Source organism: Arvicola amphibius, chromosome 10 (genome assembly GCF_903992535.2).
Source record: "Arvicola amphibius chromosome 10, mArvAmp1.2, whole genome shotgun sequence".
Taxonomy (NCBI): domain Eukaryota; kingdom Metazoa; phylum Chordata; class Mammalia; order Rodentia; family Cricetidae; genus Arvicola; species Arvicola amphibius.
In genome coordinates, this window is record NC_052056.1 from 66,279,819 (window position 1) to 66,423,997 (window position 144,179).

A 144,179-nucleotide genomic window follows, 5' to 3' on the forward strand; every position below is an offset into this window, starting at 1 on the left:
CATCAGGTAACAGTCTAGATACTAAATGTGTGAGAGGATGTTGAAAAGCTGAAGAAAATCAGTACCAAGTCACATATGGAGCCAGGTATATCAGAATAGCCACTGACACTTTGGTAATTATGTTAAAGGCCATAGGGGTTTGATTGATGCACATATATCCTGAAAAACCACAGAAGGCCACCCTGACTACTTACTCTACACTGAGTAACTAGCTATCATAATTGAAAACGCCTCCAGAAACATAACTCAATCCAAAAGAGAGGCACTTCCTAATAGTGAAAGGGTGGGCAAAGCTGCTCTGATCAAATGGAACTAGGAAACAATTAGGAATTACCATTCTAGTATTTGATAAAAGAGAATTCAAGCCAAATTAATAAGAGGAGATAAAGGATGTCACTTCATACTAATCAATTCAAGATCAATATGGTCCTAAAGATATATTCTCCAAACTTGGGTTCACCCAACCTCATATAATAAATGCTAGTATAAGAAGCAGCAAATTAGCCCCAAGACATTGAAGAGAGTAACATCAGTTTCCCCGTTCTAACCAAAGGGCCAACCATCCAAATGAAATGCAAAGAAATAAATATTAGAGCTAAAATGTATCATAATCAAATAAACTTAACAGATACTTACACAAATTACCATCCAAATGCTAAAAATCACACATCTATTTCAGCAGCCCATGGAACTTTCGCTTAAATAGACCACATACTGTGACACAGAGCATGTTTCAAATGCAGGGAAATTGACATATTCTGTGTATTTTTTCTTATCACAACAGAATAAAGCTAGGTATCAACAGCAATAGAAAATAAATACAGGTATGAAAATTGCACAATACCCTATTGAATAAAGATTAGGTCACTGAGGAATTAATCAGAAAAATTTTAAAGTGCCCAGAATTGAATCAGAGTTAAAACATAAAATGCTAAAAATCTATGGGATACAGTGAAAGTGGTCTTTAAGAGACAAGTTTATAGCTCTAAGTGTGTACGTATAATAATCAGAAAGAACTCAAATAAACAATTTAATCATAAGCTTTAAGGTCATGGGAAACCAAAGCAAACAACATCCAAAGAAAAATAATCAAATTTGAGCAGAAGACAGTAAAATAAAAATGAGATGAACAATATGAAGAATGAAGCACTTTGTTCTTTGAGAAGATTAACAAGATTGCCAAATATTCAGCCAATTAATCAAACAAAAGAGAGGAAAAGCCAAGATTTCTAAAAGGGTATAAGGAGTAGAAGTAGACGTCACAACACCAACAAAATTCAGATTGTAAGAATATACCTCCAAAAACCAAATTTGAAAGCCCCAAATAAATAGATGAGTTTCTAAACTACGGGACCCACCAACATTAAGCCAAATATGATTTAAAAAATTAAATAGAGCCAAGTGAGTGGCGGTGCATGCCTTTAATCTCAGCACTTGGGAGGTACAAGCAGGCACATCTCTGAGTCTGAAGCCAGCCTGGCCTATATATAGTGAATACCAGGGCAGCCAGGACCTGTTACACAGAGAAATCCTGTCTCAGAAAGAAAAGAAAGAAAGAAAGAAAGAAAGAAAGAAAGAAAGAAAGAAAGAAAGAAAGAAAGAGGAGGAGGAGGAGGGAGGGAGGGAGGGAGGGAGGGAGGGAGGGAGGGAGGGAGGGAGGGAGGGAGGAAAAGATCAGACTAACAGCAAGTAATGAAACTGCATAAGACAATGAAAACATTCCAACCCAATAAAGAAGATATGGCTGCATGATTTTTTTTCTGACTTTTAAAGGAAAATTAAAATATGCTTCTCAAATGATTTGTGAAATGTACCAAGAAAGAATGTTTTCAAATTCATTTTATGAACCATCAATGCAATGATATCTAAACCATGTAAGCAATGAAATAATTAAATTACAGACCAACTCCTTGATGAGCAAAATTCAAAAATTCTTGATAAAATACTTGCAGGCTGACTTCAAGAAAACATACAAAACATCATCTACCACGATTAAGATAGATTCATCCTAGAGATGTAGAGATATTTCAACATATATAAATCAATAAATATAATTTAGCACATGAATAGAATTAAGGGCAGAACATTCCCATGATCACCTCAGTAGGTACAGAAAATGATTTTCAAAAAGAAAAAAAGCCCAACATACATTCATGCTAAAAGTCCTAAATAGAGTAGGGATGGAGAGGAGGGCCTACCTTAGCATAATAAGCACAATATGCTACAGTCAATGTCATGCTAACTTGAGAAAATCTCAAGGCATTTCCACTAAAATCAGGATGTCCACTTTTATTTAACACAGTATTTGAAGTTTTCCCTACAATAATAAACTAGAGAAGGAGATAAAATTTCATAATGGGATCATCTTATGCATTTTCCTGGGAGAAAAAAGTAATCTACACCCTCCCCTCACTATGAACCACATGGAATACAGCAACCACTGGCCTAGCAAGATATGCCCACTGATGCAATAGTGGCACCAATATTATCAGTATCCAACTTCCTGGTTGGGTTTAAGGTCAACTGAGCAAGACAAACTGATGTTTGGTGTTGTTAACTGAGCCAAGAACTGTACATAGGAGATCCTATACTCTCAGGGAGCAACTACTGCTATAGCTGTACTTAAGGGACATGGTGTAGTATCAAACTGCCAAGTAAGTACTTACATTTACACCCATAGATTAGTACAGCTATCAATCCTCATCAGAGATGTTTCTTTCTACAGTAGACGGTAATTAATAATACAGAGACTCACAACTTGTCAGAAAGCAGAGGATAAATCATTTCTTTTTACTCCAGTTTTTAGGTGTTTGAATCTGTGGATTTCTCCTACTTAGTAGCCACTTAGATTGTATCTTGATAAAAATGTACATTTCTTCTCCAAGTTGCCCTTCCCCACAACCTCTAGTGTTCCTCTGGTCATTCTTATAAATGTATCAGCTTGCGCAGGAATAGATTAAAAATTATTTATACCCATATTTTTATAAGTGTAATTCAGTGCCTGGGCTATAGCACTGAGCTGGGCATGATAGGAAGTTTCTTCTTGTGATCCTCCCACAGGAACAGCTGAGTTCCTTAGCTCTCCTGTAACAAGATCTCCCTACCACTCAAGTCAGGACAAGAAGAACTGCAGTGGAAGTTTCAGGGTTCTCAGAATATTGTACCAATGATGGAGCCTTGTTTTCCTGAGTCAGTGATGGGCACAAGATAAGAACCATCCTCATCTGGGCTAGTCCAATATATCACTCCCAGATCAGGAACAGGGGAGGAATGGTAGGGTTTGAAGTCTTACATTTCAAGGAGGAAAGCCTCTGACTGAGCTGGAGAATAGGGGCCAGTATGCAGATGCAGTCTGGTGTTAGTTCTCCTTAAGCTGAGTGGATAGAGGTGGGAAGTGATCCTGGTTTGAACACCACAGACTCTGGCCTTTCCCACTAAATTTATTAAGACTTTCTTTGTAGGAGGGGAGAAAGCTGCTTGTTCTTCCTGGCCAACTGGCTAGCTTAGCCCTGAAATAATCACACAGAAACTGTATTAATTAAATCACAGCTTGGCCCATTAGCTCTAGTTTCTTATTGGCTAACTCTTACATATGAATTTAACCCATTTCTATAAATCTGTATATCACCAAAAGGTAGTGGTCTACCAGCAAAATTTCAGCACATCTATCTCCGGCGGCAGCTCCATGGCATCTCTCTCTTAATCTGCCCTTCATCTTCCCAGCATTCAGTCCAGTTTTCCCCATCTACCTAAGTTCTGCCCTATCAACAGACCAAGGCAGTTTCTTTATTCATTAATGGTAATCACAGCACACAGAGGGGACTCCCACGTCATTTCTTTTAAATTTTTTCCCCATAAAATGCTGCCTGACTCTAGCATATTTTTTCAGAGCTTTAGGTTGTTTTTTGTTGTTGTGTTTTTGGGATTTTTCAACAGTCTTACTAGTAGTCAAATCAGCAAAATTTCTAAAACTGCTTACATGCCAAAAGCCAATATTCTTCATAAGAAAATAAGAATGAAAGAATGAGCCAAGATAGCAGTTTCAATGTATTAAATCATCAAGGCCTAATTGTGTTTAAATATACTGTTGATGAGCCTGGAGGAATCAGGTCATTCTGCATGCTTCAGGTTGAAGATAAATTTATATGACACTTAGAGAAGGTGTGACTGAAAATATAAATTATGAAAGCATTTACCCTTTTACCTGCACTCTTTTGTCTGCTTCTTGCCTTCAGCTATATCTGCATATATATCAATATATATATATATATATATATATACACACAGCAATAACAGACTTCACATAGTCACATTCTTCTTGTATCCACTTTTCGTCCTATGGGAACCTTTCCGCTCCTCTCTACCTTGACAGTAGTCTAAGTCACTACGCCCTCACGCATGCTGCTCTCAAGATGACAGGCACAATGTCCATGCTATCGATTGCTAGATATAAAGCCTACAGATCACATGACTTTTTCGTGGCAACTTTAATAATTTTGTACAGATACTTCTTAATATTTTCGTTGGGGCTGTTTCTCAGAGTACTTGAAATGGATGCATCTTTTTCTTTCTCAATTTGTGAAGCCTTTCAACTGTTGCTGTCTTCTGAAGCAAGTGTCAGCATCAGACTGTTCTGACTTAAGTTATTCCCTATTATCTGAAAACAGTGTTTTCCAACCTGCTTTTCCTGGAATGCCATCATACGAGAAGCTGTTTGATAATAGAAGATGACTCTGCACCTGCAACAGCACCAATTCTGGAAGGAGGACAGTTTCATCATCTAAATTCATCAGAGTAAATTGGGAATGCAGAGAGGCACATGGTTAAATTAAAGTTATATCAGGAAACCCAGATCCAAGCACTAACGAGACATAGGAGACTGGGGAAGGAGCATAACTGCCTCACCTGAACTCCATACAAAGGTGGACACCTTAAAGTTCAGTAGCAGCTGTCTTACCAACAACTCGCCATCTGACCATCTGGTTGTATATGTTAAGGGACCAACAGTCAAGCACTCCTGTTTGTTCTCACTGTTGATTCAACCTTCTTGAATCACCTTCTGCCCACCTTCCGGTTTCTCCTCTGAATCTGATGTCTCTCTGCCTATTCCTTTGTCTGGAACTGGTCTTGCCCTTGACTTCTGCAGCTGCACACAACTGCACAGTTCAGGTTTCACTTTGGACCTCTACCAGCTGCTGCAGTGCCTCTCCAGAGACCGCCACCTGGTTTGTTATCATTCCCCTGACTCGTTTGCACTTCTCTCCTTTCAAACTCAACCAACCTCCCACCCCTGGTCTCTAAGAAACCCATAGCATCTAAAACCATTGGTAGCCTAAGTGTGTGATATGTGGTTTGTAATCTGAGAGTTCATAGTAGTAATAAAAATTGGAATAGAAGACCCTTTCTCTTTCTCGGGGCTATAAAGAAAAACAGGCAAATGTGGCAAATTGTTGACAATGAAGCTTCCATACTTTACTAAATATATTGTCAGGCAATGAATTCAGACCTTTGAAAAGAAGTGATCATGTTTCTGGCATGCCCCACTTATGACCTATAATTGTCTAAGACTGTTCCGGATTGGGAGTGTCTATGATAAGCGCATCTGTCTCAGCTGCAAGAAAACTGGGAAATAAACTTGGATTCTACACTGCAAACTTGACATAAATCTATCAGATAAAGAGAACAATGCTATTAAAAGGTTCCTGGCATCTTCAAAGTCTGCACATGTCTACAACATACACTAGAGAGATGCAAAGATGTTTGAAGATTATTAGGAAAGATTATTTTTATGGGAGAGATGCCAGGGAAGCTTAAAGACAATGACTTCGTGAATGAGCGCATTGATCATAGATTAGACAGAAAAGCCATGCTTCCTGTTTCCCAGTACCCTGACTTCTTGCAAAAGGCTCAGACGTTCCTGAGCTCTTTACATCCTGCAAAGCAATAGCAAATAAAATGTGCATGTAGTGCATTAACTTTTCATGGGGAGACATAAGCAAATTTCTCTTCAACCTAGTAGGGCATAATGGAAGACCACTGTATAAATTTAACTAAAGTCTAGGTTGGTGAACCACTTAGTTGGGCGGGGGGGGGGCGTTATCACAGAGCACAGATGTGTAGTTATTTATAGGTGTATGGGTAGCATTAAAGCAGCCGCACGACCAAAAAGTCATACCCATCACAGATGGGAGCCTCGTAGAAGATAGATCATGGGATTTCACTTTCATTTAAACTTCCATTTCCTAAACACTTTAGCATTTCTTAAGATCTCTTGCAACTGGGACTGGGTGTAGATTTGTATAATATCTGGAATCTTATGTGATGGTTCTAGGACTCCTCCCTTTTCCTACTGAAGAATGTTAGCACCTTTATTACAATGATCATAAACTTATTACTATTGTTCTGCTCAACTAGATACCATGGCTACCGATCCAAAGTAATCTCTACTCCAAAACGATGATTAGATGATAATGTTATACCTGGAGAGGAAAAGCCACACTGTGTTATTTCACTTCCTTCTACTCCTTTGTCGATTGCAATGTTCCCTAGGACTTGGAAGGGGTGATGTGTACAGGATTATTTTCTGAGCAATAGCGATGTCATGCTGAGGCAAGCAAGTATAAGGGACTCTGCTTGGCTTATGCTATATTCACACCTCTCTTACTAACAATGTACTCGGCAGTCTGTGACAATTACCTGCATAAAATATGCACGTATACCCATCTTTGAACTATGTACCTAGAAGTCTGTTATCAACTTAAGACTCCCACCTGCAATAAGCTGTGCAAACACTTCTGTCTAAACAAAGAAATGTTTCTTCTACCTTTAATGACTTCATAATTAAATGGATTATATCCAACTAGACTCTGCTGACACTTACCTCAGGAAACAAAACAAACTGTAATTTATCTGGCCTGGATTGATTGGAGGTGCGTGATCAAGAAGCAAACTCTGTCCTCAAAGTAAACTCTTAAGAGAAAACACCTATTTACCATCGTATGATTATGCACAATTGGTTATAAACTACTAAAATCAGATGCATCATGAAAAGGGATATGTGTAGCAGAAAGGGTTTATAGAATCTGGCTTATCAAATCAAGATAAAGCCACACATGCAATGCCCTTAGCACCCGCATACCTCCTATTTTTGAGGCCCATAAACAGAAGCCCCAAGCAATAACTCACATTCACCTGGCCTACTCTCACTTTATTTTGCAAATCTGGGAGAGATTTTATTTCAAATAGATGAATACTTGAATACTTCATGAATTGAAAACAAATGAACAGCCCAAACCCCAACCTGTCAGTTCCAAAGAAACTTCATTTCCCCAAATTCCAAAAGGCCAAAGGGACAAATGGTTATCTATGGCACCTAATAGCACATCAAAGCTGGCCTCCAGGTTCCCTTGGTGTCACAATCACCTGTCACATTTCAAATTTGTGCTAACATTCTAGTTCTTTTCTCCTCCTATCCTACCCTAAATGGTAGTGACCAGCTACTACCATTCCCTAACATCCCCTACTCATTCTCCTTATAACCCTAATATTTTGGTTATGCTCACTCTCTTTGACTTTATTTCTGTCTTCCTTCTCCCCTTTTCTCTGTTCTCCTGTGATCTTCCTTTCCCTACCATACCCCCAACACACACACACACACACACACACACACACACACACCTGCTTTCTTCATGGCCAGGTCCAGTCTGCTGACCATGTTCAGTCTGCTATTTTCTGTCTCTGCTTTGGGCTCCTCCAAGTGCCTCTGACTATTCTATATTTTATATCTACAATAAAACACCCCCCTTAACTATATTATGGAGTAGTGTATACACAACTTCAATAATAACAATACTCATTACAATCTTCTTTCTTCTTGGCAATCTGACCAACTAAGAGTCTCTCCATCAGTATTCATGGCCTTCTGTAAGGATTTTCTTCCACACTCAATGCCAGCAGTCTGTGGAAAGAAACACGAATATTTATTAATAAATTTAATGGACACATCATATCCTTTAAATAAATGATAGCCTCTGCTTCCCTACTGAAAATGACCTCTCCAGTCACAATTTTTTGTGCTTGTTAATAGAACCAGAAATGAATCTCCCCTATAAACCAGTCCTTAAGTCCAGTCAGAAGATATAGGTTGTAACCATAACCATCACATGACTATGAGCCAGTAGGATCATAGTGCCTGGCACATTGTTAGTGTCAAATTTAGAGCTTATAACGGAGTAGAACTTGGTGACAATTCTTTGCCAGCATCCTGTAAGATATATCATCTGGTACCACGAAAGCTTGCCAGCAAGGATGGAGCTTCCACTTCAATTTCAATTTGATTTCTCAGTGTTTTTTCTTAACTAATGGGTGTGGAATCTCCAGTAATAGTGTTATCATCGAGGTTCTGACAATACAGTCAAAAGCAGTGGCAATGAGATTGGGAGTCTTCTTGACCAACAACATACAGGAAGACAGTCTCTCTTGGCACTGGGATGTTCACTCAAAAACCATGCTCTTCCTTACCCATTTAAGAAACTTTGATTCACTTGCTGCTGTTTTTCACATGTAATACACTTGGAAGTTAATATTTACCTGAGGTTGCTCTGTGCTGCTATGAGAAAACACTAACCAAAACCAAATTGAGGAGAAGGAGATTTATTTGACTAACAGATCATTGTCCGTCCTTAAGGGAAGGCAAGGTCAGAACGCAAGGCATGAATCTAGATTCAGTAACTGAAGCAGAAAGCATGGAAGAATGCCTCTTACTGGCTTTATTCCTGAATATGCTCAGCGAGTTACCTTAAACAACCTAGGACTACGGCCCAGGAGTGACTTTTGCCGGGAATGGGCAAGGCAATCCTCCATTGATTAGCAATCAAGAAAATGCACTGAAAATATGCCCAGAAACCAATCTAACGAAGACAATTTGTTTGCTAAGGTTTCCTCATCCCAGTTGTTTCAGATTGATATCAGTAGCCACCACAGTGCTATATTTCCCATGTGGTAAAAACATGTTTGGTAGAAGGTGGGAAGGAACTTTGAAGATATACTGCTGCCCATTCCAAACATGTGCAAAATGGACTCAGGAGTCAGTAGCTAAGCATATAACAAGGGAAAACTTTAGCACTGTCTAATACAGCACGAAAACACCCTGTCTCTTCTATCATTTCTTCACAACATTAATTTTGGGTATAGCAGCCAAGATGAAAGGCTCTTCTTCTTCTTCTTCTTCTTCTTCTTCTTCTTCTTCTTCTTCTTCTTCTTCTTCTTCTTCTTCTTCTTCTTCTTCTTCTTCTCCTCCTCCTCCTCCTCCTCCTCCTCCTCCTCCTTCTCCTCTTTCTCTTTCTTCTCCTCCTTCCTCTTCTCCTCCTTCTCCTCCTCCTTCTCCTCTTCCTTCTTCTTCTTGTTTTTCAGCTTTATATAATACATAATCACTTTCCATAATCCACTTTTTTCTTCTTATCACAGGATACTGCCATGGGGTCACCATGAACCTCCCCATTCCTTGTATGTAGAGTGAGGCTGTTTCAAGCTCATTGGCCTCATTTGGTCTGTTGTACCTGCCACACAGGCTAGCTAATCATGACAAGTAGTCTATGGGACAGCAAGGAAGTTATAGCCACTGCCATGGACTCTTAGACTTGGCAGGCATTTGAAGGCATCTTTGACCAAACAAGTAATCTTTATACCCAGTGTACTGTTTTAGGAGATAGTTTATCCCTCCAGTTTTCTCTGGAGTCGTAACTGACCACTCATAGTGTTCTAGAATTTATATTAATATGCCTTCATATTGAGAAAACACTCTGCACCACTGTTTTCTTTAATATGTCTTGCTTCTAGTTCCAGTTAATGATTAGAGAAGACCAAGCCATGATTAAAAGATTTTCCTACCTTAGTCTTAGGCAGTCCATAAACACGGTCATCTTTAACTCTCTTTCAGGTCCCAGTCCCAGACGACACTTTGAACAATTTAAACAGAGACAAGAGACTGGAAGTCTGATCATTTGGGAAGATGGGCGATTTAGACAGCAATGATATTAGCAGGTTATTTCTTAAACACACCAGTGTTGTTCTTCTCAAATAGTTATCATCCACATTGAGCTTGCCTACCCGACAAAATTATAGTTCTCTTAATAAGTGCACAAGGGACTTAATGGCATATCAGGATTTAATAGTCTTGAGCTGTCCTTAGAGACATGTTCTTTGATATAGGGAAAGGCCTAATGGCCAGGTTTAAGTCAGTTTCTTTGTTTGTTATGGGAATGGAGCCTAATTGAAGGTCAATCTTGGCGAGCAAACATTAGCATCCTAACATCCTTAGTTTCCTTATCTATAACAGAGCTCATTAGCATACAAGTTATCTTTTGGGTCATTTGGAGGCAGCACTCCCTTAGCTAAATCCTACTTTGTGTGACTTAATGTCTCCTAAACAAATATATTGGTGAGTCCTTTATAGCATCAGTTCTATCACAAATACATAATCAAATTTGTGTCTTTTCTATGATGCCTGAATTTTCTTAGTGCAAATAAATTTACAAAGCACAGCAGTTGTGTTGACAGCAATTTCCCAAGTACTCTTGATTATCTTAATAGCTAGGTAAAGCAAACAGGAAACATGGGTTCATCTAGTTCAATCTTAATTGCTGATATTAACTCTCAGATCACATGCTTTACACACACACACACACACACACACACACAGGAGACAGAGTGAAAGGGGATTAAGCAGAGTTCATGGAGTTTCAAAGATGCAGTGGCAGCAGTAGGATGCTGATAGGAATGTAAGGAGAGAATTGTGGGAATCAGATAATGAGCCCTAGCACATGTCTGCTGAGAGATATGCTGTGGACATATATCACAAAGTCAGAAGTTTTAGATGAAACTTGGAATTGAGTCAAGCTAAAGGAGAGATGTGTTTGATCATGGGAGCCATAGAGATGAATGGTCTGACTGGGTCTAGATGGATGGACACCTTCTACAGAAGCAGGCACATGGACAGCTGGTCCAGCCAGAGAATGCTGCATTAGGTGAAGACTGAGCTGAGCTGAAGTCCCCAGTACAGTTGAGATCCTCTGCCTGGTGTTCTTTAGACACACATAACAGCTGGTCAGATGACAGGTTGCTGGTGACTAATGCCATGACCTTGATAGATGTTTGTTATCTCAGTTGAAGGCATTTCACCCTTTTCTCCAGTGTCTTGTAGATGTTCTTGGGTGTTGTGTTCATGGTATTATTTTAATACTTCTGTGTTATTATGAAGTCCCAATTTACTTTGATAAGTTTATAGAATTTTCTTTTTTTAATAAATAACTCATTTTGTGCCTCAATTAGGGATTTCAGAAATATGTTTGCATTGCCACCAAGTTGCAAAACCATCCTCTAGGTTTGTACTCAAAATGGAGTTAAACTCTGCTTTCAAAAATGAAGCCTTTCAGGGCAAGACAGTCTTAAAACATCAGTATTTTATACTATGTGAAGTAACTGTTAGCAGAACTCAGCATGATCATTTGCAATTGTGGGCTGAGGAGACTGAAGCAAGAGGAAGTCATGGCTGGAATCTAATGTGAGGCTCCTATAATAGTTAGTGCTTTTGTCTATCTACCAGGGAGTGTCAATAGCTCCATTATCACTATACAGAAGTAGCTATTACCGCTTTGTTCTATTCAATTAGTTACCATGGTTACTAGGCCAAGGTAATTTCTACTCCAAAATAGTGATGATCATTTTATACCTGGAGGGAGAAATCTATGCTTCTATAGGACTAATGATGATCTTAGAAACTCTCAAAGTAGTTTTATAGAGGTAATAATAATAAAATTTTAAGTTGCCACACCACAGTCTCAAATTTCACACAAATAAGGGTATTGTCTTGAGAACACTAATCCAGAAACAATATGTTTTTCAAAGATGTTTTTGTCTTTTCACAATATTGTAATTTATTATTGAATTAGAATAAATTTACCAGTTACAGCATTTTAAAGGCAAAATTTTGCCTGATAATCCTGCTTTTGTGGTACTCTGACCAAGGTGAATAGTTTTCTCTCTTTCAATCTTGATTACTAATATTAACTCTCATTTTATGTGTCAAACATAACACAGTTGATAGATTTATCTTTAAGTAAATACATGTGTGTGTATGTGTGGATATTTGGGTGGATATAAAATGTTAACGTTTCAAAAGTTTCAGCAGTAGGCTGATAGAAATATAAACAAAGGCTGTATCAATAAGTGTCCTGAAAGCAGTGTGCCAGAAACATAGGTGTATATATTTGTATGTTCCACAATATCGGAATTTAATTTATAATAATAAATTCACAAGTTTCAAAAGATTTTCCTTGCAACAATTTGGCTGATATAATCACTTACCTCGGTAATATGCCTAATGTGAGTTTAGGGTCTGTTACTTCTATCTTACTTGCTAGGATGAATTCTCATAACATATTTCTCATAGCACACAACAAATCATTGTAATATAACAATGTAATGTGTGGTTCTCTAAACCATGGTGGAATGATTTGATGGAGACATCTTGTGTAGGGTCTAGTATTCCAAGTTCTCTTACTTTCTGCATAACATGGGTCTCTGTATTTGTTCTCATCTACTGTAGGATAAAGCATCTCTGACGATGGTTGAACAAAGCATTGAAATATGAATATTGCAGAATGTCATGAGGAGAAATTTTATTGTTATAATTTTTGTTTATTTTGATTTTTTGGACCAGTAATATTTGGTTTTACCATTTTACTCTAGGTCCTTGGGCTCCATATTTGTTACAAGGAAGACTGCTTGTTAGTTCCTGGCTGCTTAACCCTGAAATAAGCACACAGATACTATATTATAGTATAGTATTTGCAATACCGATTGGCCAATAGCCTATGCGTATTTCTGCTAACTCATATCCTAAACTAACCTAGCTCTATTAATCTGTGCATTGCCATGTGGCTGTGGCTTACCAGCTAAAGTTCCAGCGTCCATCTCTGGTGAGGCTACATGGCTTCTCTCTGACTGTGCCTCCTTTCACCCAGCATTCAGTTTAGTTTTCCCCAACTATCTAAGTTCTGCTATAGGTCCAAAACAGTCCTTTATTAACCAATGATATTCACAGCATACAGAGGGAATACCACATCACTTCCCTTTTTCTGTTTAAATGAAAAGGAAGGTTTTAACTTTAACATAATAAAATTGCATATAACAAAACAGATATCAAGCAAGAATTACAGTTACAATATTTACACCTACTTTATCTCTTATCATAACTAAGGAAAACTATATTACTATCTGCTTTTCAATGCTATCAGAGACTCCAGAAGGATAAAATATTATCTAAGTAAACAGGAAGTGCATTGCAAGCAACTCTCAAAACTCTAGAATTTACCATGACATCTCGCTGTCTGAACAGTCACCCAAAGTTCTTTTGTATTGTTGGGGTATCCATCTTTAGCCTACAGGCCCATCATATCCAGCAGACTTTTTCATGAGGCAGGAAATTTCAAATACAGTTCCACCTATATTGGCATTGGTCAGTCACTTTTTTCTGTGTTCTATAGAATGTTTTTCAGACCCTTGCATGAAGTAAGAACCTTGAAAGATTATCTCACCTTTAGGCAAATTCAACAGTCACTTTTCTGTGGGTTTTGTATGTACAGTTCATTAAGCGGTCCATGGAAGAGCAGATTTTTGCCCAAATGGCTAACCAACTTTATAAGGAATCTCTTTGATACCCACCTTCCTCTTGAAGTAATTGGTGCTGCCAGTAGCAGACATATCTCTGTTATAAAAAGTCCTAACTTCTTAAAACATTTTAAATGCCATATTCTGTAGTCTTTGAAAGGGTTGAGGAATACCTATCTATCTGAAATACATCTCTGTATATCTAGAAAATCTAACTATATTAAACTGTATTTTTGTGTCTAGAATTCCTTTTCAAGCTCTATCAGGTTTTAAGCAGATTTTAGTCAACCACATTAGTGCCAATTCATAGGAGGAAAGAGCTCTTTGTTGGTTCCTGGCTGCTCGGCCCCGAAATAATCACACAGAAATGATATTATTAAATCACTACATGGCCCTTTAGCTCTAACTTCTTATTGGCTAGCTTTTACATCTTAATTAAACCCATTTCCATTAGCCTGTGTATTGCCACATGGCTGTGGCTTACCAGCTAAAGTTCCATTGTTCATCTCTAGTGGAGCTACATGGCTTCTCTCTGACTTTGCCCTCGTTCTCTCAGCATTCAATTTAGTTTTCCCCACCTAGCTCTGTTCTCCTATAGCTCTGCTATAGGCCCAAAACTATTCCTTTATTAACCAATGACATTCACAGAATACAGAGGGGAATCCCACATCACTCTGGATCAGGTTCTTAGTCACCCAAGCAGTTTCAGGTATGGGTTCTAACTCTTGGAATGGCCTTAAGTCAAACCAGATATTGGTTGGCTACTCTTACAAACTTTGTGCCACCATTGCACTAGCATATCTTGCAGGAAGGACACGATAGTAGATCAAAGAATTTGTGGCCAGGTGGTTATACCTTTTCTTTGGTAGTGTGTAGAGCACCTTCCAGTACCAAAGACACTACAACATAGAGGTGAAGACTATATGTTGGCACCAGCTCGATTTCTCCATGCTCAATGAGTTGTATAGGTACTGTCGTCAGTAAAGGGACTTAGCAGTTATTTTGTAGAGAACAACCTACAGTTGATATACCCTGGGTTGTTTGGGGACCTCTTTGGCCAACAACTCAGCTATAACCCAGTTCTGGTACTGGAAGTTGAGTTTAGTTTAAAATCCACTACTGTGGGATAATGCTCTTGTACCCTATAAAGATTTGTCACTTGTATTGATTTAATAAAATGCTGATTGACCAGTAGCCAGGCAGGAAGTATAGGCAGGGAGACCATACAAGGAGAATTCTGGGAAGAGAAAAGGCAAAGAGTCTGTAGTCATCAATCATATGCATAGGAAGCAAGATGAGACTGCATCACTGAGTAAGGTACCAAGCCATGTGGCTAAATATAGATAACAATTATGGGTTAACTTAATGTGTAAGCACTAATTCATAGTAAGCCTGAGCTAATAGGCCAACCAGTTTATAATTAAAATAGGCCTTTGTGTGTTTTTTTGGGACTGAATGGCTGTTCTCCTTTCTACATGTTATACTGTATTTATATATTTATTTGTTTGCATATGTACAAATATTACCTAGATTCCACATATGAGTAAAAATATACAGAATAATTTGTGGCTTATAAAAATTCTATGAGTAGTAGATTTGTTTATTAGCCTGATTGAGTCATTTTATACAATAAACCCATACCAAAACATTACATTGATAAATGTATACTCACACATATATAGAATAGGTATGACTATTATTTAGGATAAAAAAATAAAAGTTTAATAATATTCTTTCTTCAGACGCTGTAAAGCATAAGATAATGAGGTATGATGTGATGCCTAACACAACTGATTATCACTATGCCCCTGTTATATTATCATAGAGATTAAGTTATATTATAAATAGTCTCACAAAGAACTGATATTTATTTCCACTCAATTGCCATATTATTAAATAAATGAACAAACTCTGAATAGATTCTCTTATATACCCAAAAGGGGGAAAATAATATTTTGAACCCAAGATAGAAACTTTCTAGATTATTCCTCCAAGAGACACAGGAACACTGAGTTCTGCAAGCCAGTTTAAAAAGATTGATTATAGGACTCAGTTTATGAATAAAGACTCGCCCAAGTATTTGTCACAGTAATATAAAATAATTAGAAAATATCTCATTCCACACAACTTTTTATTGGAAAAATATTTTGTTATGCATGCCATTTAAATTTAATGGACCATCAGGAATCCATGCGCTAAGAAAATAGTGTTAGAAATTTTCAGAAATATCACCTTTGCATCAGGCTTCTTTATTCACAGAGAGAGTGTCCTTGGTTCATCCCTTGGTTTCCTGACATTTCCCTACCATTGTCGGTCAGTAAACAGCAGCACCTCCTCTGGCTCTTATCATTGCTCTACAGGCTCCTGTGAAAGCTTATCTGCTATCAAGACTGAGTATAATCCTCCAAACTGTGCCCTAAATCTTACTCTTCCCAGCAACTTCACAGCAACCTTTCTGTCAGTGCCTGCAACAGCCCTCCACCACTTCAATTTTCTTTACCTACAAATAGGTAGAAATCTCCCTTTGTTCTTGTTTTTCAGAACTTGAACTTGCAGGATCTTCTGATCATTTCCTCTGTACTTAAATCCTTTATAAGAAGCCTACATATTTCCATCCCCACTCTGCCATCACCTGGATGCCATGAGATTTTTTTACTTCTCTCTCCAGGGCAATTTTTCTCACCAAGCAGTTATTCTGTTATTCTATCCTTTCTGATAAAATGGACACATGCCATTGTTACTGTTTCTTTCTGGAATATGTAGAAGTCTAGACAAACTACAGTCCTTAGTGCTTTTCAATTAGTGAAACCAAAACCATACCCTCCCTTCTCTGTCAGTGTAATTACCCCACCCTCTAATCCAGACCACAGAATTCCATGCGGTTCTTTCTTCCTACTTATTCTTCACAATTTTACCAAGTGCTGAGGAGTCAGGCCAAAAAAAGTCCATCAATTCTCTTGGATGATTCTCACCTGAACAGTTCCAATGCTTTGGACCCTTGAGGTTTCTTTTAACCATTTAGCTCTGCTCCTTGCCCCTGGCTTTGCCACCATTAATATAACCCCTATGACATTATCAGTGCAAACTTTCTGAAATGCAAAGTCAATCAAGCTACATTTCTATTTCTCTAGCTTCAAAATAACTAATTGATTCCTCCCAGTCTACCCCTGAGCACTGGCCACCATTCCTTCCCTGAGCATAGGCTACCAGTGCAGAACTGCCCGTCTTGGCAACGTCCTCTCTCACTACACTTGCCCTGCAACCAAAGCTTTACCAGACTGAAATGCACCCGAAAAATCCTGACATGCCAGCCGTATTGAAATGAATGCTCTGAGTCTCTGAAAACTCATGCTCCTTTAAACATTTGCAACTCAACACATTCAGCTGGAGCCTCACCCCACACAAAGATGACTGAGCACAATCTCCCAATGTTTATCCTCAAAAATCATCGAGCCAGTCTTAGACCCTGCATCTTGTTAACTATTATGATTGTTACTTTGTTTACCTGTGTGTTCTGCAGGCAGATATACTCAGTGTTCCCTAAGATCGTGGACAGTGTCTTCCTCACCTCTCTGTTGAGAGATGGTTGGCACATATCACATGCTTCAGCTGTGAAGAATGAAGTAAGTCCGGCCCTATTTATTAATATTTTTAAGATAATCATGTGACGAAACAGTGCATATGTTCTTACTTACATTTATAAGTTTTTAATTTTATGTAAGTGTACTAGTTAATTTTCTCACTACTATGACAAAAATACCAGACAAAAACAACTAAAAGGACTGAGAAGATAGTTTAGTGGGTGTAAGGCTTCCTGTGCAAGCACAAGGACCTGAGTTTAAATTCCTGGCACTTACAGTAAATGTAGGGCATGGAGCCATGCACTGTGGTGAGTGGCAATAGCTGTAGCTTGTTCCTGCAGGCCTAGTTCCAGGTTCAGTGAGTGATCCTGCCTCAGGAGAGTAAGATGGAGAGTGAGAAACAAGATACCAGATGCTCTTTCTGAACTTCATGATTGGAAGTGGATGCATGCACACACAAAAATTAACACACACACACGGGGGGGGGGGGGGGGGGCGCACCCAACTTAAGAAATTTAGTGTGAGGAGATACATACAGTCAAACACAATGAGGAAGGCATGGTCACAGGAAGCAGCTAGTCTCATTTCATTTGAAATGATTAATGCTGGTATTCACTTTGCTTTCTCCTTTACACTCAGTCCTGGCTCCAACCTGTGGAAGCATGTCATTCGCATTTAGGGTAGGTCTTCCAACCCCAAACAACACGATTTAGAAGCTCACCCGCAGATGTGCCCAGAGGGCCCTTAGGTGACTGCATATACTATCAAGTTGATAATTCAATTAACCACCTCAGTAAAATATAAGACAAGAGTAAATCAGAAACTTTTCCTTGTTATGAACATTAGCATTTTTCTTCATAATTTTTAGGCTTGTTTCATAATTTTGCATACCCAAGTTCATGTGCACAAAAGTTTCTTGTTGCATAAAACTTCAAAATTTTCTTATAGCAAACATCAATTTGCAATTTATTAAAACTGCTTTTGTGAATATGAAAGATTGCTATAACTAGGCACATATAATTGAGGAATTGTGTATGAAAAGGAATTCATTTACATTTGAGGAATTACAGTTTCCTGGTAAATACTTTTCTTTGGAGACCGGGGCTATGTTTTACAAGTAGAATGCATGCTTAGCATGTACAGAGCACTTTCAGTACCAAAATGATAAAAGACAGAGAGATAATTGCACAGATACATACATAGATGATAAATGAAATTACTTTAAACAGAAACATTATATAAACATCATTAAAACATTATTTTTACAATTAAATGCATCTTATGTGTTAAAGGATACTTTAAAATGTACAGCTCAATCTTTTCATATTAAAAGAAGAAATTGAATCTTGAAATAACAGTGTGAGTAAAATTATACATCTTGTAACTAGAAACATCAAAAGATTTGGAAGTTTAAAAATTAAGTTTGTTCCATTCCTTTATTGTAAATGCTGTGTTTAATTTTTAACTTTGTAGCTTCTGGGGGCTTTTATGGAATTTTAAAATCCCACGTAGACACTGAAAATGGAAATCAAGAGTAGTGATTCTCTCTAGTTCCACTCGGTTGGAACTAGGCTCTCACAGGAAAATGCCATGGGTAATGAAAGAGCAATCCTGTTCTCAAAATTAAGCTCCTAACAGGTGTGATGCTTAGGTTGTGTAGCAACCTGGAGTGAGTTAGTGCTAGTGGAGCCTGAAATATTCTAAGAAAACGTAAAACAGTGGTTCACAAGAAAAAGGTATTCAGAGGAACAAAGTTTCCAGACTTACCATTTGTGAGCCCTTTATCCCCAGGATCATAGTAACAGTTAAGATATAAAAATCTAGGACAAAAGATGTTAAGAAGCTAACCATGTTGTGTCTGTCATAAGAGTATTTCCACTTCTACTGCACTGCTGCTCTAAGGGCTGTAGTAATTCGGTGTATGAGGCAGATTATTATATATTTTGCTTTTTTTAATGAGATAATACACAAGTAGCAACAAATAAGACATTTTGTAAAAATTTTCTTGACCCAAATCTTCACAAATTTCTTCTCCTTCCTTTTCTAAAGTGTTAGACATTCTAGACATTTTGGGGGTTCATATTTAAATATGATCTTAAGTTATATGGATTCTTATTCATTAAGAAAATATTAATAACTTCTACAAGTTAATTAATCTAAACTTCACAAAATGGGTTCATATAGATGTTTCATGGTCTCATAATCTTACAAACACATTTATTTTTTGTTGTGGTAGGTTAAAGAATATTCTACCAATTTGCATAGCCATATACATATCAACTGCAACCCCAAAATTAACCTGGTGTCTTTGAGCACCAAGTTATTTCCACTGCTGAATCCTACACTGATGTTAAACATGTAAAAAGATGCAAAGAACAATTCACTTTTGCTTCAACTAAATTATTCAGAGTAAGTAAATTAATATCAATCTATGTTTTCAGTTGTTTTCCTTTATTAAGATGTACATTCATCTCAAGAAAATAATACCCTTATTTAGGAGTTTAAAAGAAAAAACACTTGAAAATAAAGGATAAGTTTAAAGATAAAAATGAAAAGGGGAAGGGAGAAAGGAAGAAAGAAAGGAAGTGAGGGAGGATGGGAAGGGAGAAGATGGAGAAAAAAATGAAAAAAAAAATGATGCACTAAACACCTGAAAAGTAGACTTCTGAAAATGCCCAGTTCATTATCAGGAAATTCTAATGCAAAGCTCTCCAAGTGCAGTATGCACAGTTTTCTGAGCTGCATGCAAGGCTGTCAACCAGGGCACCATACAGCATGACCTTCAAAGGAGCTCACCCCCTGAAGTAAAGGATTACCGATGTAGGGAACACAGACAAGGAAAAAGGGAAATTATCAAGGAGTAACAGAGACTGGGAAGAGGTTGTGAACCTTCAGAAATTTGAACCGAGTCTTGAAAGAGAGGTTGGATTTCATCAGGAAGAGAAGAAGGAAAGGAGTTTAAAGCTGAGAGAAAATAGGGGGCACAGACCCAGTGAGAGGACATCCAGTGGGTCTTTTACCACCCGCTAAGGACAGTGTGAGGAGGGATGAGAATGAAGGCTGCTGAGTAGACGCTGAGTCGTGGACAGGAGAGCTGCCTGGGATCTCTGTTCTTACACAGGAGAAATGAGCCCCACTGCTGGTTTGAACTCTCTTCTCCGAGCTCTTAGGTGGCAAGGTTGGGCTGCAGTCACTCTCTCTTATATAAGATTTTGCCAGATGAATCTATGTGCACTTCTGGCCTCAGTACCGTAAACTATTTGATGATTCCTCTGTTGAAGAATTCAAACAGTTCCCTCCAATTACTTCCAAAATTATTATATAGACAAAATAATACTTGTCTTTTATCTAGTGTGCAGTAGGAGGCCATTTGTTCATTTCCTGGCCACCCAGACTCCAAAATAACCACACAGAAACTAAATTAATTAAATCACTGTTTGGCCTATTATCTCTAACTTCTTATTGGCTAGCTTTTACATCTTAATTTAACCCATTTCCATTATTTCTATTTTACCACGAGGCTTGTGGCCTACTGGCAAGGTTCCAATCCTGTCTGTCTCCAGCTGTGCCTCCATGGATTCTCTTCTGACTCCACCTTCTTTCTCCCAGCATTCAGTTTAGTTTTCCCTGCCTACCTCTGTTCTACTAAGCCACTGGCTGAAACAGATTCTTTATTAACCAATGGTATTCACAGCATACAGAGAGGAATCTCATATCACTAGTGCTTATTATAATTATAACTTAAAATATTTTGAGATTTTATTTATTTTTATTTTATGTATACAGAATTTTGTATCACATGCACACAGTACACAGAGGCCAGAAGACAGCATTGGTCAGTCCCTGGAACCGGAGTTACAGACAGTGACCTACCATGCGAATGATAGGAATCAAACCCAGGTCTTCTGAAAGAATAGTAAATGCTCTTAATTGCTGAGCCATCCCTCCAGTCCCCAGTTATAATTTGGGTGGTGTCTCACTCCTGTTCACTGTTTTCCTGGTTGGGTACCTTTTACTCATTCTTACACTTCAAACATTCCACATTGACACAAGTCAGGAAAACTGGGCTGGAAGTCATGTGTGTAGGGAGTAAATCTTTTTCATCGTTTCCAATACTATCTCAGTAGAGCACTAAATTCTTTCAGGAAAGAATTGACTTCAGTGAGGAAATGATTAGAAACTTAAGGTCTATCCACTAGCTAAGCTGTCAGAGGTTCTACAAATCCTATTTGTTAGTGTACAACCCCAGAGTCTCTTAAATATTTGTCATTATTTTTACTCTTTTTAAATTGATTATTTATATTTTCTGTATTATTATACCAAGTGAAGTTATACCTTATATAGAGAATCAGTTATAAACTTGCACATAAAATAAAAAAATATCCTATACTTTAAATTATGAATGTTAACTTAAAATGTTCTCTAACCAAATCAGAGAGGTAGAAACTAATGAATTAGAGAATAAACCCCTTTCCTCTACATTGTTTTCACTCTGAGATGAGAGGGCTCATAGCAAACTCCATTTCTAGATTCCTTTTTCAGGTGACTAGGTGAATATTTTTTAATCAGGCAGAATTGCAAGGAACTATGGAATGTTACAGGGAACTGTGGGAAATCTACAGGGAACTGTGGAAAAGTAGGAAGAGAAAGAAACAACATCCATCTGCCTTACCTTCTTCTCTAACTTCTTAGTGAGTGATGTTTCCTTCTGTGGCCCTCCAGTCAGACACAGAAGGTCCCATGCTGTCCTCCTTTATTCCCAGGATTGTCTGGAAACTGTCATCTTAGTCCTCGGGAGATCCATTTCTCCTCTTTCATCTCAGCAGCCTCTGCATGACAACCTCCCAAAACAATCCACTGTATTTTAAATTAGCATGTTTCCCCTTTTCCCACCAGAGTTCTGCATGATTTTCAAACGAATGGCATTCTGCCAGTCTTCACCATCTTCTCTGATGTCTATAAATTGGGTTTGATGGGAAGACTCAGAAAAAGCTAATGACAGTGGCCAGCTCTCTGAAGCCAGAAAATGGTACAGACACAAATATGTGCTGAGCCCAGTGTGCTAAAGACATATTCCCTGAAGTCACCCAAGGCAAAGCCAACCTCTCTAAACATCAGCCCCTCAGAGGAAAGGAGAGAAGAGGAGACCGATATGATAAAATAGCTTTCAATCCAAAACTAGGACAAAAGCGAGGACGGGGGCGTTGGCGAGGTAAGGAAGAATTTCACTTTCTTCACTTTGAAAGCTTCTGCATTATTTTATGCTTTTCAACTTTGAAAATTGCCTAGTACATAAAAGTTTTAAAGGATAATTTAAGTATTTTCTTTAAAAAAAATACAGAATACACCATGATTTTCTGAGCTCAGAGCTTTTATACATCAACAACCAACTTCTGATTACTTTAAAAGTCACTTCAGAAATCTCAGTCCCATTAGCTACTCATATTATTTTTAGTGAAGAAGCAGAGGAAAACAGGTTGAAGCCATTGATGTCCCTCTGGTAATAAAGGCAATGTTCTTTTAAAAGTTTGATATTTTAGTTCCAGAAAACAGAATGATACCTGAAATTTATTTTAGAATGAAAAAATAAATAGAAGTCATAGGCTACCCATAAAAGTCCATTTGAGACATGGTTTTATAGCTTCATGAAGCTTGAACAAGTTCAAGTATTCCATGTACTGTTCTCTGGAAACGCCTGAGTACTACCAACCCATGAACATGCAGCCTATCAGGGAACCAGAGCCAGTAACATCTTGAAAACACATACACATAAAGTCTACAGAAGCAAAGGTTTTCCTGAGCCTTCCTACTTGCCTTCAAGGGTTTACACAGACATAATAATTAATTATATAAATATATCTGGGGACAGATTAACCATGTACAAGCATTTTGCTCCTACTAATACTATTTGACTTTTTTCAAATATAGTAGTTTTCATGGATATTTTTTGGGAAAAATGTATTCATGTAATTTTCTCATCTGATCTGTCATGATGAACATAACACTCTGGCTTAAACAATGAAAAATAAATCAACACCCATGGGAAATTTGTGCTTAGGCATAATTACACATCACACTGATATTGTATAGGTGATGGGTCAGGATATAATCAGTAGGAAACTCTGAAAAGTGGTCCCCCATGTTGCCAAGCAGAAAGGTGAGAGTTGGGCACTATAAAATGACTCTTAAAGGAAGGGGAAAGTTTTACAAAGAGTTCACTCCAGAGCAAAAATTATTTCAGCTATATTCCAGCAAAGTTTCGTCCTATATTCACAGGGAAATAAAACCAAATTATTGAGCTACATACATCCCTAAGGAGGTAAGGTTTTTCTTTCAAAGAAGAAAGTACAGGAATAAAAACTCTAACATAACCTAGAACTACCCTTGGGTTATTCAAATATTCTATTATGTATAACAATATGCGAGGTGTTGAAGATATTCTCTATATTAAAAGGCAATGTAAACTCTTCCATCATAACTACAGAAGTGCAGAGTTTTCAAGACCCCAGGGTGGTCTGGAAAGGAGAATTCAGAGCAGCTCTCTGCATCAATAGCTCCAGGGTCTCAGTCCATCAGAGGACGCTATATGCTCATAAGGATCAGAGGTTTGTTCCCTATCCTCTGGAGGCTGGGCAGCCTAAAGTCAAGGGAAATTCAGGTGCTGAATTTCCAATGAGTACTTACTGACTTGTTCTGAACAACTGGTCCTAGGTGCAAAGGTGAAAGGGGTTCTCCGGGGTTCCTTAGATGGATGTTGAATCCCCTTGATGAGGGCAATGCCTTAGAGATGTTCTCCATACTCTCAGGCTTTAGAATTCAGCATAGGGATCAGCGGTGGAGGAACTTAACCTCAAGTAATCAGTGCCACTCAGGAGCATATTGGAAAAGTGAGTTTTGTTATTTTTTTCTTAAGCACAGTGAGTCACAAACTCTGGAGATGGCACCCAGAAATCTACATTTTACATATTCCTTCAGGTAATTCTGGTGAACATCAATGATTAAGGACACCTCTGGGCTAATGAATGGCAGAATTCCACACAAGATCGAATATGGACGTTGTGAAAAGACAGCCATTTAGTATGTAATCTTGAGTAGATGAATATTCATCAGAGTCAACCTTCCTCAGCAAAATGAATTCAATCATTCTTCTGTATTATTCTCAAATTTTAAATAAAGAAGAGCCTCTGCTTTGACACAGAAAATACAGTTCAGATCTACCCTAAAAAAAGAAGAACATCAAACACCATTTCACAAGGAAGTTACAATGGAAATAAACTCCCACACGTATCCAATTCACCTTGAGAGATGCCAGGGCCATAAAGGTTTAAAAAGCACAGATCTATCCTAAAGGCTCCACATGGGGAAGACCACTCTAAGCATGTGAAACATGGTTAATATACTGAAAGGCAGAACTTGGGTTGCATCTGTTTCATCCGTATTGCATTACTCTCTTAGAGACAGAATGTACAAGATTTCAGGCCATACATAATTTACATAAACACCCACAGATCCTCTAAATATTGGGGTTGTCCTCTTAAATAAGCCAAGACCTGTGAAATTTTGCCAGAGAGCTAGCCATGCCCACAAGCAAAAGCTGATCTTTAGTGAATCCTATACCAGGCACTGTGATTGCAGTGGACTCTAGTGTGAATGTCCTCTCGGAAACCAGGAATTTTCTCAGGCTCTTCCCATGGTATCTGAAGTGCCCCACATTCCTTATGTTCTTACCCATTGCTTGTAAAACAGATGACAAACAGCCTGTAGAGACTGAGTTCATACAAGGCTTACAATTGGCTGCCTTGACCCCAAACATTGGGTGTTTCCTCTCAGTAGAGTGGAAGGAAGTGGCTCACTTTTTTTTCTTGGAGGAGGGAACTGCAAGACTTCTTTCTCTCCTGACATAGTTCTAATGTGTTTCCCAACTGGAAACAACCCCCTCAGTTGAAATGTCTAATCTTAAATTAATTCATGGCGCCAAGAGAACTTAGGCCAATAGGATCATCCACATAGCATTAGCCAGTATACTTTTATTTTATAATTCACCAATGACTATGAAGATATCAAAGTTGGCACAAGAATCCTCAAATCAATCCTAGTGATGTTGACACTTTTAGGAACTGAGTTAAACCTGTAACTATAGACTAGGCTGTTCATATCAAAAGATCTCCGCAATTACCCTCAGGCAAACTTACTCTAGGAGAGAGAAAAACAGAGCTCTCTCTCTCTCTCTCTCTCTCTCTCTCTCTCTCTCTCTCTCTCTCTCTCTCTCTCTCTCTCTCTCTCTGTGTGTGTGTGTGTGTGTGTGTGCTTTGTATTAACTGCTATTCAGTTTATAATAAATATGACTTCCTAGGTGAACTTGCAGGAGATCCCTGAGGAATACTGGCTCTATGTAAATAGTCATGTGACTGGATATCACTTTCAGTCTCGAGATCTTGGTGTTAGTAATGCATATTACAAAAATAAAAACAATTGAGAATAAGTATTTAGAAGCTACTCTGCATGGGGATGCTAAATCCTGGAAATCTCTATTTTCCCTGCATAGGGCATCCAGAGGAGTTTCCCCACTGAGAGCATGCAAAGATTATTTATGTGCCCTAACATTTATAGGAGGAAATCATCACTCCAATGTGAGTATTGGTATAATATTGGAATAATTAAGTCATGAGAGTAGCATAAATGGTTACATAACTGAAATTAATGCTCTTACAACAGGGACCCCAGGGAATTCTGTTCTCATCTCCTACTATGTGAGGTTAGTTAGCCATGGGCAACCCAGGGAGCCTTGGGTCTGGACTGTGCCAGCACCTTGATCCTGTCCTTTTACCCCCAGCATCAGAACAAAACGACACCTCTGTTGTTTATAAGCCAAGTATTCGGCCATACTTTGTTTGGGTACAAACTGACCCAGACAACACAGAAACTCTCTCAACATGCAAAGGATCATCCTTTAGTAAGGCTCAAATGTCTTCCAGGGACCCAAAAATTTGCTGAGCCACACACTCCTGTAGGCCTTTGCCCCAGACTTGACATTTAGCCAGGCTTCTGGTGAATCGGGAGACTTGTAAGCTTGAGACTCTGCTTCAGTTGGCACGGTCAGTTCACAGCCCTGGAACTCCCACATTCATGACAGCGGCCCTCATCATAATCCTCTTACTTTTGTTTAGCCTTTCTACTGAGTTATTTCTAGAAACATACTCAAGGCTTAGAATTCCCCTGTAGAGCCAGCTGCCTGCAGAAGAAGGTGGGATGCATCTGTTTTATTCTCGTGCTCTGGTCTCTGCCTCTCCCGGTGCATCTGCCCATGCTAAATATTTTCTCCTTCATCCATCCAAATCTACTTAGATTTACTTGGGCCCCATTCAGTTCTTTTCGTCTGAATCCTGTACTCATCTCTTCATTGTCTCAGTTTAGAAAAGTAATCCTATAAGGCCAGAACATAAATCCCTATAAATCTGTGATCAAATTTTTATAGAAAAGAAAAACTGAATCCTTCAATCCTATAAAATGTCTGTTACCGTAACCTAGCTTCAGCAAGAATGCTATCAAATCAACTTAGTTCATCAGAATCCTCCTCATCCTAGATGTTCCCCTCACGCCTTGGCTATCAGTTTCCAGTTGTGCTAGGCCCATGCTGAACCCAGCTCTCTTCCTGTCTTCAGACTGTGCTCTTAGCATTTACACTCTGTAACACCAGCCTTCTTTACTGGCCTCCACGTGCACTTTTAGTCTTCATTCTTTTTTCTTTCCTATCTTACTATATAATCTTTTTTTCTCAAAACAACTTTACTACTTTTTTTTTTCTCCAGTTCCCAAGGGACCCCTCCCACCTCCAGCCTTTTCAGGTGTGCCTCACTTTAGAAAGTTCCCACAAAGGTGTTGCTGAAGCAAGGCTCTCTAGTCTAAAGACCTATATAGGTAAAGAAAGGAACCCACTCATGTTGACTCTTCCCATAATTTAGCACTTCAATGGAAGACAAGCTGCTACGTGAGAAGCATGTATAACCAGCAAGCACCTTAAAAGATTACTAGTAGCCAATACTAGGTATCTTATAATAAAATAATGTTTTTGATTTTTCAAGTTGACAAACAATATCCAGAGTTATGCATGATAAATGTGTCTTTCAATGTATATAGTACTTACTATATCTTATCTACCCAGCTTAGTTTTTTGTCTTTTTTGGGGGGGGGTGGGGGTAGTTTTTAGTTATTTGTATGTGTGTATCTAAAACAAACAAAAACTGTCTGTGTGAGTGTATGGACCATGTGTGTGGGTGCCTGTGGAGGCCAGAGGAGGGAATCAGATCTCTTGAATCTGAATTAATAGTAAGTTATGAGCTGCCTGATGTAAGTGCTGGGAGCCAATACCAGGTCCTTTGCAAGAGAAGCAAGTGCTCTTTTAACTGCTGAGCCATCTGTGCAGCCCTCTGTAAGCTGCATAATAGTTTTCAGTCAACTCTGCAGATTTTTTTTCCTAAAAAAAGTATTTAATAATGTACATGGGTAGCTAACTTTAGGGATAGTCATCATAACATTACTATTAGCAGAGACAAATGGCAGTAAGCTGGAATAAGAGATGCTTAATAAACATGAATTATTTTCAGTTGCTCATAAAAGCTTTCCTTCACCAAATTGTTCAAAGCAAATGGGTACAGAGCTATTCAAAACATTTAATTTGTCCACTTCTAGTAGGTACAAAGAAAATTTAAATGTCAAAGTGGTTGAAAACTATTGATGAAAGTTAAGGAAAAAAGAAAGAATTTTTTTCTATGTCAACCAGCTATAAGAAAAAGAAAATGTGAAAGAAACAACTGAAATCAGCTAGATAAAAATAGGCACTGATTTGTAAACTAAGATGCAAAGTAAATCCATTACCTGTAATATTAATTTCCAAGCAAGGTGGAATAAATGAAGAGTTTGCAAGTTACGTTTATTCTTTCCATTTAACAAATAATGCAGTCATTTGAGTAAATTAAAAGGAAATAGTCAAAAAATTGTTTAAATCACAGTTAAAAGTCACAGACAAGGAACAACCATCCTTACCGTTTATAAGCTTACCATCCCAAATGGTTTTCTATCCCTGATAATAAGTACATACAGCTTATATCACTTGAATCATGGTATGCCTATTAGTTTATTTTATTAAAACAAAAGTCATGAAGTATCACATGTTTTCTCTTATATGTGAAATTAAAAAGTATCTGCCTGAAAGTAGAGACTTGGAAGTATGTGGGTGGAGGAGAGAGTAGACGAAAGCAGATTTTATCAGTGCACACTATACACACAAGGGATAGCATCACTATATGCAAGCAATGTGTGTTAATTAAAACAGTCATTCTGGACAGGGTAGCACACATCTGCAGTGCCAGCACTCAGAAAGCTGAGGAAGGAGGATCACAATTAGAGGTCAGTCTAGGCCAGATAAGGAGATCCTGTTGCAAAAACAAAACAAACATAGCCATAAATGTGACTATGGAGATTACTATATTGTAATGAAAATGGAATACCTTTAAAGATAGTCAAGGAGACAATCTGATGAACAAATTTAAATGACTTTGCATTTTCATTTTGAAAATTAGACTCAGAGCATAGATGTATATAACACAAAGAAACCCTAAAATTAAAGGCGGGCGGTAGTCACACAACCTTTAATCCCAGAATTTGGGAGGCAGAGACAGGCAGATCTCTGTGAGTGTTGGGACTAATGAGTCCTGGCCTTCAGCTGCTCTTCCCTCCTAGAACCTTCTAATTAAAGTTACTAGAAGCTGTGCCTATCTTAGAGGATCAGAGGATGGGATTTTCACCAGTTGGCCATTGACTGCTGTGTATTTAAGTCTACATGATGTTAATAAAAAAGGGGGGCTTTTGGTACTAGTGTTGGAAGGTCTGTGTGTCGGTCTGTCTCTGCTGTGTATTCTCAACCTCCAGCCCCTTGCCCTAAGTTCACGAACTGGGTTCTAGCGCATAGAGTGCAGATGCCCTCCCCCCCCCAATGTGTGCGGCATGTGAGTTCGAGGCCAGCCTAGTTTATGTACAGAGCTAGTTCCAGGACAGGCTCCAAGGCTACAGAGGAACCCTGTCTTGAAAAACCAAAAAGAGAAAAAAAAAGCAACCCTAAAATTATTTGCCCAAGGTCGTTAACTGCCCACATCTGTAGCATATGGCATCATTCCCACCCATGCTTTCTGGGTAGTCGCTTTTGTGAAGTAAACAACTGCATGTCTGAAATACCTGAGCAATTTTATCAAATGATTCATCCCTGAAAACGCACGTACAAGTAGGATACAGGCTTAGCAGGCTACATTTAGGAATGTGTATGTATATACATACGTGCATGAAATGAAAAAGAGGCCAAAAATCTGAAGGAGAATAGGCGTGATTTGGAGGGCAGAAAGGAAAGGGAGAAATGTAATTATATTGTAATCTCAAATAATTGTAGTAAAATTGATTTTCTTTTTTTTTCTCTCATAGTTCTGGAGGCTGGCTAGGAAACCCAAGATTAAGGTGCTGGCCTATGGCAGTGAGCCTCTTGATTTACCATGACACAGAAGAGGGTGGAATGGACACAGTCAAGAGGAATGACTTGTCCTTGTAGTATTTGATTATTGTATTTATGTCATTCCCACCTCTTCCTTTCTCCCTCCTCTTTCTCCTGTATGGCCAGAAATATTCGCTCACAAATTTATGCCCTCTTCTTTAATCACACACATGGAATCCCCTGTGTCCATTTGGCATTGCGCATATGCACCTGTGTTTGGGCTGACCGCTTGGGACTGGATAACATCTCAGGAAGCTCGTTCCTGGAGAAGACTGGTTCTCTCTCCCACAGCAGCCACTGATAGCCTATAGCTCTTCATATGGGGGTGAGACCTTGTACAATTTTCCTTATCCACGTTGGCCCATGACAACCCATGTTGTCATTATACAGCCTTGTGTGACAACTGTATTGTTGAAACTTCTTGGGTATGGATTTCCAACATGTCTAGAAGACACAGACTCACCACATGTGCTTACACTTTGCCTTTTAAAATTGCACTTATTGTATGCATGTTAATCTGAATATAGAAGACCGGGTAACTTACCAATGAAAGAAGCCTATCTGGCTCATAATTCGGGAGTCTGGTCTGTCTATGATAGGTCAGCTAAGCCTGGTTGGTAGAAAAGCTGATGGACTTGTGGGCTTCTGTCTTTGAGTATCAGAAAAGTAGAACACAGGACACACAAGACAAAACTAACTGCAAGGTTGATGTATGACAAGCTTTCCATGAGAACAAGCCCACCACATCAAGAAAGACATGAAACCAGTTTCATTTCCTAATTTCCATTTAACGGCCCCACTTCTCAGCACCAACACTGTGGCAATCAAATTTAAAGTGATCAGAAGGGCAAACCACGTTTCAACTCTAGTACCACTCAACTATGCACAGACCTAATTGCCAAGTTTCTCTCAAGATTCCACCTGGCATATGGCAATCAGATTTCAATAAATATGGTAGAAAATACAAACATTTGAAATACAGCATTTTTGTCCTTCTCAGAGAGGCCAATGCCTTCATTCAGTCTCAGCAGCCTCAGACATCTTGACTCTTTCCAGCATCAATCTAATCCTTGACATTGAATAAACCATGGGCTTCCAAAATCCACTGGTGAGTGCAGGCATAGGGAGCATTAGGAAAGAAGGGGGAAGTAACAGATTCCAAATACGTCTAAATCAACGATATTAGCAAAGTACTTTAGACTCTTGTAGTGATGGGAGCGGCGGGCTGCTTTTTGCCACCCAGCTAGCTTTACCCAAAATAATTACATGGAAACTGTATTTATTTAAACACTGTCTGGCCTATTAGTTTTAGCCTTTTATTGGCTAATTTTTATATCTTGTTTTAACCCATATTTAGTAATCTGTGTAGCACCACGAGGTGGTGTCTTACTGGGAAGGATCTTAGCCTGTTTCCATCTTGGAGAGGAGAGCTATGGCATCTGTCTCATTGCCTGACTCTGCTTTTTTTCTCCCACAGTTCTGTTCTGTCTACTCTGCCTACCTAATTTTCTGTCCTATCAAAGGGCCAAGGAAGTTTCTTTATTAACAAATGAAAGTAACACATAGACAGATGACCCTCCACCATCAGACTCTCAACCTTGAGAATCAACTCAGACTTCATTCACATCCTCCAGTCCAGACACATGAGGGTGAGGACTGGGTTCATCCCCAAGGTTTTGCTGGTCCGAGTTTGCAAGCTCTCATTTGGTGTGGTTAGATGCCTGCATTTTTCTTTAGCTGGCAATACGTATGTTGTGTCTCTGCAATTCTGGGGTCCCAAGTGACATCCTGCTTCCAGGGCCTCACTAGCAGGTGATGGCTCTAGCAGCTGCTTATACACAGTTCTTGTCTGCCTGGCTTTAAGGATCTCTGCAGAGTCCTTGAAATCTGAGTGGACAAAGCCATGGGTGTGCAGTAGAGCACTGCCCACATGCTGAACTAGGAGAAAAAGGAAACCACAGAAGTTTACTGTTTTGGGCCTTCAAAGTGTCCCCCATTCTTATATCCTGCAGCAGGAACAAAATGGTTTTTAATTCTGCACCATCAGACCTGTCTTTATGGCTCAGAAAATTCACTTATATGAGAGGCATGAGGTTTTCCTGGCCATCAACCTGTTTGTAGAGGATATTTGAGACTGAGGTTATAATACATTGCTTATTCTTCAGAGAAAGATAATTTTTATGTTTCCTATCTTTTGAGTTTTAAAAAAATCTTTGTAAAACTTTTACAATCCCTTATTAGTAGACACCAAACTAAGACAGACCTAGAGCAGAAGCCACAGGAGGCTACTTTAGCCGAGGTCAGCATGGTGTCCCAGCCATTTGGAGATGTATATGCTAGATAAGGTCATTATCTACCTGGGACAAATCTGTGCCCCAAACTTTGTCCTGGAGAAACCTAAGTTGGTGAAATGGAATTTCATTACTTTGAAACATTTCATACTTTGATGCATTACTTTACAATTTCATAAACCCTGAAGACCACACCCTAATGAAATACTATCACTTAAATCGAAAGCCTTACTTGAGCGCTTCGTGTTTCAGTTACTTTAGATCGCACAGGTAGCTGCTGGGACTGGTTAAACTCCAAATTCTGTATCCATGGGTTAAAGACAGGCACTAAGATTCCGCATCTTAACATGCTGCCTGGGGCATCCGGGATACCGGCTCTCAGAACACACCTTAAATAACAAGATGCGGAAAACTCTTACTGATTAGCATTGAACAACAGATCTTTATTTGAAAATGGAGGCATGACAGAAGTTTGGAAAGAGGAGGACAGTGTGGGTCAAGGGGAAGGAATCCGAGGCCTGCCTCTGCTCTTAATGTTGTTGGTGACATGAGCACAGCCTGTAACTGTGGAGGCCAAACTGTCCTCCCTGTGGATATAAAGTGCTCTTGTAGTAAATAACTGTTTTAATTTTTGTCATTAGCGAATAAACATTTTATAGTCAGTTTAATAACAGTAAATGTATTTATTTTAAAAGGTTAACTGTCCTACTGAGAACACATCCCAGTAACTACTTTATTATAATGAAAATGGAAAATTAAATTATCTTCCTGAGAAAGTGACCTCTTCTCTTTACATAGTCACATACTGAAGGAAACAGCCAGTAGAGAGTGTGACCAAAGAGTCACGAAGCAGGGGGTTACAGTTTCCCTTCTCCTCCAAATGGTTTTTTTATTTCATCTCAACATCTGGCTTTTAATTAACTGATAGGAAGCCAGGAAGACTCTTGTGTAGTCTCCAGTATGTTTAACAAAGTCATAGATTTCCCCAAGAAATGATTAGCGTGCAACTGGAATAGACAAAAGTCACAATTGCACACTATGCCTTGGTAGCTTATAAGTGGTATACGATGAAGAATCAACTTTGAAAAGGAGAAAAGGAGATGGGGGAGAGGAGAGAGAGAGAAAGGCCACAATGTAGCATCTATCTTCACAGAGCCTGCTGTGAGTGAGCACGCTCATTTTCTTGGTCTTCAGGATCAGCGCCATTTGGAAGCATCCACACATCCTAGGGTCACCTTTCCCCAGCTGCCAGAGCCCTGTTGCTTTTGATCACTTTCCCTGGCAGATGTGATAGGATTCTTTATTGTCAGTATCTTCCCAGCCAGCTGCTTGGTGCACAGACTCTTCCCACAGAAATATCATTGCCTCTCAGTGACACTACTAACTTCTGCCATAGGCTGGTCTCCTCAGTAGGGCAGGGTCCTGTCATATCCTGACAGGCCAGGCTCCCAGGGCATACGCAGCTGCTCCTCTGTCGCTTCTGCCCTAGTGTCACATTAAGAAACTGGAACTACCTACATCTGCAGTAACACTCTCTTAATTGTGACAGGTCATAACTGCCAGGTATGCCAATTAAAATATAGCAAGAGAATACAGAGAGAGAGAGAGAGAGAGACTGAAGGTCTGTCATTTACCAAGAAGCCTGTTTCCTTGTGAGTTGGTGGTTTTCAGTGAACACCGTGACAGTATCTGATTGATGGGTTGGTTTGATCCCCCCAGACATTGAGCATAGCACCCACTTTTAGTCGACTTTATCAACTTTCACTGTTATTGGCTTTTCTCTTTCCCATAATTATTCCTCTTCTTTAGCAACAAAAGGGTTTGTCTACTTCAGATTTGCTAGAAATATCTGATATTCCCATCAGCGGAATCTTTCAACTCCCACACATACATCAGAGCACACAAACCCACACTTCCTTTCACTGGCTAAGCCCTCTTTTTTTTCCCATTGCATTTCAGTTACTTAACTAAGGACTTAATTCTATACAGCTAGAATAGGGCCTCATGCAACAAAGCCAAATAGATGGCTAAGCTGAGCTGGAAGAGTCAAACTTACCATGGCTACCTGGAAGCACAGACAGTGATCCTGCTTACTATCTAATGCACAATTCTATTTGTACGTCATGTGCTTCATGTGCATGTTATACATGTCTTTAAGTTCCTGGTTTAATACCCACAGGTCATGATATCAACTTGTTAAAAACTGTACCCATTATGCCACATTGGCCTTCCCACTCCACTGCTTCCTCCTTCAGCATGGCAACCTCATGATCTGTGAATTCAGATATCGGGGCTTGTTATACTTACAAGTCCTAACATCCAGCGACAGACCTAGATTATTGATTGTTTTCTACGTGCAGATTAGGTTCCATTAACAATGAAACATTAATAGTTTCCTTAACTTATTTGGTGTGTTTACCAAACAAGCTGAAAACTGACTCTCTTAAGCAATAGATTTGTTATTTTTATTTTTTTCCCATTTTTAGCATACCAACAGATTAATAGATATCACATTTCCAAGTGGGAAAATAAAAGTGTTCCCCACTCATTAGCATACATGCCTTATAAACTAAAAAGGTTAACGTCAAAATGCTAGATGAGAAGAACATCGTCAGAAAGGAAGCTTTCCAATAAAAACAACCCATTGCTTCTGACAAGAAGAATGTTCTCATAGAACAGGCTTAGCACACACACTGCTGTTTGCCGGTCATTAGCTCTCTTTTATCCCTGCCAATAAAGAAGCCAGACACTGACTGAAGCCTCCTTCCTCCAAGCTTCCAGCGTGTGCAGTAAGATTCCAATCTCTGCCGTTTTAAAGGAACAGGCACAGTCCAGAATAACAAGTGAAGCAACTGCTGGACAACCAAGATTAAGCCAGTGTTCATCAAAGCTGCACATGAATTCAAGTTTTCAGAAATAAGATACACACCAAAACAACAACAAACAACAACAACAACAACAACAAAACTCAACAAGACATAGTAATTAATCAAATTGTAACTGTAAACCAATCTAACAAAATTAATCTGGGAAAAGGGAAAGCTATGCCCCACAGTGGGCCAAACCCCTGGGAATTAATAGCGGTATGTGAGCAAGAAGAGAGAAAGGTTAGGGGCAGATCCCCATTGTCAATTATTGTAGTTTGCCAGTCAGGGTAGGTTGTCCATCAGGATAGGTTGTTAATGCATGGGCTGTACCCGTGTCTTAAAAAGTGTGTTTCCCACTGTGTTTTCTGTAACTCAGACCCTGCCTGCAGGTGACGTGCCAACAGAGCCTACTTAAAGGAGGAAATCAGAAGGGCAGAAGCCCTGGGATGTATTAAGAAAAGTAGATCACTACTTCATGAGGATGCTTTGCTTCCTTCTGTGCAACACATTCATTTCTACACTGGATTTTGTTTGAACAAAGCATTTCTCAAAGCAACTGTTTAGAATTCATTGAGCCAGACAATGACTAAGGATTGTCCTTTGCTTATTTCAGGGTTGCATTGTCATGTCAGTTGACTATTTTTGGTAGGGTTGGGGATTTAACCTGGGAGCTCTCTCATGTAGGTAAGCTACCACTGAACTACCCTTTCACTAGGTTCTGTTTGGTTGCTTGCTTGATTGAACAGCTGATGGTGAGACTGTCCCTAACTGCAGCACTTAGGGAGGGGTCTAGACTTTGGCTGCAAAAGCATCCTTGAGAAGTGTGATAGTCAGAGGACGAAAGGAAATGTTCTACCAGTAAGAAGGCCATTTTGTTATTTAATAACATGGATTGACAGCTGTCAATTCACATGGAGCTTCAAAATTTAAAAGTGTGCATATGGACACGGTAGCATTTGGCCTCAACTAAAACTCTTTGTAGAAAGCAAGGCCTGAGCTCCTATGTCCTGAGGTATAATTGAGGCAGAATGTTGAGTTACTAAATGAGGGATGTGTGACTAGAACCCTGAATTTCTGGATTTTAATCATAGTGTCTTCCCAAAATGAGTGTTAGGTCAGACACTGTCTTACAGCTTAATAATAGCGATGATTTAAAACTAAAAATAAAAAATCCAGTTCAGCTCATTGTCGATAAAGAGGGTCAGGAAATCATATCATGTGCTTTATCACATGAGTACATATATGCTCATGATAGACACTGTACTGATGTATGCTTTCTTCTACATCCTCTCCAGAAGCAGGCGAGGTCCTAGTCACAGCCAAGGTGTAACAGGACAGCATCTTGGCTGCACATCACCAGCTTTCTTTGCTGAGAAGATTTCTTCCACTAAGGGATACCTGTTCTTCTTCTTCCTATTATATCTTCCTCCTTTTTTCACATAAGAACACAAATAAATGAGGAAGGAAAATCATGCTTTCAACGGAGGATCTACCAAATGCCTTCTTTACAAAGAAATGTTATCTTAGAACTGAGAAGGCTTTGCTAAGCAATACAGGAAAAAAAGAAGACAAGGTTGAACAAATGGCAAAACGGTTAACCCCTGTGGGAATTAAGGTGACCTCTGTACCAGGATAGCAAGAACACAAAGAGTTCTGAAGAGGGACTGACCAGAAATTTTTTTTTGTTCTTTTTCTTTTTTTTCCTCATTTTTTTATTAAAGATTTCCATCTCCTTCCCTCCTCCTCCCCCTTCCCTCCCCTACCTTCCACCCATACCCCCTCTCCACCCCTCTCCAAGGCAAAGAGCCATCAGGGTTCCCTTCACTATGTTAAGTCCAAGGTCCTCCCAGCTCCCCCTAAGTCCAGGAAGGTGAGCAACCAAACTGACAAGGCATATCACCATAGAACCTTCACCTGGCATTGGATGGAGAAAATGACAGAGCCCCACATAGGAGCACCGGACTGAGCTCCCAAGGTCCCGATAAGGAGCAAAAGGAGGGATATCATGAGCAAGGAAGCCAGGACCGTGAGAAGTGCGTTTACCCATTGAGACGGTGGGACAGATCTAACGGGAGACCACCAAGTCCAGTTGGAATGGGACTGATGGAACAGGGGACCAAACCGGACTCTCTGAATGTGGCTGACGGTGGAAGAGGACTGAGAAACCAAGGACAATGGCAATGAACATGACCAGAAATTTTTAAGGGATTATTTTTTGTCTTTAAAAACTGTTGTTCAAAACATTCATTCATATGTACACTGGCCCTCACTTGCATTCTAACACTTATTATTAATTTATATAATCATAAATATTATTCAGTATTCAAAAATAAAAGAAAAGTAGGTCACAACAAACAGTGGAAAGAGCATAAAGCCTCAAGCCTACACAAAGAACTAAGTCAACTAAGGAATGCTGAGGTGGGGGAAAGAGTCTTCCCCAGGAGAGAACACACCAGTTGGTTATCCAATACAAAATGGTCAGCCTTGAAAACACTCATACACATAACATTATACAGATTGAACATCTTATGTTTAGGAATAAACGTAGACATACATATTTGCATTGTAAAAACAATTAATGAAAAGAGAGGCAATAAGGGGTATGCGGGAGGGGTTAAAGGAAGGCAAGGAAGGGGAAGAATGGTATAGTTATAATTTCAATCACAAAATAAAAATTCTTGTAAAAATAAGTATAATAAAGAAAAAACCTAATGGCCCTAAGGTTTCTGTTTAGAGAACAGGAAATTCATGAAAGATAGTTGCTATTGTCTATATGCTGAGTGCTGTCACAGAAAAGATCAAAACAATTGAAGACACAGAAAATAAACTTGTTGCATTAGAAAAAGAAAGACACATGCCTTGTAGGTATGGCCACCTGTCTTAATTAGGGCTCTATCGCTGTGAAAAGACACCATGACCACTGTGACTATGGCAATTCTTATAAGGAGGCTCACTTACAGTTCCAGAGGTTCAGTCCATTATCATCACTGTGGGGAACATGGCATCATGCAGGCAGACATGGTGCTGGAGCTGAGAGTCCCATATCTTGCAGCAACAGGAAGTTGACTGAAAGTCACACTGAGGGAAGCTTGAGCAAAAGAGACCTCAAAACCCACTCTCACAGTAATGCATTTCCTCCAACAAGGCCACAACAGCTATTAGTTTCAACCCCTTTGGGGTCATTTTCTTTCAAACCACCACACAAACCCCAACTTCTCTGCCCTACCACCACACAGGCACATGTACATACACATACACCAGGAAAGAAAAGGTCTGGCAAAGAGCAGGGCAGAGTAGTTTTTTTTGAATGGTAGTAAGTTCTCCACACTGAGGTATGCACAAAGGGGAGATGAGATAAAACTCCATTCATAAATCACAGCCATGCTTAAGGGGTTGGAAGGCTCAGGATTCTAACAAGGAGACAGAAGATGTTCCAGGTTCTGCCTAGCTCTTATCATATGACTTTGGCCATCACTCAATGCCTGAGAACATGCTCTAGTGTTCAACAACAAATATATGGGTGGTTTCTTTATTCTTGATTATGGTAAACTATCACTTATTAAATAATTTCCTTAAAAGAATCACTGTAGATTTTTGCAATAGGTTATATTGTTACCCCAATTTTATAGATAGGGAAATGGCATGATGGTCAATTGTCATTATCAACCTGACTAAATTTACAATGACCATGGAATCACACCTCTGTGTATATCTATGAGGGTGTTTCCCAAAACGTCTAGCTGAGCAAAGAGGAATCAACCTGAATGTGGGCTGAACTAAGCTATGAGTTGTGGTCCTAGACTGATTAAGAAAAAGATGAGTGGTGGGTGGGTGGGCATTATGTGATCAGCTGCCTCACACCTCACACTCTGCCCTCACTCTTGCCCTGTGGATAGACCTTCAAACTGTGAGACAAAAACCCCTCTCCTTTGATTGTTTCTGTCTTTTATTTTGTCACAATATTAAGAAAAGTAACTAACATATTTCAGGGTTTACACATCATTTGACCAATACAATTCTAACCTAAAACTGTCTGATGATCTTATATTATTTAACTAACATATTTCAGGGTTTACACATCATTTAACAACACAATTCTAACCTAAAACTGTCTGATGTTCTTATATCATTAGTACATGGCTTGATAGCAGTTAAAATTCATTAACCTGCAAGTATTCCCATTTTTCTTTCATGGTCTCTTTTCATTGCCAAGTAGTATGCCTAGAAATTTATACAAATTATGTTAGGATTTTCCTGGAAGATCATCATCAAGGGTTCATTGATTTCCCTAGACTGATTCTACTATATCAGTCCAAACTACCATGATGGTCCTTTCTTCTGTGCTCTAGAGCTCAGTGCTTACAGAAATGGTACTTTTAGCAGCCTTAGGCTATTTGCCCTTGAACTCTTGTTTTGGTTATCTTTCTCCTCTACAGTTATTACCCCTTTACCTACAAGCCTATTTCATACCTAAAGTATCTGTTTTGTGACCATAGTAATTCATTCTTTAGACTAAGCTCTTTACATCGTGGTCCATTAACTCATATATTACTATAGTTTCCTGTCCTTTGACAATATTACTTCCTTTCCCTAGCCCCAGTCACATCCAAGGTGCTTCTCCTTAATTTGTTTCCTTACATCCGACACTGCACCGCCCTGTTGCTCATTCCCGCCTCAACCTCGTTGGTGGGTCACTTTCATCCATTTATTTCTGCTTCTGCATATGGGTTGCTGATGCAGCTGCTAAAACCAAGCAGCCATGAAGGTTGATGCCACCATAAATGCCTGGAATCCGATCACAGCTGCTCTCTGCATCCACCACGCTCAGCAGTTCTTAGCCCAGGCCCTCCATCATTTCCCTCAGTCATTTTTTTCTAAACTGTCACCATTTTTACAAGCCCCTAAGTGCCACCAGCTTAGTTTAGACTATAACTTACCCTCTCATGTCGCCTTCCACAATCTCCCAAAATGTCCCCCTTTTTTTCAGTATGTGAAATACTCTCTGCTTGGAAGAAGCTTGCATTCTCCCACCCCTACGTGGTCTATGATTTACCCATGGTTCACATGCAGTTCTTTCTCTATATAGACGTATAAATGCCATGTTATACTACATGTCTCTTGTTCTTTGCACCAGGACTTTTGTTCTATTAACACACTTTCCGTGTTCTTTAAGTTTTTGCTTTTCTTGTTTGTAATTCTCGCCATTGGTCAAACATGATTAAGTTCCCTCCACTTCAAACCCCTCTTAGTGTAGCTATAACTGGATGTGATTATAGAACAGAGCTTGGGACAAAATATAGTGAAGCTTTTAGGTATGTTTTAGTGGATTAGCAGGTGCTTAAATTAGTTTATAATATACTTATTTATATTATTAAGTTATTTTATCATACCCATTTGGTGTATTTGTAGACAAACTAGCTCTTTGTAAACATCTGATTTTTTTCCCTATAATTTGTTCTGCAAAATCAGTTCATCAGCTTTCCGTGGGAAGCATAAGGCTGTCTCGCCATCTCTGAGTGCCCTCTGCTGGCAATCTTAAAGAATTACACAGAAACTTACCTTAAAGCCCATAACATTTTCCCCATAGTGGTCTAGTGGTATACCTGAAATCTCAAGATTTAGCAGGTAAAGACAGGAGGATCAGAAGTAAAAGACAAACTTCATCAACATAATGAGTTTGGAGCCAGCTTGAGATATGAGAATGAACAGAGAAGAATGTATATTGCACTATTGGGGATATCTTGGTGGATTGGGCATTGTTGCAGTTCATAGGCTTTACAGCTGACTACAAGTCGTGATTGTGGAAGGCTGTATAGCATCTTTGGGTAGCAGGAGAGCTAATCCTTGAGGATGAACCATCTAGTTTAGACCCATATCAAATCCTTCAAGCCCTGCGTATGAAGTGCATGACATTCTCAGCAATAGGATTCTACTTTGAATTTCTGGGAGGAAACCAGGACAATGACGATAGCCTATATTGTTTTGGGAGTCTGTTGGACTCTGATGATCAACAACTTGAAGACAGGGTTTTCATTCCTAGTGTGGGAGCTTTTGTTCAATGGTCAGTTGTTCTCATTATTCTTACAATGGAGTCCACAGTTTAGATAATGTTGTTCAGCAGAGTGGTGAGTAACTGTTTGCTTGATGTACAGCCTGTCCAAATAGCTTTGACCAGAAGGAAAGGGCATTTGCCCATTCTGTTAAAAATTTCCTGGTGTGTGTGTGTGTGTTTCTGTGTGTCAGTGTGTCTGTGTCTGTCTGTCTGTCTGTCTGTCTCTATATGTAATAATATATATATATATATAATTTTATTTAAAGATATTTCTGAAAACTACCATAGTCTCCTATCGCCTTCATTTAGGAATTAGTTAAAATACTTCCATCAAAGGCAATTAACCCTTGTTATCTATTCATTATCCTGAGGTACAGAATCTTGTTTTTCTTAAACCAGGATAATTATGCAATTATCTACGTTACTTATAAGTTTTCAAAACAATGAATTGGTCTACAGCCACGCTGTAGTAGATTAGCAACTATTATTGTGACATGGCCTGTGTGTGTGTGTGGGTGGGAACATGCCATGGTGAACATGTGGATGAAAGGGACAAGTTCATGTTGGTCGAATCATCCACCTTGTTTAGACGGACATGTTTTTACTTTTCCTTATTATTGAAATACGTTTCCATGCAATGTATTTTGATCATCTTTCCATTCTCCCAATTCCTTCAGGATCCTCTCTCTCTCTCAAACCTACCCACATTTGTTCTTCTCTTTTTAAAAGACACCAAAACCAAGAAGTCGACCCTCTACACACAAAATATACCCACGCACACCAAGACCAAATACAGAAACAGAAGACTGATCAGATAAAACAATTCCCAAACTAAGCCAATGAGACAAGAAAGCTCCAAAAATACCATTAATTTTGTGTCGGTCACCTATTTCTTGGCATGGAGCCTGCCCTGCGCTGTGGTTAATATATCCTGGGAGCATCCAGGGAAGAAAACTAACTTTTCCTCTCCAGTACATAGCTTCTTGATTAGGTGTGGAAGCCCATACTCACTTTTCACTCTCAGTGCTAGGACTCCATCTCTACAGGCCCAATACACGTTGCCACAGTCTCTGTGAGTTCACCAATGCATCAAGTCTGTTGTGTATGAAGACACTGTTTCCTTGTCATAATAAATCACATCTGGCTCTAACAACCTTTCCACTCCCTCTTCGCCATATGCCCTGAACCTTGGAGGGGTTTGATAAAGACATCCCACTTGAGAATAAGTGCTCCAAAATCTCTTAGTCTCTGAACATTGTCCAGTTGTGGGTCTATGCTAGTTCCTATCTACTGCAAGAAGCAACTTCTTTGTGATGGCTCAGTGACACTGATCTCTGAGTGGAGTCTTGTCATTAGGAGTCACTGTGTTGCCTTGTATCCTCTGTGAGAATAATAATAGTATTTGAATTTCTCCTCAGCCTATCCAGTCTCAGATTCTTGACCACTTTAACAGTATCAAGCATGGGTTCATTCTGACTTGTGGAGTGATACTTAAGTCCAGTCATGAGATGATTGGATCCTACCACAACGATTGTGTCACTAATAACCCCCACTGTATCTACCAGGGAGGTCAGTGTTGTACTTCGTAGGGTCAATAACTGGATTGATTACTTTTCTTCTCTGATCCATGCAATCGACTTTCTAGTACTATAAATTCTAGTCACTAGGAATGAAGCTTCCAGTTAGGCACCATCTTGACTTCTCCGTGTTTATGCGATAGGCATCTTAAGTGTGAGAGAGGCATTTTTCACGATTGCCTGCACCAAGCTGGACCCTCTGAAAGTTCCAGCTGTTCTCATGGCTTCATATTTTCAGTTTAGGGGATATTGGGATCATAAACACTTGAACTACGGCTTCCTACTTCCACACTGGTTCTTGGCTTCCGAATTGAAGCTCTCAGGTTTGCAAGTCAAGTGTGATAACTACTGAGCTATCTCTAAAGACAAGCTCCCTGCATGTTTTTGAGAAGTGTAATATTATTTTTAGTTTTATCTTGTACATTTAAAGCCCAAAAGTGACTAGTGATTGTGTGTGTGTGTGTGTTGTCTTTTGTAAGAAGCATTACATAAAAATCATTATATGACCATAAATGGTAATTTCTATTGAGTCATTTATTGTTTCTAGCATTGTTAGTGAAGTTATATTGTTGAATATACTTTAAAATATTTGAGTATATGGAGAGAGAGAATTGTCAGGGGTGATAGACAGAAATAGGCAGAGAAACTAGGAGGCAATAAATTTATAGGCAGAGAAATGAGAAATGTGGTTAAATACATAGGTACATAAATATTGGCAGAGAAATGGGCAAAGAATCATATAGCTACATAGACACATGACTAGAATTGGGGGTGATACATACACAGGTACATAGATGCAGACTAATGGGAGAAATGATACATAACATTTAAATAAATGCAGAGAGAGTAATAGAGGGGTAAAATATACATAGGTACATAGATATAGGTAGAAAAATAAATGAGGCAATAAAACATAGTAACAAAGATACAAACAGAAATTTAGGGTTAATACATAGGTATATAAATATGGAGTGTTGAAATAGTTTATTGTATACAAAGTTTACTAGTTATAAAATTTTGTTTCATAATTATTTAGAATACCTAATTCTAATAAAATCTTCAAAATCAAGAATATTGTATATATAGTTTCAATACCTCCTAAATCACAACTTACATCTTTATAGTTAACTTAAAACTTTTCATTATTTTAATTTTCATTCCTATATTTTTATTATTTTTATTTTATTTTTATTTATTCATATTTTATTTTTCATTACAATAATTATATGTACGAAATAGCATCATCCTTCTATTCAGCTTTAATAATGACAGTTCCAAGTATTTTCCCAATATACCCTGTAGATCATTCAACAATTAAGATACTCATCAATTTAATGTTAACAAGTATTTGATAACATAATAATTTTCTAAGTTTTATATGTAAAATATTAAAATCAAAGTTCAGTCACAAATACACAAAACACTTCTCTTAAATTAGTGGAGATCCTGCTAGTGGTAGGACAACTATGAATTCCACTCCTCACAAAGAAACACAAAACCATAAATCTGTCAGAACACTGTAACTCTAGAAACTGTCCAGTGAGATGAGCCCGTGACTGGTTATATAATATCACATGACCAGTCCTAAAGTGGTATATGTAGGAGCAACATTAAACAGGTTCATGGGTGATAGGCTCCTGTAACAAACTGATTTTGCTTTCTTTTTGCTTGCATGTCAAAACATAAGACCCAAATACAGTGTGAAGAGGAAATACCTGGTGCGTCTGTTCCCTGAATGGAGGTAAAATAGTATTTCAAAATCTTAATCTTAGTTTGGAAGTTCAGAGTGCAACAAATGTCGCAGATGAGAAACAACAAACGTTACACACAAAATAGTACTTTTATGATTTATATTTTGGACAACTTATTGAAAATTTCACTGTACAGCATGTTATATATGTTTCATAAAACCCACTGAAGTGATAAAATTCTAATAATATTTTTTGAAAAAGATCTATTGGTGTTATTTTATCAAAAGGTGGGAAACACTGCTGTTATGTTCTTGGTCATCTAGTAAAGAAAACATGAAGCCATCTCTGACTTCATATATGGATGACTTTATGAAAAGACAGATAGGGGTGTTTGCCTTCTTATACACTCAAGATCAACAAGGGATGGCAACACCCATCGTGAGTTGGGCCCTCCCACATCTACCATGAAAATTTTCCAGTCAGTGATTTGCCTACAGGATAATGTGGTAGGGTCATTTCTTCAGTTGAGATCCCTTTCTTCTTAGCTGACTGTAGCTTGTGTCAGTGAACAAAAAGTTAACCAATACAACTTCCAATTATATTTACTGGAGAAGAATTTGAATTTTAGAAGGTGGGTTTCAGGGGTCTTCAACAGCAAATTCAGCTATAAATTAAAATAGCACTGTATTTTTAAAAAGAGATTTATTTCTGCAAAATGTTTTTACATCACACTTATTGGAACAGTAAGAACAATCCTTGTAAAGATAAAATATTAAATGTCAATTAATAATTCTATTTTCTCAATATTCACTTAGGTGTCTACCAGAGTGAGTTGTATTCATAGAAGTTTAGTTTAATTCAAGAGGGTTATTTTGTGAAATACAGACTACCTTTTCTACCACCCCCTCAAAAATTTTATCAATTCTGTCAACAACACACACAAAATAGGGGTACTTTGATGATTTACATTTTGAACTATTCTGTTGAAAATTTCACTGTACAGTGGTGGAGCAAACAATCCTGCTCGCTTTAGTTACATGTGTTGATACTTGGCTAAATACTGACAAATATGCATTGCTTCACAAATTTAGAGCAATTAAATCAATTCTGTACACGGTGAAAGTTGTTTTGCTGGCCAGAATATTACAGAGCACAGAGCTTGTGAGCAGGGAACACAAACCAGAAGCTGCACGAATCGCTGTGTGGCAGGGAAAATGTCAGGGGGTGTGAAGCATAGTGCAAGTCTGGAAAATTGCCATGTCACCATGCAGTAGCTCTGCTGTAGCAGGGTTTTGGCATAAAACCACTCAGTAAGTGAAATCAAGCTAGGAAGGCAGGGGTGGGACACCTCTGGGCTGCGGACCTTCTGGGCCTATCCCAGTAGGCATAGAATTGGGATTCATGTGGGCATCCGATGAAGATGGAAGCTATAAAGTAATCCCACACTATCTCAGAATTGACAATAATAAAGTGTTGTTTATTTAGGGATAGACTCACAGATGATCCTCTGCATGAATGGGGAACCAGGATCAAATCCAGCAGCTGTGGGAGAGAGTATGAAATTATGGCTGCACTTATAGTATAAGAGATCACACCCAAGTGGACTGGTATCTTAAAGGCTATTGGCTGAAGGAATTCCCACACAATAAACTGCTACAGCTTTCTTAGACTTTATAGACTTCATGTATAGTAATGAAAACAGGAGGCCATCACTGACTTAATAAACAGATGACTTTATTAAGAGAAGACAAGTATTTACCTCAAACCATCCACAAAAACAAAGCACAAAGACTTACTCATACAATACTTTGGTTTAAAAATTATTTATAACACCAATGCTAAACCTGATGTTCAGGTGTAAAATACAAACCACAAAAACACAAGCTTGCATAGATGAACTGATATAGATGTACAAGTGGTATTGAAGGAAGGCTTGGATACTGGACAGTGCCTTAATGATGTCAAGCAATGATGTCAGCCTCCCCAGACACATGAAAGTAACCAGCACCATATTTCTCATCTTCCTCAACAGGTTATGGACAGGAGCAACTCGGGCTATGCAAAGATGGTTTGAAATAGACTGTTGCCCACAGCCTAATTCAGATGGGTGCATACATGCCCACCAGTACCTCCACTAGTCACCTTAAGGCATTCACACAGTTTTACTCAATCTCTAGATAGGTTTGAGGTGGTCTCTTCAGACAAGAGACAATACTCTATTGAGGTTCTATTCAGCTCCATGAAATATGTACTTTACAGCCATTACCACCCCCTCCTGCCTTGACTATAAACTGACCAGACTTGGGATTCCATTTCATGTGTTATAAGCATACCTACTTCCCCATACCTAGAAGGCTCTTACAAAATGAAGTGGGTGGTTCCTGCAGAGCTTAACTCAGGAGATTACGTCTTTAAATTATAAGACAAATGGCAGTATCATTCAAATTTCCTGAGAAACTTGATTTATATAGCAAACTTATACTTTCAGTTCTAGTACCTTCCAATTTTTTTTTTTTTTTTTTGCAGGAATAGATTGCTGTTACGAGATACCCAGCATTAGAGACTTGTCATTCAGAATGTCACTTTATATGCCATTTTCCTGTTTTACTTTCTAATATTCACATTATTTCATGAAATTAATATCTGGTTGCTTATTAAAAGCTACAAGAAAATATAGCTATCACTGAGAAAGGACATCTGTCTTTCAGATTAACAAAGGCTAAAGCTACAGCCTGTGGGAATTTAGAGAAAATTTACTCAGAAGTACAACTTTCTAATTCCCAAAGCTCTTAGCAAATTTTTAGCTAGAATCAATCCCAGCAATTACAGTCTAAATTCAGTGTACCAGAATACACCCAAAGTATATAATTCATCACAGTATAGTCTCTCTCAATGCCTAAATTTTACCTTTTGCAATCCTTGCTGATTTGTTACTCAAACCCTTTATTTGTGAAGCTCATCAATGAAGACCAGGGCAATACAGTCACATAATTAATTCTGCCCTGACCTAGAATGCTCAAATCAGTATACTATGAAAAGCAACTTCAAAAGAGAAAATCACTTTCTGCTTTGCTTAAAATGCACAAATGCATATTAAACCTATGGTGAATATGTTTAGCAGTAAGTAGCGCTTGGATTTATAAGAGAAAAGAAATGGCTTTCAGTGGTAAACACTTACATGACTGCATGACTGTGCTCGTCTATGGCATCCAACACAGCCTAGTAAAAGGGCTCTTCTATCTTCTCTACTATAGGCAAATGTTTTCTGCTTAATTCTCTCTTAAAAGTAATAAACTACAACTCTTCACATCACCATGTCCAATAAATGTCTCCATTTTGTTTGGTTTTCTCCTGTTTTTCTTTTTAATGGTAAATAAACATCCCAATACACAAAGATAATTGTTAAAATTCTTAAAAATAATCGTAATTTTGTCACTAAACCACCAAACCCTTAGAATATTTTTGCACAATCACCATTAAAAGTACAGGAAACTCTCAATTGTTAAGAAAGTTTTCACTGTGTGTGAATATTCCAGTCAGGGGCTTCTCCCCTAGCAGTGCTTCTGGTCATGCCTGCACTACTCAGGGAACTGAGAAGTGCATCTATTAATACAGAAGTCATCCCAAGTACTGGGCAAGAAGTTCAAAGCTCCCGATGATGCTGATGATGTCTGAGGCTCTTCTGTGGATTGTGTGCCAATGGAGAGAGCACACGAGTACACATACACCAAACACAATGGCCTCTGTTGGACTCAAAGTAATTTAAGGCAAAACTGATCTTCACAGACACTGCTGACATAAAGTGCAGGGCTCATCAGAAAAGTGACTATTAATGTTTTCATAGCTTAGTCTTGCTTTCTTAGAGACTTTAAAAGTAAATTTGAGCATTTCTGATGAGTTACACAGCAGAAGCAACAAAAGTCTCTGAGTCTTCCCTTTAATTGTCTTACATATAATAAAACCCAACTGAACAAAAAACTTCCACCACACATTTGGATAATACTGCTCCACGCAGCATTTACAGGACACTAGACAGTAGGCTTCTCTCTGCCTACATTGCCCTACCGCAGGGCAGGAAGAAACAAGCATCCTGTTACCAGTCAGATACACAGCTATGGCTCATGAAGCACACAGGCACCAACAAGTAAGATGGGGTGACTCTTGAGTGACTTCTCTGATAGGAGCAGCATATAATGCACACATTGTAGACTTTAAAAATCTTTTTTTCCCCTGAAACATCAGGTTTTGATTTTTTTAGAGCTGCTATAAGAACATAACACAAAATAGGCAGTGAAATCAAGGTGAGCAATGTTTCCTTTCAATGCCAATGCTCCCCCAACAAACACTATCCTCCTCAAATGAAAGAAGCTATTTATTTCTAGTTCTATTCTGTCTGTCCTCAGATGATCATCAGACTGATGATCTCAGCTAATCAGAAGTTCTCTTTTAAAAGTATCAAGAACGACTGGGTGGTGGTAGCACACACCTTTAATTCCAGCACTTGGATGGCAGAGGCAGGCGGGTCTCTCTGAGTTCAAGCCCAGCCTGGTCTACAGAGTGAGTTCCGGGACAGCTAGGGCTGTAACACAAAGAAACCTATCTCAAAAAAACCAAAATTAAAAAAAAATAAACACAAGAAATCAAGAATAATAGATCTTTATATTTCCCAAGTGAGCTTTATACAAAGGCATTAGTCATTAAAAATCAAGGCTATAAAATGTTAACCACTTATGTGGTAAACAAAATGAATGCACCATATTATAGTATTTTTTTCAATTTGGCACGAAGAGATTTAGAGAAGCTGTAACAGTATTAGAGTCCAATGAAACACAGGTTACAGAGTTTAAAACATGGTTATCTAGGTCCATGTGACCAGTGTCACTATGGAAAGGTTTCTCCTGGTGCACATCTATGAACATCTCTCTTCCTAAATTACATGTTTCTCAAGACCAGAAAACCACAGTTTGGTTGTTGCTGTTTTGGCTTTTAGTTCATTGCTATACTGCCATTTGTCATAAAAATCACTTGACCCATAGCATTTCGATGACATGCAAAGTCACTTCCAAAAGTTCTCAAGATTCTTTGAGAACAAAAGAAGTAATTATCTATTCTTGCAACAAAACAATTATAACTAACAGTAGCTTGAATACAGTAGCTTGAATACTGAAATCAATTTTCTTTCAAGTTAGAATATTTAATCTGACTTTTAACTATGCTCTTTTCTAAGTAAAAATTTAAAAAATTCTAGGAAAAGGAAAGGGGAGAGCGTCATGTCAGATAAGCTTGTGATGAGAGTCCGTAGCATACTGTGCTCATTCAGTTATACGGGGTAAAAGGGTAAGGCCTATGAAGAATTAGTCTGTATGTTGACAGCAAAACATAATACAGTATAGACCTAATAACTGAGCTGCATCAAACTCAGCAACAGAAGGAACAAAATAAATGTATTCATTTTAACATAAAAATGATAATTAAAAAGCAGGAACCACAGTGAAGAGTGGCAGTTCATTAAGAGCTATTAGCTGTTCCTATCATCTCAAAAATGCATTGAGTGATAGCAAAATTTGAGAACATTAATTAAGAATAATTAAGAAAATTTTTTCTATCTTCTTAGTCATAAGTAAATAATTACTGATACTCTTAAAAACTGTTCACTTTACAAAAAATAAACAAAATATTTTAAAATTCTACTCTTTAAAAAAAACTTTGAAAAGTAACAGCTTTTCCAATACTGATGTCGAGCTGGCTATCACATGGGCCATATTCCTTTGGCCATCCACCACCACAGGTAAGACTCCAGCATTCTGGTTAAGTGGCTTGGCATTTTTTTTAAACTGAAATATGTCCATTTTACAACAATAAATATGATGAAATGAAGTCCATGAAAAGCAAAAAAATGCACTTTTAAAGTAAAAATAATAATTTCATGAGATACAAAAGTAAACATTTATAAAACAGAAATGTGGCAAAAAATTGCCTGTTTTGACTAATTATCAAATAAAAATGCAGTTACATTTTTTCTTTAAGGTTACCAGTACAAAATATCTTTAAAGAACATGATGTAAAATCACAGGGCAGTTTAAAGAAACATACAGCATTAGCTTAAGCCAACAAGACTAAGCTTTGATATGGAAACCATTGTACAGAAGGGACTTAAGGCTAGATTTTCCATTTGTCTGAAGGAAGATTTTCCTTTATGTATTTCATAGCACTCAGGCCTATAATTTCCCTCTCCTCCGCACTTCCCAAATGTTTGCACCACTTTGTCTGTTTCTTGCCCACAGCTTCACTCAAATTTCTATCATATGTAACTTTTATAAAGAAAGATACACAATTAGAGATCAAAATCTGTTGGGAACAGTCTCCCAGAATCCCCTGCAAGGTTAAAACAATCTGGAAAGACAAGGCAAATGGAAGATAGGCAGTCCCTAAATTATTTCTCCCATGGAAAACTTTTTTTCTTTCCTAAATAAGCAGAATATTGAAATGACAAAAAAATAGTAATAAACAAAACAAAACAAAAACCCATACAATGAAAATAACAGCAAGTCCAGCCGGGAGACTGTCAATCAGATATAGACATAGCTTGGCTGCTATTTATATTAACTAAGTGGTATGGGCAAATAAATACTTCTATAAATTAGCAGCCTGACAAAGACTGAACTTTTAAGGGGAGTTTAAAGGTCCTCTGGAAAGGAATACAATGGTCATCAACACAGAAGCAGAACTACACACCTGGACAAAGATTCACTTCATCAAATTCAACTTCCTGTTGAATGAGCCCAATTATCACAGGTGCTTAAGACATCACTGAAAGATTGCCAACAAAAACTGCCACATCCTAGGAGCAAATAAGACTGATGGTGTCACCTCTTAGGAAAATGTTCTATTTCCTTTGGCTTTACAATTAAATTGGAAAATCAAAGCTATGAAAGGCTATTTTTCTTTAATTTTCAGTTGACTCTTTATGAACCTGAGTGGAAGGTTGAACAATTAAGGTTTTACAAATAAACATTAGCACATGATGTACCAAGGGCCTCAGAAAGACTTGCCGTGGAGGAAACAGCAGCACAATGCTGAAGGATGACACCCGAAGCAACCTGCCTACCAGGTTCCGTGTCTCTCCAGAGCCTGCACTGACCCTGTGTTCAGAGTTCCAGACTTCCCCTGCTCTGGCCATTTCCCCCTTATCTTATGTTGTCATTTTACTTTTTCTAAAGAGGATAAAAACCAAAGACTATATCCTTCAAAACATCATACTAATAAACAACGAAGAGGCTATTTCATGTACTTTACTATACTTTCTTGAATCAAATGCTATGATTTTTGGTAATCCATTTCTGTACAGTTCTAATTGCTAAATAAACCTGAGTCCCTAAATGTAGATATCCTATACCGAGCAGGTGTCATTTTGTGCAGTTCTAATTACATCCCAGGAAACAGATTCAGAGAAGAGGTGGCCAATATTCAGAAGCTGTATTTCCTTACACTGCCCAAGTGACCAGAATAACCAAAACACGTGAAGAGAACTGAAATTGTTTATGATTAGAAAACACTTGAGTAACTCCAGGAATGGCACAGAAGGACAGCCAATGTGGAATGCGCTCGGGATTGTTCAGTTCATATGTGCTACAGCAAGTCCATTCTCAAGGCAGACTCCATTTTTTGTTTGTTTTCTTTTACTGTTTATTATGGAAACCTGGGAAAAGAAAACAAGGAAAGACATTTAAAATGCAGGTAATGGGCACTTGAATCAGGAAAAAAGATAAAGCTATCTTTGTAGTTTTAACTTTGTCACGGATTTTTCCTTTTTTGATGGTGCAAAAGTGCAAAGTACTCGAGAGTGAAAGTAAAACTCCACGTCTGGAGCTTCCCACCTGCACTACCTCAGTGCCACGTGCAAACACTGGCCCTGCTAATCTCGCTGTGCAATGCTTGTTTCATTTGCAAGTTCTCTATAAAGTTTTCATTTAATAAAAAGATGCAAGTTTAAAAATTCACTGTCTCCCTACCCCAGATTCATCTTCATTTATATGCACTCCAACTGGTTCCTTTTTGCTTTCTTCTTTTTAAAGCCTTTGTTTATAAAATCTCATGTACAGAATCAATTTGTCACTTTAATACTTTGTAACAAATGTATGTGGAGGACAGACAGACACACCCTGCCCCCAAATGATTCAGTTTTGAGAAAGAACAAACCCACGAGCTACTTCCACTACATCAGAGATGTTGGAAATATCAGTAAATTAAAAAGAATGATAAAAACTTCACCTAAGAAATCTTCAAAAAAGTTCCATCAAATATGAAGACCTACCATTTGTAACTTGTTCTGCAGACTTCTCTCACTCGCTCCCCCACCCCACAAGGTCTCACTATGTAGTTCATATTTGCCTGGCACTCCCCATCTTTCTACCTCTGCTTCTTGAATGCCTGAACTACAGGAATATCGCACCACACAGAGCCTTCTTTCATAACTGACAATTCTGGACTATGTATTTTACTACCAATCTTTTGAAGATAGGGAAGTTAAAAAAGGAACTCTTTCACTGAGTAACTTTGATGAACGTGTGTGTATCTCAGTGTATGTATATACTGGGAAAGCAAATGCATCCAACGATGCTTCTATTATAAAATTATTAATTTACTACAGTTCTTCATTTCTTTCCTCATCTTTACTGCACCTTTCATCTGTGAGAAGTTATGTGGCATGAATATGTACACACTGTACATCTAATTCCTACTGTCAGAGATGGCTGAACATCACCAACATGCTTGAATCAAACTGTTTTAGGTTTCAGAACTTTTCTCTGAAACATATGCACAGACTATCCTTAATTTCTCACTTTTAATTGAAATGACTACATATTGGCAGTGGAGGCACCCCAAATCTGAAAAGTTTACATTTGAAATGCTGCAAAACTCTGGAACTGTTTGAAGAATGTGTTAGTTTTGAAAACCTTCAGCCTTCAGATTTCCGTTGTTTAATCTGCGCATATAAAGCATTCCAACGAGTCTAAGTGTGCTGCGACTCCCTTTAATAATGCGACAAAAGAGCACTGACGTGCACGTGGAGGACACAAACAGCCCACGCGTCACGTAAAGCGAGTACTTCAGCTTGCGGAGTTTGGTAACTGACGAGAGGAAGACAGTGTAGGACTCCACGCTTTCCCTGCCGTAACTGGAAGACAGATTTCATTTCCTATTACAGGACCTCAGCTTGACCTCACAGACGCTGTGTACCTCTATGTGAGGGCTCCGCCTTTGAGAAATGACGAGTGGCACTGTGCTGGTTTGTAAGATGCGTGTGGTCCAGATCCACAGGGTCCATCACTGTAGGCGGTGGTGGTCTGCAGAGAGTGAAAATTTAAAAACTCTTAAGTGATGCTTTCTACAGTTCCATCTTTCCCTAAGCAACACGGCAGATGTTTTCTACTGTGTGTCAGAATTCTTAGTTTAGTTCCTGGACAGCTACATGTCCTTGAATAAATTATTTTTTATCTTACTGTTCTTGATGCCTATAATTCACTAACCATATTTTCCAAATATCTAATATGTGTGAGGCATTGTACTGATGGAAGCAAATGTGAATGAAGTATGGCCTGCCAATCATTTACTTCATGTTGCCAGATGCTATCCAGGAAAAAGAAGTGAATAAATTAATAAAGCTAAATAAAGAAGAAAAGAAGGAGTCAGAAAGGGCAGCAGCAACCAAGAATGGGAGACGATTTAAAAGCAACTGTGGTTCTTTATCCACTAGGTGGCAAAATTTATCTTAAAAACATGGTACTTTCTGCGCAACTCGTTTACAAGGTTTTATGTCAAAAAGAAACAAAATGTCAAAAGGAAAATTTTAAATTCTAAATTTATTAATTTAATTAAAATAGAGTTTTGCAAATATTTGGCATTAATGAAAATAAAAAGAGCCAGTTCAATTCTGTTTAATTTTCTAAAGGTATAGTTAAATAGTATATGTACACATATACCACATTATAGGATCTTTTATATAATCATAAGGTATAAGTATGTTGAGGTTTTAAAACTTGTAGTTTGGTACAAAATTAGCTGTGTAATCAATCTAAAAAGTAAAACAATCATGTTTGAATTTCTCTACTTATCCCTAGCAGAAATCACTTCCTAGGTACTGGGAAGGGTAAAAATAATGACAACTTGTATGTACAGGGAGAATTCTACATCCTCAATGTGGAAACTACAACATATATGTGAGCATGGTGAGATAAGGTGAGTGGCTGACCCAAGTGTAAACACTTGTTAAGCACCAACAACACAGTTGTTAACAGGATCAGATTCCAGACGCAGTGCTCCAACACAGAGCTACCTACATATGTGTATCATCAGGAATAGCAGTGCCTGCACATATGACATGTGTGTCTGGATATTTTGAAATGGAAGAGGTCAATCAACATCTGTTCTCTGTGCAGCCTCAAACCAAAGAGCACAGAGTGAGCACCAAGGGCCAGCTTGAATGATCTTTTCATCCTTGTAACGCAAACATTCAAATGTTAGTTGAAAATATTCTTAATTTTATGTTTTAATATTTTTGTCCCTGCTATATGCACAAAAACAACGCACAGTAAGAATGGCAATAATTTCATTCAGAATCATGTGTGTACAATACTGACTCTGTCGTGATTGTTTTCTCCATGTTGACTGATATTACCAACACCTTACAAGGTGACATAAGACATGTTAGGAAAAACTGAGACAGAACAAGTGATTTCAGGATTTAGCTTTAGAAAGTGGCTAAGTTTAGAGCCAAGACCAAGAAAAGGGCATTGTTTATCACTGTAGCTGAGAGGTCTCCTTAGGTTTCCATAAACCTCTTAAGGGACCCCCAAACCTAAAGAGAAAGCACTGGACATCCTTAGAGACAAGCAACTCACTCCACCAAGACACCCTCAGTTCTATTCAGAGTTGGTATACTGCTCTGCTCAGCTGTTTTCAATTATATTTTATTTATAATTGAAATAGAATTACATCACTTTTCCTTCCCTTTCATTCCTCCAGTCTTTGACATGTCCCTTTTCATTCTCGTTAATAGTCACTTTTTCTTTGTTTATATTTGTTACATATGTAACACAAGGATACATGTATGTACACACACATACATGCAAACACACATATACAATATAGTTGGCTGAGTCCATTTGTGTGCATATGGTTTCAAGCTGCCCACTTTGCACTGGATAACTAATAGGGGGCTCATCCCTGGGAGAGGCTAATTCTTCTCTCAGCAGTCAATAGTTGCCTGTGATTCTTTGTTTGGGGTTGGAACCCAGCAAAAGATGCCCACTTCCACGTTACATGTTCATTGATATTGCTATTGTTCAGATCTTGTTCATGCAGCCATTAGGGGAGACCATTTCATAGCAGACTTCCTAGGGCAGTACAAGGGCTACATCTAGACTTACTGTTACAATGCAATGAAGAGGATTGTGTTAAAGTTAGTGATACTTATTGTTAAAGATGGGAAAAGAGCCCTGTCTTGAAAAACCAAAAAGATGGGAAAAGAGTTTATGCTGTGGTTCTTACATTACAATTACCTGCTTTCTTCTCTTCTCATGAAATTATATTTTTAATTAGTATGATTGCTAAATGTTCTTCATCCTCTGGCTGCCTGTACCTGAGTCAGGCTAAGTGGCTCATTAGGTTTGTCACACCCAATGTTTTACCCACGTCACTTAACAAAGTCAGCACAGTGATCTGAGTAATTGCCATTAGACTATAAATTTTGTAACAGCAAAATCATCTTCACTCTTAGATACTTGATGGAGGAGAGTTATCTGTCTATGTTACTTTCATTGGTTAATTAATAAAGAAAACTGCCTTGGCCCTTTAAGAGACAGAAAATTAGGTAGGTGGAGTAGACAGAACAGAATTCTGGGAAAGAGAGGGGAGACGCTTCAGGCAGTCACCATGGTTCTCCTCTCTGAGATGGATGCAGGTTAAGATCTCTCCTGGTAAGCCACACCTCGTGGTGCTACATGGATTACTAAATATGGGTTAAAGGAAGATGTGAGGATTAACCAATAAGAGGCTACAGATAATGGGCCAGGCAGTGTTTAAAAGAATACAGTTTCCGTGTAATTATTTCGGGTGTAAAGCTAGCCGGTGGCCAGGTGGCGGGACGCAGCCCCGTCGCTTCCTTCTACAGATACTAGACTTATCTTAGGTCTAAGTATTCAGGTAATCAAAAGATGATTCACTGTAGGGAAATATAATTGATATTCATATAAATATGATAGAAATAAAAAGAGACTTGCAAGAGATTTAGACTTTTCTATGGTAAAAACTAAAATCGCAACTAGCATTTTCAGTATAAAATTCCTGGAGCTGAAACTTTATTTTGTTTTTTCTTTCCTTAGACAAGTTTTCTTCCCAAGTGGTTTAGACACAACCTCCTCCTGCCTCAGCCTCGCTGGGATCTAAGTGTGCACAAGCACACCCTATGAAGTCTCTGCAGTGTGCACAGCAAGCCCTCTGAAGTCTCTGCAGTGTGCACAGCAAGCCCTCTGAAATCTCTGTCTGAAGTCTCTGCAGAATGCACAGCAAGCCCTCTGAAGTTTCTGGCTTGGAATTAATCCACACTACTGACTGATCCTTAATTTCCACAAGAAAGAGAAAAAAATCCTTGGAATAACAAAAGAAATGGGAACACTGACAGCAGATGCTCCAAGCTCCTCATGAGAATCTGTTATTTGTTTTGTTGTTGCTGTGGTTGCTGACTGGTCCACTGCTGAAGTATTACAGAAAGATCATGGAAACCCATGTTCTCCTATACTTTATACTAACTGTCTATGCAAATAGTTAATACCCAATGTTTCCATCATGATTAAAAATGAAAGAGGAAACAGAAGCTATGCAAAATGCATGCACTTACAAATCTGTTAAGCATATGAGGCTTTATATGTTAAAATAATGTTTTATAAAATCCTTATTCGGTTTCACATATACATAACATTTTATCAAATAATATTTAGAATGAGTGTTCCTTTCACTACAAAGGAGACATAGAATCTATGTTTGTGCAAATCCACAATAATTCTTAACAGTCACTTTAAAAGATCATTTGGTTGTTCACTTTCAATATTCCCAGGAGTCTTCAGAGGTCCTATTTATATTCTACAAACTTGTTTTTAATTTTATTGAACCTTTAAAAACAGCCACCCCAGCATGAACTATTTTATCTGCCATCAAAGATATATTAATGTTCAAAAGAGGCAAAGGACTTTGAAGGGTGAACAAAAATACCCCTAAAAATGAACCAAACTCATGTGACTAAACAAAAACCAGATATTTCCTCCTGAGAACAGACTGCCTCTTCCTTTGCTTGGAAACTGTAGGAATGTACAGAACTACAAATGTAAACATCCTGTATGTGCTTTGCAAAAGCTAAAGAGCAACAGATTTTACACAGATTATGTTACTTCTGTCCTCAGAGCAATATAAATTCATATTGGTTTCTGAAAGGTATTTATATTTTGAAAGAACATAAACTTAAAGTTACATATTAAAAATAATTTTACATATATATACACAATATATGATATATATTTTAAAAATAGAAAATATATAGTATAATATATATTTTAATATATGTTGTGTGTACATGTGTTCAAACTTGTGTTGCTGTTCATGTGTGTGCTGAGGCACATTCACATGTGTGCAGGATTAAAAGTCAAGGTATTATTAATTCAGGGTATTTAAAATTTTACAAGTGTATTTGCTTCCTTTCCTCTTTTTTATTTTTTCTTTGAGACCTGGTTTCTTGTATCCTGGCTTGAACACTGAACACGCTGTATATACAACACTAACCTTGACTTTCTGATTTTCTTCCTTCATTTCCCTTCGGCTAGAATCAACAAACAAGCAGACCATGTCCAGTTTAGACAGTGCTGGGAACAAACCCAGGGTATCTCTCACACTAGGCAACACTTCTACAAGCCCAGCCCCTACTTGTTTATCTAAAATAATTTTAATGCATACGTAAAAATATAAAAATAGAACATATTTACAAGATAACATAATTCAATATGCACGAGTGTTTTCTAACATTCAAATCTGATTAAACATAACTATCTCCTTTTATTATTTATTTTATTGCTTTTATTCCAAAACTTATTGTATTTTATTCTTTGTGCATATGGGTGTTTTTGCTTTTATACATGTCTGTGAAACACATGCAGGCAGTGTTTTTGGAGGCCAAGAGTGTTGGATCCCATGGTTCTAAATTGCCATGTGGGTATTGGGGATCAAACCCAGGTCCTCTGAGAAGCCAGTGATCTTTACCATTACCATTGCTCCAGCCCCATAACTTCCTTTGTAAAAGGTGTATTATTTTCATCTATGTGTATGAGTGTTTGCCTACATGTATGATGTACACCACTTGTATACTCATTGCCCACATATGCCAGAACAGGGCATTAGGTCCCCAAGAACTGAAATTACAGATGGTAGTGAGCCACCATGTGGTGGTTAGGAACTGAAGCCAGGAGCTCTCTGACCCTATGCATTCTTTATAGTGAAATTTTTTCTATACTTTCATGTAGGGACTTGAAATACACAAATCACAACTGTCATTTATAGTTTCGCTCCTGCTAAATACCAAAGCTTCTTGTCCCTATTTAACTATAGATTAATTTCCATGAATCAAACATCTTTTTTACTATTCTCCCATTTTCTCCATGCCGTCCTTCCATATTTATCGTAATGAAACATTCTGAAAAGGCAATATAAACTAATAAGGAAAAAGAGCTCCTCAATGCTGTGACCGTGTGAGTCAGGAAGAACTCCGAGCACAGTCAGCTACTTCCATAGTGAGACTCAATCTGCATTACGACAATTAACTACATACAAATACACACACAGAGAGACAACACATTACATGAACACATACACATGCTTTTATCTAGTAAGCTATCTTCTCAGCCCCAACCAAAGTTTAAAATCTCAGATTTTAACTTAGAAATTGGTTAATCTCATCTTTCTTTAGCTGAGAGCACAAGACTTTAAATGCCAAGAATAGTCCAAATAAAAAACAAAAAAGAAGTCTCCTTCTACCCCAGTGTTACTATAAATATTACCTACATGATTTATGCATTTCAATGTAAGATTCTGAACATAGTTTGAGAATAACCCTGTGACACTTGAAACTACCTCCCAGTTGTAGAGTTTTGGCTCTCTGCTAGAAAGAACAGTTGTCTTCTCAGACAACTGATGTGTTCTCACCACTCCAAAGCTAACTCCCTCTTTCTCCTTTCCAGGGGCCATCTTACCTTGACGGCCTGTCCGTCTTGGAACGGTATGCTTCTTCACTCTCTTTTGATTTTGAGTGTGCTGATTTTGCTTTTGACTGCGGGTAGAAAAAAGACCAAAGAACAGTAAAGGTGAACTTCAGAAAATATCTGAAGTAAGCTTTCCTTTAGGAATTTAGGCTACATTTAGCTGAATAACATAAAAATATTTTATGTTTAGTCATTCCAGCCAAAAATTGACAGACACAATGGTCTGGTAGTTTTCCTGGGTGTGTGTGTGCATGTACACAGACATAAATACACACACACACACACACACACACACACACACGCAGTCCTCACAGGCATGTGTAGGTAAGTAGGTGACCAGATTGAGTGGGTCAAAGACTGCACACTCATAAACCACACACACACTCGCAATCCACACAGGCATGTGTAGATGAGTGGATCACACACTGCACATTCACACACCACACACTCATACTTGCATGCACGGATGTGTGAACACACGCACACTTGCACACACGCATATGTTTGCCGCACTCATTGTGATTCTCACAGGCATGCACAGCAGAACAGATTCAGAAGACACAGTTGATGGAATCTGGATCTGAGATTTAATCTCTCTTCTATATATCAGACTCATTACCAACCAGCCAACTAAAGCACATTTCAAGTCCAATTTTCTAAGAAAGGATTTGTACCAGTACCAGTTACAGAATATGGAAACTGCAAAAGGCAGGATGCTAATAGCAACTAAACAAAGAGAAATGGGTTAAGTGATATTATCAGTACAGGTTCAAGGTTATTTTCCCTCATAATAATTACAGAAACTATGAGGCAGGCCCAGAGACCTAGAAGAGGAAAATAGAAAACAGTGCAGAGATTGGGTGTGTCCTGAGTACAAACTCGAGGCTGCATGTTCCCAGGCTAGTATTAACTCTGCTTCCCAGAGCCTCACTTCGCTGACTCTCCTGTCTGCCTGCTCTTCTACACTGTATGTTTTGCACTGTACGTAGTCTGTGATTTGTCTCACTCTAGAGACCCTCTGCTCTCCGCCCCTTCGCATACCCTACCATTAGCACCCACACAACTGTCTTCCTCTCACTGTCAAGGAAGTGACCTTTGTGCTTCCACACTGGTCCCAGTGGTACCCTGCACAAGAATACTGATTGTTAAATTGAACTTGCAATACAATTAATTCATAGTAGAATGATGATACACAACTACTTCTGTTGAAAGTCCCGGGTCCTGCTAAAATGTTCTTGTCCTGAGATACAAGCAACGGTTGCTAGGAATATGCACTTACTTTCCAGTCCTTCATCTACCAAACACAAACAGAAAGCTCTGTGAAAGGGCAGAGGTACAATGCAGGCACCTGGGGCAGCGGGCAAATGCAGCTCACTGTGGCAGTTTGTAGAGCAGGTGAAAACGGTGCCTCCTTTTACAGCGTGAGTTCAGGAAAACTGACCCCTGTACCTGACTCTCAGACTGAAAATGATCAAAGTGAGCCTCACAGTCTGAGCAGTACCAATTCAATGTTTCCATTGTGAAACAAGCATGACATAATAGTCATGTATGTAATGCAGTATTTGCATATCCAAAATGGGTTTTTAGAGCTCATCCTAAGGGTGGAGTCCTCTTTTCCATCTCTCATTTTACTGTGATTTAAAAGAAGCAAAACTGAAGAGGCATCACACTACCTTGCAGTCAGGATCATGTCTTCTTTTGTCCAAAGATGACTTTTCTCGCTCTTTAGCTTTCTTGTAAGCTTTCTTTTCTTCAGCCATCAGAAGTCGAGCAATTTCCTAAGATATGGGCAATATCATTAGTTACAGATTGAGGTTGTGTCTCACAATATAAGATCTCATTAATATGAACTGACCTCATCTTGGGCAACCTGAGCCGCTCTTATGTCCACATGCGTAGCCTGTGAACCAGAAGCACAACAAATAACTGTAATCTGTGCTGTCCATTTCAAATATCTTACAGAAAAGAAATTGGAATTTGAAATGAGTTGTACCTGAGTCCCTGAAGCTGATGGCCAGTGGGTGCATTTTCACCGGCCAGAATGAAGGGACTGAGCAACTCACAAGACAAAATATTCTGAGAGAACTACCAAAATTTATCAATGCAGAAAACCAGGCTAGGGAGTTCTATTGCTCATGCTTATCAATATGCACAGCTACATGGAAAAGGCTTCCTTACCCGATAACACACATTCCTATAGCCTAAGTGAATGACTGGAACTGCGGATAGTGCAAATCCTACAGAAGCTTTATTTCTATGCATACAAACCTAAAAAATGGTTGAATTTACAAATCAGTCAAGGAAAAAATTAATAACCCCAATAATGAAAGATACCACTTTTCACAATATTGTACTTAAAGTACTTATTTTTAATAACAGATAATAAAAAACTATAGAAAGTCAAGCATGGATAAGTGGGGTGATATTCTACTCCCCTTCCTCTGTCTCGATTTCCCCACCCTTAGAAAAAACAAGAGTTTTTCAACTGATGGAACCATAATGCCAACAACAGAACTCTTTAACAGTTATTATAAAACTGAAATGTGATTTGGTTTGCACATACAGCCCTATGACTTCGTTTGAACTTTGACCTTAAATGTACCCACCAAAAGTTCTTCCTCTTGCAATTTTCGGGCAATTTCAGCATCATACCATTCCTGGTCCCTGGGGCTCACTCGTGTGGGAGGACAAACAGCTTCTTTTATTCCTCTTGGTTTCATTCCTAGAAAAAATTCAATTCAATGAAGTAACTGGGGCTGTTTTCTAAAAAGATAAAAATATTAGGAAAAAATCTTAATATTTAAAATGATGACTGTAGATTGTACATTGTAGATTTCAGTGAGGGGTAAATCTAAAATAAATTTTTTCCAGGAATGGAAATAGTAACACACACAATTCAAACATTTTAACAAAGTTACTTCCCGAAATCCACCTGGTAGAAACATTTCTCACAGTTTCTTCAACAGTACAAAGTCATACAAGAAACCAGAAAGAAAACAAGTCTTTAAAACAGAAACCAAAAAGAAAAACATAGTCACTGAATATAAAAACATTTAAGAGAAAAGAAGGTTCCAGAATCAGAGTTTTAATGTGGTTTAGACAACCAAGAGAAAGGCTTCCTCTCAGGCCTGAAGCCTATTCATCTCCTGCAGAATAGGCAGGGCTATCTACAAGTAAGGAGAAAACATGTCAAAACTGACCGTTCCCTCTGTCGCATGCACAGAATCATTTGCTCTAGAACTTACCTACAACTTTGACCCATGTGTTATTGACATCAAAACATTTTAGGGAAAACATAACATAGAGGAATATCAGAAAGTGCAATGGCCTCAGAATTGGGCTCCTCTGGGGAGAGAGGGATGAAAAGAATTGACTGACAATTATGCTTTATTACCCTGCTGTGTTACAGGAACACACACAGCCTTCTAGAACTTCCAAATAAGGCAAAAGTTAATCTCATTTCAAAATGGGGGATACTTTTCTTTGCATACCTTTATAGGTTACAGTTAGTCAACAAGATGAATATATCGCCCTCAGAAATAATAAAACCTTTTAAGGGAATCATAGATCAGGCATCTAGCATAACCGTTAGTAAATGAACACCAGAGGGATACAAATTTACTCAGATAAACGCTCTGTACTACTAGTCAAAGCCACTATCACTTATTAGAATCACTTATAGGTGCTTGAGCAATATTAAAACACCATTTTAACATTATGTATTCTAACTTGAATAGGCTGGGTGAGCTCTTGCTTTGGGGTATTTATTTGAAGCCCTTCCAATGGACTCTTATCTTCAAGTAATATGGAAGCCCTGGCTAAGAACATTATGCCATCAAGATAAGCAAAAAAAAAAAAAAAAAAAAAAAAGTTAGAAAAATATCTAATTGCATTTAATTCACAAGCTGCTAACACATCTACACACATAAAAGTAAATTATATTTAGAGAATTTTGCTTTTGTTATGAAATCTACTTTTATAGACATTCTATCGAACATTGTGGTAAATTTAAAATAGAGACTCATGTGTGTGGATGTTATCATAAAAACGATGAGAAACCTTGTCTTTCTTAACTCACACTTCCCAGGACCTGACTAACCAGATCATCACAAATCACCTCTAGTGGTAGTGAATCCTATGCTGGTTTGGCCTGGTTTACACCAGATTTCTGACTGGTTTGGGATAATCTCAAGAAGAGGGCATATGCAATTGGGTATTACACTTGTCTGAATTATGATTTGTATGACCATATTTAGAAAGGCAGATTTTAGAGAAAACAGCTAAACTTAAGTAGGGACATGACACCGGGTAAAGTCAGTGAATGGATAAATTGTTGTACCGTACTCCAATCTACAGAAAGGAAAAGGGTTCAGCGAACAGCCTAAAGCCTCGCTGTAGATGATAGATTATGCCTGATTTTTCACCTACTGAAATGGATACACTCAACTTTCAAAATATCCAACATTTTTCAAAAGTGGGTTTGCCTATGCAACAAAATTAACTATAGAAACATCAGTTTAAATTCTAACAAAGATGTAGTTAAATGAATAGTGCTATTACACTGACAGGACAATAAAATTATAACTACTATCAGTCTACAAGGACCAGAGTCCATTAATAAAGTCCGAATTTGAACCACCATCTCTCTCTGGCCCAGCTACCAGTATGACAGTTTACTCAGATGTCCACACATTACCAGTATTTGCAGTTCTCATTCCACAGAAGCGCCCAGAGCCTAAGACGATGGAGCTCTCTAGAGGCAGGATGGTCTCCCCAGTTACAGTGCCTAAGACAATGAATGGATCTCTCTAGAGGCAGGATCGCCTCCAACTACAGTGTCCTCCAGACCCAAAGTGATGAGACATTTATAAGTATGTAGTGCATTGAAAAGTCATCATTATAAAAACAGAGATAATCGAACATATTGGCACTCTAATAGAATTTGGAAAGTGTTCTTAAATAGAGGGGCCACAACCCAGCTTTTCCCTTCTTTCTCTATCTCCTTCCTCTTTCCCTAGGTCTTTTTGTGTGGTGCTGTAGATGACCATGCTAGGCAACTGCTCTACCTAAACAATACCTCCAGTTTACATACAGTTAATATTCTACAGCTGGAGAACATAATGACTTCCCAAAGGAAACACAAAAGAACTATTCAGTTTAAATAAAATGTGATGTAGTAAGATAAATGAGAGCGGAGCTCACTAGATAGGGTCTTAATAAACTAAGTAGCCCTGGCTGACTACAGCTCACCATGTATACTGGGATAGCCTTCAACTCACAGAGATACTGCTTTTTCTGTTTCCCAAGTGCTGGGAATAGAGGTATGCACCTGTAACCAAGAAAAACTAAAAATGCTAGTATTGAAGATAAATTTATACTAAGTATGTTTTTAAAAAAATGCAACTGATGGGATTTTGGTATTGCATATGCATATTTCATAAGAAGCCATTTGAGACGAGATCAGGCGCGTTCAGGGTGGTATGGCCGGGCGGTGGTGGCGCACACCTTTAGTCCCAGCACTCGGGAGGCAGAGGCAGGAGGATCTCTGTGAGTTTGAGGCCAATCTGGTCTACAAGAGCTAGTTCCAGGACAGGATCTAAAGCTACAGAGAAACCTTGTCTGGGGCCGGGAGGCAAAAAAAAAAAAAAAAAAAAAAAAAAAAAAGAAGAAGAAGGAAGAAGAAGCTATTTGACATTTAGGGCATGTCACAATGTATCTGATTCAGAATTCACAAGGGATACAAGCATGTGTATTTAAGGCCCTGGAAGGTGTAAGCTAACCTGCGTAACCAATAAGCTGTCACAGATGTAAGCAAAATAAGTTTTTCTGAAAGTTAGAGTTTAAATGCTCTATGGAAAGTCAACCATTCTCGCTTTATTTTAGCAATTCCATTTTCGGCTGCCTTCTTGCTCCCTATTCTGCAAATGCTCGTGGACCCAGTGTTGTGACCCTATCCTGCTAGTTTAGCCACCGATAACTGAAAAGGAGTCTGGCATACACCACATTACTAAGAACTGTAACCATTTCCAACAGCAAGGGCTGACACCAGTACCTAATTACTAGTTCTTAATGTAGTCTCCTGACCATGTTTAAAATCAAATACCAACAGGAACTGGAAAGTAAAAGGCTTAAAGCAGGCTGAGTAGAAAATGGTGAGTACTAAGCAGTGGCCACTGTAATCATCTTAGTAGCTATAACCATACTGTTCTCTATACCCTGTATTAGCAGAGCAAACCTTTATTACAGCTCCAAGACTCCTGAAGACTAAGGTGGAGCTTAGTTTCAGGTCCCCAAACTTCTTTAAAAACCCTGGCAGATGATTAAGTGCTCTAAAGGCTAACTGGTCTTTTGAGCACATTCACAACAGGTTCGCAGATTCCAAATGTAGAGGTCAATGGAATTACCATGGAATTACCAAGTCTCCTCCCATACCTCACGGAACTGTGGGCAACATTTTTAATCTAGTCACGGTGTAACTTCCCCCTCAGCATCTTCAATGAATACCAGCAACCTCTTCTCTATTCTCCTCTCTTTGTTCATGACTTCCTAACATGATGCATCAAATATGAAAATGTTTATGTATCTGTCTTTAAATACATCCATCTGTATCTGAAGTTAGACTCTGGCACAAGGCTCAAACAATATATGTGGTATTCAGTACAGCTTGCTAAACTAAAATTTTCTTTTTCGTATAACCAAGTCCTTTACTTATTAACTTTATTTTATTTTTACTTTCATTGATTCTTTATGGATTTCACAGCATGCATTTGGATCCCAATTATCACCCCATCTCTTTGCATCTGCCCTCAAAACCAAGACCTTTTAATGTGAGATACGATAAGAAAGCCAGCAGAGTCAGAATGAATCTGCAGCCTAGAAACTAGCTTTGCAATCACCAGCAAAGCACGAGTAGAGCACAGCGGGTGCTCCTTGATAGTTCTACTATGGAAACCTTTCCATCTTTGTACAATTCAGTAAGCACTGACTGAAGGCAGAATGGTGAATGCTATGTCTATTAAGTACAGCTGTCACGACAGTGTAGTAGCCATGAGGAAATCCTTCCCTCAGGATGTCCCAGACAGCACACAGTGCCGCTAAAGTGTCCATAACAGACTGACTACAAGGTTAAGCTTCAGGGCTGCCAAAATTTAAGAGGTATTTCTTATACACATTCATTTCTTATTTTTATTCTAATTTTGTCTTTTTTAACTTTATTTTTTGCATGTATCCATATGGTATGAAAGTATACATATACATGAGTGTATGCAGTGTTAATAATGCATGTGTGTATGGTCCCCTGAAGTTATTGGGTACTTTCTTATGCTCTCTCAATTTTATATGTTGAAGCTAGGTCTCTTGCTGAATTCCGGACTAATTATTTCTGGCTATGGTAGCTATCCAGTGTGTTCCAGAGACCAACCACTATTTCCTGAGTACTCGGATTATAGGTATCTGCTAAGGCTGCTGACTTCTCTATGGGTTCTAGATTTAAACTCAGGTTCTCACACTCATGTAGTAAGTGAGCCATCTCCCCAGCTCTTACCCTCTTGTTGTTTATGGGTATTGAGAACTCGTGTATCTTGGCACTTAGAAGAAGTACACAATTAAAAGTTGCATGTTAAACCATGAAAGGTAACTTAAAACAATGATTTTTAAGCTTTAATTATGAAAGTATCACTTACAGATTTAAAATATTCCAAAAGGACTCAGAAATTTCCAGTTTTAAAAAATATCCTACCCTAGGTATCTCTGATAAAAATGATGAATGTCCAAATCTGAAAGCCTCGCTGACGTCTCCCTTACAGATGAGAAAGGTGAGGTCTAGAGATAAAGTGCTTCTCATCCCACTGGCAGACACACACGGAAGTCAATTACAACCAGGTCTTCTTGGTTTGTTTAATTAAAACCAAAAATTCAAGAATCTTCAATTTAAAAGTAGAGTGTTTTATGCAAGGCTGTGGCAAACAACGACTAGTATTTGGCACCTGCATTTGCAACCTGGCTCTGGAGAACCCTCCAACACAGCATGCTCTTAAGGGAGAACAGTACAGATATTTCCTTCTTCTGCAGACCTAAGATTAATAGGAATCTCACACAATGCCTGGCTCCAAGATTCATTTAAGGACAAGAGTTCAAACTGGAGAGACAAAGGTTGCATACGATGCTTACTGCACTTTCTGGCTTTACACACAGGATTCCCAGCAGGGTGATCCATTACCTGCATCATGGTGGTGTTGAAGTTCTTCATCCTCTGAGAAGGGAGGAGTCCTGGGCTTACGTCTCCATTCTCTGTGATCACCTTGCCCAAGGTCCCTCCCACAGACAATTTCATTAGAGGGAAGCCCTGTTTTCTGTGAAGACTTGGGTGAAAGTCTGCCATGGGGTCGGGGCTGTTTCTCCCAACTCCGAGTTCGAGGGCTCCTCTTGGCCTCCCATCCATCAGAGTCAGTGCTCAGAGAGACCCCACCACTGATCTTCCGGAGCGGCTCTTGACCAGGCTGCTTCCTTCCATGCTGATCACTGGCAGTCTGGGCATCACCCCTCCCTCTGCCTGGGCTAGAAGGCAGAGATCTCTCTGATGAACAGGGTTCCTCCATCTCTTCCAAGTTCTCCAGCAGATGCCTTGATTTCCCCTTCTTCTGCTGTACAGTCTTCCCATCATTTTGGAGTCTATAAAACCTTGAGTTTCCCATTTCCCTGGCCCTCCTTGACCTTGGCTGGTCTGAGTGGAGGTAGAAGGTATAAAAATAAAATGGATAACTTAATGAGAGTATAAATTCATTACACAGGGAATTTGGGACTCAATATTATCATATTTTAGGTGGATAAATTGCTGTGAAACTTCACAAATTGAGATATGAAGATGAATACTGACTGGATTGGTCCATGCAGACATAGCCAAAGAAGTAAAAGCAAAACTTAAGTGGAATGATTTGAATCATAGAGAATCTGATCACGATTAGGGAGCGTTTAGCACGTTCATATTTGCTGATAACAAAATGATGGACAATATCATCAAATCCTACTTCATAATGCCAATAACAAAATGATGGACAGTGTGGTAATTTGAAAGAAAATGGCCCCCATAGGGAGTGGCACTATGAGGAAGTGTGGCCTTGTTGGAGGAAGTGTGTCATTGGAGGGACAGGCTTTGAGGTCTCATATGCTCTAGCCAAAGCCAACATCTCAGACCACTCACTTCCTGTTGCTTGCAATTCAAAATGTAGAAATCTCATCTCCATTTCCAGCATCATGTCTCCCTGCATGCTGCCAGGTCCCATCATGATGATAATGGATCACACCTCTAAAACTGTAAGTCATTCCAATGTAATGTTTTCCTTTATATAAGAGTTACCATAGTCAGAGAGTGTCTTCATAGCAATAGAAACCCTAAGACAGACAGCAACATCAAATTCTACTTTCTAAAGCCAATCTGCAGCTAGAATAGGTGCTAACAGTTACAGGTCATAAAGTCTTATAAAACAGTGATGAGATTTCAGTTGTAGATTTCTAAGCATTCTCACCAAAGTGATGGTAAAATAAAGTACAATGCTCCTAACTTCCGCTTAGTTCAAAATGACCACAGATCTCTACCCTCTACCTCCAACCCCCATGTGGTCAAAAAAAGCATTCCCAGATACTTCTGGTCATCCTGGGTTCTAGTTTAGTGTAGAGGGAAGAGAGAGTGGAGCAGAATGTTAAGGTAAATGACTTGTTATACTGAGGTAATTCTGTTCCTCATTTTATTTGAATCCTATCAAGGAAAAAGCTAAAAAGGGAATGACATTTGGAATACACAAACAGGTGTCATTTCCCAAATATATTTTAAAAACATCCAAACTGTCTTCTAAATACAAACATAAAGTATAAGCTACAAATGCAATTTCCCCAATTTAAAAGAAAAAAAAAACCCTACATACATCATTTATCAGGCCCAAGCATACTATAAAAACAAGAAAGTAAATTAGTGAGCATTTTCCAAGACCAGAGTAACTGTAACATTTCTAAAGCCTTTTACTACACTTTAGAAATAGTAAAAACAAATTTCATTCCATAAAAAAATGCTCAGATAACTAAGCTGTTCTTTGCTATAATCAGGCATTTGCTGAATACTAAAACAGCTTCCACGAGCAGGCAGACTTAAGGGGTCTTTGTCAGGTTGTGTGTTTTGACTCTAATATAAAGAAAGTATGTAAAAGTACTATATATATATATATATATATATATATATATATATATATATATATAAAGTATATATATATAAAGAAGGAAAGTATGCTAAATACAATACTGATAAAATAGCCTCCACTCAACAACTTCAGGTTTCTTTCACATTTTTTTTAAAGAAAAGGAACTTTCCTTCAAAGGTGGGTCTAGAGTAAAATCTGCTTTCTTCAACAGATACTTAAAAAATTATTTTTTCTATAGTTCAGAATCAAATTTATACTTGATTTGAAAGTGAAGCCTAACAAGTTGTATAATTTAAAAAACCCTGCTCTTTTAACTCCTTTTAACTCAGTTTTCACAACAGATAAAGAATTAATTGGCTGCCGGAATTAATGTAATACTGACAAGGTATGAAATGATGACCACATTCAGAGAGCTGGTTTACCAGTGTGTCTATACCAGTGTGTTCAGGGGGCGCTATGAGTGGAGTCCATCGGGAAGCTCAGAGCAAACACAAAGGAACTTGTTTGGAGATAAATTATGAAACTATGATGTTTTTTAATTCTTCCTAAACAGTTAACTGATAGTAGTTTTATTTTCTATAGTTTACCTATGATGGCATCTTTAAATCTGGGCTAGGAGAGAACATAGTGAGGGATTCTGCTTGAACCTATTCCAACCATTCTAGTTGCAGAAAGCGATTTGGATGTTCTTGAGACCAAGTTATTTGTCAAATATAATTAATGCTTTCATTGGCAAACTGTGTGATATATATGGCACACACTTATACACATATGTGTCTACATTTTAAGTGTGTCTTCATATTTGTCATCCAAGGTAAGATTTTGTTGAAACAAAATACAAATGTATGCCTGTGTATGTGTTATATATACACTATATATATTTATACAAATATATATATATAACTTTAAAGTTTACAAGTCACTCATCAAAATTATATTATTTGATCTTTTCAAAATCTATGAGAAATATATTTTTATAACTTCATTTTACAGATGAGAAAAATGCCTTAGAGAAGTCAGAGTAAGTACCTTTGTCAAACTGCAAACTGTCCTAAGGGACTAGAGTGATAGTCTTCAAAGGTTATTAATGTATTTAGAAATAATCGCAAATATGAACATGATACCAGGCAAGTGGCTCTGAAGAGAAAGGGGATTCACAAAGGAATAATTTATGCTATTTTTTCTATGAACATTCACAAATATTTTGGATAATTTAAAATTTAAAATCTATAGATAATCCTTTTTAAGATTTATTAAAGCTTATATATATATATAGCAAAAGATGAAAGGACGAGCATTAATATACTGTGATTATTACATAACAAAGGCAAAAATCAGATTCTATTAAAAGATAAAGCAGAATCCAAGAATTGATCATGTGTGTTGGGAAAGAATCCTTACATAGAGCATAATGCTGCTTTGTAATGACAAGTTGAATAGCACAGTCCCTATGGAACCCAATTAAGTCTAACTCAAGGGTGTATAAATAAAATTGCATAGTTAAAAGCACACATCATCACCAAAGGAAAAGAAATACCACAGTCCACACAAGTTTGGAGGAGGCAACATTATCTATTCCTTAATATTCTCTTAGCACCTTGAAACAACCCTTTATTCTACTCCACTCTCTACAAGTTTAGAAAGATAGCTAAAATAAATATAATTATAGGTATTCTTAAAGAAAAATCACGAAAGGTTTAAATCATCTCCTACAATAAGGTGCATCAGGATACTAGTACTGTAATCCAAATATACAGGCTTGAGTACCAGCTCAAGTTAGTTCGGGTTTTAATGCAAGTACCTAAAATGGACATTTTAGTTAAATCTTCTGCTATCCTAATTTCTTTTAGACTTAAAATTTTAAAATAGAGGGGATGAAGAGGTAGCTCAAGTGGTAGCGAGCACTGGCTGCTTCTCCAGAGGACCAAGGTTTGATTCCCATAAGCCACATGGTGGCTCACAACCATCTGTAACTCCAGTTGCAGATGATCTGGGGCCCTCTTCAGTCCTCCATGAGAATATGCAGTGCACAGACATATGTGAACGTAAAATATAAAATAAAATTTAAAAATTGAAGTTATTTTTATTACATTGAGCAACATTAATAAGAGCAAATTTTAATAAGTAAACAAAATCTACTACCACACAAATTCTGTATTTCTAAGGTTTTGACCCTAAAGAATAGTAAGTAGGAACCAGAAGGTTCCTACTAAATAAAACAATGGTAACCACCTTCTTTCTTTGTGTAAGACACAATATGCAATTTCAGAAGAAAAATGAGCATAATAGAGATAGCTCTTTAAAAAGAGTTGAATTTATGTAGGAAGACATCAAGCTACTTCTCAAACAGGCCAGAGAGTTGACTTCTAACCAATTACATTCAAATTAGTTTAAAAAAAAGAAAAAAAAAGAAAGAAAGAAAAGAAAAAAGTGACTGAGCAACATTATTCTCAAACTACAATAATCTTACCACCTATACATACATCGAGTTTGCTCATTTAGGGCAAAGACATACTTTTACATGAAAAAAATTTTTAAAGCGGCTGATCATCGGGTTTCAAGGCCCTGTGGTAAATGTTTACTGTCTAGGCTGTTTTTAATTTTGTTCATTGGTATGCATGGAAGTATGGTCTTGAAATTGGACCTCAATAATCAGGAAGACAAGAAGCTAGGAGAAATTTTCTTCATCTGACAAATCTTTAAAAGAATTAAACTATGTTCTGTGTTCGCAAATATTCTGTTCCCAACACACTTTGAGATAATCCCACCACCACACCATCAGCACCATGAAGAAAAGCAAGAATAAACACACTGTGCTCTAGCGGGTCTTCTTTCCATCCCACACTCTACATACTAATCAAACGGCAGGGAAATCATCAAGGCCATAAGCTGACAGTAAATTTCACAGCTTGCGTGGTACTGCAGGCAATCAGAGGGGAAAGCAGGGTGAAGAACATTCATTTATCCAGTGACTGAAGCATGATGCACGTTCCTATTCAAACAGCGCTGCTCAGACTTTTTGAGGAAAAGGTCAATGCAGAACTGTATCCGCCGTTTGCCATATTACATTATTTTGTAATTAACACAACGCTACGATGGCTTCAGCACCAAGAGTGCATTAGTGTTACAAAGCCATATTCAAGTTCCAAGTAAAAACATGGCCATTAAATAAATAAGAAATACAGCTATTCATTAAAATAAAATAGGATATAAATTTAAAACTCAAACAGAACACTGCCACAAATCTCCATGCGCCCAGGGTCTGGATAAGATCACGTCTGTCCCGCACTCCCTAGCTGACAGGGGTTTCGTAGCTGGGTAAGGACTGGTGGGTCAGGACATGGGCACGGGCCGTTACCTCCATCTTCATGATAGTAGTTATCCCCAAAAACACGGCCTCCAGAAGGCTCTGGAATGTGCTTCTTCCTCTTTTTCTCTTCTTGTAGCTCCTTCTCTTGCAAAAGACGTGCTATGTCCTACAAAGCAAAAAGGAAGCGAAAATCCTATCACCAGATAGCAAACAAGGCTGACACAGTCAAACTGGAGTTCCTCCTGTCAGCTGTCTTCTGCTATCTAAGGCTCCTCAGCCTTCCACGCACACATCAAACTTCATTCAAATGCCAATGTGACTGCTCAACAAGAGGGATGCATAATCTAGAAAAACATGATAGGCTTTATTTTTTCCCTAATTAAAACATAAAGCTAGCTAAATCTACAAAGAGAGTCAAAGTAGTTTTGTCTAAAGCTGATTCTAGCATAATTTTTAAAATAAGTCTTTTGAAGTCTTTTATCCATATAGATGATTTGGATTGGCAAGGAAATAGTAAGTTAGAAAACTTAATAAGCTAGCTTATAATTTAGTTATAAAACTTATAAAACTAATCACGTGATTCTGGTCTGGCTTTTCACAGGAATACTGCTGTTAAGAGAAAAGGAGAAGATAAGCACTCCCAGACACCATTCTGAGCAGATGCTATGGATTCTAATTCTCTTCCCAAATATGACCGCCCTGCAGAGGCGCATACAAACCACCTCAGCAACATGAGGACGACAGCACAGACACAACTGAGCATCTAGACACCAAAGAAGGGACACCACTGATGTTTCAAGGAATCCTACGGCTCTGAACCGTTAGGCTTTAAACAAGGCACAACATTTCAACAGGCAATATGCAAAACACAGCATGAGTAAGGCTTTCTGTCAGGGTTTTAATGGTACCAGGAATGACCAAAAGCTTAGAGAGTACAAGATACAAAATACTGCAGCAAAACGGTGGACGAGAAGATGGTCGGTGGGTCACAGGCACTCCTGAACATCTTCAGCGTCTTTGGTTTGTACTATACAAAAAGATGAATTGTTACCGGAAGTTCTGCTTGTGTTGTAATATTCTGAACATCAAGACTCTGCCCATTAAAGCCCCATGAGGAGCATGGAGACTTTTGTGCACATTATACAATTTTCTGGAGAGAAGCTCCATACCCCATCAGGTTCTTCAAGGCTCAGGTAACAGGGCACGAAACACAAGTATGAGAAGAACATGAGAAACTTGAGATAGCTCTTTATGACATGGAATAAACATAGTGGTACAAAAAAAGTACTTTTTTTCCTTTCTGAAATTTTGGTACAAAAAAAAAGTACTTTTTTTTCTTTCTGAAATTTTATGTGTCCAAAAAATATACTTAAAAAAAACAAAAAACAAAAAACCTCGAAGTAATTCATTCAAAGGAAACAGAATTATTCCACATACATTTAAAAAAAAAAGTTAAGAGTCAGACATGGTAGCATGGTAGCACAGGCCTTTAAGCCCAACACTCAGGAGACAGCAACAGGCAGAACTCTATGAGTTTGAAGCCAGACTCGTCTACAGAGTAATGTGGGAGAGTCTTCTGTTTGAGTTGATTTCATTGGTTAATGAAGAAACTGCCTGGCCCATATGATTGGCCAGCCCTTAGGTGGGCAGAGTAGACAGAAGAGAATGCTGGGAAGGGAAGTTAATAAATCGCCATGCCTCTGCTCTCTGAGCCAGACTGCCATGCCTCTCCTCAGGGAGAGAAACACAATGAAGCTCCAGCCCAAGATGGACGTCTGCTAGAATCTTCCCAGTAAGGCACCACTTCGTGGTGCTACACAGATTATTAGATATGAGTTAATCAAGATGTGAGTAAGAGGCTGAAACTAATGGGCCAGGCAGTGTTTAAATGAATATAGTTTGTGTGTTGTTATTTTGGGTTTTAAGCCAGCCGTCCAGGAGCCGAGCAGGACAAAAAGCAGGCCTGCCCGCAGCTCCTCATTACAGAATGGCGCCCAATGTGAATAACTGGATCCACAGAAAGCTTGAGAAAGATTGGGAAAGAATAGAGTAAAGCATGTTTTCTTGATAGCAGCATTTTCTCGGGTCTGCTCTGCTTGCTAGAGGCTAGCAAGAGCTCTCATCTAAGAGAGGCTTCCTGACTCTCCTTTAGCTGCAAAACCTGCAGCTCTTTTAAGAGGTCCTGCCACGAAACACTTAAATGGTGTTGATGAAAAGCTGAACGCGTGTTTTTCAGTTTTCAGCCATAGCAGGAAAAAACCTGTGCCATTTTAAAATGCTGGTGTTCTGGTCCATACTGCCAGGGAAAACTCTTAACTCTTTCAGGCAGGTGGTCCGACTACCAGAGTGTTTGAGTGTGGTTTCTCAGTGCACTGCTGCAGCTGGCTTGCTGGCAGGGATGTTGAAACATTGTAGAGTTGTGGCAATAAAAATGGCTATAGCTGGTACCTCTGCCATGAGGCTGGAAAGCTAAGAAATGGGCTGTATCCAGCTGCCAAAGCCACAGCTTTAATCCTACCAATATTGTTTGGTAAATTAAAAGCTCATGTGGTCAGAAAAGGAGAGAGATATACAGTAAAAGAAAGATTCAAAGTCAAAGAAAATGTCTAAATGTTTTACAATGTGTTGAAAATATATGCAGACTAAAGGCTAAGGTTCTTAAAAGTAAAAAAGAAAAAAAGGAAGTAGCTAGGGTGTGGTGGTACACACTTTTAAACCCAACACTTGGGAGGCAAGGTAAATTGACCTCTGAGACTTCAAGGGGCAGAGGTAGACTGACCTCTGTGACTTCAAGGTGTGGTAGCACACACCTTTAGTTCCAATGCCTGGGAGGCAGAGACAGGCAGATCTCTGTGAGTTCAAAGTGTTGTAGCACACACCTTTAATCCCAGGCTGAGATACTAGATCTCTGTGAGTTCAAGGACAGCCTGGTCTAAAGAGTTATTCCAGGACAAAGATATACAGAGAACCTGTCTCAAAGAATAAAAGTAAAAATAAACAAAATAGAGGTTAAAATAAAGCATATAAGATGGAAAATACACAGAGAATCTTGCTACTGTATATACTATTATGCTCTCTTTGAATTGTTTGAATGCTGAGGAAGAAGCAACAGCTGCTAAAAGATATTTGTTTATAAATGTTGCTGAACTAATCCAAGACAGACATTTTGAAAATACTTTGAATTCAGAATTTTGATCTAAGGATATGATACTTTGGAAAAAAGATTCTTCTTTTGTTTTTACAGAAAATGAGACCCTATGGATTGCTTGTATCCCAATATGGTATGATAGACCATGCTCTCCTGAAAGGTTGCTGTGAACACCTTTAAAAAAATTACTTCACCCATCTGATGACTGAGATGAACCTGGCACACAGGTTACATTATGAAAGATCTGATTAACAGCGCCCCCATTCAGCAGGAAGCAGTTTGGAGAGAAAATAACTGCGCCCATATTCCCAAATATTGTTTATAAATATTCTTTTACATTTAAGGGGGGGATATGATATAGATATGAATAATTTGCATTGATATGGATTTTGCTTTAGTGATTTAAGTTTAAGGCCAATTTTATCACATGTATATGTATTTCTGATCTTATTAAGGTATTGTAATTGTGTAGTTCATTTTAAAAATGTAATGCATAATTAAGAAATGTAGGTTGTTAATAGATAATCATCAATAATAATCAAGCTTATAGTCATGTTAGATTTTCTATATGTGCATAGATATATTTCAGTTAGATAGGCATTCCTAATATTTTTCAAAGACTACAGAATATGGCATTTAATGTTTTAATAACTTAGGACTGTTCATGACAGTGAGACATGTCTGCTCCTGGCAGCACCAATCACTTCGAGGAAGATGGGCATCGAAGAGTCTCCTTATTGAGTTTGATAGCCATTTGGGCAAGAAACTACTCTTGCCTGGACTGTTGCATAAACTAGACACAGAGAACCCTCAGAGAGAGGACTGCTGAACTTGCCTAAAGATAAGATGGTCTTTCGGGGTTCCTGATTTATGAAAGAGTCTACGAGACATTCTGTAGGACACAGCAGATAGTGACTGAACTGCCTTTGAAATTTCCTGCTTCATGGAAAAGTCTGCTGGATACCATGGGACTGAAGGCCGAAGATGGATGCCCCAACGGTACAGAGGAACTTTGGGTGACTGTCCAGGCAGCAAGATGTCTCTGTGATTTCTAGAGTTTTGTAAGTTGCTTACTTCTCATTTAATTAGGTAATATTATATCCTTTCTGGAGTCTTTGATGGAGTTGAAGAATAGATAGATAGTTATAGTTGTTTTCCTTTGTTATGATAAAAGATAAAATAGATATAAATATTGTAACTGTAATTCTTACTTGATAACTGTTTTGTTATATGTAATTTTGCTATGTTAAAGTTAAAGCCTTCTTTTTTTTTTAAACAGAAAAAAGGGGGAAATGATGTGGGAGAGTCTTCTGTTTGAGTTGATTTCATTGGTTAATGAAGAAACTGCCTGGCCCATTTGATTGGCCAGCCCTTAGGTGGCGGAGTAGACAGAACAGAATGCTGGGAAGGGAAGTTAATAAATCACCATGCCTCTGCTCTCTGAGCCAGACTGCCATGCCTCTCCTCAGGGAGAGAGATGCAATGAAGCTCCAGCCCAAGATGGACGTATGCTAGAATCTTCCGGGTAAGGCACCACTTTGTGGTGCTATACAGATTATTAGATATGGGTTAATCAAGATGTGAGTAAGAGGCTGAAACTAATGGGCCAGGCAGTGTTTAAATGAATATAGTTTGTGTGTTGTTATTTTGGGTTTTAAGCCAGCCGTCCAGGAGCCGAGCAGGACAAAAAGCAGGCCAGCCGGCAGCTCCTCACTACAACAGAGTAAGTTCCAGGACAGTCAGGGCTGTTACACACAGAGTTTCTGTGTGTAACAAATACACACACACATGCACGCACACGCACGCACGTTAGATGCAAATCCCAGGAAACAAAATTAGAAATGACTGTAACATATTTTTATCATTCACGAATACGGTTTTGTATATATGATAACATGGATGTCAATGTCCAGTTTCAAACTTGAAACTTATATATGCAGAATACACACCGAGCCCTGAGAAAAGTTTGTAGTTTATCTAAACGCTCAAACTGTGCAATGCCAGGCACCCGAGCAGGCGAGTGTAAAGGAGGACACATCCTTCTTTGTGCTTTTCCATACAGGAACGTGAATTTCTAGTTTACTGATAGAAAACATCCCTTTAGTGATTCTATCCCAGCCAGCTGGTTTGAAAAGAGACATGATGAGACAAACAGTAACTACGCAAGACAAATTTCTTAAGGTTTCAATTGAGTTTGGTGCGATAAAAAGTATAAGTTATTCATCCTTAAACTGAAATGTTTCTGACAACATAATAACATCAGAGTAAATCAGCCTGCTTTCACCAGAACCTGGGTGCCAGAACTATTGCCTTAAAGTCTTATTTGTAACACACAAACCAAGAAGAAAGAGGGGTCATAGGTTTTAGCTTGTACCGCGAAAACTGTCATGCTAAATACATGTTCTCCAAGTTCCCATGCTGCTGATCAGAGAAGTGGAAAGGAGCACAAATGCCCCTGAGTTACACCAGTTCCTGTGTACCCCTGTATCATTTCCAGTGCTGGCTCTACAGCAAGCACAAATGCTGCCTCTGAAAACTGAAGAAAACGATACAAAGGAAAAAGAGCAGGCACCCTCACCCCACCAGTGAACACAAACAACACTTTGGAAACTTTCATTGATTTCCTGGTACTGAGCTCCATCCTAGTAATGATGCAGCCACAGTTCACCCTGTGAGGACTAGCATGACCTCCTTTACTGCACTGGCTGGTCTATCCGGTGAGGAGAATACATGTCAGGTACTTGACAAGCAAATGTTTCCTTTCTTCTAAGCTCTCAGTGGCTTTAGGTTCTTTAGAAGAAAGGCTTTCTAGAGTTGAAAAAGACAGCCACTATCCTAAGTCACAGGCCCCAAAGGGAGTTCTTCTTCTGCTTTCCAGCTCCACCGCAGCCTGACGTACTCTTGGCCATGACCAAAGTGCTTTCCTCTGAAACCAAAGGTGGCTGGTATTAGTCACTGAACTGGACACAGTCAGTCAACTGGTCTCCTTGTATGTGAAGTCTTCTAGATCTTTAGCTCCCTTCCTACAAACACATCCTCCAGAAAGGAGCATACTGTCTCACGAGATCCTCCAAAGAAATAGGAAGCATTCCGTTCAAAACATACACTGTAGTTAACTTTTTAAAGTGCACATTGAAAGCTGAGGGTCTAGCTCAGTGAAAAAGTACCTCAAGCATATCCAAGGCTCTGAGATCAATCTCTAGTATTACTCTCCAAAATAAGTTAAACAAAATGTATCTTAAAATTTTTAAAACAGAAGAAACCGTTTAAGTTAAGAAGTAACTTAGAATTTTTCAATTTTGTTATATGACAGTGTTTTAGTAAATTAAAAATATGCACCTTGCAGAATTCATGTTTTATAAAATAAAATGGGCAAGCATATCTTCAAGAAATCTTAACCCTTTCTGAACTCAGGCCTAATCAGCTTTAATTTATCAGGTAGATTTACTTTGGGCAAGTCTGCAGAAATGACATATTTACAGAAGACCGTGTGGTTAGAATGTGAGTCTGCCAACATTTTTTTTTTTTTTTTTTTTTGGTTTTTTCGAGACGGGGTTTCTCTGCAGCTTTAGAGCCTGTCCTGGAACTAGCTCTTGTAGACCAGGCTAGTCTCGAACTCACAGAGATCCGCCTGCCTCTGCCTCCCGAGTGCTGGGACTAAAGGCGTGCGCCACCACAGCCTGGCTGAGTCTGCAACATTATACTTCATTTCTCCCTTTCCTAGTGTCAACCATATGAAGGACAGTGTTCAAGATCTCTAGAATGCTGGAAGAAAGCAATGAAAACATGCATTTGCAAATTTCCTTGAAGAGGCCAAATACCATGTTCCGGACAGCAGAGAATCTAGACATCACCAGGATCCTTAACAACCTCTATCATGTGGCAAAAGCTTATGAATAATGCAGGGAACTTGGCTCAGTGCTCTATGGCAGCCATTAAAAGCAGCCCCAGGGAGCCTGCAGATCTTTTCCAGGGGGAGCACTCTATTAATCAAAAGACCAAGCATTTTAGGGAAATTCTACACTACACAGGGGTACGTTAGGATTAGCTCTCCAGTAATGCTCTCACCTCTGTCCTCTAGTCATCATGAGTTTTAAAAGAAAGACATTTTTAACTTAAAAATAAAAAGAGATATAAAAATATGAGGTGTAAATTACTGTCAGTAATGGGGGAAAGTGGGGACATCAAAACTACCCAAGTAGATTGCTGGTCTACTTCATTAGTTAGCATTTTACACATGAATGCCTAACTTAGGGGACATCTCAAAGCAGGTATAATCAAGGGTTGTGCTATAAAGCCAGGAAAACTGGAAAAGGCTACAGGTATAAAAGTAGCAATATCACTGGGATTAGGAAAGCAGGGTTTTCTCAACTAGAAGCCCCCTTCCCTTAGCCTTACTGCTACAAATGTATTCAAATTACAGAAAAGTATACTAATAAAAATATGTTATTTGAAGTGCTCTTAAAATAACAAACTTATATAAATATACTTTTATAAAATTTTGATACCCTGAGGGTACTATGGATAAGCAGACATAACACTGGGTTCATTTTTGATTATAAATTAGTTACTATGTTTATCTCTGAGCAGTTCATAGTACAGATGGTTTCAAACTGTTAGACCAGAACCATAATCTTGCATGACAGGGCTAACCATGCTAATATTTACATAAGAAAAACCAACCTTTCCTAAAATAGTTGTCTAGACCATGTTTTAAATGTACAAAATATGATATGCCTCTACACACACACACACACACACACAGAGAGAGAGAGAGAGAGAGAGAGAGAGAAACATACATTTCATACATATATACTAAGTTATAAGAATTGTCAAGTTAAGTCAGCTAAATATAGCTTCTCTTGATTCATTTTAAAAACACCAACAAATGCCTCTACTGTGACCAAAATAGAACACCAAAATGGAACAACCCACATGTCTGGATCTCAGACCCTACCAGTGTCCGGCAAGGCTCTCCACTGAACACGTAGGGAAAACTCAACTAGTGTATTTAGGGGAAATGGAGATCAGAAGAGGTTCACAATGCTAACCAGCTACCTCTCTGCCCCTTCTTTTTTCTCCATCTGTCTCCCTGCACAGTGGCTTCTTTGCTTCTATCTGCTGGGCTAACACATACTACAATAAACTACAATAACTACAATAACTACAATAAACACAATAATAAATAACATCTGAAAACATCTATGGTTAATCATAAAGACTTAGTTGCTGAAATCTCCAGGTACATTCCTCAGTCCACTTTTGACTGTGCTAGGGAAAGGGAATAGACAGGTCAAAATATAGTGGAGGACAAGCAAATAGAAGGCCTGAAAGGAAGACCATTAAATCACACCACAGTGCAACATATTTAGCTTGCTTAATTTTTTCCTAATTTTGTAAATATATACTCCAGGAAAAAAAATCCATATTGTTATAAGGGAATGGAAGTGGAAAAAGCAACCAGTCAAAAGCTAAAGGAAAAGCAATTCTCCACTTAAGTAGCAGAGGCCCCTTACACACCACCTCACTAAAACCCTACCACAGCCTTTCAGTGCAAAGGTGTATCAACAGACAGGACTGCCACTTGGGAACCTAAGACTGCATACTTAATTGAACAGGTGGAAATCAAACAGTTAAAAGCTAAAATGCTAAAATTTAGGCCTGAGCATTCCAACTCTAAAACACAGGTTTTATATTGTGCCACAGTAATATAAGTCAGAACTAAACAGTACAAACAAACTTCTCTAGCATCTCACTATAATATGGAACCAAGTCACTATTTAAGACTTACTTTCTTCATCTGCAAACTGGAATTAATAACTACCTTGCTTACTTGAACCCACACACTTAAAATCAAGTGTTTGGTTTCTCTTTCTAGCCCATGGCTTCCTGAATTGAGATAGGGTTAGAGAATATAAGTAGTATTTATAAGAGGTCAATCTATCTGTTAATTTACAATAAGAAGCTTCCTGTCTATAAAATACAATTACTTATTTCAGCCTGGTTTCATCCCAAAGGAAAGCATTTACTATAAAGAGGCATGACTGCCTGCAGTAAGAATAGGGTTCTTGTGATACTAACAGAGTAGGTCAGAAGTCGACCCTAATTCTTACGTGTAGTAATAATTATCAGATAATCACAATTTATTTCTTTAACAAACAGCTAAATATACTCAGATATTTCACAATCACTGGCCACTGAATGAATCTTTAGGTGCAAAGGTGGCTCTCTGTCTGTAGGCTAATTTGCTAATGACCAATTTATGTGATTATTATTAGTACCACCCCCTGCAGCTATAAAAGATGTTTCTGGAAATTTAACAAATCAGACTATAAGGGTGCCATTAAAATTGACCAATTGTTTCCTACAGTGCTATAAGTCAGTATAATGACCACCAACAACCTTAGATGTGTGAAAGAAGGTAGACACAGAATTAATGTACATAAAATTCTCAGTCTTAGAGCATTCTCAGTATAGATTCTTACAAATAAACTGCACAACAGCAAATATCTACAAATCCATCTTCTAACAATTGAAGCATTATTGTCAACTTATTCATTTCAGCTTTAAAAACGAACTTAACAAGAATGGAAGAATCAAATGCTTTGGGTCAGCATAAAGAGTGAGTGAGAATAATGCCAGTTCCTGGGGCCTCATAAGAACCGACTCCTCACTCTAGAGGGAGCTGCTCTCTAGGCTTGCTCACAAAAGCTGCAACCAACATGCAGAGTTTCAGCAAGCTCAAGAATGCTCACATTTCACTTACTCAGAGCCTCAGAATGTGGACTTATTTGAGGCCTTTGTGGATATAATAATTTAAGGTCATATAGGATATGACAGGGTCCATGAACCAATCATGAGCTTCTTGCCTATGACAATGAAGATGGGCAGCTGGGGCACAGCTTCCCAGAGAAGGTCATCTTAGACTTCCTGTTTCTGAGAACAAGTTCCTATCCTGTTAAGTCATCATGATGAAGACTGCAGTACTAGAAAATTAACTCAGATTTCATGTCAAGACTTCCCCAGGACACAAGCATCAAGAGGCCATAAACAGTGGTGCACAAAAAACTATACCGAAGCCCTACTGCATTCCAGATGAGGAGTGCTGCTGTCATCCAGAAAGGATGCAGGACCTCACCAAAGTCATACCTCATCCTTCTTCTCCTGAATTCGTCGTCTTTCGGCCTCTATAGTCAGTTTCTCCTGAATTTCTTGAGCAATTTCACAGTCATGTTGTTCACTGTAAAACAAAGGTAAAGGTGATATAAACAAAGGACACAAGGGAACACTTTTGCTACACAGAACAGTTCATTGAATACTATTCTAAGCTGTTACAATTCAATTTGCATGACAGTGACAGAAAAGACCATTGCCCAACTGAACCAAGTAAAAAGTTGGATCATAAAGTGACTGGGTGGAAAATCTGGCATTCCTTCAGATATAATGAAAGCTGCATTGCTTTACCCAAGTGGGGCCACTCTATAGGAAGATAGAGGGTCTTCCAGAATTCTGCAGAAGCTCTATAGTCCAGGAGATCAAGACCCACCAATATGCAAATACAGAGCACACAGAAAAAGAATGTGAGGAAGATCATAAAAACATCAATAATTTTATAATCAGAGGTAGTGTATGATTTTAAGTTTTATATAAATATGATCTATATTATTTTAAATTTAGAAATGAATACTAACAGATTTGTTAAAATTTAAAAGGACAAAAAGCTTGTGTTCTTTAACTGTGGTTCTCAGTGGAGGCTTCTTTAGGAAATGTGGGTTTTCTCAATGCTTTAGACATTAGAGACATTGCAGCTATCATGGCTTTTGTTTTTAGTTTCTGCTTATTTGTTTGATTTTCACATTAATATATAAAACAGAAATTTAAGCAATGTCTACCATGGACGCAAAATAATGTTCAATACAGGGGAAACAAAAAAAGTAAGTCTTTTATACATTCAGATGGGTGAAACCAGGGCAATCATTTTGGTAAGAGAAAAGGAACCTTAACATAGCACCTTTAAGATATATTCACTTATTTTATGTGTATGTATTGAGTGCCTGTGCGTATGAATAGGCACTACATACACGTTTGGTACCCAAGGAGGCAAGAAGACATTATCAGATCCCTTATAGATTGAGTTATAGATGGTTGTGAGCTGTTAATGGGAACAAAACCCAGGACCTCTTCCACTGCAGCAAGTGGTCTTAATCATTAAGCAAACTCTCCTAGTATCTTTAAGAAGCCTGGTTCTCTAAGAAATAACTAACTATAAAGTACAATCCTAGGTACAGTTTTCTGGTTTCAGGTTTTAAGAAAAATGAGAGTTAAAATTCTAGATTGTGATAATTCTGGGAGTTATCTCTTATACAAAGTAACCATCTAGGAAAGATGAACAAAATTATGTTTAGAAATGACTACTTCAAAACAAGCTGGGAAAATTCAAATATAATTTGCAGTTCACCTGCTAAATAAATATATCTCCTCCCATTTTCCCTCCAACAACTGAACTTCAAATGTTCTTTGAGTCTCAGATGTGGCTGTATATTCCATTGAGAATCAGCAAGATACATTACAAAGTATTGTCAGGGGAACCCTAACTTGTCTGGAATGACTGAAACCAAAATATTCTAACAAACCCAAGGAGATAAAAATCATTTTCATTTATATCACAAAATGTTGAATAGTCTTGGAAATTGGTAGCTGTATCTAAAAGTAGAAGTGTGACCACACATACTATTGTGAATACACATCGGACTCTGTTTTAAGACACGGTAGCAAAGAAACAATCCTTAAATGAAAAGTCTGCAGACCTGATTTTGGTCAGTCATGAGCTATGACTTCTCATGCCACAGAATAAGTTAAAAAAATAGCTTAGGCTTTATGTTACAGGTTGAGTAAGTTAGGATCTTACCCATTATCACACAGAGATCAACTTTAAAAAGGTGATAGAGAACAGGAAGAACCAGAAGCACAGTGTGGAAAGCAGATCGAAATTCCAAAGGTCACAAGCAACACAGAAGTTACAAAAGTAAAACTCAGGCTTAGCTTCACAACGTCAAAGCCTGCTTCTAGGTAGGGTCAGTGCCAGCACAGCTGGCTAAATGGACAGATGAGGGGGACTATGAGCATAGAGCAGTCAATACTGGTCACCCTGGCTCAAAGTAGCTAAAGGTCCCAATCTGAGTAAAAAGTAGCTTTAATGGAAATTTCTGCTGCGCCAGCTAGCCAGACTGCCAGGGAGAAAAGGCTGAAAGCTGCTACTTCTCGCTTCCTAGGAGCCCACAACATTTCTCACATTTAGCACTTCTAACCCATCATACTACACATATACTCAGTGCTTTCTAGAACATTGTGCTTCTTAAAAAGTAAGGAAACCAAAGAAAGATGGTGCAGCAAACACAGCTAAGAAAACTAAAGGAACCCATCATGGCACATAAAGAATTGGTGTCTATTATTTCAATGCTTCCCCCAAACAAACTTACAGTCAGAAGATAAGAGATTATTTTCTTCATGGCATAGGTACAAAGACTAAATTAAAAGAGACAAACCAATCAGCTCAAAGTCAAAGAGTTAAAAGTGTGCCTACTATGACTAACATTTCCCAATGCATATTTCAGTAACAAAGAGAATTACTGGACAGCCACCACATAATTTGTAATCCCAGACAGAAAAGACACGGAGAGCCAGAAGGGGCCCTCCCTGCCCCAGCTGCTGTCCTATAGGCATGCTTCTGTCAGTGCCATTCCCCAGATCTCACAGGTCTTTGTATCGCTTCTGGAGCTGAGCTTGGGCTTTTAGGTCTTCCTCTTGGAGCTGCTTAGCCACCTGCAGATCATGCTGGACCAGACGGTTCCGCTGAATGTTTGATGCCAAATGATGCTCAACTGGACAGGACCATTAGAAAGGGAGTTACAATGTGTTGACAAGTCAATAAAAAGCTTATAATTAATTTAAGGAGAGCCTCACCACTAAAAAAGTCTATATACCCACCTCTCCACTTTATGCTTTTAACAAAAGATAAAAACGCTTCAGGAGTTACTCTACTGGGTAAAAAGGAGACCAGCAGGAATAAGTCAATTGCTTGTCTGATCACATGACATAAATGTAGCAGTGCCAGGATGTCTATATAGACACTCTAAGCTGGCCACTGTTCTTTCTACTGAACTCTGTTGCCATTCCAAGAACTTACAAATTATGAACTCATAAAATACTATCTAAATGGGCTTTACTTTCTACTAAAACAAAAAGTATTCAGAAAATTCCACCATGTGGGGTTGGGAATATACCTCTGTCAGCAGAGTGCATGTCTAGCATGCAGGGAGACCCAAGTCCCATCCTCAGCAGGGTTATCAACAGGGTGTGGTGTCACATGCCTGCAATGCCAGCACTTGGGACACAGAGGCAGTAGGATCAGATTTCCAAGATCATCCTAAACTACAATGGGGTATTTCAGATCAGCCTGGGCTACAGGAGACCCTATCTCAAACTACAAAAAAAAAAAAAAAAAAAAAAAAAATCTGCAGTGTGACTTAACACAGATACTACTATTGCCTATGAAAAATGTCCCAGTTTCTATTCCAAGGGCAAGCTTCTGACATACTCCAGATACATTTACAACCACTGTCTCCTTCCTATGGATGGGAAGGGAAAAGTCAGTCCTTTTCCTCCAGACAGTGAGCACTATTCTTATCCCTGACTCATTTCAAAATATGCAGAATTCATTATTTACCCTTGTCACTTGCCAAGACCTTTCTTCAGGGTAGATATAAGGTATACTTAGTGACTTTCTCTTTACCTAACAGGAAGAAACAGCCTCAAGCTACCACTAAAGAGAAAGCTGCAGGCTCATGAATTAGAGCTGTTACTTACTCTCTTGTTCCTGCAGGTTATGAGCCAGGGTGTGGTCCTCCAGGACAGCAAAATCTCGACATACTGTAGAGGAGGAAGAGCAGAATGAAGAAATTATTAGTATTACTATACATCTGCATAAATATAAAAGAATTTTGTGTACTTCAAAACAATTTTAATATTTTGCAATTTATTAGCTTAAATAAATTACAATGCATAAAATGTCTAATAAAATATTAATTAATCATTCACCAAAATTCCTAGTGATGGGGCTGGAGAAATAGCTCGGTGGTTAAGAACAATTATTGTTTTGCAAAGGACCTTGGTTTGGATCCCAGCAACCCATATGTCAGCTTATAACAGTGAGTCCAGCACATTCTTCTGGCCTCCACAGGCACCAGGCACCCATATTTGTACATATATAAAAGCAGAAAAATACTCAAACACATAAAACAAAACAAAACAAAAGTCACAAAATAAAAAACCATAGAGCCTACCAAATGTCACGCAAGTGTGCCACAAAATCAATGGTTAGCTCTTCCTCCCTACCCCAGAACCCAGAGCTCTACAAACTCCCGTCTGCCTCTCTAGGGTGCAGTTAAAATGACTAGAGTCAACAACCCTTTGCACATTGTTACATGGGAAATCTGTTTCTAGCAGGGTGTGAAGAGTCACCGACTCTTGCTGCACTTGATCTATAGTTCTTTCAGAGCTGAGCTTATTTCAGAGACCTCACCTTATCTCCTCGTAGTTTAGTCACCTTCCTTAATGGCTGGACACGTAAGCTAGAATGAAATTCTTAGTTTTGTGTATACCAAGAGGTACTCCCCAATTATCTGCAATCCAAAAATAACGGGAATCCTCGAGACCATGGATCCTCCCCTAACTTAGTAGCCATGGATCATTTGAAAAGATGTAGGGGGAATCCTGGAGATGCCAAGACTATTTTCAAGTGGTTATACAGCACAGGAATCATTTCTGCCCAATAAATATGTCAACTGAATATAATCTGCTGTTTAAATGTTAACTGTTAAACTAGTAATTCCAATTGAAATGTGTTCTCATCAGATGTATATTCAGAAAATTCTAAATACTTGAGGCCCAGCTTGAGTCACTGTTCAACACATGGAGTGAAAGCGCTCTCAAATCATACTAGTTAACATCTTAGGCAGATAGATGGTCAGCATAAGGACTATACAATGTGGTCATTGGTAGCAAGGCTGGAATTAAAAGTCAATGTTTGACCCAATTAAAAAATAGGTTACTGATCTGAACAGAGAATTCTCAACTGAAGAAGTTCAAATGGCCAAAAGACACTTAAGGGCATGCTCAATCTCCTTAGCTATCAGGGAAATGCAAATCAAAACAACTTTGAGATACCATCTTACACCTGTCAGAATGGCTAAAATCAAAAACACCAATGATAGCCTTTGCTGGAGAGGATGTGGAGTAAGGGGAATACTCATCCATCGCTGGTGGGAATGCAAACTTGTGCAACCACTTTGGAAAGCAGTGTGGCGGTTTCTCAGGAAATTTGGGATCAACCTACCCCAGGATCTAGCAATACCACTCCTGGGAATATACCCAAGAGATGCCCTATCATACTACAAAAGCATTTGTTCAGCTATGTTCATAGCAGCATTATTTGTAATAGCCAGAACCTGGAAACAACCTAGATGCCCCTCAATGGAAGAATGGATAAAGAAAGTGTGGAATATATATGCATTAGAGTACTACTCAGCGGTAAAAAACAATGACATCTTGAATTTTGCATGCAAATGGATAGAAATAGAAAACACTTTACTGAGTGAGGTAACCCAGACCCAAAAAGATGAATATCACTCACTCATTAGTGGATTCTAGCCATAGAACTGAGCCTATATTACATGAGCCTAGAGAAGCTAGATAGGAAGGTGAACCCAAAGAAAAACATGTAGTTATCCTCCTGGATATTGGAAGTAGACAAGATTGCCAGGAAAAAATTGAGAGCTTGGGAGTGGGGGCAGGATGGGGGTAAGGGGAGATGGGGAGAGAGAAGTAAGAAGGGGAGGATGGGGAGAGCTTGGGAGAATGGGACAGTTGGGATGGAGGAAGAGTGGATATAGAATGAGGGAAGTATATATCTTAACTAAGGGAGCCATTTGAAGGTAGGCAAGAGATTGGACTCTAGAGGGGTTCCCAGGTGTCCAATGAGATGTCCCCAGCTTGCTCCTTGAGCAGCTGAGGAGAGAGGGCCTGAACTGGCCCTTTACTATAGCCACACTGATGATTATTTTGCATATCACCATAGAACCTTCATCTGACTTTGGATGGAGATGGAGACAGAGACCCATGTTGGAGCACTGGACTGAGCTCCCAAGGTCCAAATGAGGAGCAGAAGGAGGGAGAACATGAGCAAGGAAGTCAGGACCACGGGGGGGGGGGGGTGATGCATCCATTCACGGAGACAATGGGACTGATCTAATGGGAGCTCACCAAAGGCCAACTGGACTGGGACAAATGGATCATGTGATCAAACCAGACTCTCTGAACATTGCTGACGAAGAGGGATGACTGAGAAGCCAAGGACAATGGCACTGAGTTTTGATTCTACTGTATGTACTGGCTTTGTGGGAACCTAGTTTGTTTGGATCCTCACCTTCCTAGACCTGGATGGATTGGGGAGGAACTTGGACTTCCCACAGGGCAGGGAACCCTGGCTGCTCCTTGGACTGGAGAGGGAGGGGGAGGGGGGAGAGGGGAGGAGAAGGGAAATGGGAGGAGGTGAAAATTTGTAATATTATATAATTTAATAAAAAAAGAAAGTAACGAAAAAATTTTTTTAAAAAGCTCAGTTTTCCCTGACAAGTTGAAAGCCCTTTTTAATTCCAATAAACTGGAAGAAATGATTGCCAAAAAAATTCTATTGCCAAAAAAGTCTAGAGAATTCCAACATGAAGTCTCTAAAACATTTCAACTAATTAGTACAGAATTTTTCTTGGCTAATTCATACATATTTTCATCTTAGAGGAAACAAGTGTTAACAATGTATTGCCAATGATGAATATCACCAAATGTATGGCCTTATTAACTAATCTTATTATAGTACTAATGGAAACAATTATGTTCAAAGAATAGGTCAAGTTTTTCTATTACTCTTATGAGCACTGTATTTGAGAAAAGCGTTTTGAAAAGAAAAAGTACATGTAGGAAGAACAGCAGTTTGTAATCCCAGCATTCGGGGCTAATGAGGAAAGACTGAAAGTTCAGGCCAGCATGAGGTACACAGCATGAGGTACACAGCATGAGGTACACAGCATGAGGTACACAGCATGAGGTACACAGCAAGATTCCACATAAAAGCAGTGATAATAATTAACAGAAAACAAAGTCTATAATACATAGTACATGGATGGGACTATACTTTGAAGAAACTATTTTTCAGGATTACAGATACAAACATAAATACATATATGTATCTATATTATATGTGCCAGCTTCTTGGTTTCTGTACTTCTTAAACATTTTGTAATGTATTTCTTGTACTTCAGATATTTAATTTCAGATTGTTTAAATACCATTTTAAATCCACTCATTTTGATAGTATATATTTGGGATAGAACAGTTCGAAGGATTATCCATCACCTGAATACCATTTCTTTTGAAATATATTTAATCATTGATAACTGGTCTTAAGTCTTTTTACTGCAGGGGCTGAATTGGTATCTACAAAGAATGACTACACTAGAAAAGAAGACCGTAGAAAGTGTACATGTGCATCCACAAAGAGGTATGCTGTCAAACACGTGATTAACATGGAATCCCAAATTTACAGAGTTTTCTAACAGCTTCCAAGTATATAATTTCATTTAGAAAGAAATATTATTAGTCTGATGTACAAATCTTTTGTGCCAACTGCACTGTCATTCAAGGCCTTCCTGAGTTCGCTGTATCACTGCTCTCAAGCAAGCTGAAGCAGTTAGAAATGTGGACATCTTTGTAAACCTGAATGGCACTGGAGAAAATACTTCACAGCCAAGTTCAGAAGACAGATGAAACCTCTGACCCTTCTCTGTCCTACTCCATGCGAAGTGAGCAATCTGACAGCCCAGCTCATCTTGAAGCACACATGGCAAAGCACTGGTGAGGGAACTTAAACGTCCCACTACTCACACTGCTGCATTCAGTTTCACTCGCCAGGCATTTTCGTAAACTGCAGTCTTGAGGGCAGGACTGTGTGGGGGCTATCTCCACACCTTCTCTACACAGTGTATGCACCCAGAAAAACTACGGGATGCTGAGCAATTGCAAAATGCTGACGATTCTGGGAAAGAGTGCTAACTAGAAGGCACTCCAAGTGAAGCAGCTAATGAAATCAGTATAAGAAAGAGCAGACTATTCCAAACAGAAGAGGAAGAGCTTCCAGCCTTCACACAGGCGGAGGGTGACAGGACAATTGAAATGTATGGGAAATGAGAAAGGCAACCCTGCAAAGAGCAGCCACACCGAACACGTCGAGCACATAGTTCCCTGGGAGGAGCAAAGGGGGAAAAAGCCTCATCCAAGGGAGACCTGGTGAAGAGACCAGACTCAGAACAACACAAGCCCATAGCACGCACACACTCAAGTGCTACTGAAGTAAGTGATGGATCAGCAGTGGAGAAGAACTATTCTGTCACACGGTGTGACTTCAAGGTCCATGAGTAGGCAACATCTTGAGATGTGGGGTCCTGAAAAGAGAACATACCCAGAAGTCACCGCCCCGAAGTGTAATACTTCCCTAAGAAGGCAGTGACAAATGGAAAAGAGCAAACTACAGAAGAAGTGAGAACCGAACCCCGCCTACGGAAAATGTTCTGCCAGGTATACCTCAGGCAGGTTATTACTGTCCAGAACATACAAAGCTGACAAATAATAATCCAAGAGGCTAGGGTTGTAATCACCGGGTAGAACACTTGCCTGGCACTTACAAGGCCCTGGATTATAGGCACTGCATACATCTGTAATCCAAGCACAAGAAATAGAGGTGGGATGATCAAAACAGTCAAGGTCATCTTCTGCTTCACCATGAGTCTGAGAAAAGCCTGGGCTACATGAGATCACATCTAAACCCATAAGCAAAAAAAGTCAACCAGAACCAGTCAGTAAATGGACCAATGAACCAGTGAGGTGAACAGATGCCTTTAAAAAGAAATCCAAAGATCTAATAGTTGAAAAATTGTTGAATATTCTTAGCCACCAGGCATGTAAATAAAAGTTTTCTGAGATCCCATCTCACCACTGTTAGAATGGCTACCATCAAGAGAACAAATGACAACAAAGGGTGGTGGAGATGGTGAAGCTACAAGAAATAATCCTACATCACCGTGCAAATAGGAACGTAAACTTGTTCATTCATGTTCACTGCTGCTCTATTCTCAGGAACCAGAAATCAGAGATGTCCATCAACTGATGAGTAGACAATGAACATGAACATATGCACAATGGCGTACTAGTGAACAGCTTAGAAAACAAAATTATTAACTTTGCAGGTAAATGTATGGAGCTAGAAAAATGCATCCTAAGTGAGGTGACCCAGACCCAAAAAGACAAGTATTGTACATTTTCTCTTCTATGTGAATATTAGCTTTTAAGTCTCTGGTAAGCATGATCCAATCCTTGTAATCACAAAGATTAGGTGTAGAGTAAGGGATCAGGAAGGAAGGAGGGTCCCCGAGGAGAGGGAACTAGTATACTGGAGAGATGCAGTAAGGGTGTGACTTGGGTAGGAGGGTTAAGTGGAAAGGGGATGCAGGACAGGGGTCAGGAAGAGAACATGAAGGATAACTAACAATAAGGTCATTGGAGGGGTCATATGGAAATGTGCTACTGTAGAAGCTGTCCAATATATAAATTATATGAAGATATGAATGGAGTCACCAAAGCCCAGGGAAGACAATGCCCCAACTAGACATCTCTCACCACTAAGTGAAACTTCTAGCGTTAGGAATGGTTATATCAAGTTGAGTCAATGACCACAGGGGAGGGGAAACCGTGATTAGAACAGTATATGAAAACTTGATTCATTAATAAATAGAATATAATAGTATATGTATAGCCACTAAGAATATCAGTGGTGATGCCTCAGAAAACTAAAAACAGAACTGCCACATGATACAGTTAATACCACTCCTGTGTATAAAACCAAAGAACTCTAAGTTAACATGTAAAGATAGATTTCAAAATAAAGTTAAAACCAATTAAAAAAAAAGCAAAAGCAAAACACAAAATTGCTTAGGATCTCCTCAAGTTCCACGTCCTGATGTATAGAAGTCTAGGAATCACAGCAGTGTAGTGAGCTGTAAAGACCCTGTGTACACTAGCACATGCACTGGCAAGCACAACAGCATTCCCAGGGCAGTTTTTATATGAAATGCATCCAAAACCAAAAACAAACTCCCTGATATTACAACAGACTCCACTACAAGCCAATCAAATCTGCCCTTTATAATTTTATTTCTTTTTCTCTTCTTCAATCACTAACATGTTTCTTCTTGTTTTATCATCATTTGTCCCTACAAACAGATCTACTCACCAGCTTCACCTCTGAGCTTCAGACACTGCCTGTGTCCCAATTCTCCCTACAATAATTGTAGGGCTTTCCAAACACATAATTACAGAACTACTTTTTATGCAAATAGCATGCCACCCATCCTCTTCTTGACAATCAGTCACAAAGAAGAAACTTTATTCCTCTATCAACAACTCTAAAAGTTGACTATCAGTGATTAGAATTCCAGCCCAAAGAAAGCAAATGTAAAGTCTTAAAACAGTATGTTTAAAATGTTTTCTTATCCATTAATAGCAACAGATTATGACCACCTCAGTTTTCTTTCAATAGAGAAAGAAATTAGTCTGTATTTTACATAAAATGCTTTAAAGTGTTGGTTTAAAAAACACACTTAAAACATGTTTCTTGCTTGTGAACTAAACTTTAAACTTGTGTTAAGGATGTATCCTTTTTATTACTGAGAAATTTAGAAGTGACAGAGCATAAGTGATTGGATTCTCCTACCTTTTGTAGTAGATAAAGAAGGGTGTCCCCTCACATTCTCCACAAGCATGCACAGACACACAAACACATCAAAGTGCAAGCAGAAATTCCATTTGCTTTTCCAACAAATGAACTCATTCTCAAACTTCAGCCAACTAGTAAGCATTTATTTACACTGGTAAGAAAAGGCTTAGTAAGATTCAAAAGAGTAAAGTGATATCTTCTAAGCTAATTCTGCTCAAAGTTTAATTAAACTATATTCTTTCAGTAAGAACTCTTCCTTTCACTCTAGTGTGGCTACAGAGTGAATAGATATATTTATAGTAAATACATGGGTGTTTGTGTGTGTGTGTGTGTGTGTGTGTGTGTGTGTGCGTGCATGCACTATTCAACCTATCCACACAAGTAAGAAGCACTGCCACATAAAATTGCTTAGACTACTAATACGTTCACTAGAGACTATTTCTTTCAACTCCCCCTTTTATGAAATGATAGAATTGTATGTGTTGTCCTTTTTTAAGTGAGTACTAGTAGCAGCAGATGGGATACTCACTGATTCCTTTGAGAGAGGGTTTGGCATTGTTTGCTTTCATCCACTCAATGAGGATATTCCAAACATAGTCTGTACTGAGAATGTGTGACAGTCACAAGTTCACATTTATAGGACTTGCATGATTATTTCTCCTAACCATCTATAAATCAAGGTTTACTGACATGCTCGTTTAGTTTATGGATGAAACTGAAACAAAATAAAGTGGCTTGAGCAAGATCACCCAGCAAACAAACGAACATTAATGAAGTTCACCTCTTCTGGTCTCAAATATTAGTGTGATAAAGTTTGAACTGAGATAAATAATATGCATTTCTGAATATCAGAAAGGACTGATAATATTAAACGCTAGTTAGAATAATACAAATATATGGGTAGTTTTTTGGGCTGGAGAAGGAAATTAAATTTCAGGAAAGATGGTCTATATATGCATTTGTACAATCCCCCAATAGAACAGATGGGAGGTAATTTACTTTCCTACAGTCTTTCCTTGGAGTATACCTCTACCACCAAGGAGACTCCTTCTCAATGCACTCTGGAAAAGCAGTAAGGTTAAGTCATCCATGGTGCTTGTTAGGACCCAAAACGTTGTAGTCATTTTTTTATTGGAGCACAAAAAAAAAAAAAAAAATCAAGGAAATTAGGACCTTACAACGGCCCCCCACTTCCCTCTATTTCATGCCAAAGAATCTCTCCTCAGGAGAGAGATAGAACTAAAGAATTTTAGACTAATATGTCTAAGACAGTGGTTCTCAACCTGTGGATTGAATGACCCTTTCACAGGGGTCACCTAAGACCAATGCAAAACACAGATACTTACATTATGATCCACAACAGTAGCACAATTACAGTCATGATTACAGTCATGAAGTAGCAATGAAAATAATCTTATGGTTGGGGAGGTCACTGCAACATGAGGTAATGTATTAAAGGGTTGCAGCATTAGGAAGGTTGAGAACCAATGGTCTAAGAGATAATATCACATGTGTATGTATGTATATATGCATGTATATATGAATGTATGTCTGCACACACACACCACACATACACACTGGTACAATCAGAGCCCAACAGTGATCTTGGAGAGCCTTACAGAATACTTTAATTACAGCAGAAATATCTGATTTTTAACTTAAGTTGATTTTTAGAATGTTCCAGAAAGAGAAAGCATAAAAATCTTAGTAATATACTGGAAGATTACAATGTAACTGAAATTCTATACCAATTGGGACATTTCTATTTACCAATTATTTTCCATAAAGAGGATACTTACAATCCTTTCAAGTAATTTTATAGTAAGATGTATTTTTATACATACATAATATGATATGTTTTTACTATAATTTAAATATCTAAATTAAATATCTAAACATAAGGCAACAAATACTCATTAAAAATATCAGGTTCAGCATAAGGTTTTATTGATTTAATATATACTGTTCCATTAGAGCTTTTGTGTTTTATGAAAAAATACAAATAAAAATAAAATTTACATAAATTTTCTAAAGCAGCAATGGTAAAGTACTAAGATTATTTCATTCTTATCAGAAAACTAAAGACTATTCTTCACTTGGAAAAACTATTAGCATAAACTATGCAAGTAAACTCATGTTAGAACTTAAATAAAAGCACAGAATTATAGAATGGAAAGATAATATGCATGGATTTAAACATGTGCACACACGAGTGCACACACACCCACACAGACACACAACACATAGACAACACAGACACACACAAGATACACACAAACACAGATTTGTCTCTCTCACACACACACACAAATCTCTCTCTCTCTCTTACACACACACACACACACACACACTCACTCACTAGCACTTCACACAAGGTTAAGCATAGGAGAGATATTTTTAAACATTTTTACTATTATGAAATTTATAAAAGTAAATTTCTGCTTTGGAATTTTTTTCCCCTCCAAATTCAAAGCTAAGTGTAAAACCAGTAATGTAAACCACTTACTTGGCAAGCAAAACTTAGCTAACCACATATGCAGCAGATTATAGGCCAGCAGTTCTGAAAATGCTGAGATGATACAAGTCATCAAATCAGAAGTACTCCTTTAATATCATAAGCCATCTACTTCATTATCAAGACCACAGAGTACATGGGTAAGGAACTAAAAGAGGAAAGCGCTGAGTCAGTAATTTCCATCTGATGGAGAATGATCAGGGCTCAGAGAAGCAGGGAAACTCTGGAGGAAGCAGCAGGGAGACAGAAGGATTCTTACTCAAACTAGTAACACTTTTTCTAAAAAAAAAAAAAAAAATTCCAGTAACTTGCCCTTAGAAGTTTAGAAAACACATTCTATAAACTTCGTTTGTTATTAAAAAAAAAAAAAAAAAAATGAACCTATGGCATTTGTTGGCAGTAGCAACAATCTAAAAACTACCCTAAGCAAGTTACATTTTAGATCCTATCTATTCTCAGAAAATGCAGCTGCAGAGACTGATAGCAACACAGAGACTCCAGGAACAACACATCTGTTTCTCATGGGAGAGAGTTCAGTCAGAAGGTTACCAAAGTGATGGCTGAGCTCTGCCTTCCTAGAGTCTGTCCAGCAGTCACGGCCCCTGTAACACTGCAGTGATGTGTATTCCATATGGCCCAAACCTGACAGTCAGACAAGAGGTGCAAACCACGGGCTGATGGGTCTACTGAAGAGGAATTTATCTCTGACCTAGGGACACAGTATTTTCTCACAAGTATTAGTCACTTGTATCTAGTTCAGCCTGAGTTAACTATAATCAAAATTTTAAAACTGAGTTCTCAGTGCCATGACCCATGTTTCCAGTGCCAAACTGTTACATGGGACTAGTGGTTCTAAATAGTTATATATAGTATGCTATATATACTTTATATAGAATTTCATTACCAAGGATGTTTTATTGGGTAACCGTGTACTAGATAATAATTACATCTGGACAGGTGGGACAGCGCTCATTTAAATGGATCACCTGAACCTGGATTAGGCTCCACAACATTAAATGTCTAAAACCAACACCACCTTTAAGTGTACACATGTGCATAAGTGTGCAGATATGTGTCAGTATGTGTATATCCAGGTGAAAGTACACCTGTTTTAACAAATATTTTTAAATCACTCTGCAATTATAAGCAATTAAGGGTCTTTAGCACTTTATTGCTCTTATGTTAGCCATCAATTTAGCTTCAGATGCTTGAATCCTGAGATCTTTCCTGTCTTTTTGTTCCTTAGCTTGTCAGTGGATGGTAGTGTTGGTAACTTCAGGAGGATACAAAGGAAAAGAGTCATTCTATATTCCTGAGGCTATCACTTTGCAGATATAACCACAAAGTTAAAGTAAACAAGGCCCAAGTAGAAAAGAGAGCAGGCATTCACGGTGGTTAATTGGGCTCACTCAATAACACACCCAAGGACCTTGAAATCAGATTAGCCAATGTGTATACTCATGAATTTCAACATGCCTTGGAAATCAAACTGATCACAACTGAAAAAGTATTCTCTTAAATGTTATTGTCTTCCCTGCATTCCTTACATATAGTTACATTTTATATGGTTGATCTACTTTATAACAATCCAAGAATATTTGAACTTAACTAAATTATTCTATCATAAAAATTACTAAAATGGAATCAACTCTACTTTAAAATGTCCATTATTTTCAGATCAACATAAAATTTTCTAATCATCTTTATAAAAAGATGGAACTCGTATACATTACTGTATGACACTGTGAGGTTCTAGGAGGCATTCAATGAATACACAATGCACAGGCAAGCAGAAAGGGGTAACAATGACCAGCTCTACAATTCTCTAATCGAATATTCTGATAACACATAAGTGTAAACACAAGTTTACTCATCTGCAATATGAGAGAAGTAACCACTAATAAGTGCTTAAGTAGTGGAAAGCATTGTTATTTTAAAGGCATGCATTCTGATAGAGAGTCTCGTGGTCTAGAAAACGAGAGACTATTGTCAGTCATAGGGCATCCTCAAAAGAACATGACATTATATAAGCAATAACATACAAAAGTTTTTTAAAATGCATTTTCCTCTAAAATTACCCAGACAATAAGAATCTATTTACCCTACTTTGAGTTCATTTATCTCGAAAGGAACTCCAGTGATCTGTTTCACTCTCCGAGTGCCATTTCCCTGGCACTCTGCTCGTTTCATATGGTTTGGCGGCTAGTTCTCTGTTTGCCTTAGCCTAGAAAGAAAAGCCACTCACGTCCTTAAACTTCTGTAGAATAAACCTAGTGGTGCTCATTAAAACCCAAAATATCACATCCAACCCAACTTACCAGGGAAAATTAAAAAAAAAAAAAAAAAAAAACTATTGGGTTGTGGCTTCATAGAACAAGAGAGCTCCCTTAAGTGCTAGCTCCTACAAGACTTGTTTATACTGAGCCAGACTGTACACTTTCAGTTTCTCTTCTAGAAGTACATACTTGACTAACATGTTTTCCCCTATTATCATTAATAAATTAAATTCATTAAAAATAAAAAAGCTGATACTAAAAACTTTCAACTTTACTGCAGTTATAGATGATAAGATAAGCAAACAAAGTGAAAATATTCCTAAAAAAGTTTCCCATAAAATGTACAATGCACAATTTCATTCCGGTAACTTGGTCAGAATCTACACAAGTTTCCAGTAACCTTAGTGTATGTAAAATAATAATTAAGTCAGAAACATATAAGTCTTGAGATTCCCACAAGTTTCCTCTGACATATCATCACATCTCAGAAACAAGTCGTGGTTATGGGTAAGAAATGTACCTAGAAGATACCCCAAGATCTGGGCACCTTGCTAGAATCAACGAAGTCTCACAATGATGTACGTATCCACACATAGCAGACCAACTTTCCTGGCTGTCAGACTTTAAAATTAGATATCCTCCTCCAGAAATAAAGTCTATATAGAGACCCTGCAATAATTACAAAGGGGAAACTAGGCTGTGTTTCCCAGTATGACCACAAGACTTCAAGACAAAAAATTAGGAAATGAACAAAGTTCTTTAGAAAGGGATTATGTAAATTGAGTGAGGTTAAATTTTTCTTTTTGTTCTTATTTTGTTTATTTCTTAAGAGAGAAAACCTTATTCATCTAATTGGTATTCAAATTATGTATGATATTTAAATTTGGGTGTAGTGTTTCTTCTAGAATGTATACAATACGCATATACTGTGCCTAAGTGGGCCGTGAGGACTTAGGTTCCCTGGGACTGAGTTAAAGACAGCTGTGAGTTCCCATCCCATGTGGGTGAGAGGAATCTTACCTATGTCCCCTTGGCCCTCTGCTACACTATCTCTCCAGCCCCACATGAGGATTCTTGATAGCTTTCTTTTCTTAACAAAGGCTGGGAGTCAGCTACTACCATGAAGGAAAAAGCAAAAATCAAAGGTGGATTCCAGTAAGAATGCTAAGATCCAAGGTAAACAGCACAGAGTAGCAACGTGGATATGTTGTGAATTTTGTTTATTATTTCTCAGACAAAACATCAGCTTCGGAGCTACACGGACCAGGAGTCACATATTGCTTAGTCATCAGCTAAAAACCTTCAGCAAATTCTTTAATCTCTCTGTTCTCATGTGGGGAACCTCAACCTCATGTTTCTCTTCTGGGGAATACAGTTCAGTGGGTGCTAAGTTCAGGTACCAGGGATCTGGTGCATTATGAAGCAGCAAAACTCCACATAAAATGGCAATAAAATGAGCATTTTCATAGGCTAAAAGGATTTTGATAAATACTTGGACAGGTGTTTACTCAGATTTAATCATTATATTTTGTATCCATGTATCCAACACAAGGATATAAGTATGTACAATTATTTATCTTTATAGCCACAAAATATTTTCTTTAAAATGGGGCAAGAAGTGTTTTATTAAGATAAAATAAATTATGCCCATATGAAGGGTAAAGAAAATACTTGCCATTTAACAAGAAGTAATTCAGTAAAGCCTATTATTATTGTTGGCATCATCAAAGTTAATAACATCTTATAATTGCTTATTTTCTATTAAGTATCTCTTCTAGACAGGTGTTATTAACCCACTAGTGACCCAGATCTAGGCTTCTAAACTGGAAGATGCAGTCACTACAGGCCTTTAAAAATCTGTAGAAATGCTCTCAATTGGTAAGCCATCTCTCCAGCTCCAGGGGTGGATGTTTGATAGTTCTTTATTTTTAGTGAACGCTCAGCTATTACTATGAGGGGAGAGAAACAGAACTTCTTTGTAACTAACATCCAACAGGATAGCACATTTCCAAAACAAAGTAAGTAGAAGTGAAGGGGAAGCAGAATATCTAAATGTTTGATTAGTCTCACCATTCCAAACGTTCACAGACAAATGTATAAGGTTAACAAAGCAATGCAACATTCTCTATGAAAGCCACATAGTTAGAGTCTGTGAAATAAAACAATCATCAAAGCAACACAATTGAAATGCATTAGAATTGCATACTTATAAGCACAGCCATGCAAAATCCAAGTAACACTTTAAAATGTACAGGAAAAAGTTGTGTGACTAAAGCTACATGGATTTTCATAATTTTTGTACTTTAATTGTTTTATAATGGAAACTTTCTACATAATCTATATGCCATTTATATCTTTAATTGTAAGAAACATGATATTGTTTAACCAATATGCAGAAATACAATGGCCTTATTGTAACACGTAAGCACATCTGCTCCTAGAAAACATCCAGACGTCTAGTGTAAATTCTGCCATCTGATCAACAGTGAATTCTGACAGGCTCCTTCTCACTTAAGAGCCACATACTCTGCACTGTGGAGGGAAATCTACATTATCCCAGGAACTCATCCAAGAGACAGAGCTGCAGGAAACAAAGTTTATTCAATAGAATGCTACAAATCTGTCCCACTGCAGCCTACATGAAGCTACCCACATACATTAACTGATGTGCTAACCTTGTCCTGCACCAAATAACTATTTCCACACTGCTGCTGTGAAGCTATTTCCAGTAAGCAAAGCAACAACTATTTGCTTTCCTTCATCAGCAACCGTCCAATAACCATCCTTTGGCAAGCTTCTCCTTCTCCAGCCAGCAGTGCTCACAAGGCCTTCACTATCAGTTAAAGGGAGACCATGTTATCAGTCACCAATGCCTGGTGACTACAAATGCAGGCTGCACCTTCTGCTCAGAGGTTTCCTGGGGCCGGATGCTCAGTTACACTACGGCTGTCTTCGCAGGGTTTTGAGTGCTGTGACAACCCCACAACCAAAAGCAACTGAGGAGGAAAGAGTTTATTTCTTCTTAAAACTCTCAGGCACACACAGCCCATCACTGAGGAAGTCAGCACAGGAATCGAAGGCAGGAACCTGGAGGCAGAAATGAATACAGAGGCTATGGAGGAGTGTTGCTTACTGCCTTTGTTCCTATGGCCTGCTCTGGGGTGGCCCCACCTACACTGGGCTGGGCCTTTCCCCACACATTAGTCTCTACTTAAGGAAATGCTCTACAGGCTTGCTCGAAGACCAATCTGGTAGAGGCATTTTCTTCCTATTTCTTCCTTCTTTTTTCTTTTTCTTTTTGGGTTCTTAGAGACAGGGCTTCTCTGTATCGCCTAGGTTGTCCTGGAATCTGTTCAGTGAACAAGGCTGCCCCAAATCTAAGAGATCTGCCTGCCTCTGCCTTCTGAGTGCTGGGATTAAAGATGGACACTCCCTCTTCCCCAGTGGTTTTAGCTGGTGTCAAAGTGACATAAAAATAGCCAGCTGCCTGCATCTTGAATCTTGTACAGAAAGTGGCTGCCTGCATCTTGAACAAAAAGAACACAAGATGTTCATATACCTTTCGAATGTAGAACTTTTATTGTTCTAGAGTGTGCGTGGTAGTGTGTGTCCATGTTCGTGTGTGTGTGTGTGTGTGTGTGTGTGAGTGTGTATACAAATGTGTTAAAGGTACTTTCGTTTTGTTTTATTTTAGGTTCTGGAACCAAGACAAAAGCTCTACTACTAAACTACACTGTCACTTGTTACATAAAAGATAAGAATTATTTGAAAGAAGGGTTGACAGGCAGGTCCGTAGTACAGTGTTTGCCTAGCATGTCCAAAGGTCCATGGTTCAATCCCCTCCACCAAAAATAAATAAGAATTATTTAGAGAATTAAAAAGGCTAATATGTACCCTTAGAAATAGAACATTTTTGTTTTCCAGGTAAGATAGTGAACTAGAAGCCATGTCAGAATGAGTGGCTGATCACTGTTAGGAAACAGAGTGAACAAGGAGGATTTTCTCTTTATCGGCTGCTTCTCTAGTCCCCAGAATCCGTTTGATCAACGCCCTAAGAAAATTTCTCTGCTGCCAGACTGAAAACTGTGCTCTACCAAGGGTACTTGTTGCTGGGACTGCAACCAAACACATCAGCCTCACAGGTGCAGAATCTGGCAAACTCAGATATGCAGTTAGTTGCACACTGGGCAAAAGGGCTCTTCGGTAAAATCTACCAAGCAGTTCAAGTGTCAGTTTTATGGAATCTGTCCACACTGGCTGCTTCCAGAACCATTGTTGTCCCCAACAAGGATGACAAAACCTGGGGGAGTGAACACATGCTCTGAACAATGCTTTAGGCAGCACACAGCTATCCTGGCTGACGGCCCTGCAGGGTCACATCAATCAGCTATCTCGAGCTCACAGTTGTGCCAAGGAGTTCCATATGAAACCACACACAGAAATAGAGCTGGATTCCAAAAGAGACAAGTACAGGACTGGGGAAAAAAATTGCACAGGGTAAAACTCAGACAAGAAAGCAAGAGGAATTCGTGTTCTTCTCGTAGCCCATGGAACTTTTTCTAAAGCACATCATGTATGGGACAAAAAGTATCTACAAATCCATAAATAATGAAGTAATGTCATGTATTCTATCTGACCACAATGAGATGAGACTAGAAACTTCAGGAAATATACAATCTCATGGAAACTGAACAACACACCGGAATGATGAATAGTACACAGAAGAATCAAGAAAGAATTTTTTTAAATTCCTAGAATTAAATCACCTTGTAATCAATCTTAAGTCATTAAAATAACAAAAACAAATCAATCCCAAAAGCAGTAGACAGGCAGAAATAATGAAGATATGGTCAGAAATTCATGAAATAGAGATGACATAAACGATAAAAAGAACCAATGGATCAGAGCTGGATCTTTGAAAAGATAACACTGACAACGGCTTGCACAAACCAACCAAAAGAAAGACAGAGAGAAGGCATAAACTAGAAGGATTAAGAATAAAACAGGAAAAATTAAAAAACACCAAAAAGTTTCAAAAAATCATGATGACATACTTTAAAACTTTACATTTCACTAAACTGAAAAATTTAAAGGAATGGGTGGAGATCTACGGAAACTAAACCAAGATGAAGTGAATAATTTAAACAGATTTATACAAGCAATGAGGTAAAAGCAGTAATAAAAATCTCCCTACCACACAAAGCCCAGGTCTAGATTAATTCAGTACAGAATTCTACTAGACCTTTGAAAAAGAACTGATGTCAATACTCCACAATTTAGTCTTTAAAATGGAAAAGGAGGCACACTTCCGAATCCTTTTACAAAGCCAGTATCACCCCATACCAACACTTCATAAACAATTATAACACAATCTCTCTAATCAACAAAGATGCAAAAATTGTCAACAAAAAAAAAAGCAAATTCAAGTACACATCCAAAAGACCAAGTTAGGGATGTGAGTGTAACTCATTTATATAAATCAAGAACAGAAATAATCACATAGCTACCTCATAGACATGGAAAAGACCTTTGATACAATAAAACATCCACTTATAATAAAAAAAATATATCCTGGGGAAGACTAGGAATACAAGAATCATATCTAAACACAATGATGGTTTTATATCACAAACTAATGACTATCATCATATATAATTGCAAAAATCAAAGCGTTGACACTAAGATCAGAGATAATGGGACCACTCTATTCACTTCTACTCAATAAACCACATGGATTCCCAGCTACAGAAATACAATGAGAAGAAAATAAAACGGATTAGAAATAGAAGTCAAAGTCTATTCATGAGAGATTCCAAGTTCCCAAAGAAACTCCTAGAACTGAGAAACACCTTCAGCAAAGTGAGCAGATACAAAACTAACAAAAAGACAAAGACAAAATTCACTGAGGGAAAAATCAAGAAAATAATCCCATTCACAATACCCTCAATAAAATAAAATACCACAACATAGCAAGGAAATGAAAGATAACTTTAAAATGTAAAGAAACTGAAGAAAATACAAAATGAATGACCCTATGAATTGTTAGAATATTGTGAAAAGCAAACTACAGATTCAACGCTAATCCATCAAAATTCCAATCACAATTCTTCATAGAAATAGAAAAACCAACAAACAAATTCAGTCTAACATCCATAGAGAAGCAACGAACACCCAGGCTAGCCAACACTGTCCTGAGCAGGACAGCCCTGCTGGAGAGTCTGCATCCCTGTTTTAAAGCTACACTGCCGCAGGAGTAAAAACAACATGGCACAGCCACAATCCAGACATACCCACAGATCAAAGGACCCAGATATAAGAACACACACCTATAGTAATAAAAACCACACACTGAAGAGGAGACACAAATGGTGCAGGGGAAACTGAGTAGCTAATATGGACAGAGGAAGCTTGATCCTCATGTCTCACCCTGCAAGAAGATGAACACACCTGGTTACCCTAATGGATGTTTGCCCTGTGTGCAAATTTGGCTCTTATTAAAAGGGCAGAAGGCTTATCAGTTATGAGCTACTGCAGAGGACCCGAGTTCAGTTCCCAGCACGCACACCAGGAGACTCCTAACTCCTGTAACTCCAGTTCTAGAAACACCTGAGGCCTCTGACCTCCAAGGAACCCACATGCATGTCACCTCACCTAAACACCGATGCACACATATACACAGAATCAAAAGTAATAAAAATAATTCTTTTGAAAGGAAACAAGTTTAAAAAGGAAGATGAGAAAAGGAGAAATGAGGAGGAAGACATGAGGTTGGGAGCGGATATGATAGAGCAGAGGGTCTGAAAAGAACTGGAAGGGAAGAAGTGGGTATGATCAAAATATACTGTATTCATGTAAGAAATTCTCAGATATATTTATAGTGTTTGTGTGTTTAAAGTAGTGCTGATTTTACCTTTTCCACTTAAATTGAATGAGATCATTCTTAAGTACAAATTAAACATAACTAAAGCAAAAACCTTTGGGCTACTTTGAATTATGATTTTCCCCTTCTTTTCATCATTAAACCATTACAAACTTAAAAACTGCACATAACTTTTTCCTTATGTTTGCTATTATCTCTCTTTATTTTTAAAAAAGTGGCCTGTTTAACTTGAATGTTATTTGTTAATGTCCTTTATCTAAAAATCAACTAAAGGAGGGAAGAGCACACATGAGAACTCAGAGTTAAGTGCAGCACCATCTAAAACTGTATTTTCTGTGCCCTCAACAATGAAGCTGGCACAGCAATTCCTGAATAATATACGTATTTTACCAGGGACTCACAAAACTAACATCAACCTATAAACAGATTAGACTATTCCCTGCAACAAACCCAAATACAAAACTCCTTTAGATATCTCAGAGATGAGAGAATTCATATAAGGAAAGTAAACATGATTTAACCCTCATTCCCACCGCTACCCTAGTGAGCTCATGAAAGAATGCTAGGTCGGACCCTGGCAACAGTTCAATTACACCTGATCATCCTGTGCGGGAAACAGTTTTCCAGAGTACTATCTAATAGACAAAACCCTAAAACCTAGTCCGCTTGTGGCCTAGTCAACAGACAGTTGACTGTTCAGAGAATGGGGCAGGCTGGTCAAGGAATAGGTACTTCAAAGGGAGCTCAGGAGACACATGGGAAAGAGGCAGCTCAGGCTTACAGAGAATCACTTCTCGAGCTAAGCTAGGTAGGCCAGGTGTTAGGAATGGAGAAAGCTTCCATCTGCATAGTGAAGACATAAACTCCAGGCAGAGGGCAGAGGTTAGGGCTCACAAAGACAATGCAGGCAAGAGTAGAAAAAACCCAGCCAGCAGCATCACCAGATGGAAAGTCCCACCGCATTGCACAACATGTCAAGGTCTAGGGTACTCTCACAACAAGCTCACAGGTGTGGCCCAGTAAACATTATGTGAGGAAAAGATAAGGAAGCGGGAACCAAAAGATGGGACTGATTTCTCTGAGTTGCTTGAGCAGTGGTTCTCAACCTTCCCAATGCCATGATCCTTTAATAGTTCCTCATGTTGTGCTGACCCCCAACTATGAAATTATTTTCCTTGCTACTTCGTAACTGTAATTTTGGTACTGCTATGAATCACAATGTAAATATCTATGTTTTCGGATGGTCTTGGCAACCCCTGTGAAAAGGTCATTCGACCCCAAAGGGGTCATGACTCACAGCTTGAAAACCATTGTACTAGAGTAATACAATATAGTAAAGAAGACATACAAAGCCAGGTTTTACAGATCTAGGTACAAAGTATTTTCCTTTACAAAGAAGCTTCTCAGCAGAATTGAATTTTTACACTGCAAACGGATGTAAAATTGAATGCACTCTTAAGCTGAACCAAGTATTACAAAGTAATTCTAGGGGTGGCTGGGTTACAAGAAAAGTGTAAGGAGCCGGGCGATGGTGGCGCACGCCTTTAATCCCAGCACTCGGGAGGCAGAGGCAGGAGGATTTCTGTGAGTTCGAGACCAGCCTGGTCTACAAGAGCTAGCTCCAGGACAGGCTCCAAAAGCCACAGAGAAACCCTGTCTCGAAAAACCAAAAAAAAAAAAAAAAAAAAAAAAAGAAAGAAAAGTGTAAAGTAGAAATGGATACAGCAAAGGAGTAGCCTCCTATACCTGATCTTAAAATAAAAATAAAAATGATAGTTATATTACATATTACTAAAGAAGAATCAAAATGCACATTTCTTAGCACTCTTGTATGACAAAATTAGTTCAAAATCTGCTCCCCACATTTTTAGGGAACACACAGGGAAACCCATAAATAGAGAGTAAACAGTAAGAAGAGTCTTTGTAAACTTGGTACTGAATGCATGAAGCCTCAATCATGTCTAATGCATTTATAGTGTACACTTTACATTTCGCTTAATAACTCTGAATTTCAAAATAAATCATGACCCTCAAGACAGTCTTGGTTTCCTTCAGGTTTGACCAGCCAATGAAGCTGTGCGTTCACACATCCAGAAAGGATCTAACAAGGATCCCACCCAATCATCAAATCCCTGGTCTTTCAACAATGCCGCTTTCTGTTACCAGCTTTCAAATATCAACTCGACAAAGCTAAAAACAACAAAACATACTCATGGCTCACCGTTCCAACCAGGATGGGTGACGACAACCTTGATACGGAATGCCTGACAAGAGATGTTGCCATTAGCCACCTGGAAAGCACACGAAAGCAAGGGAATGGGCAGCATGCATGGGTCCAGCAGCCTTAGGTGCAGGAGCCCCAAGAGCAAAAGATGGATGACAGGACAGCACAGCGGCCTTGGGGGAAGCAGCAACCTAGAGCCATCGGCCTTTAGAGTCACCAACCAAAAGTAGTCTGTCAAGTGCAGGAAGGTACTCTTCAGGCAACCAAAAGAAATACATAAATACCAACGCACCGCAAAACCTTTGACCTAGAATCTGTCCTGTCTGCAAAATATCCTAGGCCAAGGATGGCACAGACTGGTGGTGGGAGTAGTCACTAATGTCTGATGTGATTTAAGGCCCACTCTACAAGACAGAACCTATGCCCGACACTTCTATGGTATCCAAGAAAAGAGACTAGACAGCCCAAAGACGTAGGATAAAACAAACACCACAGGTACAGGTCTTTAAAAAAAGCATCACTAAAATGAATCTTAGTGACATTCTGAAACGATTCCTAATGATATTCTGCTATATTATTCAGTCATCATCAGAGACGCTTCCTCCAACAGTAGATGGAAACAGATGCAGAGACCCATGGCTAAATAGTAAGCAGAGAGTGGGAAAGACATTGAAACACATAGTTCTAATTGGGATATCTCTATCAAATCCCTCCACTCAGAACTCAGGGAACCACAAGGAAAAAGAGGCAGAAAGTATGTAAGAGCCAGAGGAGTTGGAGAACAAGAAGAACAAGGCCCACCGAGTAAACTAAGGCACACATGAACTCAGAGACTGGAGCAGCAAGCACAGGTCTACCTACACCTGCACCAGGTCCTCTGCGTACAGTAAAGCTTTTAGCTTTATTTTGTATTTTTTATTTATTATTTATTATGAATCTCCAGAGTGTGAGAATGAGTGTGTATCTCCTTCTTGTGCCTGCTCTTGGGACTCTTTTCCTCCTCTCAGGATGCCGAGTCCAACTTCAAAATGATGATTTTGCTTTATCTCACTATATTTCAACCTGTCATGTTTGGTTGGTATTTCTCAGAAGCATGTTCTTTTCTAACGAGAAAGAAAAAGGGGGTGGACCTGGAAGACAAAAGAGGTAGGGAAGAGCTGGGAGGAAAAGAAGGGGAAACTATAATCAGAATATAATATATTAAAAAAGAATCTATTTTCAGTAAAAGGACAGAACAACAACAAAAGAATGGCTTGCATATACAGTACAGAACAGTTTAAAATTATGAAGCCAGACAGCGTAGACATCTGGAGAAACAAAAGAAGCAGACCTCAACTTAGAATCCAGCTATCACTAACAAAACAAGAAACATTTTGTAGGCAGAGCCTGAATGTGACCTATAAATGAAGACAATGACACTTTCTAAAAGAGCTGCTAGCCCAGATGTGAGCACAGATTAGAACTATAAATGGGAAGGAACAGAGCCTTAATTGAGTCCTTTCTCCATCTTTCTCTACTTAATTTCCCAGTGTCCTCAAAGTTAGAGAATGTGATTCTTAAAGTAAATTGTGAGTTCCTCTAAGGTAAGGAAACAAGACTGAGTAAGCTGTGAACACAGAGACAGAGGAGAGGGCAGCACAGACTGATGCTCTTCACACTTTACCATATGCATGGTTAGAGCAAACCGAGGGACCTTAACCCCAGCTTGAAGACTCCCTTTAAAAAGACAAAGCAAAAAGCGCAGTGGTAACCTGACTAGTTATCTGTCATATCTGTCACTAAGGAGCTTCCTGGGGATTACAAGCATCTATCATATATAAAGCTTAAAGCTTTCAAGGTTTGGTGGCACACTGGTCTAGGTACACCACTGACTGAGTCTCTGAAGTAGCACTTCATCTATGCAAATGCACATAAGAGACTATGAAGACAGCCAATTACTCAAGCAATAAGCTAAAAGAATGAGAAACTTATTTTAAAAGTTGGGTCTCTTGGGACTAGCTACTAGGTCTGAGGCTCAGTGGTAGAATGTTTGCCTGGCACATAGAAAGCCCTGGGTTTGATATCAAAGTAAAATCACACTAGTAACTGAAATTTTTATCTTAAGCAATATTTATCTTAGGCAAGTTCCACTGAGCAAAATTTAAAAGTTATCTTTTGTTTGTAATTGATGAGGTACCAGACAGCAACATTTAAAAAGGTTACATAGAAGTATTTAATAATGTTGCGTACAATGCTGTGATATTAGACAAAGATTTAAAACTGACTTCATTTGTAAATTGGATGTCTTAAAGATGCACCTTCAGAATGTATAGAAATTTGTCCAAGCTCAATAATAAGTCTAATTACAAAAATCAGCAAACGTTTAAATAGACTCTAAAGCTCTTCACAGCCATATACTAAGAAGAATGATATTTCATCCTATATAAATCATAACTTAATGAACTCCACTGAAGAAAAAGAAAGAAGGGGAAGTACTATGTAAACAAGTACTATGTAAAAAGTAAGGTTTTCATGACACTATGCTCACCAGCTACCTGGTGTACACACCTTCATGTTTGTGTGAATGTGTTTTAAATGAAATTGTGTCAGAAAGAAGAATTCTTTTGTCACCTTTTCAAAAAAAACTGTATCTGAGCACTCCTTTATATTAGTTTCTTATTTCAAACATCTGGATAAAAAACCAATTATCCTTTGTAGGTCTTATCAAAGATCTAGGTGTTCTAATTGTCTATTTATGAAGCAAGGACATCTTTAAGTGTGTCACCAGTTAAAAAAAATCCTTCAATTAATGGCACTAACAGTGCTTTTGGTCACTGAAGAAAAATTCATTCATCTGGAAAATGTACATAGGAAGTAAAGAAAAACTAGGAACTATGATTTCTCTTGAGTTTACTTCCCTAAGAAGTTTAATTTTAGACAGCTTATATCCTTAAACATTAACCCTTTCATGAAGGCTAAGTATACAAGAAAAACAAGCATTTTTTTTCTAAGTAGAAAAACACTGAGGCAGGAGTTTGACTTTCAGGAATCCATGGAATAAGTTATTTGCTCAAACAAGAGAGCTAAAAAGAAAAAGAAATGTTTAGTTAAAAAAAAAATAAAGCCCATGAAGCATCATGGAAAATATTATCTCCAAAGTAACTCCTCAGAAAAATCCCTGAGACAGTCTTACTATTCATAATTCTCACTCTACTCTTAAACACGCTAACACTACATGAAGCACGTCAGAAGTTATACTTACATATCCACACAGCAATTGAAAGAAAAGGTGGGAGGGAAAGACGAAAAGGGGACAGGAAAGGAGGGAAGACTGAACCAGCAACAAATCCCACTAAGAACCTCACTTGTAGCCGGGCAGTGGTGGTGCACGCCTTTAATCCCAGCACTCGGGAGGAAGAGGCAGGCGGATCTCTGTGAGTTCGAGGCCAGCCTGGTCTACAAGAGCTAGTTCCAGAACACATTTCAAAGCTACAGAGAAACCCTGTCTCAAAAAACCAAAAGCAAACAAACAAAACAAAACAAAACCTCACTTGTTTAATACACGATGTCCATCTCTGCTCCCTGGATTTTCATAATGAGGAGGAATACTCTGCCAACAGAAATAGTTGTAGTTTTCTACTCTATCTTTTTAAAAACGGCAGTCAACTTCACATTTTCTAAATGGCAATTATACTCTCTTTACATGAGGATTGTGGGGGGTGTGTGTGTGTGTGCGCGGGCGCGCGCGTTTGTTGATTTCTACTTAAAAACAACTTGTCCATTTGGGCGAAATGCACTTATTCATGCAAGAAACTATAACTTAGCTGCATAGTACAATAAAGGGACAGGCTTTGAGCTAGAGGTACTTTTAGAACACATATGATTGTAAAAGTGTACAAGTTTGTTTTGGTTCTGAGAAAGTGTCTCTTATGTGTAGCTCAAGATTCCCTCAGATTTATAATCCCCCTGCTTGTTGAGATTACAGGCACAGCACAAACAGTTAAATCTGAGGGTTCTTTAGAACAACTCCACATATTATAAACTGCAGTCTAGATCTCAGCCATGTAGCCCAAGGCACTTGTATTATACAGCTACCCTCACACCTTATATGGCAATGGGCAGACTCTTTTAGAAAATCTGTATCTAGAGACTAGAGAGATGGCTCAGAGGTTAAAAGCACTGAGTGTCCTTCCAGTTGCCTTGTATTCAATTTCATGAACCCACATAGCAGCTCATAACCATCTGTAATGCCAGTTGCAGGTGTTGCAACACCACCTCCTGCGCTCCACAGCCACCAAACACCCACATAGTGCAGACATACATGCAGTCTAAAGACCCAAATATTAGAGTTAAAAAATTTATTTTTGTAAAAATCTGTCTATACAGTTACCAAATTGTGTCACACCACTTTGTACTTAAGAAAATAATGATTGTAGTATATTTTTATTCCAGTAATATTTCCAAAGCCAGAATATAAAACAAGAAATTTCTTCTTTTGTATGACTTACATGTTTATCAGATGAATTCTACAAGATATATATTCACGTGTGTGTGTGTGTGTGTGTGTGTGTGTGTGTGTGTGTGTGTGTAGAAGTATGTGTGTCCTTATAAACTCAATGGAAGCATTACTGGTATGTGCTAGAATCAAAAGGAACTATGTCTTTAAAAGCATATAGTCTGAGAAGGAATCTAAAAGAGTTATGGTATAGACAGAACTCTAAACCAGACAGGGAACATCTAAAACATGTTCACTCACTCGGTTATTCATTCATTCACATATTCAAATATTACCTGCATCATTTCTGGCTCCATGAAAGCCATGAATGTAGATGTGGAGAATACAGTGAGGTAAATAAAATGTTTCAAAGAGTTTTCATCAGAATCTCATTAAAATCAGCACAATCTGCTGTGGAAATTTGAAGAAAAGGAAAGGAAAACTTTCCCTTGAACCAGACAAATGCTGATACCACATCAGCTGCCCAGAGGGCAGGCATTACGTGTTGGATCTCTGGAGCTACTGGGTAATTTACTAGAACAGGCATTATTTTATCTCCCTCTTGAAGTTCTGAAGTTACAGTGTTAATTTACCCCACTGTGCCACCTGGGAGTCTCAGACTGAAAATCAACCAGCATTTTCTAGGTATGACTATTTGTATAGCTATTTCTAAAACTATATTGAATTTTATCTTTTATTATAAAAATAATTGGCTTGAAAACAGGGCCTATACTCTAAAAATAAGTCACTCCTCTGTGCACTGATTTTAAATGTCAGCCATGTTGCTACTTGCACGCACACAATGGGGTGGAGGGTGCAGATTAAGGAAGTGGCAAATGATAAGCCTTGCCATCTAAACAATAGGAACACAAAACAAGATTTGGCAGACCACTAAAAGAAAAGACACATTTTCCATCACAAAAGCATATGGATGTTCCAAATATATGTTGATTATGAAATAGGAGTGTACAGACATTTAAATGATGTAACTCTTTTCACCTGTATAAACTCAGTCGTCTTTGTTTCCTAATTTGCTTTTGAAAGTGTATGAACATCCCAACTGTGTGTATAAAGAGCCTGACGGAAGCTCTCACCTCCATAAAAACCAAAGAGGCAAACATTACATGTTAACCTAGGAAATAATTCATGGAAGTATTATGGTACCCTGATACCTGTTCTTGGTACATCAGTTTCCAAGTGGCCTACACTCTCTTAAAGAAAGGACAGTAAGAAAAGGCCACATCTACATCTTCCCAGACTCAACTGGAACCACCCATGACATCAGATGTCACTGTACATAAAAAAAGCCACCAAGGTTTAAAATCAAAAGAAAAGTGGGAAACACAGAGACAGGAATATTTTTAATGATATCCAAAAACATGAGCCAATATATTAAGCAAAGTACGACTAAGACCCTTGGAGTTTTAGGACTGCACAGTGTCAGGGCACACTCTGCTCCATCGTGGGCACCGTCGAGTTCTCTTTAATTAGGAGGAAGATATTGTTGGGTGGCAACTGGGCCATAATTAAGCATTATATGAGAGAAAGATACAAGTCATTAGACTTGAATACTTCAGAGATCAAAATCTCCCCTCTGTGGGGGTGCTCCTAATAAATCTATCCATCCTTTGATGATCTTAGAACCAGAGAAGCCAGGTCTTCCCAAAGACAAGGACTCCAACAGCTTCAGAACCTTCAAAGTGAGCTAGTGTCAAATTCTAATCTAACAAGGCCATGTGAAGGGAGCCACACTATGTTCTTATCAGTTTATCAGAGTATGTAAACAGGAATGCCAAGCATGTTCTCCAAAATGAAAACCAATTTGAATGTATCCAGAATCTTGGTGTTTGGGAATGGGAAACAGTTTTAGATGGCAAGTGTGAACTCAGACACTAGCAGGAGTTAGGCCTGTCTTGGTAAGAAATCAGAAGACCTCAGGCTTACAAAGCATCCACAAATATAAAGTGCTTGCCAGGTCACTGACACAAGATGGACGGTTGGGGAAGGGGGAAGGCAGAGCACCAGGAGGCTGAAGCTTTGTGTATCAGGCTTTGTTTGAACTCCAAGTCTCACTCTCTGCCACACCCTCAAACAATGAGTTTACTACCAAGGCTTTCTCCTCAGACATAAAACCAGCCAACACACATGTACACAAAACCCGTATCTAAAAGCAGGACACACTCTGGAAGAGACAAGCTCTACAACAGGCCTCCTGGTAAAGAACCAATTTGCCTTCCCCATTGTTCAGCTTCTTAGCCTCAGTGGACTAAAAAAAAAATAAATAAATAAAAATTAAAAATAAATGGTAATAACCAAAGTCAAGCCAGGAACCTAAACGATGGGAAAATGCTCACACTAAAAGCTTAGCCTGAGGACATTATTACCCTTTAGAAACAAAGGACTAGATCCAAACCAGCTACAATTTGAACTGTGGGCCACTGAACTCCCTTTAACTGCAGGGCAGAGGCAGCCACACAGTCACCAAGAGACTTGGGATTTCTAGGTTGGCCTGAGCAAGACTATTTGCGTCACGTTAAGTTAGCAAGGAAACCTAAAGTTCGAAAAAAGCAAATTCCTTAGTTTTCATTTTGGCCACAGATCCCAGAAGAAACCAAAGGGATCCACAACAAAGGCCCAGCCAACTTCTGGCTTTACCACAGTACACTTAAACATTCTGGGCCTTGACATGCTTAAGTCTGGAACTCCCTAAGACTGGAGAGCCAACAACTGAACTTAAGAGGAGCCAGTAACCAAAACAATTCTTAAAAAATGCTAGGCCCGAGGGCGTGTGATGAAGGCTTTTTGCAATACTCGGCCTGGCCAGGACTAGGCAATCTTATTTTCCTGGACTTCAATGTGGGAGCCATGAAAAGTGAGGGTCACGAGACTCCCCACCCTTTCCATTCTGGTCTTTATTAAAAAAGAAGGAAGAGGGTGATGCTTATGGGGACTTGGGGTCCATCCACTTAGGGCAATGCCAAGCTTACAACGTGAAACCCCTTGGAAGGTGAAAGAGCCAGCCAGACACTGTGGTAGAAGGGTAAAGAGGGTTTAGAGAAGGAAAGAGGGAGGAAGCAGAGGACAGAAAGGAGGGAGAAGAGAGAAGCAGAAAGAGCAGAAGGAGAGGGTCATGTTTCAAAACAAAGGCTCCACTCCGAACGCCCCCTGGCCCTGGCCAGGCTGACTGGGCTGTGGTTTCTACCACACTAAGCGTCCATTGGACAGAACCGGGCCGCGGTCCCGGCCGTGGAACCTCCCGCAGCCCCAGGCGGCCCAGGCCGGGTCTCCGCACGCGTGGCCGGCCCCGCGCCCCACGCAGCCCCGCTCCCCGAGACCCGCGAGCGAGGCCCGGCCTACCTTCCTTCACGCCCGGCAGCTTGGACTGATCCACACTCACGTCGGCCATGGCGCCCGCTTGGCTTCGGGCGGGCGCACGGAGGAGACCTCGGCGCACGCACGCCCACCTCGCGGGCCGGCCGCAGCCACCCGCGCACCCGGGCCCGCTCGACGCCCAATTCCCCCGGGCCGGAAATGCACCGGAGTCCAGTACGGAGGGAGAGAGGAGACAGAAAGGCGGCGGTGGCAGCGGCAGCGGCGGGGGGCGGGAGCTGCAGGGCTGCACCGCACGCACGGGCGTGCGAGCCAGACTGCCTCCTCCTCCTCGCTTTTGTGGCTGCCGCGCCCAGACCGGGCCGCAGATCTGTGTCCTGGAGGAAGGGACCGACGGCTGCACCTGCCAGCTCGACCTGATAGAACCTGTCTGAGAGCCTGAGATTGAGACTTCTGTAAAATGATTACTGAGTGCCAAGCAGGTTCTCTTGTATCCAGGGTTTGAGCAAATATATGTATGTATTTATGGACCTTTAAAAGGGGGAACAACACATTGAATTAAAGCACACTGAATTAATATAATTCTGGGCCCTTCTGGAAAAAGAGTGTTCACAACCAGCCGGGAGAAGTGAGTCATAGTCGTTCAGCAATAACCAATCCAATGTTTACCAAATCTGATGTGTGGTATTGGGTTGGAGAGACTGTGACAGAGACTTGTATCTGGCTTCCCACCGTGCCAACATGCCACACATTGGTCTGTAATTCAGAAATTTGTGTTTCCCTGGAACAGGCGAGCTTTCCTGTGGATATCCTTTCCCATGGGCACAGCGTGGGACTTTCCTTTAGGAACTGACTCTTCCTCCTAAGGGGTCATTCCTGTCCTAAACTCGTGTCATTGCTGTTCTTATCTTTCAGTCCTTTAGTCCACGAGCCATGCATATTTATTAAAGAATGGGTGTGAGACCAAATCGGGTGGAGCAGACTGCTTCCCTGAGTTTGCTACACAAAGGGCAGGGTGGCAAATTAGTATTCTGTTTCCTGAGTGGGACTCTCACTAGCAGACAATGAAACTAAACTGAAGAGAAGCAGAGGTAAAAGAAAGCAAAGAAAAGGACACTTTCTCATGGAAACACAGTAGCGAAACAATTCCTCCTCAGAGCTTCCAACTGTGCTAGCAGGATTGCTGGACTGTAATCTCGCGCCAGCCTCTGTCTTCTCTAAGTTCACTAGGTCGCTTCAGCGACTGGCCTGAGCTGGTGTTCTGTCTCAGCTCAGAATCCTAGTGTGAGAGGTCAGGAGGAAGTGGTGTGGTTTTAACTTGACATTAAAATCGCCTAGCAGATATTAAGGTGAAAATTAGAGCAAAAATTAGATCAGAGCTGCTGCCCGCAAGCCAAATTCAGCCCGCTGCATTTGAGTGACTATTTTGTTTAAATACTACATTTCAAATGACTAAAAATATCGAATCATTTTTCAATTTTGCCTTTTAAGCCCAAGTTCTAAAGTACTAGCAAAGCCTTTACAAGAAGAATCTGCACATCCCTGTAATAGAATACTTTTTAAAACTCAGTGTGAAGAAGGAAATTATAGCGAAGTAGGCTTGGGGATATTTTTAATTGTCCTGCCATATATGGTTCTGTTTTGAATCTTCTGTGGTTCTAGAGAACATTTATAACGACAGCGTTTCTTCTTTTATCTCCTTCTCCCTAAATTATTTCCACTTTTTTTTTTTTTAAATCAAGCTCTATCCTGGGAGACGGACATCCATAGATGCATCACTTGGGGCTCCTCGTTTGTGCTCTCTGTTGAGTTTGGACTGAAGTAATAAAATCAGAAGGAAGAGAGGAACCACAGAGTCTGTCTTGCAGTCTTCTTCCCGTGTGCTAAACTTAACCATAATGGGTCAGAAGACAAACTTGAAAGAGCCCATTCTTTCCTCCCTCCGGTTTCCAGGGACCAGAAACAAACATCTGTGCTCTGTCAACCATCTCACCATTTACCAGTTAGAACCAGGAAGGCTGCTCTAGCTGTTAAGAGTACCAGTTGCTCTTGCAAAGAATCTAGGTTATGTTCCCAGAACCCACAAGGTGGCTCACAATTGTCTGTAACTCCAGTTCCAGGTGCTCCAATGCCCTCTTCTAGCTTCAACAGACTCTTCGCGCACGTGTGGTGCACATACATACACATATGCAGGTAAACACTAACATACACAATAAAAATAAATCTTTAAAAATTCGCCAGTTCAAGTCCCTGCTTTTGAAAATTGCTAGTATTTTAAATGATGTTTTTTTTGGAGACTTTAAGAACAAAGGCTTTTCATTTATTCTGATATAGACAAGCTCTGGCTTAAGCAGTTACAAGTAAATCTACATCCTGATGGATCTGAATTATGACGGCTATACGTAAATCCAATTAGTCCCATATTACTAAAACTTCGTGGCTATTGTAATTATTTGCCTTGGGAGCTCTAGAAAGCTCTGGACATTCAAAAGGACTCTCTGCTCTTGTACCTTTGGCAACAATGAGGCCAAGAGAAACTCACAATGCAACAGCCTCTGGCCTTTTAGTTTGGCCCGGAGATGTAAGTAATTGTAGGAATATGTACTCTTAATAATGTAATTTGGGGAGGATAGATGACAAGAGTCATACTTCAGTTCCATTGGCTGGACATCAGAGATAGGTCCAGACTCCACAAAGAGAATGTAAGACCCTCAGCATTGAGGAAGTGGGTAAGAAGAAGACTAAACTGTTGATGTTATTAATAGTGCATTGAAAAAGTAAAGTTCATGGCTGCCCCCTTTTAAAGTTGAAGTGTGCAATAAAAGAGGGACATAAGGGGTGATCTGAACCCAGTTGAGCAGGTTTTGAGTAGGTCAAAGTCTAGATTAATATTTAAAGTCTTTATGCCTACTGCCTTTAATCTTAACACATGGGAGGCAAAGACAAGCAGATCTCTGTGAGTCTGAGGCCACCGTGGTCTACAGAGTGAATTCCAGGACAGGCTCCAAAGCTATAGAGAAACCCTGTCTTGAAAAATCCAAAAAAGAAATTATATATGGAATTTAAGAAGAAGTAAGCTCAATTAGTCATTGAAAGATACAGAGACCAAAAATAAAGAGCAAAATAAGGAATCCCATTGAGTTAGTAAAAGAGGGTGCACCATGGGTATGTCCTTCTAAATAATGATTAGAAAAGCTAGCAGCAAAAATGAAGACAAAGCAACAGGCTTGGCACAGAAAAAAGGTTTTACCATGTAGGGAAAGGGCAGAGAGGCACAAGAGAGCCCGTTGTGCAATGGGGAAATAGAAAGGGGGATTGTTTCTTTGGTTTTGGCTTTGGTTTCATTTTGTGTTGATTTGGTTTGTCTTTGGAAGCCCCCACTGAGCAGGAGAGACTCAAGATAGGAGATAAGTTTGGATTTATCCAATTAGTGTGAACCAGTTGCTGGTGTGAACCAGTTGCCTGGTAAGATAGGAGGTGAGGAAGGATAGGAATCTCTGTGGTCTGAGATTCATTAAAGGATTTAAGGGATGGCCAGTAGGTTGAGCATGAGGATGACAATGACAGGTTTTGTCAGAGTCTGACAGCTTCTTTTTTATAGCTTCAAGCTGGCATAGGTCTCTGATGGTCACACTCCCTCCGAATGCCCTGTAGTGTTTGAGTTGAATGTCTTCCCACTCTTGCTAGCTGCTTCAGGCCTGCCAACAACCCTGTTGAATAGTCTTTTAGTTGCGTTCTTTTCAGTTAAATCATGTTGCTTGGAACATGTTTCCTGTCTAGAAGCTGACTAATTCAGTGAGGTATTCAAAAGGCCATGGCTTTGCTTTCTTTCAAAACACCCACATTTCTGACCAGAAGAAAAATGGAAACAAACAAGCAAAAAAGTTAAAGTCATGCCTACTCTTTAAAGAATCAGCCACCTTTTAAGAGAGAAAGTAAGGGAAAAGAACTAGCTTCCCCATCCAGTTTCTAGAGCTGAAGATTTGAAAACCCCCTGCATGGCTAGACTTGCCTTCAGTGACTCACACCTACATTGTATCTGCCCCAAATCTGAGCAATTCAAGCTCAGGGTTAGAAGACCTTTAGCAGAGGTTTGAAATGCAACATGGGGAAATAGCTAATTTTTAAACTAATTTAATAAGAAATGAATGTGTATTAAACCCCACACACTAATAGTGGGAGGCATCAACACCCTGCTCTCCACTGAACCTGTCTGCCAGACAGAAACTTAACAGAGAAACAAGGGAATAGATGTTATGGCTCAAATAAACTTAACAGATATCTAAAGAACATTTTATCCAAACATAAAAGATTATACCTTCTTCTCAGCACCTCATGGAACTGTCTCAAAAAATGACCACATACTCAGTAACAAAGAAAACCTCAACAGATACAAACAATTGTAATAACCCTATGTATTTTATCAGATCACCATAGCTTAAAGTTAGAACTCAACATCAACACTAATTTCAGAAAGCCCACAAACAAATGAAAATTAAACAATGCTCACCTGAATCACCAATGGGTCAAGGAATAAATTAACGACTTCCTTAAAATTCAACAAAAATGACCAAACTTACGGGACACAATGAAAGCAGTGTTAAGAGGAAAGTTCATAGCACTAAATGCCTACATAAAGAAGCTGGAAAAATCCCAATCTAGTGAGTTAACAGAACACCTGAGAGCACTAGAACAAAAAGAAGTGAACTCACCCAGGAGGACTAGATGACAAGAAACAGTCAAAATGAGAGTTGAAATTATACAAAGAGAAACAACGACAACAAGAAAAACAATACAAAGAATCAATGAGACAAAGAGTTGGTTCTTCTAGAAAAACATCAAAATAGACAAAACTTTATCCAAACTAACCAAAAGGCAGAGAGAATATCCAAATTAACAAAATCAGAAATGAAAAGGAAGGAACAGAGCAACAGAGAATCATCAGGTCATACTTCAAGCACCTACGCTCCACAAAATTGGAAAACTTAAAGGAAATGGACAATTTTCTGGATGAATATCACTTGCCAAAATTAAATCTAGACCAGATAAACAAATTAAACAGAACTATAACTGCTAAGGAAATAGAAACAGCCATCAAATGTCTCCCAACCCCCCAAAATTTTCCAGGTCCAGATGGTGCAAAATTCTACAAGATTTTCAAAGAAGAACTAATACCAATACTTCTCAAATTGTTCTACATGGTAGAAACAGAAGGAACAGTCCCAAACTCTTTTTATGAGGCTACAGTTACGCTAATACCAAAATCACACAATGGCATTACTAAAAAAGAGAATTAGAGACCAATTTCACTCATGAACATTGATGCAAAAATACTCAATCTAAATCCAAGAACACATCAGAAAAATCATCCAACATGACCAAGTAGATTCAGTGATGGTTCAACATATGAAAATCTGTCAATGTAATCCAACATATAAACAAACTAAAAAACAAAATATCGCATAATCACCTCATTAGATGCTGAAAAGTCCCTCAACAAAATTCAACACTCTTTCGTGATAAAAGTCTTGGAGAGCACAGGTTTACAAGGATCATATCTAAACATAATAAAGGCAGTATACAGCAAGCCGACAGCCAACATCAAGCTAAATGGAGAGACACTCAAAGTAATTCCACTAAAATCAGGAACAAGACAAGGCTGTCGACTCCTTCCTTCATAGCTATTCGATATAGTACTTGAAGTTCTAGCTAGAAAAATAAGACAACAAAAGGAGATCAAGGGGATACAAATCATAAAAGAAGAAGTAAAACTCTCACTATTTGCTAACAATATGATAGTATACATAAGGGACCCCAACAATTCTACCAGGGAACTTCTACAACTCATAAAAACCTTCAGTAATATAGCAGGATACAAGAGTAACTCAAAAAAAAAATCAGTAGCCCTCTTTTATACAAATGATAAGTGGACTGAGAAAGAAATCAGAGAAACATCACCCTTCACAATAGCCACAAATAGCATAAAATATCTTGGGGGTAACTCTAACCAAACAAGTGGAAGAGATGTATGACAAGAACTTTAAATCTTGGAAGAAAGAAATTGAAGAAGACACCAGAAAATGGAAAGATCTCCCATGCTCTTGGGGTAGGTAGAACTAACAAAAAAAAATGGCAATAATACCAAATGCAATGTACAGATTCAATGCAATGCCCATCAAAGTTCCAGCAAATACTTCACAGACCTCAAAAGAACAATACTCAACTTCATATGGAAAAAGAAAAACCCAGGATAGCCAAAATGATCCTGTACAATAAAAGAGCTTCTGGAGGTATCACAATCCCTTTCTTCAAAATCTACTATAGAGCTACAGTAATGAAAACAGCCTGGTATTGACATAAAAACAGACAGGAGGACCAATGCAATTGAATGATGACCTGGATATCAATCCACACACCTAGGAACATCTTTATTTTTTTGACAATGAAGCTAAAAAAAAAAATGGAAAAAAGAAAATGTATCCAACAAATGGTGCTGGCATAATTGGATATCAACCTGTAGAAGAATGCAAATAGATCCTTATCTATCACTATTCATAAAACTCAAGCTTAAATGGATCAAAGAACTCAACATAAAACTAAACCAACCACACTGAACCTCATAGAAGAAAAAGTGGAAAGTACACTTGAACTCATTGGCACAGAAGACCAGTTACTAAATTTAACTTCAGTAGCACAGACACTGAGAGAAGCAATTAATAAGGGGGACATCCTGAAACTGAGAAGCTTCTGTAAAGCAAGGGCCACAGTCAAAAGACAAAATGACAGCCTACAGAATGGGAAAAGATCTTCACCAACCCCACATTAGACAGAGGGCTGATCTCCAAAATATACAAAAAACTCAAGAAATTGGTCATCAAAAGACCAAGTAATTCAATAAAAAATGGGGTACAGAACTAAACAGAGAACTCTGATCAAATGTGTCTTATATGGCTGAAAGACACTTAAGGAAATACTCAATATCCTTAGCTATCAGAGAAATGCAAATCAAAATAACTCTGAGATTCCATCTTACAAATATGAGAATGACCAATATCAAAAACACTGATGACAGCTTATGCCGGAGAGGATGTGGGGTTAAAGGAACACTCCCCCATTGGTGGTGAGAGTGCAAGTTTGAACAACTGCTTAGGAAATCACTGTGGCAATATCTCAGAAAATTAGAAAATAGTTTATCTCAAGACCTAGCAATAACCAATACTAGTATATATCCTAGTATATACCCAAAGGATGTTCAATCATACCACAAGGGCATGTGTGGGTTTTAGACATAAAGAAAAAACTTCCTGCAGTTCACAACTGCAGAGAAACTAGGCAACAAAGAGGACCCTAAGAGAGACTTAAATGGATCGACATAGAAAGAAGAAAAAGACAAGTTCTGAGTAAATTGGGAGTTTCAGGCTCACAGGGAAGAGGGAAGAGGGAGTGTAGAGGAGGAGAGGAAAGGAAGGGAGTGTAGTAAAGAAAAATTTATAGCTCAATAAAAACAATAAAAAAGAAATGAATGTGTAATCAATTCCCATAACCACATATTTTGGTTTTCTACATCAGTTTTGCAATTTAAATAATTTTCCTATGAGGAGTATAATCCCTAAGTCTGATCAGATCCTAAACAATTTCCTCCAGGGCCAAGTCATGACTTGAATGTCATGTTAACACATAAGAATTTTTATTTATGAAGCAATATTGGTACCATTAATTCCTTTTTAAAAGATAAGATAGGCTCTCAACTTGAAGAAGGTTAGTGGCTATGGTGGCATATGGAATATGAGATACAGGAGGTAGAGGCAGGAGGTTGTACATTTGAAAATGGCCTGTGCTACCAGTACCCATCAGAAAAGAGCAAGACAAGAGTAATTTTATATTACTTATAAAAGTTACCTGTTGGAATATGTAGAAAATGATCATAAGAAATCTACTTGGAAAACATAAGACTCCATAAATTAGAGCAGCTAGGAAGTACACTCTGACAACAGAGGTTCGTATCTGCTATGTTGACCCTCTTCACTAATACTTAGACTAGTGCTTCATACATAATATGCATTCAATAACTGTTTGTTAGAAATGAACAAAGTTATCTAACTGTTTTATTAGTAAACATTACAAGAAGAAAGGGACAAACATAAACAACACAGACATACAAATTAATGGTTCTAGACCTTGGCAACACAGGAGCAAAGGGCTGCACATTGCTTTATACAGATCAGAAAAGACTCATCCCCCTCTTTGAACAACCAATTCTTGCTGCCTCATCAAGAGGATCTACCTAAGAGATAAGAGAGTTGCTCCAAAATGAGACTGTAAAAAGAAGGATATTCTACCTACACCAAGAAGATCGTGTCCTCCTCCCACCCCCAGATGCTATATCCGAGTATTATACAATAAGTGGGTTAAATGATAGACATATTTTTCAAGGTTAGAAGCGAGATCTCCTGTATCAAAACGTATAAAAAATCTAGTTTCTTCTGAAGCTTCTGCCTCTTTGTCTCGCAGGTGTCTGCCTTCTTCGTGGGTTCCCATGAAATCTTTGTTCCGTGTGTACACAACTGATATGTCTATTCTATGCCTACATTTCTTATTCTTATTCATGAGCATCATTCACATTTGGAGTGAGCCTACTATCACATTCTTATTTTAACCAATTTCCTCAAATACAGTCACATTCAGAAGTATGTGAAGCTAGCCAATCAGCATATCTCTTTTAGGGACATATAACTCAGGTAAGCAGAGATATTATCAAGATAACAAAAGCAGCATTCTGCTCACGCCTGTATGTGGCAGACTTAAAAGAATTTTTATATGTACACTCATACTGAAGTGGAACAGAAATAGAGAATTGTGGCTGATAGTATGGAAGGAAGGGGTGGGGTGGTAGCACCTTCATCTTAGAATGTGATCTGCATTTTCTGCTCAGAAAGACAGGAAACTGCAGATGCCACCAGAAGATACCTTGTTAGTGACAAAAAATAAAATGCATTTACTTGTGAGACAAAATGTTGTATAGCCTTATGTTTCTAGAACTGCCCCTTTCTTATATCAGCAATAACTCTCATAAACCTACCTCACAGATTAGTTAACAGAAGAAAATTTTATAATTTTTAACCTTGCTGTAAATTACATTTCTGAAATGTACATACATATATAGATAATATATATAGGTGTATAATGTATACATGGTGTGTAGTGCATATAATCAACATATGCACACACCACACACACACACACACACACACACACACACACACACACACACACACACACATATATATATATATATATATATATAATCTGATTGACCTGGAGAGATGGATCAAGGGTTGAGAGGACACGTTGTTCTTACAGAAAACCCACATTCAGTTTCCAGCAACCATGTCAAGTAGAGTACAGCTGTCTGTCCCCAGCTTCAGGGGGAGATCTTATGCCTTCTTCCAACTTTGCAAGGCGCCTGCACTCACACGTACATGCCCACACAGCGACACATGCATGCACATAATTTTAAAAATAAAACATTTCACAATAAATAGATGAGTAAAATGGGAAACCCTCTTAGCAGCCTTTAGATGTGCAACTTGAGAGTCCCTCAAATCCTTCATATACCATTGTGAAGGCATTACTTAACTACGGCTCTTTTGAAAGAAGCAGATACTCATGCCCAGGCATCTGTCTCTTTTCCTGAATCCCTCTCTTTCTCTTAACATCGGTGCTTAAGATTTGTGTGGCAAATGTCATAATCTCCAACTCACCCTCAAATTCTCCTCTTCATCAAAGCTGTGAATCCTGGTTTGGCCTGAATAGAGAGGTCTTGAAGGGGAATAGGAACCTCAGGCTTCTGTGGGTGGTGGATTGGAACTGTGCCTCTGTCCTCGCTGGTGACAGTACTAAGGGGAGTTCAGAGCCTTAACCAGACTCCCATGTAGCCCTGCTGCCAATCACTTTTAATATAACTCATCGGCTATTATCCACAAACATCCTCTCTACTTCCTGTTGAATTTCACCTTTTCCTTCCATCCCTAAGGAAGACTGTCTGTTACCCGAAGATTTTGTATCCCCACCTGTTCCCTAAATTAGTAACCATTTGATTTAAGTACCAATAATCCAATGACCTAAAAGTGTTTTTTTTTTGTCTTTTTGCCACCTCATTGTCTATTACAGAGTGTGTTCCACAGCTCTTCTTAAGTATTTTCAGCTTCCTTGATGCTCACATTCATCTTTCGCTGGACTTCCTGTGTTTATTATCTGTACTCTTGGGTACCTTCTCACTCCTAAACACTGGCAGCCCTTTCTCACTGTCCTGTCATCCTGGACCTCACTGACGTCAGTGTCCCCACACACAATCCTTCTGGTAACCTTATCTCGTTATCTTTGACCTCCTTACACAACACCATAGACTGAGTAAATTAGAAAGTAAAGTGGTTTATTTCACTTACAATCTGATCCAAGATAAGATGGATTTATCTGATAATTTACCTTCTTGCTGACAGAACCCCAAGGTAGTGCAGAGCATAAATGGCAAGAGATAAGACATACATGGATGTGTGTGTGTGTGTGTGTGTGGTGTGTGCACGCACACACATGCATGCTTATGTGTCTGTCTCTACTTGTTCTTATGCAGTCAATACTATTTAATCATAGGAACTTTATCCTGATGGCCTTATCAGACCTGATAATCTCTCACCGCTCTCCTCATTAGACGTGTCAGCCAGGCAGCTGGATTGTTTCCGCCCTCACAGCACCTCACAGTGGGGATGAAACGACAACATAGCAGAATGCACAACTATCTAAATAGATTGGCTCTTCCGATGATCTGACCTGTCCAAATCTCAACCAGACACTCCCAGAACCAGTTAGTAGCATTGCTATTTAAACTATGATTCTTCATCAGTCCCTTCTCTCTTCCTAGGACCCCGACTCTGACTGTTCTACACCCACATCAGAGCCTGAAATGCATTTGCCATCCCATCCTGGAGTTAATCACACTTGACTTAGCCCCCCCCCCCAACCTTCTTCTTTACTGGTTTATAATCTGCATCCCATTGCAATGATCACTCGCTAACTGGTACACTTGATCCAGTTGCGGGTCTTCCTCATATTTACTTTCATGGAAATATCACAAAGATAATCTGCTACCGATTATACATATTTTCCTGGTAAATTAATTTCCTTTTTCAAGAGGCATCTTGTCTCACACTTCCAAGGTCCTTGATGATCTTTATTATTAATCCCATAGCTTACTGTGAAAACAGAAGCATTGATAAATTGACTCCCACTATTTACGGCTTGGGGTCTACTGTAAAAGTCCCCAATCTCTATGTTATGCTGGAATTGTTACCATAAAGTTCCACTAATGTATATGTGTACAAAGAACTATCTGAAGACTATTCAAGTAACAAATTTCTCATAAAGGAAGTTTTAAATATTTACATGAACCTAAGACTTCAATTAATAAATACAAATTTATTTGCAATTATCATCTATCTTAAGATTTTTGATTGTGTACTTTTCATCAAATGTTCTTTAAAATGTATGTATGGAGGGAGATCTTAATTTAAAAAAAATCTTTAAATTGAAAACTATTAGAACTTTTACAGCAATGAACCACACATCCAGGGCTTTGATAAGAAAGAGGTATTCTACAACGAATACGTTGTAGATAGTCCGAGAGTCTAAAACCAGGCTTGGTAAAATAAAATGAATCTAGAAAATAAGCTTCCTGTCAGAACAAAGTAAAAAGAAACTCTACTCCAAAAATTACATAACTATGTTCTTGCAAAATATCCTTGTAACCCCTAACATTAAACTAAACTTTGTTAGATGTGAAAAAAGTAGACATAAAAGATAAATGTAAAAAAGAAAAAAAAATGAATCAATGAGTACAGAGACTGAGATGGCCCAAATTCTGGATTTAGTAGGCAAGGGCATAAATAGATTATCATAAGCAAGTATTACATGTGTCTTATTGAGCTACAGTGAAGTAGATGGTCTTCGTGAGTTGTGAGTTGGGGAGCCTCAATACAGAAGTAAAACTACAGAAAAATCCAAGAATAGACATTTAAAATGAGTGCAGAAGTAAACTTTATGATAATGAAAGAAAATACCCAGTGACATCAATGAAACTAAATTTCCGTGGTTGAAGGATTTGCATAGGAGGAAAAAGCAGGCCACGGTTCTCTCTATGTGCATTAGGCCAAGTGTAAAACCTAACAGATTTTATGAAAATTGCAACAGTGACCCTTATAGGTCATGAAAATAAATGAAAAACTCTTGAGTAAAATATTAGTAAATCAAATCAAGAGCAGGGCATGGTGGCACAACCTGTAATCCAACACTTGGGAGGATGAGGCAGGAGAGTGCAGAGTTTGAAGGACGGCTGTGAAGGTATAATGAGTTTGAAGTCAGCCTGAGCTACACAGTGAGATCTCTGTCAGAAAGCTAGCTGACAATTGATCGTCACGGCAGTGATCGTAATGGCCAAAGTGAGAGAACTACAAAGGAGAAGTAAATGTAACCTTGATGGGCCTCTTGCGACAAAGGAAAGGACTGGAACCCTGTCAGAGGAACTGACCTTGCCACTTTTCAGAGGAAAACAGTCTAAGTTAAAGACCACACTGAGGACTCAACTCTGCCTGCTGTCTTTTCAGGACCTGTGGCTGCTATCAGTCGTGGATTTCAGAGTAGATACTGTAAACTAGGTATTAGAACAGCTCGAGTTGATAATTACAGACCGTGTGTGTGTGTGTGTGTGTGTGTGTTGTATTCTTCAATACAACATCAGTATGGAATTTTGCCATGGGTTTTCCTTTCCAAAAACTCAAGCTAAGGTGGAATGACCCAGAATGCAGAAGGCATACTGAAATATAGTGGGCGAGGATTTCGTATGACGGTGTTAAATCCAGATCATGGGGCATCTTCAGCGTGGACCCAAGGATTAAGAGCATACTTCCTGCCGGTAATGTGCAGTTTTGTATTCGAGCAGAGTGTTAAGAACACGGCTCCTCATCAATAAAAACGACGGAGGCTTTCATTAGCTAATTAAACTGAGGAGCTGATGCTCCCGGTTCTCTCTCTCTTCACAAAGTCCTTATGGACCTTCCATTTAATTACATCACTCCTGCCAGTAACTCCTCTGTCTTGGCAGGAGGGATAAAGGTCAGGGGTGAACAAAGGCTCTGCAGGGAATTAGTGGAAAGCTTAGCTGCAGCCATGAGCTGGGGCAATCATCCCTCCTTCTTTCCTAGTCTTCTAAGAGGACTGGCTGGTGTCCATATAGCATCAGGGCCCCAAACCAAATCCTTCAGACTTTGTTATTAATGAGGATAGTGCATTAGGCAACTTTTGGAGCAAATATGGAATCTAGTTAGTACTGTGAGTTTCAAACATTTTTTGAGGGGGGTGGAGTAAAAGAAGAGATACAAACTAACAGAAAGTAATTTTCTCCTTAGGCTGCTGCTGATTACTTTTACAGGGTTGAACAGATAGATACTTAAGAATTGATCCTTTTTTTTTTTCTTTTTAAGCAGTGTGTTCTTAGATACCACAGCCATATTCCTGTTTTTCTCCTGATCACAGGGAAAATCTGGTTTGGGGCTGTAAGGGCTGCATGATAGAGATGGAAGTGTCTCATGTCAAAGCTGCTGCTGGCCAAAGAATTGATTCTGGAGTATTATATCAAATCTGTTCAACTTCAGTGCAGAGTCCAATGGGGGGAGGAGAGAGAGAGGAGAATCACCTTTCTAGTAGCTATGGCAAAATATCTATCAAAGACATTTAAGGGAAGGCAGATTTATATCATCTTATGGTGTCAGGGGTCACACTCTGCTTTGGCAGGATCATATGGTGTCAGGGGTAACACTCTGCTTTGGTGGGATCGTATGGTGTCGGGGTAACACTCTGCCCTGGTGGGATCTTATGGTGTGAGGGGTAACACTCTGCCCTGGTGGGATCGTATGGTGTCGGGGGTAACACTCTGCCCTGGTGGGATCTTATGGTGCCAGTGGGGTAGAAATGACTCTGTTAACAAAGGGGAAGACAGGGCTGCAGTGGTGTTGCTAACGGCAGCAGGACTGTGCAGAAGCCAGCTGCCCTTTTACACCTAGGCAGAAGCAGAATGATGGACCAGGAGTGGGGTAAACTATGACCCTCACAAGCCTAAACACAGTAACTCACTAAAGACAGACCTCACCCACTCGTAGTTTTTATAACCCTCCCCAAACAACAGCACCAGCTGGGGACTAGGCGTTCAAACACAGGATTGTGTGAGAAGACATTTTACGTTCAAGCAGGAAAGGAAATGATTTTGCTTGCCCTAACTGGGACACCCAAACATGTTAGAGAATCTCTACCCACAGTGACGATTGCACCAGTATTACATAGGGAGAGAACAAAGATGTGGGTATGGGGATGGGGGAGACAAGAGCTATATGTATAGCAATCCCAGTCAGCTGGGGGTCTGGTCAGTCTTGCTCTGTGGGGTCCTGTGCTTCCAGAGTTTGAAGAGTACCAGTGCTCTTGGTATGAGATGGTTTTAAATCAAGCTTGGTAGCTCTGATTTGAGACAAGCTGGGAAAGAGGGAGCATGTAAAAGGAGACAGCAGATTGAGGAGACAAACAGACTCAATAAAGATAAGATGTGGGTCCTTTTTAAGGGACAAAGGAAAGTTGCAGAAGAATCCATTTAACCCTGAGAAGACCTGAGTTGCAGCAGTCAGAAAAACGGATTGTTTCTACATCCCCCTCCCTTTCAGGGAATCCATTCCTCTGCACTCCCACCTGTCAGCAAGGCTAATTGAAGTGCCCATAAATCCGAATTCACTCCATCACAGCAGTTAGTGGTCTTAGGATCAGCTGAGTCGAGAAGTTCTAGCCAGGCAGGAAGTACAAATTATACACGTCAAGGTAAAAATCTCCATAAATATGGACTCCAACTAAAAGTTTCTGTAAGAGGAAAAAAAAATCTCATTCGAATAATGGCAATTTCTTCTTGAATCTCATCTTTTTTTCTTTGATTGTTTATTAGGATTTTTGTTGCTTATTTATTTATTTATTTATTTAGACAAGGTTTCTCTGTATAACAGCCCCAACTGTCATGGAAAACATTTTGTAGACCAGGCTGCTTTTAAATTTCAGAGATTTTCCTGTCTCTGTCTCTTAAGTGCTAGGATTAAAAGTGTGTGCCACCATGCCTGACAGCAATTTCCTCCACATGCATTGTTACTCAAACAGGTGCTGTGGACACATAATAACAATTTTGCTAATAAAACTAATCTGAACATCTCAATATATAAGTTCAATTATTATTATATGTATCTGTATCATTGACAGTTTTTCAAAGGAAAACTTGAAAACCATTGTGGCACAAAGGCAAAATGGAACCTGTGGAGCAGATGGCATCATGAACAACTTGTGATCAAATAAAATCATTGTCCTGTATGAAGCATTGGGTTGGAGCTGCTCTTTTGTACTTCCTGTAAACTTTTGGGTCTCCAGATAGAAGGAGACAAATTCTCCCTCTGGTTTTGACTAAGGAAAATATGAATTCCTAGACATGGTTGGCCACTAAAGAGGGCTGGAGTCCTCACAGAGAAGGAGTGATGAACAGTAGTCAGGGGGAAGAAAGCAACCCATCAATGCCATGTTTCAAGCTTTGTGTTAAATACGTGTTACACTGTGTTACATCCATTTTCCCTTTAACCCCCATGACAAGCTGCAAGAAGTATAAAGTGAGAAAAAATGAGGAGTTACCATCTTGATTTTTGCACAACCAAGAATTTTGTGGGAGACAGAGTTTGGATAAATGGATGAAACACTAAGAGAATGCAAAAAGTGGACAAAGTAATGTCAGGAGGCAATGTGTAAAAGATGAAGCAGAGAAAGGCAAGCAATCTTTTAAAATGGAAAGTATGACCTTGGACCTCGGATTTAAAGATAATCAGTTTTCCAGGCAAAGTGAGCAAAGGATGAGGATTTTTCTAGAAAAGGAGCTGTGGGAACACAGGGTGGTCTTTTGAGAGTATTCTCTTACCTGCTCTGCACAGGACGTCAAGGTCTGAGACTGCCATCAGTGTAAGAGAAAGGGAAAGGCTGAAATCAAGGTTAAAGAAGAGTAAACAAGACTCCAGAGCACAGAATTCTAATAGAGGTAGAAGAGGGGCCAAGTGCAGACATATTACACATGAGTTAGTCTCTGTGAAGGGACAAAGGTTTTATATTAATCAATAGTCTACATCTAAAAGCCACACAGATGTAGAAGGGTGCACAAGTTATAGGGAGGCTCATTATTTGATACCGTTTTTAGCAGAAAAGGTTTTTCCTATAGGAGGCCTACCATCTTCTTTAGTGGTGATTCCTAATAGAGTTCTTTCTTATAGATATCAACATCATTTCCAAGCATAACAAGCTCCCTTATAGTTTATTGCCGTGTCTGAATGAATTCTTCCTTTCCTGGGAATAGTAAAGGAAGGAGGAAAGGAAGGGAAGGAGTTCCCGTCCTTCCTTTCTTCTTTTTCCTTCTTCTCTTTTCTTCTTCCTTTTTTCCTTCCTCCTCTTCTTCCTTTCCTTCCTTCCTTCCTTCCTTCCTTCTTTCTTTCTTTCTTTCTTTCTTTCTTTCTTTCTTTCTTCTTTCGATATCTGTATCTGTAGTTTACATACCATGTCAACCTTCAAGTCCCACTCAGCTATCCTCCATCTCTCTCACTCAATGCCATATAATTCCTCCATGTAGAAAGTTAACAGATGTATATATCACTTCTCTTTTTCAGCTCTGAACTTGAATGCTTCAGATCTTCATGATTTTGAGAACATCTATCCTACTTTCCTTGGAATAGTCTTGCTGTGTGTGAAATAGTGGGAACTCAATCACTCCAACAGGTAAGGTTTAAGTGCCACATAAACAGAAGTGTCAAGGACCAGCCTTGACAAAACACCTCTTGCCAGGGTAGGGGCAGGCATGGGAGTTAAGAAGTATAAGTAAAGAATATGAAAATGTGTGAAAAACAATAAAACAAAAACCATAGAATAATACCTGGGGGTGTTCTAATGAATACTGATATTGTCCACATTTAATTTTTCATACACCTTTATACCCCAATACAAAAGGGGGAAGAAGGCAACAAAAGATTTCTTTAACATGATTCAAAGGACAACTTGGACAGTTAATTGTTTTTAACACTTTGAGACATCAAATTATTAGCATTCTGTTGTTTAGACAGGGAAGCCACTCTAGAGCAAGTATCCTGAAGGCATCCATTCCCCAGGTAATGTTATATTACAAATAACCTCATATTGCAAAAGAAGGAGCAGAAATATGCTTATGTATCCCGACCGTCTATCAGGATAAAACAGATCTACTTGGATGAGCCAAATTAATGTGAAAAGAACCAAGTAACCACATCCTAAGTCAGGACAGGTCCCTACATTTGTCAAACATTTTGAGCAACTTCCAAACTCTCCGATCTTCAGACAAAGTGAAAATACGCTCACATTTTTGGGCCTCCACACAGAATCAGAAATCTATTTGTTTAATTATTACCTATCTCTGGGGTCAGATGGGACCAACAATTCTGGTTGTTGAGACAGATTTAGTTATAAATTAGACAGACTTAGTTATAAATTAGGCAATGCAGATGGCAGTTAAAAACGTATGTTGCCATGGGCACTGCGGAAAACCCCAAACCAAATATGGCTACTTGATTTAGAGTTGGGATATGAGATTTTTCAGGGAAATCTCATGGTTCAGTGATAGGCTATGCCTGGGTGATGAACCTAGTCCCGAGGAATCAATAAGAGAGGTGACTGAGGAAGTGACACTTTGACTGAACCTTAAAATGCAGAGGGAAAGAAAAAAGAACAGAGATAGAGAGACAGAAAGACAAGGGGTTTCCTACCAGGTGCAAACTTTTTGCGGCAGAATGAGGCTTGGAAATTTTGAAGAACTGAAAGCCTGCGTCTTTGGTTAAGTGACGTGGAAAGAAGATAGACAATGGTGAGTCTAGGGAAGTGGGTGAAGACTGCAATGCAGAACCTTCTGGTTTATAATGGACCAATTTTATATTGGCAAATGATAAAAAAATATAGATGGTTTTAAGTAAGTGTATTATGGACAAGCATTTACACTTCCCAAGGATTGTTCCAGTGCCTTTGAAAATGTGTGGATGGGAGGCGCTGTGAGCAGGAGGAGACATGTTAATGTGGGTGTTTTAGTTGTACCAATGTAAAGTGCTATTCTTCTGTCTCTAAAGAGAGAGCAGAAGGGAGCAGAAAGAGTCACAGAATTAGAGGGTGTAAGTGGAGATGCTGTGACATTGGAAAAGGAGCAGGAACGGGAAAATGAATGTCTTTCAATGGTGCATGTAAACAGGGCCACTTAGCACAGCAAGGATCATGAAATGAAAAGAGAAACAGCTTAGAGGTAAGCACAAGGTTCAGGTTGGGCATCACTGAGAAACTGATAAGAAACCCAGGAAGCAAACCATCTTGGGCTATGCAATTTTGTTACTAAAAGGAGAGGTAAGAACAGAAGGATAAATTCTGTTTTCACTGGCTGGTGGTAGGAATCCAAATCACTGTCTCTAAGAGCAGGCTGAAGAGCGACAATAGCAAAAGAGAAAAGAGTCAAAGCCTGAGGAAGGGTTTAAGTCCCGACAAGGAACCAAGAAATGGTGACAATCAACATGGGGGAGAACCAGAGAGTAGTCCTTGGTTAAAAATGACCTCAGCAGTGGGGACTAGGAGTGCATCCAGGGAAAGGAGAGGCTAAGTGTTGGATGGCTTTTGAAAGTGCTGCTTCAAAAGAGTTGGAAACAATCACGAGCAATAGGATGACATAGAAGAGTGTGTGGGTGCAGGACTGTGGGCAGACAACTTGACCTCAATGTCACAAGCTTCTACAAACACAGAAGAGGGGAGAACCTCTGTTGTACGAGGCCAGAATTAACCTGACAACCCAAATGGAGAGTGAATTAATAAGAAACTGTAGGAATTCTCCATAAAATGTCAACAAATTGAACCCGGCAAACATACACAAAAAAAGACCATACACCATGACCATGACTAAGGTATGCTAAGTAGAAAACATTCAGAGACTATATATATTATGAATAGAATAAAGAGGTACTTTGTTTCAAGATACCTTAATATATGGAAGAAAAGAATCTATAAAAGTCTGATGTCCTTTCATAGTGAATACATAAAAGTAGGAAATGAATGGAACTTTTTCAATATGAAAATGACCCCTACAAGGAAGCAACAAAAGAAACAAGCAAGAACAGTGAAAAGGTGGAGTGACCGAGGAAGCCCTTTCTCAACGTTTCTATTCGCCATGGCACTGGGTATTCTGGCAGGGTGACTAGAGCGTGTGACTGCGAAGACACCTATATTGGAAAGGGGATCCCTTATAGTAGCCATGCATCCACCAACTCCCTTGTGACTAATAGGTAAATAAATTGTTTTGAAATGCTCTTACATACCATTAGTATCTACCCAAAATGAGACTAAAAAATCATTATGTAACACCAGAGACCTATGTTACAGATTTTTCTGCTTTGTTCTTATCTACCTATCTCATGTTTCCATCAACATACTTGACAGCACCCCAGCCTGTTGAGCTATCCATGGCCCCAGGCTGTTTATTTTAATCCGATTTTGCAGTTTTCTGGAACAGATAATTTTATACCTCCTTTGTCCTTTATGCTCAGGACCTCTTTGTTTATTTGGTGAGCTTTGAATTTCCATCCAATTTTCCTTCCTTCCTTCTTTCCTTCCTTCCTTCCTTCCTTCCTTTCCCTGTCCCTCCCTCCCTTCTTTCCCTCCTTCCTGTCCCCTTCTTGAGTGTTTGTGTGTGTGTGTGTGTGTGTGTGTGTGTGTCCCCTTTAAGTCCAAGTCCACATGCCAGGCAAGCTCTCTCCTAATGAGCTGCACATCCAACTCTGTTTTATTCAATATGGTTGTTTGTTTGCTTACTATTTATAGGGAACATGTCAGTGGAGTTTTGAAGGCCTATACTGAATCATCTGTATATTGCTTTAGGGAGTATGGCCATTTAAATAGCACTTCCAAACCATGAGCTCATAGATCTTCTTCATTAACTTTAATGAACATCTTATGGTTTTGCACACACAGGTCTTTTGCCTCATCAGTTAAGATTACTCTAGCATTTTAATTTGGGGTGCTACTGTAAATGATTGGTTTCTTGCCCTGTACTATCATCATCTTAATTGTGCTGTAACTTCTTTTATTTCTTTCTTCTCTTGTCTTCTCTGTGAGTAGAACATTTTCACTCGTGGTATGCTGTGAGTCTTTAGCTTTTAAATTTTTGTATATGTGCTATAGAGACTTAGTATGACTTAGTATAGAGACTTAGTATGCTACTTGCAGCATCTTACAGTTATTAAAGGCTATTTTAAAAAGATAAGAATTTAACTTTGAAATACAACCCCACATTCACTACACATGCCCTTTGAAACAGGCTCTCTCTATCTCTATGGAGCCCTGGTCCATCTGGAACTTGGTGTGTGGACAAGGCCAGACTGGAACAAACTCACAGGGAACGCCCTACCTGTGCCTGCTGAGTGTTGGGAGTAAAGGTGTGTACCACCACGCTCAATCATGTGTTATAGATTTTATATACCACTTTAAATGTTTTTAAGTAGTGTCTTTTCTGACAAACTGTGGTGATAATTATTATCTCAAAAGGTTTTGTTTCGGTATCTGTGTATTAAAAGTTGAGGGATTGACATGCTATGTAGGAGGAGGCTGCTTGTCGTCCTGGCCACGCAGAACCAAAATAATCATACTGAAAATGTATTAATTAAAACATCTGCTTGGATTCAATTTGTCAGTATTTTATTTAGTATTTTTGCATCTATGTTCATGAGTGAGACTGGTCTGTAATTCTCTTTCTTAGTAATGTCTTTCTGTGGTTTGATTATCAGGGTAATTGTAGCCTCATAAAAAGAATTTGGCAGTGTTCTTTCTGTTTCTATTGTGTGGAATAATTTGAGGAATATTAGTATTAGTTCTTCTTTGAAAATCTTGTAGAATTCTGAGCTGAAACCATCTGGTCCTGGACTTTTTTTAGTTGGGAGACTTTTGATGACTTTTTCTATTTCTTCAGCAGTTATAGGTCGGTTTAATATGCTTATCTGGTCTTGATTTAATTTTGGCAAATGAGATAACCCAGAACCAAAAAGATAATTATCACATATACTCACTCATAAGTGATTTTTAGACATAAAGCAAAGAAAACCAGCACACAAATCATAATCCCAGATAACCCAGACAACAATGGGGACCCTAAGAGAGACATAGATAGATCTAATTTACAGGGGTAGTAGAAGAAGACGACAAGATCTCCTGAGTAAATTGGGAGCAAGGGGACCATGGAAGAGGGTTGAAGGGGAGGGGAGAAGCAGGGAGGAGAGCAGAGAAAAACATAGAGCTCAATAAAAATCAATGAAAAACATTGCTTGGCACATTAGCTCTAGCTTCTTATTGGCTAACTCTTATATTAATTTAACCCATTTCTATTAATCTGTGTATTGCCAAGTGGCAGTGGCTTACAGGCAAAGATTTGTTATGTCTGACTCTGGCAGCTCCATAGCGTCTCTCTGCCTCTGCCCTTCTTCCTCCCAGCATTCAGTCTAGTCCTCCCCACCTACCTAAGTTCTGCCCTATCAACAGGCCAAGGCAGGTTCTTTATTCATTAATGGTAATCACAGCACATAGAGGGGACTCCCACATCACCTCCCCTTTCCTGTTTAAATAAAAAGGAAGGTTTTAACTTTAACATAGTAAAATTACATATAACAAAACAGTTATCAAGCAAAAATACAGTTATAATATTTCTATTTACTTTATCTTTTATTATAACTAAGGAAAACTATAACTATCTATCTATTCTTCAAGTCCATCAAAGACTCCAGAAGGATATATTACCTAAGTAAACAGGAAGTACATTGTAAGCAACTTCCAAAACTTTAGAATTGACAGAGACATCTCACCGCCTGGACAGTCACCCAAAGTTCTTCTGTAATTTTGGGGCATCCATCTTCAGCCTACAGGCCCATAGTATCTAGCAGACTTTTCCACGAAGCAGGAAATTTCAAAGACAGTTCTGCCTATATTAGCAGTTTTCCATTCTCTTTTTTTCTGTATTTTGCAGAATGTCTCACAGACTCTTTCATGAATCAGGAACCCCAAAGGATCTTCTTACCTTTAGGCAAGTTCAGCAGTCATTTCTTTCTGGATCCTGCATGTCCAGTTCAGCAGTCCAAGCAAGAGCAGTTTCCTGTTCAAATGGCTAACCAACTCCATAAGGAGCCTCTTTAATACCCATCTTCCTCTTGAAGTAGCTTGTGCTGCCAGGAGCAAATGTGACTTACTCTCATGAAAAGTCCTAAGTTCTTAAACATTTTAAATGCCATATTCTGAAGGTCTCTGAAAGATTTGAAGAATACCTATCTAGGTGAAATATATCTCTATACATCTAGAAAATCCAACAAACATGACTACAAACTTGACTATTATAGATGATTATTAATCTATATTACATTATACATTACCTCTTTTAAATGAACTACACAATCACAATACTTTAATCAAGAGAAGAAATATAATATAGCAAGATTAACCTTAAAATTTCATCAATAAACCAAGATCCACACCAATGCAAATCTCTATAGCACATCCCCCTTTAAATGTAAAGAAGCACTTATAAACGATATTTGGGAATATGAGGTAATTTTGTCCAAACTTCTTCCTGCTATTTGGGGGCACTGTTAATCAAGTCTTTCATGGTGTATTCTGTGTGCTAAGTTCATCTCAGTCAGCAGTTGGGTGAAATAATTTTTTGAGGGTGTTCATGGCAACCTTTCAGGGGTTCTTGTTCCATCATACTATATCAGTCTAGAAACAATCCACAGGTTCTCATACACTGAGGGAACAAGAGAAGAACCTCTTTTCCAATGTAACATATCCTTAGACCCAAATTTGGAAGTCATGATACCTTTATAATATACATGCTGGTTTAGAACAGCAGTTCATACAATGAAATGTCTCTCTGTACTTAGCTCCTTCACAGTCAAAAAATTCAAATAAGACACAATAACATACATAATCCACACTCTCTGTGTATATTCCATCTTTCCGTGGCTTATTTATTTTTACTCCATTACTTCTGTACTCTGTCACTTTAAAGACTTTACCCTTTTTTAAAACCATTAACTTCCTTTTATGATTCTCTATATTCTTTTTCTTCTCTCTCCCAAGCCTACATACATTTATCCAACACTGTGACCCATTTAGAGGTCTTTTTAAAAAAATCTGGATTTGTCTTTATTGCATATCTGTAATTCTTTACTGTCTTGAAGAGCTTTTAAAATGGTAAGAAGCTTGGGTGTTGCTGCTCTGTATGCTGGCTCCACCTCTCTCCACTTTTATTAAAATGGTGGAGGCTTTAGGGTCTCCAGGTAAGAGCTGCACTCAGCACTTTAACTCTGAGAATGAGCATGCAGCACATAAACCCTTTTTATCTGACAATAGCTAATTCTGCCTTGCAGAGCACTGCACAGCCTGAAATTAGCCCTGTGTATGGTGGTGGGAATCCACCATACTCTCCTGCTTGTGCAAGTCTAGTAGGCCTGATTACGCCACCTGCCCAGGGAGGGAGCACTGAGCCATGGGCATGGTCTCAGCTACTTTCCTCCCAACCCCGAGTGGGCACACAAACACCTGGGTCCACAAATGCCATTTAAATGCTCCATATCCCGAGTTTGTGCTGGCAGCACAGTCCAGGAAGCCACATTTTAAAACTACACTGCATTTTTTCTGCTATGGCTGAATCAGGAAAACCTCTCTTATTGGAGCTGTAGCACGCTGCCAGAAAATAGCAAGAAGCTGTGTTAAACTCTGCATTTTGTGTGTGTGTGTAGAATTCCTTTTTAAGCCCTCTCAGGTTTTACATGGATTTAGTCCACCATGTTGGATTTTGCTTTTGTTTCCACAGGAAATGAGAGGCTATCGGTTTATTCTGTGCTAAGAAAAATAATGTTTGATCAAGAAAGACCTCTTTAGAAATCTCTGATAGGAGCAGATGACCCAGATGTCTGAGTTCTACATCAAGAACAACTTCAAGACTACTGGCTGAAATGATCAAGACTTGCAGGATACTCCAGTCATGACTTGATCATAATTATAAATTTTCTTTAGGTCCCCATAAGATTATCTGCATCCCAATTCTGCAGGAACTAGTCTAGGAAACTATGACCAGATTCCAAAAAAATGGACTATGGATATTTTTCTTTGTTTAAAATGTTGGTTACATGTTGTTATGGATAATGGTTAGGAAAAAAGCTAAACAAAGGATATTAGATTCAGAGTTCTTGTTCTTTTAAAAAAAGTGTGCATGGGGGGGATTGCCGTGGGACAATGGTTTTACACTGTAAACATTTGTTTCTTGTAGTTGTTTAATAAAATGTTGATTGGCCTATAGCTAGACAGGAAGTATAGGCAGGGCAACCATTCAGGAAGTAGAGGTGAGGCAATGAGAACAGGTGAATTCTGGGAAAAGGATTCTGCAGTCTGCAGTCATAACCCAGCCACCGAAGAGGCAAGATGTGACTGCCTTGCTGAATAAGGTACTGAGTTACATGGCTAACACAGGCAAAAATAATGGGGTAATATAAGTTATAAGAGTTAATAAAAAGTCTGAACTACTAGTTCAATCAGTTTATAACTAATGCAGACCTCTGTGTGATTTCTTTGGGACTTAATGACTGAAGGAACCAGGCAGGACAGAAACCTCATCAACAATGCTACATCCAGGAATGGTTTCTTTTTCATAAAGAGCTTCATACTTTCACCCCAATCTTTCCATGTGCTTTCCTTTCATCGTTATGAATTCCATTTATGGTTTGTTGTAAAGTGTATCTGATGGTCATGAGCCTACTTGGGCTTCACACATCTAGGGAAGTGTTTCCCTTTCTATGAAATGCAGCTTGAAAATGATTTTTTTCTTTGCTTTGTCAATATCAAGTAAATATGACAGGAGAAAAGATTTGTTGAGTTTGCATTAAGATTACTAAATCAAATATTTGTGTGACAAAAAACTGAAGAAAACTCATTTGTTTAGAAGTGAATCACCATAGTCAAAATTAGCTTGCAACTTTGAAGATCGTACTTACAGGCTGTAGAGTATTTCAATGGGAGAGCGTTTAGCTACTTAGCCCTGGGTTTGCTCTTCAACAACAACAACAACAACAACACACACACACACATACACATACATATATACACACACATAGACACACACACACACACCCATATATATATATATACACACACACACACACACACAGGTAACAGCAACAAAGGAAATTAATGAAAATATCTTCTGGATTGAGATTCCTGGTGAATTTTACACTAAAGCTTAGAATAAAATCTTTTTTATACTTAAATATAAGATTTACTTACATTATATTAAAATATAAATGTAAGTTTAAATACTTTCAAATATAAATGCAAGTAATATAAATATCTTTAAGATATATTTAAAAACCATTTACATTTAACTTTATGACTTCATTGTAATAGTTACTCAGAAGTTTTCATTTTTAATTATTAGTTTATTTTTTGAGAGTTTATTTTCTATCTTATAATTTACTGTGTTTTAACATTTGTCCTGATAAATATTTTTCTTCTTTCCATAACTTTTAAAATAGACTTCAGACATGAGGTTTATTGAATGACAATTTTGAAACACAGTGGTATGATAAGGTAGTAGGATCATACTTCAAACAATGATTGTTCTTAAACTTTGAGCCTTAACAATAAACAAAGAAGAATCACAGTTGTTCTTTCAACCCTTTTACCTGGAAATGCAGTTACTTATTCACACAACCAGCGTGCTCTCATTCATTTCCTCCTCAAATGACTGAAATGATTTAAAGGGGCAGAAATATATAGGATGTCTCTGGAAATCTTCCCAGTTTAGAAGTGGAGGGAGACACACAAACACGCAGCGGTAGTAACAGAGGAAGGGACTATGGGTTGTGATGTATACAGTCCAGAGGAAAAGACAAATATCATAACTCAAAGTAAAATGAATGAGCAAAGACTCTAAAGTCTTGGAGTGGGTGGCATTGGTCAGAGGCTTCTGTAATGAGCAGGGAAAATAGTCAGAAAACAAAGAACACCAGTCAGCAAAGCTCCAGGACAAAGAATATGGGGCGGGTTCAAAAATGATGACTGGAAAATCAGCCCATGAAAGAACTTGCCTGGATATTAAAATGGGCAGTTTAGCCCATTCAGGAAAATATCAAAGGAACCGGATAGCAAAAATATTGGTGGATAACAAAAGTGTTGGTATTTGCCCCATTTGAGTCCACTGTGTCCACTTGGAACAGTATCGGCTGTGTGTGTTGTGTTCTCTTAGGAGAAGCAAATGCCAAAACTAGAGGTCGTCACAGCACTCCTAGAGCCATTAAATTGGAATTCTGGATATATTGAAATACTCTGACTTAAATTGAAACCACCTCAATTAAGGCGACTATTAAAGAGAGTAAGTGATGGGACGTTTGCCAGCTTTGAATTAATTAAATTGAGCCTTGATTTAAGAAAGTGCTGCTCATAGCAGAACGAAACCATCCTTCTCTAGTGCAGCAATGCATCCCAAACCTGAGCTCTTTCCAGCTTTCATCCTTTGAGCTGGTTAAAAATGTGATGGTGGTTATGCTGCTATTAAGAATATGATCAGTTGGCTCTAAATTAGTCTAATTGGTCCCACTTTTACCTGCTTTTTATGTTCTCAAGCTTAGCATCTCAGGATAATTAATGCAACAATAAGGAAAATAAACAAAAGTTTATGAAAACTCTCCATACTCCTTCTGTTTCCCTGGTAACTGCTTTGGGCTTGTGCATGTGTTTGATTGCATGATCATACATAAGAATGCCTGCATTTAGTGAAATGGGCAGGTACAAGATGTATCGATCTGTTTTTTCCTCCCATTGACCATGGGGCCAGTCTGTCACTTCTCCAGGCAGTGAATCACGGTGACAGGATGCATTTCATTTTATAAATTTCTTCCTTATGTAGGATACTCATGCTTGGATCACACTCGCCTTTTGCAGGCAGGCTCTGCTACAATCGACAGCCATTAAGGTATCTGCCTTGACTTGAAAATTGGGTTTCTCTGTTAGGACAAAAGATTTTTAACATGAAGGTCTTCTCAACCTCTCTCTGCTTTGGACTCCTGGCTTTGCTGTCTGTGATGAACCTTTTAAAATCTGCGCATGGACGGCAACCTCTGACCGCAGGTATGGGAGCACAAATATAAAGCCCTACAGGTTGGTGAGTGATCCTCATCTTTGTATTTATTTCATTTACTTTTCTGCCATGCTGAAATAACTCTTTAAAGCAGTAATATAAGTTAATCACAGCACCCTCCTTAAGTAGCTGCTGTTCTGAACTGAACACACTCTGTGAAGCTTTTCTTCTCTGGCAAATTGTGTCAACTTTGCCTGGTGTCATACTAAATTAACGACAGACACACACACACACACACACACACACACACACACACACACACACACACACACAATTTCTAGTCACAGGCATTTATTTTAATTTGTACTATATGGTCAGAGATTTGGAATGTGTAAAAAGCTGTTGAGTCAGTCCCATTCCAGAAGTGCCCTGGAGAAAGGAGAAGACTTCTCTCATGTGAGATTATTAGCTGGATGCTCACGAAAGGTGCTCCTTGGAGAAAGTAGAAGGTAAAAATGTTCTTGCAGAGAGGAGAGGTGGGGAATGCCTGGGGTGGGCGCAACACTCAGGTTAGATATTGACTTGAGTTTGTCTGGGTCACTAAGTTCATAGTATGCACATTAAGGAAACAGTATAACTGTGACATCTATTAAAAATATACCATTATAAAACCAGTGAAAGTGGATTTAGGGGCTTCCTTCTCTGAAAATGTTACTCAATGCATGCAATGCATGAAAACTGCCTGTTCACTGTGACTTGGCTGTCAGCTTACACTTAGTGTTGATTTATGATACAAACAAGTTCGCTTCTGAAACACTAGTAAATTTTCTCATTTTAAAAGTAATGACTTAAAAAACAAAATTAGTGACTTAAATCTACTATTCATAAAACATTATCCCTTCTGGCTTGAAACTGGTGACTTTTCTTTTTCATTTCTCTAACCTACACCCTGGCCAGGAAGGTCCTAGACTTTATTACCCACAGCTGGAAGTAGGAGGGAATTCAGTAAATGTTCTGTGACATTAAGGGAAGAAAAGGGATCAGCTTTCTCATTTTTGGGACAAAATTCACCTTTATTGTGCCTCTGTTACCTCTACTGTGTTTTTAAAAAGC

At 38.7% G+C, this 144,179-nt stretch overlaps 2 protein-coding genes and 1 long non-coding RNA gene across 4 annotated transcripts in view; 2 read left to right on the plus strand and 1 right to left on the minus strand.

The window, feature by feature from the left end:
• Positions 1-45,978: 45,978 nt before the first annotated feature.
• On the minus strand, positions 45,979-116,071 carry Ccdc50 (coiled-coil domain containing 50). Of its 2 annotated transcripts, XM_038344730.2 has the most exons (12): positions 115,823-116,071; positions 87,082-87,144; positions 85,970-86,096; positions 83,365-83,455; positions 73,116-73,233; positions 67,786-68,289; positions 62,174-62,289; positions 61,423-61,467; positions 61,241-61,345; positions 59,559-59,635; positions 53,506-53,612; positions 45,979-51,964 (listed from the first exon to the last, which is right to left on the minus strand). In XM_038344730.2, the coding sequence occupies exons 1-12, from the start codon at positions 115,869-115,871 to the stop codon at positions 51,945-51,947; spliced, it is 1,422 nt and encodes a 473-aa protein (XP_038200658.1). In that variant the 5' UTR covers positions 115,872-116,071; the 3' UTR covers positions 45,979-51,944. The 2 variants fall into 2 exon arrangements, with proteins under 2 accessions (XP_038200658.1, XP_038200659.1); XM_038344731.2 differs by lacking the exon at positions 67,786-68,289 and having other exon boundaries at positions 115,823-116,069.
• A 17,355-nt stretch (positions 116,072-133,426) lies between these two features.
• LOC119825068 lies at positions 133,427-140,172 on the plus strand. The gene is made up of 2 exons (XR_005287165.1): positions 133,427-133,790; positions 139,809-140,172. It is a non-coding gene; the product is annotated as an uncharacterized LOC119825068 (long non-coding RNA).
• Positions 140,173-140,389: 217 nt separating this feature from the next.
• Positions 140,390-144,179, plus strand: part of Uts2b (urotensin 2B) — a 13,208-nt gene continuing 9,418 nt past the window's right edge. Inside the window, exons 1-2 of the mRNA XM_038345683.1 lie at positions 140,390-140,439; positions 142,896-143,116. Of these exons, the coding sequence (XP_038201611.1) occupies positions 143,017-143,116 (100 nt within the window). The 5' untranslated portion in view covers positions 140,390-140,439; positions 142,896-143,016. The remainder of the gene's footprint in view (positions 140,440-142,895; positions 143,117-144,179) is intronic.

Excerpts from the sequence above, each read along its gene's own strand:
- Ccdc50 (XM_038344730.2), bottom strand. The coding sequence starts at position 115,871 with ATGGCCGACGTGAGTGTGGATCAGTCCAAGCTGCCGGGCGTGAAGGAA. Across the intron at positions 83,456-85,969 it reads CAGAAGCGATACAAAGACCT|TGAACAACATGACTGTGAAA; the intron begins GTGAGATCTGGG and ends TTTGTTTTACAG. Across the intron at positions 51,965-53,505 it reads GGCGGAGCCCTCACATAGAG|GTTTCCATAATAAACAGTAA; the intron begins GTACACAGCGTC and ends TTCTTTTCCCAG.